At 39.5% G+C, this 122,110-nt stretch overlaps 10 protein-coding genes across 22 annotated transcripts; 5 read left to right on the forward strand and 5 right to left on the reverse strand.

The window, feature by feature from the left end:
- Nucleotides 1-7,748: 7,748 nt before the first annotated feature.
- Nucleotides 7,749-12,748, reverse strand: crybb1l2 (crystallin, beta B1, like 2). Its single transcript, XM_067499723.1, is given in 7 exon segments — nucleotides 7,749-8,500; nucleotides 10,051-10,193; nucleotides 10,348-10,480; nucleotides 10,990-11,108; nucleotides 11,509-11,609; nucleotides 12,544-12,616; nucleotides 12,618-12,748. Coding segments are annotated over 7 exon segments (843 nt in total). The 5' UTR covers nucleotides 12,720-12,748; the 3' UTR covers nucleotides 7,749-8,328.
- Nucleotides 12,749-15,554: 2,806 nt separating this feature from the next.
- LOC137123881 (beta-crystallin A1-2-like) lies at nucleotides 15,555-21,562 on the forward strand. Its single transcript, XM_067498219.1, has 6 exons — nucleotides 15,555-15,741; nucleotides 15,981-16,057; nucleotides 16,148-16,266; nucleotides 19,568-19,709; nucleotides 19,899-20,041; nucleotides 20,697-21,562. Exons 2-6 carry the CDS (start codon nucleotides 15,983-15,985, stop codon nucleotides 20,842-20,844), a joined length of 627 nt encoding a protein of 208 aa, XP_067354320.1. The 5' UTR covers nucleotides 15,555-15,741; nucleotides 15,981-15,982; the 3' UTR covers nucleotides 20,845-21,562.
- Nucleotides 21,553-32,783, reverse strand: unc93b1 (unc-93 homolog B1, TLR signaling regulator). The gene is made up of 13 exons (XM_067498217.1): nucleotides 32,647-32,783; nucleotides 31,353-31,454; nucleotides 31,094-31,235; nucleotides 30,844-30,997; nucleotides 30,593-30,754; nucleotides 28,681-28,810; nucleotides 28,493-28,586; nucleotides 27,697-27,821; nucleotides 25,366-25,548; nucleotides 24,906-25,179; nucleotides 24,682-24,803; nucleotides 24,465-24,587; nucleotides 21,553-23,430 (listed from the first exon to the last, which is right to left on the reverse strand). The coding sequence occupies exons 1-13, from the start codon at nucleotides 32,647-32,649 to the stop codon at nucleotides 23,131-23,133; spliced, it is 1,914 nt and encodes a 637-aa protein (XP_067354318.1). The 5' UTR covers nucleotides 32,650-32,783; the 3' UTR covers nucleotides 21,553-23,130.
- On the reverse strand, nucleotides 32,739-36,082 carry timm10 (translocase of inner mitochondrial membrane 10 homolog (yeast)). The gene is made up of 2 exons (XM_067498220.1): nucleotides 35,865-36,082; nucleotides 32,739-34,119 (listed from the first exon to the last, which is right to left on the reverse strand). The coding sequence occupies exons 1-2, from the start codon at nucleotides 35,933-35,935 to the stop codon at nucleotides 33,924-33,926; spliced, it is 267 nt and encodes an 88-aa protein (XP_067354321.1). The 5' UTR covers nucleotides 35,936-36,082; the 3' UTR covers nucleotides 32,739-33,923.
- A 10,420-nt stretch (nucleotides 36,083-46,502) lies between these two features.
- On the reverse strand, nucleotides 46,503-70,459 carry ctnnd1 (catenin (cadherin-associated protein), delta 1). Of its 9 annotated transcripts, none has more exons than XM_067498221.1 (23): nucleotides 70,382-70,459; nucleotides 63,633-63,780; nucleotides 61,169-61,243; nucleotides 60,929-61,054; nucleotides 60,474-60,766; nucleotides 60,217-60,307; nucleotides 59,891-60,078; nucleotides 59,395-59,650; nucleotides 58,099-58,170; nucleotides 57,417-57,567; nucleotides 56,966-57,167; nucleotides 54,751-54,868; nucleotides 54,498-54,654; nucleotides 52,791-52,808; nucleotides 52,357-52,422; nucleotides 52,015-52,142; nucleotides 50,982-51,132; nucleotides 50,659-50,854; nucleotides 50,366-50,562; nucleotides 50,119-50,166; nucleotides 49,899-49,981; nucleotides 49,061-49,115; nucleotides 46,503-48,615 (listed from the first exon to the last, which is right to left on the reverse strand). In XM_067498221.1, exons 2-23 carry the CDS (start codon nucleotides 63,771-63,773, stop codon nucleotides 48,557-48,559), a joined length of 2,871 nt encoding a protein of 956 aa, XP_067354322.1. In that variant the 5' UTR covers nucleotides 63,774-63,780; nucleotides 70,382-70,459; the 3' UTR covers nucleotides 46,503-48,556. The 9 variants fall into 9 exon arrangements, with proteins under 9 accessions (XP_067354322.1, XP_067354323.1, XP_067354324.1 ...); XM_067498222.1 differs by lacking the exon at nucleotides 70,382-70,459 and adding an exon at nucleotides 70,106-70,240; XM_067498223.1 differs by lacking the exon at nucleotides 70,382-70,459 and adding an exon at nucleotides 69,485-69,997.
- Nucleotides 70,460-72,361: 1,902 nt separating this feature from the next.
- On the forward strand, nucleotides 72,362-79,451 carry LOC137123884 (equilibrative nucleobase transporter 1-like). The gene is made up of 12 exons (XM_067498231.1): nucleotides 72,362-72,547; nucleotides 72,857-72,986; nucleotides 74,219-74,265; nucleotides 74,990-75,066; nucleotides 75,195-75,287; nucleotides 75,649-75,788; nucleotides 75,866-76,002; nucleotides 76,556-76,699; nucleotides 76,892-76,999; nucleotides 77,085-77,271; nucleotides 78,253-78,376; nucleotides 78,661-79,451. The coding sequence occupies exons 1-12, from the start codon at nucleotides 72,370-72,372 to the stop codon at nucleotides 78,790-78,792; spliced, it is 1,497 nt and encodes a 498-aa protein (XP_067354332.1). The 5' UTR covers nucleotides 72,362-72,369; the 3' UTR covers nucleotides 78,793-79,451.
- Nucleotides 79,452-81,610: 2,159 nt separating this feature from the next.
- LOC137123888 (equilibrative nucleobase transporter 1-like) lies at nucleotides 81,611-92,015 on the forward strand. Its single transcript, XM_067498252.1, has 14 exons — nucleotides 81,611-81,718; nucleotides 81,806-81,977; nucleotides 82,778-83,086; nucleotides 84,348-84,477; nucleotides 85,578-85,624; nucleotides 86,255-86,331; nucleotides 86,456-86,548; nucleotides 87,426-87,565; nucleotides 87,657-87,793; nucleotides 88,611-88,754; nucleotides 88,897-89,004; nucleotides 89,089-89,275; nucleotides 89,563-89,686; nucleotides 89,921-92,015. The coding sequence occupies exons 3-14, from the start codon at nucleotides 82,909-82,911 to the stop codon at nucleotides 90,068-90,070; spliced, it is 1,515 nt and encodes a 504-aa protein (XP_067354353.1). The 5' UTR covers nucleotides 81,611-81,718; nucleotides 81,806-81,977; nucleotides 82,778-82,908; the 3' UTR covers nucleotides 90,071-92,015.
- Nucleotides 92,016-94,541: 2,526 nt separating this feature from the next.
- Nucleotides 94,542-104,040, reverse strand: LOC137123885 (E3 SUMO-protein ligase ZBED1-like). Of its 3 annotated transcripts, none has more exons than XM_067498234.1 (7): nucleotides 103,449-104,040; nucleotides 101,559-101,788; nucleotides 101,229-101,293; nucleotides 100,874-101,031; nucleotides 100,191-100,712; nucleotides 95,639-97,116; nucleotides 94,542-95,266 (listed from the first exon to the last, which is right to left on the reverse strand). In XM_067498234.1, exons 1-7 carry the CDS (start codon nucleotides 103,687-103,689, stop codon nucleotides 94,589-94,591), a joined length of 3,372 nt encoding a protein of 1,123 aa, XP_067354335.1. In that variant the 5' UTR covers nucleotides 103,690-104,040; the 3' UTR covers nucleotides 94,542-94,588. The 3 variants fall into 3 exon arrangements, with proteins under 3 accessions (XP_067354335.1, XP_067354334.1, XP_067354333.1); XM_067498233.1 differs by having other exon boundaries at nucleotides 100,191-100,706; nucleotides 101,457-101,788; XM_067498232.1 differs by having other exon boundaries at nucleotides 101,457-101,788.
- Nucleotides 104,041-104,079: 39 nt separating this feature from the next.
- On the forward strand, nucleotides 104,080-121,246 carry LOC137123889 (nocturnin-like). 3 transcript variants are annotated; one of them, XM_067498255.1, is made up of 6 exons: nucleotides 104,080-104,207; nucleotides 110,608-110,878; nucleotides 116,377-116,519; nucleotides 116,620-116,779; nucleotides 119,905-120,236; nucleotides 120,314-121,246. In XM_067498255.1, the coding sequence occupies exons 3-6, from the start codon at nucleotides 116,385-116,387 to the stop codon at nucleotides 120,833-120,835; spliced, it is 1,149 nt and encodes a 382-aa protein (XP_067354356.1). In that variant the 5' UTR covers nucleotides 104,080-104,207; nucleotides 110,608-110,878; nucleotides 116,377-116,384; the 3' UTR covers nucleotides 120,836-121,246. The 3 variants fall into 3 exon arrangements, with proteins under 3 accessions (XP_067354356.1, XP_067354355.1, XP_067354354.1); XM_067498254.1 differs by lacking the exon at nucleotides 104,080-104,207 and adding an exon at nucleotides 104,974-105,118; XM_067498253.1 differs by lacking the exons at nucleotides 104,080-104,207; nucleotides 110,608-110,878 and adding an exon at nucleotides 114,660-114,825.
- On the forward strand, nucleotides 105,128-110,560 carry ccdc175 (coiled-coil domain containing 175). The gene has a single exon (XM_067498235.1). It carries the CDS (start codon nucleotides 105,462-105,464, stop codon nucleotides 107,682-107,684), a length of 2,223 nt encoding a protein of 740 aa, XP_067354336.1. The 5' UTR covers nucleotides 105,128-105,461; the 3' UTR covers nucleotides 107,685-110,560.
- Nucleotides 121,247-122,110: the final 864 nt, after the last annotated feature.

The following is a 122,110-nucleotide window of genomic DNA, read 5'->3' on the forward strand; positions in this document are numbered from 1 at the left end:
TAACAAACACCGAAAACGTTTTTTACAGCTACTCAGAAGTTAATTGATCTTTGTGTCAAAAATCGAGTTTTTAGATTTGTTTCCGATTTGTGATGATTTGGGAAAAACAATGGATGTCAGAAATGACATACATAAAGATTTGAAGTAAATGTCTTAATATTTGGAGAGCCATTGTTCGATTGACCCAAGCTGAAGATAAAAACGCATGAGAGCAGACACACACACCTTTCCAGGAAACACACCTTCTATTATAGTTCTCTGTTTATTGTGGCCCCTGGCTATTATCTCCCATTACTAAGGATTCATATGCTTTCTTTAGAATCTGTGTGAAGCCCTCACAAAGCCTGACAGCATTCAGCATCTGTGACACATCAGTGGCACCACATTGACAGGTAAAGGACAGAAGAATAAATACATGGACAAACAACTATTAATGGATGGATTTATTACATTTCTTCCTTCAGGCTACTGCCCGTCAGACTGGTCCTCCCTCCTCCTCTTTTATCCTCCACATTTTCACCCCTAGTCATCAGTCCCCCTCTCATTTCTCCTTGCATCCGTCTGTTCCCCTTTCATCTTTTATTTTTAACCCTCAGGCATGCCTCATGTGTGACGCAGATGGGCACGCAATGCAGACACAGTAAACTAAAGAGAAAAAGGCCTGGGCTGCAGAAAGTGAGAGAGAATGATATATGAGAGGAAAACAGACAGACACAGGGGGTCTTGTTAGGGAGAGAAGGTGGGAGAAAGAGTGAGTTAAAGGCTAGGGGTGAGGGATGGGTGGTGAGACGGATGAGAAAGAGACAGAAGTGTTATCATTTTCGAGTTTACACGTAACTAAAAGTAAACAGGTAAGCGTCTCAAAAGTTGTCACCTGTCATCCTTTGCTTAAATACCTGCCAGAAACACAATTTGATCCCCTGCTACAGTGTAAAGCATGTCAAGAAAAATAAAACATAGTCAGCTTTGTATTATTCCCACTCCTTCTCTCTCCCTCACTACCCCATCTATCTTCCTGAAATCTCAACACACCCACTCATTTGTCTGAGCAGAAAGAAGAGGAGTTACATATCAATCTTACATCACTCAACAGTCAGTCCGAGACTTTTCATAGAGGCACTGAATGAGCATCAACACTCCATGACGCACACCAACTGTCAGGTTGAAGCATGTATGCACTTGTGTGTGTTTGCGTGCACGTGTGCGTGAGTGCAAATATGTGCAAATGTATTTGTGCATGGTTAATATGTGTGGCTATGTGGCAGAGCTGGGCCGAGAGTAGCTCCACAGAGTCACACGGCAAAGGAGAGAGAAACTTTTATCTCCATATGGTCCGATACCTTATCCTTTTCCCTCTAACTTTTAGTGAGTGAACATTACTCATAATTGGACAATGAGACTAAAATTGTCCATCCCCTCCTACTCAACATACGTGTACAAGCAGTTTTTAAACATATACATGACAATCCTGGCATGCAACAATTAAAATGATTAATAAGGCTGCATGTAGGACTATACTGTATTATTCAAACACCACTAATATTAGCACTGATGACACATTTCGATTGTTGGCAAAGAAAAAAAAACATGTGACTGTTGTAGCAATAAACAATACAGAGAATCATCTGCTTGGTGGTTTTAAATTAGCTGCCTGTAACTCTGACTAAACTCATTAAGCTTGCTGAGAAAGTGTTACAGTGCAGTTAGTGGGAAGACTGATAATGACTTCAGTCTAAGGTATGGAGGCCCAGACGTGAATGATGGAACAAGAATAACATTTATATAGTGCATCCAATGGGTAATTCATGGGTTAAAGACATTGTAAATAAACTGACAAAATGTAACTTGAAAATAAATAAATACACGTCATAAAAAATGGCAAATTACATAAATATCTACAAATACAAACAACATATAAAATAAAAAAATATGTAGAAAATGAATGTATCATAACGGGACAATAAGAATATATTAATACATTTCAGAAGTAAGTCAAAATTATACAATTATGAAATAGAACTAAACACAATTGTAAATGATGCTGCAAAAATAATTATTCTTTATTATATTTATGATTCTTAAGATTATATTCCATACTTGTGGTATTTATTTATTGTTTATCCTTTATTGTCACTTTAGGCACAGCCAAACATGTATTTTCATTTTGCATTTGGTTATCCCAGCAGGTCAGATTTATTCTATTATGAAGAGCTAGCAGTTTAAATTGTGAGCTGTTTGAAAGAAAAAAATTTGAGAATATTAATCATTGTGCATCCTCTAACATATTGTCAACAATTTTATCAATGCAAACCTAACTCACGTAGAGCAAAGCACAGTTGAGATTATAATGAGTAAAACAAACAAACCTTTAAATAACAGTGAAATGTTGTTGTTTTCATTTTATTTCATAATTTATAATGAGTTAGTTTTGATTCTCCCTAAAGTAAATATCGCGAGTGTAGTGGTTTTGATGAACTTGTTAACCTACGGCTTGTTTCTTACAATATGCAAAAGTGAGGGAGTTCTAATCAGACGATGCAAGATCAAATCTAAACAGAATTTTAGGCATTATTTATTTTATTTTCTGCCCTTTATTTTTTTTGTTTTGTAAACCATTACAATGTTTATTTTATGAAGACGCATGTCCGGTCTTCCATAAAGAAGCGGTCAGGAGAATGTGACTGTGTTGCTGGTAATCTTATTAGATCCCTCTTGACAACCCTATAGAGTGTGTAGCAATCCTCCTCATTTTACTTCCAATTAAATTAAAGTTGCTGCAGGCTTCTGAATTAGCTGTGAATTAGCTTTTGTTCACGGACTCTTCTAAAGAAATTTCAAATCATATTCCCCTGTAAAACCAATTTGTTCTATATCCACCAACATCATTACCTACTGTAATTGAATTCACCCCTCTGGGAGAAGAAATGTAACATTGAGCACATGCAAACATGCAAGCACACGTTTCATTTTTAGCAAATAAATATAATAACTCTTTATTAGCTGCTGTGAATGACTACCTGTGTGTGCAGCCACTAAGAGGTCAGAGCTGCTGAATCTCCAGATGAAGTGAGAAGTGTTGTGCTAAAATTGAGAAGGTGAAGCCTGGGTGGATATGGAGTTGTGTAAGTGTGTGTTGATCACCTTTCTTTCTTACTATTGATCTCTCCACTCATTACTTACCAGTATTGTACCTTATGGAGTCATTAAGCTCTTGTAAGCTATCCCATAATGCTCTACTGCTGAGACAGTCCCAATTCACAGAATGACATCAGAAGCAGAGCTGGAAGTAGCCACATGTACGCCTGTGAGTGTGTGTGTGTGTGTGTGTGTGTGTGTGTGTGTGAGAGACTTGTGGTTGGGTCTACTCATGTATGAGTGCCCATTTGTGTGTGTTATTTGCATATGTGTGTGTGTGTGTGTGTGTGTGTGTGTGTGTGTGTCAGTCTGACGTCAATACTCCTCCAATCCATATTTAACTGCATAGTGAGGAAGGCTCATAGCACCTTGTAGGTGTCTTATCTGTGTGTATTTATAGACTGAGCTAAACTGGGTCCCTGTGTGACAGGTGAAGTGTGCCTTTCCCCTCTCTAGTTCCCTCAAAGGGGAGGGAGAGGACAAGAGCCAAATTGAGAGCTTATTTCTGGAATGGGACTTCATGGAAATTTTCTTTTTCTGATAGAATTGGGTTTTACCGCAGTTGCAAAACCAGATACAAGTATTTCAGCGAGGAGGGGTGAAAAAATAACGAGGAAAGGGCTGAAAGGGTGCATGTGGTACAAAAATAACTGTTGCTAATGTAGCTCGAATTTGGGTTTTTTCACCTGTCAAGTGATCCAAAAAAATAATGATGTGATGTCAGAAAAGATACTTCCTGTGCAGCTGTATGATGAGATTTAAGGGCACAAAACAAACTAAGCTGATGGACACAGGATGCATTGTTCCTTTAAGTGTGAAACACGGTGTTTCAACTTGAAGACCGCTTCCTATTGGTTTTTCTATTTCAGTTTCTTTCCCCCCACCCACATGTTTGTGTGGTGACCACTGTATCATACAGCTGTATCCACTGTATCTGAGAAGTCTCCATTCATTGTTCAAAATCCATTCATGTGTAGTAAGATAGTTTGCATTTTGCAAAGACGGTGGACAAATGTTTGAAACTTTATGTCCTGCAGTATTTCTACATGTGTTACCTGCTTCTAGTTCTAGTCTACAGGTTCTAGTACAAAACACTGCACCACTGGCGAGTTCTTCAAACACTGACCCAGAATCAGAGAATTAACTGATTTATAATGCAATGTCTATAAATTATTAAAAGTCTAAACTCAAGCTTCTAGCTGCTGTAAGAGGCTAATAGAGTCCAAATATAATACTCCGTCTTGTCTACATTTTAAAAAGTAGAAACTCACCAGTCTGAGGCTCGTTGTGATTAGGCAGTTTTCCCCCCCACATGCCCCACATGCCCCACACCATTTGCCCATACCTGTCTGACACTGAAAGTCCTGTTTACTGAACAATGAAAGCTTCAAAAGGTGGTAATTGCAAAGGTTTTGTGTTGGATTGCATCAGCTTGTGCTTTAGTTTTGGTGTTCTCTCCGTATTTGAAATGATTATTGGCTGCACACAGTATTTTTCCACACTATTAAAATTTGTAGACTTACTGTATCAGTTGGAACTTTAGTTACACAGAAACAATTTCTCTTTTGGTATCTTTTGAACAGGAACATGGTGCTGCAAGGAACAATAATGCACACTCTGTTATTATAAAACTGATTATTATACTGCCTCAAACTGCTTCACCCAGAGTCTGGGATACTGTGCAATTAAGAATCACTCAGTATGAACATTAACCCTCATTGTAGACTTGGACACATTTAAAGTGTGTGTTTAAATTGTGTTTTGTTATATGTTTATCTTTATCAGTAGTCACTATGTGAATTGGTCAACTGGGTGGAGAGGACATCCTGTATCATTTCTGGGAAAACAGTGATGGAAAAGTACTCAGTAATGCAGTTGAAAAAAATTTACCTCAATATAATTGTATGATTTGAAACACTCAGTAATTTAAAACCTACTATTTATATACGTCATGTGATGTCTATAAATGTGCAGATTACATTATGAATGATGCTGTGTGGTATTTATACATATTTGATAAGCCTGATGGGAAGAAGAAAGCTTTACATAATTGATTACATTTTATAAAAAGAAAAATATGAATGCTAAAATATGGTCAAATCCACTTTAGTGCTGACGCTCACAGACCGAGCATCAATATTCTCTTTGGTGAGAAAGATAAATATTGAATGAAATCATTCACCGTTGAAAGTTTGGAAACGTAATGTGTTGTTTTACAGCGAGTGCTAAGGCAGAGGGGATGGAGTGCTTTCGTCTTTCAAAAATCAACAATGTTGGTCAAAATTGTTTTCTATCAGTACAAATGAAATCTTTGTCTCTGCAGTATGCATTATGTTGGGTGATTAAACTGTGAGTGGACTGGTGATAGAAATTGCAAATTACCTCAAGATGTTTTCTAACAAAAACAAATTCAGTGAGACAATCAATTCTTCAAGTTACTTGAAGTGTGTGAAGTAAGTCAATAGAATTGAGCTTTGTGTCTCAGAGAAGATAATGGCAGAGGCTCATTCAAACATATTTCATGGTTTGGAGCACTGATCTGGCAGGAAGTCCACCGTTCTGTACATTTTACTACAAACCCCAAGTTAAGAGATTGTTTAAACTGTAAATAAAAAGAGAATGCAAGGATTTGCAAATCATTTAAAACCTAAACAAATGGATTTGCTAATTTTGAATTTGATTGGAGCAACACATCTCCAAAAAGTTGGGAGAGGCAACAAAAAACTTGAAATGTATAATGCTCATTCAACATGAAGTGAGGTTGAATGGAAAACTGTGGTGTTGAATTAATGCTAAAATGGTAAAATGAAATGGTAAAATGTCTCTGTTTTAACAACTGATATGTTGTTTATATAAATAAAATATGGGTTGATGGGATTTGCAAATCATTGCATTATGTTTTTATTTACTTTATATACTTTTTGGAATTGGGGTTGTACATGGCATAGGTGATTGGCACATCTGTGAAGGCTCCATCAGGGCTCACTGATATATTCAGGGTTTAGGGCAACATTTGCTGCCATCCAGATGATGTTTTTTCCGGGGAAGCCCCTTGTTTATTTCAGTAACACATTCTGCATGTCTGACAACACCATTAGTAGACAGTGAAAGAGTTTGAGTGCTAAGGTGCTCTGCCTGCAGTCCAGACCTGTCAAATACTGCAAAAATACCATTAAGCAGCTGAAAATATATATCAAGCTACAAGTTAACACAAGTAGGATTTTGTAACTAGTCTGAATGCCAATCAATATGAAACCTATGTGTAAACCTCAAGTGCATAAAACAGCAGTGAATTCAAAATGTTAGTCTAGGTCTGAATGAATTTGAACAACATCCCGTAAGTTCTCTCAACGAGACAATCGGCTTCAGTGTCATGATTATCTCATCAGCACGGCTCGGCTCCCTTGTGTCCTCCTCCAGTTTTTAGTTAATAGCTTTGTTTACTGGTAGGTCAATAGGTCATGGTCCAGATCAAGCTGATGGTGAATTTTAACAGAGTTCCCTCTGTTGGGCCACAAGTACTTCAAAATCCTCAGCTGTGCTTAGACTGCAAATTTGGAATTCAAACAGATCAATATGGTTTGAATGTTATTCTCACGTCTGAGTAAGACTTCACAGTCTGAATAAAAATAATTTGTCCCACTGCACTTACACTTAGAAAGAACTTTTTAGTGAACTAGGTGTGTTAAGGAGCCGCTTGCAGTGGGCTGGCAACGTCCCTTCCGTTATAAATGATATTTTCTAACAGGAAAAGGCTTCACTGTATAGACCAGCTGCTGAGAATAACATCTGTCTGTCTCATAAAATTCATCAGCTAGTTGATAACTTTTTCGTCTGTTTTTTCCAGAAGCCTGTTGAAATGCTAAAAGACTGTAGCAATTCTTTGTGGGTGTGTCGCTTCGAGTGATGATTAGATGATATAACACTATTATAAACTAGGTTCTTTAAAGGTTAGCGTCACCAAGTTTCAACCTGTATCCCATGGATTTATGATAAAGGACAGATTCACATTTTTTCGAGTCTGTCTTAAAACAACTGTCATGTGCCCAAATGAACACTGAGCCAGGTTTGACTTGCTGTAATTATTTGTCCTATTAATACAGGCTTTTAAGAGATCCTTCCAAAAGACGCTTTCGTTATAAGTAATTGTGGCCAAAGAAGGTATCAAAAATAAACATTTATCTAAAGACAATAAAAGGATTTAAACTTTCGGAGGAGTCGCATTAAGTGCATAGCTCCCAAAGTTGCTTCAGTTTTAGTATAAAATGCGCTGTTTTTGTTATTTTCTACTACTTAAGCCTCATGTTAGCTTTAGATAAAATTTTGAATAAAATAGAACAGCAGATTTGGAGCTAAGTCACTTCCATTGAATGAGCTTTCACCACTATGAACACGGGGAAATATTAGTGCAAGTTTGTCAGGGTGACAGGCTTAAAAAATGTGAACTGGTCCTTAGTTTCTACCTTCCCTACAATAAAACATCTGCTTCTAGTTGAAAGTCTTTCATCTTCAGAGGATCAGATAATATCATATAGAGTGGTTTGAATTTAAAATCATATATATATCATATCCATATCTATTAAATAAGAACAATTCTATCAAGTGTAGCAGGATATAAGATGCTTTATTTGGGTTTAGGATGGATGTAGCTTCAGAGAATTTGTCTTTTGTCTTTTATCTCTGAAGCCTCACCACACAAGCACATAGAAAGCCACACTGGTAGCCCTCTCAGTTGTGCTCTAATGGACTGAGTGAGGGCTGACGTTGGTGGGATGTGGAAGAGAAGTGTGTGAGGGGGAGAGAGGAAGGGAGGGGAGGAGAGAGAGGAAACTGGGGAGCAGGGAGTTGACAGAGATGTGATAGAGGGAGAGAACAAAAATGGAGAGAGCATTTATTATCAGATACAGTCTCAACGGCCTGTGTAAATGGTTCCTCTTCCGATACTTCACAGTGAAGAAGTTCTCACTGGTAACTTGTTTACCGTGTCCCATCAACTATAAATAACCTACTGACTATCCTCCTCCATCTTGCACTTAGACCGTTGAGAGATTTGGGGCACAGGAGAAATTATTTCACCCTCTCCTTCCTCCTCTCCTTCTTCTCCCTCCCTCCTCCAACTCCCTCTCCATCCTTTTGCCCACCCTTTGCCTCCATCTCTCCTCCCATCCCTCTCTTCCTCACCCTCGCTGGGTTTCACTTAGAGGACTGGGTGTAGCAGCCGTGTGGGTGCCACTGCATGTCGCGGATGCGCCTGATGGACTGCATCTGGGGGCAGCGGGCGCCAAATTCGTTGAAATGCCTGTATTCGCCCTTTTCCAGCAGGTACTGGCTCCCACGGTAGCCGGGGAACTGGTAGCCCACCCAGCTGGAGACAGAAAGAAGAGGGGGCAAATTGAATGAGACAGAATTTATATTTATAAAGTTGCAATAATCTGCAAGGTTTCAGAAATCAGTAGAAAAAAGGTGGTGGGGGGGTGGGGAGGGTGCGTGATTGACCATTCACAGAAAATTGAATGCACCATTTACTCTAAATGTTTCCCTGAATAAAGAAAATCACAAGGTTGAATGATGAATAATTGAAATGTGAGAAAGATGTGATAGCAAGACACATGCAGAAAAAAACGAGGGAGGGTAAACATCTAACAAATAAAGACATCGATCTGTTTGTCATGCTGTCAGTGACAAACCTCAGGTCCCTCCGTTTCCAGCTGTTTGTTTATCAGACAGCAGCTAGCGTTACAAATGAGGTAATAAGAACAGTTAAGGACGGGGATCTAATGCCTGCCACACCTCTGAGAGCACAGACAGAGAGCGACACTGAGCCGCTGACGTTCACGACACCCTTGGTTTGCTGCTGCTGATGAAAAAGGCTCTATTCCTAGTCAAACACTTAGAGCTCTCAGAGAGTCGGTTATTATGCTGCTTTCCGTCAGTTTGACAGTGACGTCACAGATGTGGAAACATGGAGCGCACGGAGCCGGACTCTGTCTGACGCAGCTGTTGCAAAAGCAGGGTGTAATGTTTGTAGTCGGCACTGTTGAAAAATGTATGATCAGAAGCTGCAAATGGGGAAAAGATTGGACGTTGCTGGGTTTCTGCTCTGTACACGGACAGAAAAGAGAGGCAGGCAGTTATGTTTAAAGGAAGAGTTTGGGGGAACTAACTAATCACTAATCACCATGTCGACTACAAACAGCTTTCCTGATTCTGTCAGACTCTGACTCACACTTTATTTCACTTTAATTGCGTACACAAACAGAGGTGTATTAACAAGTTGTAGGTTTACAGGTTGTCTGACCTAACCACAGTATCACAGCGGGACTCCAGGAAGTCTTTGCACCCAGCCACGTGTTGTTTTTGTCAGCACAAACCCAGTGTATTTCCCTAAATGTTGAACTGTTCTTTGTGCTTGTAGGATGTTAAAGGATAAAACCTGTTATTTTAAGATTTAATATTATTTTCAACAATCCCCATACAGACACTCACACTTGACGTGTTATTCATCTGTGCCATAAATATTTATTGCCGATGGGTTTTTGGGGCACTTTGAGACACTAGTATTTGAAATGTGCTATAGAAATCAAGCCTATTAAATGCTCTGAATCCCCATAAGTACACAGTAAGCTAGTGAAGAACGCATCAGCGAGATTTGTAGTGGAACTGTGGCAATTTGGGAGATGTTTCTTAATATCTTTATCAAGTGTGTTGGACTGAAGAAACATTTCCCCCGGGGGAGCTGCTTGTCTGTAATCGAAAATGCTAATGTGTTTTGAATTGTTTCTGTGGAAAGTAAAGATCTATGGATACAGATACTAACATAATTAGAAGCAATTCGTTGTTTGCTTTAGTTTGTATGGGGAGTTTTAAAAATACTGTTCATTTAGAAAATGACTGAAGTTCTCTTTTAGTACTCACGTGCCACAGCTGACAATGGCACTGCCCACTCTGTCAGTAAAACCGTAGGCAAACAGACTGGGAACATCATCGTCCATGATCTCCATCTTACGACCCTTGAACTCTCCAACCTCATACAGGCAGATCTTATGCTTCTCTGGATCCTGGATGATGGTGAAGGAAATAAAAATAGCGAAAAGCAGTTGGATTGAGGAGAGCTAGAAAGTGAAGGAATGTAGAGCAAACTACTGCATGTCCATTATTCATTTGCTGTCATTTTTTTTTTTTTTCGAGTGGTCAGACAGACAGAGGGTTTACCATGCGAACAGGCCTAAAGGACAGCAGGTAGTCATTCTTCTGGCAGTTGCTCCAGGAGTCCCAGCGGGGGTACTCGCCCTTCTCGAGGATGAACATCTCTCCACAGAAGTTCATTTGCTCGAAACCCACAAAGCTGAAGAAAGAATGAAGGACATGAGTGCTCGCAGTGTCATCATGTCAAACTCCTGTGATGTGCTCAAGTGTAGGATCCAGTGTTTTAGACATTTCATCCAAACTAGTGACTAAACTTCAGGAGATCTCAGCCTTAATTTTCACCTTTCTTTTTCTTGTTTAATTGCAATATTGGGTAACGATTTGTCACTTTCTTTCTATCACTTGGTTATGAGCCTTGAAAGACAAGTTTTTCATCACGCACTTGCTTATTAAGACTCTTTTCTCTGCCGTGTTAATTGTCACTCCATGTCGCATTGTTACGGCATTAGTTTGACTGTTGGTGTTTATTCCATTGCTCCACTCTCTGCACATTACTTGGATAAAAGCATCAGATAAATGCCTAAAATGTGAAGTGTGAAATGTCACATAATGGTGAGATACAAAATTACCTCCGGTGTGCTCAGAGGAATGTGGGTGTTAGGAACATTTTACTTGCGTTCGTGGGTGGGAGATGCACAGGCTACTTACGGTCCACACTCGACACGCAGGGAGCGCACCCTATCCATTCCCATGTCGCACACGTTCATGCACTCTGCATTAATCTCAATACAGCGGCCTTGGAAGTTCTCCTGGTCGTACACATACATCTGGATATTCGGGATAAGAAAATGATAGTCGGAGTTAGAAGGGAATATCAAAGCTCCCGATTCTCTCTGCCAAACCAAAGAGAGCGAAAAATGGGACAGACTGACAGCAGAGTGTAAAATGACGTGACTGTGTTGTTGCGACAACTACCTCAACAGTGTCTTAATTCAAAGAAGCCTATGGTATATTTCTGTCAGTTTTACTTGTCAACCACCTCCTCACGGAGGTATAAGAACCAGCAGGTCATGATAATAGACATCAGTGAAGAAGGTAAACTGTTGGTGAGATGCCAGCTGCTTCACACCAGGGAAAAACACTCTATTAGTAGATGTTTGACATGTAATATACTGTGTGTGTGTGTGTGTGTGTGTGTGTGTGTGCGTGTGTGTGTGTGTGTCGTACCTTGTAGGACATCATGCCAATGTCAGAGATCTTGTTCTGAGCCATCTTCCCGTCAGTCTGGGAAGCAGACTTGGATTTCTCTCCTCCAGCAGACATGATGGCTGATGAGGAGACGAGATGCATCACATTAGACTGTTTGTCCAAGACTCCAAAGGGACTGTAAACAAATTCTTCAGGATGGAGAACAGCCTAAACGTTTCACGTATTGTGTGCAAAAAAGGCAAAGCACTTTCCAGTATTTTTTTGGGCCCTTCCCTCAAATAAGGGAACATTTTACGACACCCTCACCACATTATGTCAACAGGTCGAAGCTTCTGTAAGATAATAACAACTGATGTTCTATAAGTGTAGTTTATCAATTTAAATAGGCTTGATTGTGACATTATTGTCAAAGCTAAAATGATACCACTGAATAATTTTAAAAAAAAATAAAATATTTGTTCATCGCTTGTAAGAAAAAAGACGAAAACCATCGATCTTGTCTAATCTCCTCTACCCGCCCTAATAATTTACAGTCCCTAACATACAGCTGATTTCAGTTCACAGAAATGAGCATTTTGTCACTTGTTTTACATTTATATTTAAAGTAAAACCCAAAAATCAGATCAGAAAAAATAAGATAAATTCTACCTACAGACATGCTTCTTTAAACACCAAACAGTTACCCTATCAGAGCATTCCTGCCAATTTAGGGATGTATTATGTAAATCAACTTCATTTTTTAAGTTATATTTATGATCCCGCTAGGCAAGATTAAGATTTAAGTTAGTTTTAGAACAACTTCATCTAAACATAAACTCTCGAATAAATTCGGCTTATTCTGAGCAGGACATAGTGCACTGATTGACAGCTATTTGACTTGAAAATCAAAATAACATTTTACCATCAACGTTTGACTTTCTTTCACTTTCAGTAACTCGACCTGTAATCAACTTCCAGTGTTGTTCTTATTACTAGGTATTACATCAGGTTATTCTTCCTCCCTGTCTACCTCGTTTTCTTTCTTATCAGTATGATGTTTGTCCACTGTCTTACCTGTGGTAGTGAATGACTCAGTGTGTAGACTCAGGGCTGAGACTGGTGGTCTGGGTGAGACTGCGTTGGGCCCCCTTGCTACTTTTATATGCTGGCGCCCAGAGAGAGGGGATTATAGGCACAAAAACAAACTCGCTGAGCTCACAGCCACCACAGAATAGAAATACCCCCATCATCAAAGAGAGAGAGAGACAGTGGGGCAGAATGAGAGGCAAAGAGATGCTGGGGTACGTATGTAGGAAAATCGAAATTCAATGTATATTTGGCCTAAGAGGAATTTCTGAAAGATAATAACTTTATCATCATATGAATCCAATAACTAAAAGAGTAAGAAATTGCACAGGTGGGGTAATGTAAGACTTTATGGACTGAGCTGCTACTACTCTACGTAGAAAGTCATTGCTGAGGTCTAAAACCATTATAGTGAGAGCCAGGCTGACCAGTAAAGAGTCTGTCACACAATTATTCATTGCTATTCCCCTCAGTGTTGTAATCAGGAGGTGCTGGGACAAACAATAACAGCAAAAGCAATAAGCTGTGAGAAGTAATAACCTTACTGTTCCACCTCCTGGGTGAACGAAGAGGTTCAGTGTGTGCATGGACAATAATCAGAATCTCCGTTCATCACAGTGGGAGAGGGGCCTATTAAATTAAACCCCTCTGTCTTTCTTCTTGCGTGGGTGGGTGACATACTGTGGTGGGCGTTGGCTGCAAGACAAAAGTTCATGAACAAGGAAGCCAGTCATCTGTAGTTTAAGGTCTAGCTGCACAAGGTGAGCTCACGTGCTGTGTGACATCAAGGCTTCACATGAGCAGAAGGACAGGAAGCAAACAAGGGCTGTTCAACAGATGAGATCCTGGTGCTATGAGGTAGAAGTCACAATCTCTTGGATTTAGTCATTGGCCTTATTAATCCTGCAATTTGAATTTCCTCGAACGCATCACACTCAAGTGAACATCAGTGAAAGTGCAATGGAGGATGGAGTGAAGGGGTGAATCACCCACTTCCCACTCAGTGGCTGTTGGACTTCCTCAGTCGATGCTAAGAGCCAAACAAACACACTTGAAGAAGATGCGAAAAGCAGCAAGCGGAAGTTAAGTGTGCACCCAGGGATACAGCTCTAATATGGTATATGCATCACCCAAGGGCCCCCAATTTAAGGACCACCATCCAAAAACATATCCAGTCTGGCAAAATACTTGTCAAATGAAAAGAAAAAACAAGGGGTACACCATTTACTAATATGTGTGACTTTTCCCCTTGTTTTTAAGATTAATTTTAAAAAACTTGATTCTTTGTCTTTTTTTATACTTTGTCTATTTAAATTTAAAAAAAAAAAAACTTAATATCTATAGAACTGTAGCAAACATACTTGTATGATAGAATCTGATGTAAGAATTATTCTTTATAAATTCACATTTTTTATATTTGCTTTAGTATTGCAAATGGCGTTAATGATGGCTCTTTTTGATAACTTGAATGCACTTTTGTTGTACTGTTTTTGTGCCTGACCAGAGTTTTAGTTTTCAAAGTAAAACATACTGTATAAAGCCAATGTGTCCACGTGCTATAATAAAACCCCCATTGATTAATACCTGGGTACGGCTGTGGGTACGGCTGTGTGTGAAATGCATTAGACAAAAAGTCGTCTTTTATTTTTATTTTTATTTTTTTTTATCCCACAGTCAAAAAGTGTCACACAATCTGAGCAGAACAAGGTAATAGTACCTTTAGCATGCAAGCTAACACATAACATATTTTGTGTTTGTTCCTGAGTCTCATTCTGTCCCCCATCCTTTACTGACCAGCCACGACATCAGCATCACCTGGTTTTATTGTGGTGGTGGATTATGGCCCCTCCAACCAGTCTGCAGCTACACAGTTCCATACACAACAGGCTGCGATGCACTGTGTGCTCTGACACCTGTCCGTTACGGTCATTACGTTTTTCCCATGCTGACCCCTGACCACCACAGTGTCCCGGGTCGTTAAAGTTGTTGCTGATCGGTGTATATTGTTTTGTGGTACAATCGTTATTATTATTAATTATAGTGAATTATCATGTCAAGTATAAGTATAAGTGTGTTCCAAAATAAAAAATGTTTAAGATCTCTAGTCTTCGCCTATGTAATCATGTTTAGTTTATATGAAATTGAGTTATAAATTAACCAGTCAGCATGTGGCAGATCCTACAATGATTGACACCTCAGTATGTAGGATACATCAGTGCTGTAACCTGTGGGGGACGTGACTTTGGTGTTGCAGAAGTCTCCTCATATGTGCTCCATCAAATGTCAAGCACCAAAGACATGAGCCAACTGTGATCCATTGTCCTAAGTGATCTGTTCAAAAATGTCCTGTAGATTTGACAAAGGGGGCACACTGTCTTTTTATTCATTTATCACTCATTCATTTTTGCTTTTATTACTTATTTATATTATTGTTATTGTTATTATTATTTATATTCCTAATTGACCCCAATTTCCTCGACCTCTGGGAGCCAGCGCTAAAGCAGCCTCCCCGGATGACCGTCCAAATCCTCCTCATTCTCTGCCTATAGCCCCCGGCCATTGTTGCTCTATACGGTGGCACTGCTGACCTATACGAATGGGCCAACAACAGCACCGCATTCACCGCCCGCACCTCTGTGGCTTCGCGCTTTACGATCTGCTGAGTCGGCAGGCCGCATAGACACAGGGGATGGGGGGGGGGGGGGGGGGGGGGTTGTTAGCGCTAAGCCGCGAGCCCGGTCGCGCGCGCGTACCAATACAGGACAGAGGAGCAAACGAGCAGTCAACTCACCTGCTTCAAGATAGCACAGTTTGTTAGAGGACAACCGGAAGCTGTCTTTCTTCCCTCTTAAAATAGTTGACTATTGGAGCTTTTAAATAAATAAATTTTAAAAACTCAAGTTCGTTCTTCCATTTAATCTATAGAATATTTTATCAACTATTAATTTATGATTTGTTTCGCATTACTTGAAATAATTTCATTCATCAGAGTTTAATTTTGAAGAGTCTAACCGGAAGTATCATCCTTAATGGAGGGGGGCTTCACACTCGCACCCAGACAACACGCGCAAACGCACGAGCACGAGGAACCCACGTGGACGCCGGTATAAAACTGAAGCGCCAGGTGCAGGCAAAAAGTCACGTTAAGAGGATTTGATGTGTGAGGAGCGCGAGGACAACATCCAGGTAAGATGCTGAACTTTCCCACGGGATCAGCCATAATGTATTAGTGGGTGGATCTATGACATCATTGCGTTACATATCTGATGTAATTATATTGAAATCTAATGACAACTGATAAGTATGCCGACAATTTAATGAAATAACATGTTTCTTGTTATAAGTTTAAATTTGCCATATATCTGTAATATTGTATTGTTTACGCTTATTTTCTGATCCATCATCTTTTTTCCTTTGTACTCTAGAAATGAATAGAATAACAAAAACCAACATGGCCTCACCCATGTTCTTCTCTAGCATGGGTACAGCTCCTTTCTTTAAGGTGAGTTAACACACACACACACACCAATAAGCACAGACATATAGACACATCCATTAGCGTGCGTCCCTTCCTGTCTTCCCCCGTGTGCAGGTCACTGTGTTTGAGCAGGAGCATTTCCAGGGCAAGTGTCTGGAGTTCACCTCTGAGTGCTGCAACATCCATGACTGCGGCCTGGACAACATCCGCTCCATCCGAGTGGAGAGTGGAGCGTGAGTCACACAGCCTGTACGCCTGCGAGTCTCTGTGGACTGCTGACTGACTCTGTGTGTGTGTTTATGTAAGTGTGTGTCTATGTGATGGAGGTAGAGGGAGGAAATAGTGTCCAGGCTCCCACTATAAAGCATGTCACCCCTGAAGTCACTCCATCCTACATGCAGGGTGAACGCTTCTTCAGATGAACTAGTGAGAAGATTTTATTTCACACTGAGCAGTGGAGCTAACAGCATCTTTTGAATCTGAAAGGCATTTAGGCTGCAGGATGTTCTCTGTGTGGAGGCTGTTTAAGCCCGGCACACATGTGGTCAACTGTGATCAACAGTTACCTTGGTTCAGCAGTGTGTAATTTAAGGCCACATGAATATTTTTTAGCCCTTTGATAAGAAGGTGTTATAGCTGCTTCATTTTCTCATACATTGTACACACAGGAAAATCTTAACATCCTTCTGATGAAAAGTGGACCACGTTTCTTACTCCAAACTACGCTGAGAAATTTCTATAGTGAATGTGAAGTTGGCGCCATATTTAATTTGTGCGCCGTGTTGTCAGGATTTCCATCTTGTGTTTTGTAAGCTTTCTTCTGATTTTCAGTCATGATTCTGAAAAGTCTAACTACAGTAGAGCAGTGCGCCTTCATCTTTGACCCACTGCCATGAAATTGGAACTATTTAAATAAGCTTTTAGACAAACTAAACAAAAACGTTTGAACGTTTCATACCTCACACAGCTGGTAGAACACAAAACGACCTTTTTAAGATTAAAGCATTTAATCAACTCAAAGTTCTAAAAAAATATCCTGGCTTTGCTAGAAAATAAGTAAATTGCTTTTTGTTTTGCCTTTATTTTATTCATTTACTCTACTAGAGAGTATAATTACAGAACTTACGGACCAATTTAAAACGTGTGACATACAACAGTGGCACTTATGGTGAAGTAATACAACATTACAGGGGCCACGCTGGATATCTAAATTAGTCAATATGGTCCTGACTTGGTCCTGGCAGATTATTAATTTGGGTGTTTATATACATGTAACATGAATGCATGTATAGTAACATTCAAAAAAAGAGGCTGTGTGCACAAGATGAGGCTGTAGTGACAGAAAAGGCCTGTAAATTGAACATGTTTTAAAGACGAAAAGAGGCAGTTATAGCAGCAAAAAGTCAGGCCCAGGAGTGTAGAAGCTAAACGGAAAAGCTAAACGAGCCCTCATTCAAGGACTAAATCTCCCATTCACAGTTCTCTAAAGGTGATGTATTATGGCATAATTGATCTGGTTTATATGTAGAACTTTTACTTACAACTAACACATATTTCTTATAACAGCCAGCTTGTTATTAATTGTGTCCAGTGTTTGATTATTGTAATATTCTAACAAATAAATCTTACATAATACAATGTGTTGACAATATTATATTAGATATATTTCTTCTGCGTTAAAGCTAAACAAATTAATCACTCTACTCATTGTAACTTTAATATTTATTTAATGCATTCAACATTTCCTAAAAGTCTTTGCAGTATACCGTTAATAAAGACGTCTATCTGTAGGAGACTCCTGACAGGATTAGAAATCCTTTAAATAATTCATGAGCTGAGGACAGATTTGAACACTGAAGACTGTTTATGCACGGCATTTATTCTTAACTCTGGGTACAAGTGTTAACTCGTGTCACCCTCTTTATTTTGACGCATTTAAGCCCAAAATTTTACTCTGAGCAGATTTCTGCATAGCAGCCCAGGCTTTAGTCATGATGTGTTAAGCTTGCCAAAGTCTGAGAAGTGATTCTCTGAACACCTGCCGACTTTAGCGTTTGAATGCAGAATTAGCTCCAGTCTGGGAGGAAAGTACGTTTACTGAATACCAACTCAAGCGATTTTGAAGAAACTGAAACCAAAGTTGTTACAGGCAAAAACTTTTTTAAAACTTTTTCAAGTGTAACGAACTTAAAATGATCAAAAGATCACAGTAACAAATGGCAGAGGTGGAAGTAACACTGAAAAACTGCCAACAAAGCAGTGTAAACCCATCACAAGGAGAATGATGTACTGCAAATACAAACCCCATTTCCAGAAAAACCGGGACTTGTAAATTGCAATAAAACAAAAATCTGTGATTTATTTATCTGACAAAGGTACAAAGAAATGATTTTAACTGACTAACTTAATTTTAAACCCAGTTTAAATATGAGCCACTTCGAAGTCAGACGCAGAGGCATGTTTACCACTGTGTTAAATCAGATTGAGGCCTGACATTGTCCTGCTAAAATATTTACTGAAAAGAGAAAAGATGTAGCATTGAAGGCGGCAAATGTTTCTCTAAATTCCAGAAATACACCTCTGTGTCAATGGTACCTTTACACATACAGTATGCAAGTCCCCCCCAACCCCCCCCCCCCCCCCCTTGCTTGCTTTTGCACTTTTCATTGACAACAGTCTGGATGATCTTTTCTTGTGTTTGGCATGTTTTTCCTGAAAACATGCGGAAACTTGGACTCGTATGACAACAGAACATCTGTCTTCACATGTCACAAGTTTCTGCTCTTGTCCTTTACGCACTGACATTTCCCCAAAGTCCATAAAGCCTTTCACTGTTCTATACTCTTTACTATGTACTTCTTAGCCTTACTGTCCTTCTATAACAACTTCTTATAAGTGTGTTTAAAGATCAAAATAAATTCCCCACTTTTCAGGCCATAGGTTTTGTGTTATCAGCTAAAGAAAATAAAAGCTTAAAAACAAGAAACAGACAATTGGCTCCTTTCACCCTTTTTCAGTCTTCATTAAGGCATGAATACATAAAAACCATTCTGCTGTTCTAGTCGGTCGAGGTGGAGCTAGTGTTTGACCCATTCTCAGTTAAGTATATTAATCCACTAGGTCCTTAAAAATTTAGGGCTCAGGATTCTTCTAATTGTCACAAAAAGAAAAGAAAAGAATTGTCCCTTTTGCTGGAACTGCTAACACCACAAACACATATGACAGAGGGCCCCTCTTTTGTCACCTTTTAAGGTTTGATCTAAATAGGAGCAAAATATCTAGTATCTATTATGTCCCTTTACAGTACGTTGCAGTGGAACTGAGGCTGACCAAGTGAAGTACTAGTATATTACAACTTTGTTTAAGCACAGTACTGCTCGTCACCCTGCTCATCAAGTGCACAGTTCCCTGTGACCACTAGAGGGACAGAACTAGTTTCCCAGCTGCAGACTGTTCCATCTCTGTCAAATGTCTCTCACTTCTCTCATTCATCTAATATTCCCTGTCGCGTACATCTTCCCCTCGTGTGTCCAGCTGGGTGGGGTTTGAGCACCATGACTTCCAGGGCCAGCAGTTCATCCTGGAGAGAGGAGAGTATCCCAACTGGGAGTCCTACAGTGGGTCCCTGTCGTACCACACGGAGCGCTTCATGTCGTTCCGCCCCATCTACTGTGCTGTGAGTAGCTGTGGGGTGCGGGGGGGTGGGGGGGAATGAAACGGAGAAAGAGAGCAGTAAGAGAGGAAGAGCAGGGACGGACTTGATAGTGAGTGAGTGAGACAGAGACAGAAGGAAGGACTGATCAGGAATACAGTAAAGGTTATACTGTTCAACCCCCCCCCCCTCCCCTTCACCCCCTTCCCACAGTCTCACCACAGCAGCCGAATGATGATCTTCGAGAGGGAGAACTTCATGGGCCAAAGCACCGAGCTGTGTGACGACTACCCCTCCCTGCAGGCCATGGGCTGGTTCATGCCTGAGGTGGGCTCCATGCACGTGCAGTCTGGAGCGTAAGTCAGTGATCCATCCTAACGAGTTCACTTTGTCCAGGTGCTGCCTGTCTTTGCGTCTTTCTTTCTTCTCTTTGGCTGCAGCAGTTTGTTGATTGTCACTTTTTCTCTGTCAACCAAAATCCCTAGAGCTAATTTTGTTCACTTTTGAGCCACTTCTGTGTTAGAAAACAAATCTCCAGACAACACCACAGAGTCACACTTGTTCCAACACTTTCTCAAAGCTAGATTACACAAACCCACGATGCCATGTCGGTCCACCACTTTGGTGAAAATTGCAACAAATACTGACAGAATTGCCAAGACATTTGGTGGAGGCTTCCATTTTCCCATATGATGAGCTGTTAAAACACTGGGAAAAAATTCTAGTTGCCAAAGCCATTAGATGTTTTTAGTACTAATTAGCCAATGTTAGCCTGCTAACACGCAACAATAGTGCACATGGCAAACATCACACATGCCTTAAATAAATTACTTTTAGCAGCTTGATCAACTTTTGACCTAAATGTAAATGTAAATGTTTCTGTAATTTGAATAACAAAGGAGTTACCATAGAAATATGTAGAGAATCTCTTTATTTAAAGCAACTCATAAAGCATATATTCAGGTCTTGGTATGTTCTTAATTTCGTCCTGCTGCATGTGTCTCTGTACAGCTTTGTGTGCTATGAGTACCCGGGCTACAGAGGCCAGCAGTACATCATGGAATGTGACAGACACAGTGGAGACTACCAGCACTGGAGGAACTGGGGCTCCCACTGCCTGACTCCCAAGATCCAGTCCATCAGACGCATCCGGCACTGAGAGAGAACAGATCGGGACTGACATCATAAGCAGAGTCTGGGCTCAGATGTGAGCTTAAAGTTTGGTTCTGAGCTTAGGGTGTTTTTAGTCAGAACCACAACTACAACACAAACCGCAAGTGATGTAGCGGCTACCTCTTTATCCAGCTTCTTTTCCTGTTTCTGTTAAGACTTGAGCTCGTTGTTGGAAGTACAAGTGAAATAAAGTTCAGATTCAGAACATGAGAACATTTCTATAATTCCTCTGTGAGTCCACATGTAGAGTAAGTGCTTGGCCTTTACTTATAAGCTGTTATGTCAATTGTATTTGTGATGCTTATGTTCTTTTACAACTTAGTCACAGAACAGTTACTCTGATACTTTTTTCCAAGTTCATTATAGTATTTCTACTTGCATGTTAGTAAAATCTATGATATAGTCTCCATTTATAAACAAAGCCCTTTGTCACAGTGATTGTAACTAATTAAGTTGTGATTCTTTGCTTTGGTTCTAATTTAAAGTCTCCATGGCGACAAGCATTTTGCGGTCACCACTGACGGCAAAACAACATCGTAAGAATAAGTGTAACACACATTGATACAGTCCAATGAAAGTCAGGAGTTATTTTTATAACAAAAGCAAACATCAAATATCCACTAAAGAATTTGATTCTTATCAAAAAAAAAAATTCCTTTATTTAAGTGACACAGTAAAAGGAAATTGGAGCAGCTAATGAAATTCAGCCATTGTCAACTTTATTAGTTACAACTTTGCTTTTTATACAGTGACATATGGAAATGTCTCGCTTTGTGACACTTTTACGCCTTAAATTAACATGTTTTACAATACATTTTTACCAGACACTGAGAAATGTTGATGTTATACCAGCTTCTCCTGTTTTTTTTAACTCATGCTAGTGGCAGGGCCTCACTAGTCTTTGATCGACCACCTTCGGTAACACATTGCAATCTCTCATTCAGAATTTCTTTTATCTGTTTTCTGAAAGAATGATGCATGTTTTTGGAGTTTGCAGTTTACTTTTCCATATCCTAAGACAAAGCACCACCCACTACAGCAGGTGCTCTTCAAAACTGAAACCTTGATCTGCCATTAAATCCAACCGCAAGTGTAGCAGCTCATTCAAATCTGGTTTTGTTTAAGTCCTGCTGTTCTTACAGATTTGACGGAATGTGCCAGTCACCTCATCAATCGAGTCATTTAGGAAATCATGTAGCTGCAAAAACAGTACTGAAGAAAACATTAGATCTTTAAAACCTCTGTACTTTGGCTACAAATGCCAGTGAGATTTTCAGCGGTTACGTCGAAGTGAGGTAATGTCAACAAAATCCGGTTACATTTGTTTAACAATAATTTAAAATTCAGCTTTTGAACAGATCCTTTCTTTGTAGAATGTTGTGTGACTTGCTTGTTGTATACATTTTTGAAACCAATATTTATGATTTAGCAGACTTAACGAACACAATATCCCATAAGTTTATTGGCTAAAAGTCATAGCTTAACCTCCGGGAGTGAGTCAAGGGTTAACAGCAAATTTAGCATATAATAACAGCAGGGCAGAGGAGATGAGTCAAAACTGAAGAAGTTTTTATAAAACACACATTACAGCTAGAACATGGATGATGACATTAGTACTCAAACCGATTCACTAGTTTTCTATGTTTTGGCTTTTCACAAAGACTGCAAGCAAAATCAAGCTTAGATCCTTTCAACCATGATGATAATACCATGCGTAAGCTTGTTTTCGCTAACAAATATGCATAAGCGAAGGGCTGAGTTGAAGGTAAACAAAAACAGAGGAACAAACACAGCTAAGGCTACATCCAACAGGAGCACACACTTCACACTGCTGTTACACTTTGTAAATCAATCCATTTCCATCAGAAAACCTAGTGCTTTTCTTGTCACTTTCAGTTGTTCTTGAAATGAAAGCAGTTTGCGTATTACAGTCTACACTGATGTAGTATTACAATGCCCTCTATAAATACAAAAAATTAAATACGATTATATTTCAAAACTATCCCTGTTGTATTCTGAGTTGTAGTCTTGGTTTAATCCAATGGGGGCCTCTCTTTAGGAATTTTATACCTAATACTAAACAGCAACATGGTTCATACAGTTCCTATACCTTTACATCTGGCTTATTATAGTAACTGCTAATCTAAATATTAGATGTAATTGAAGTTTTTAAGCTAACATCAAGTATAAAAATCTGTAAAATGCAAATGGAGTCATGAACACAACAGCATCAAGCTCATCTCTGCCTCTCTTCCTCTCCCATTGCTGTCATCTAACCACTATCTTCCCTCCCCTCTCTCCCTCCTTCAAGTTCTTCCCTCTCTTCCTCCTTCTCATGGGCGTCCTGCCGTCTGCTGCGCTGACCCTCTACCCCTCTTCTCCTGGCTCTGGGTGAGTCAGCTCTCCGGGCCCCTGCGTCTTGGCCCCTTTCGTCCCCGTCCTCTGGTCCCATCTCCTCCACCACGTGGTCTTCGTCCTCCGTCTTTAGCTCATCCTCTAGGTCATCATCCTCACCTCTCTCTGAGTCTGACTCATCTGAGTTGTCTTCTTCCAGGTAGCGGTAGCCTTTGAACTGTGGACACACAAAATTTATTATATCACCATTTAGTCACTATTTAACTAATCTTAATCTTAAAATGAATCTAATCTTAATTTACTTGGTGTTAAGCACAAAAGCATTAAGCTCATAGGTGGTTGTTAAAAGCAAACGCAGCACAATCACTGTCTCTAGTTAAATGTTTTTTTCTAAATCAGTCTAATAAAGGTATATTAAACTACAGGTATATGTAGTAATGGCACTTGTGATTTAGGGTAAATTCCCAATATAAACTACCTGTCAAAAGAACAATATATACAGAAGATTTATGTACATCGTCTGATTGGGCTTCTGTTAAGTGGCATTGATACCATTACAGTACAAAATACACAGATTAGCTAAAACATTAACACCATCTGGTGGTTTTAATATAAGAATATGTTTTTTATAAAAAAATATTGTAAACTAATAATACTGCAGTATTACTGTGGTTTAACTACCTTTTGCCACATAAAGTGCTCAGCTCAGACAAAATCAGTTCCACTTTTCCTAACAGTGATCTTTGACCCCTATTTTTATGACATTATTAGGACCAGCATTGTTAATGTTGTAGCTGATCAATGGATAGGATATAACAATGCTTAAGACGATTTTGCCACACACATTGTTTGATGGCTTTTTAACTTTATTCCCACACAAGGACACATGTCCGGTAAAGTAGCTACAATTTGCATATTCGATATTGCATTAGGTAACTCAACACGGCTGCCAATTTATTTTTAGCAAAAGCTGCTCAGCCTGCATATATGCAACAAATGATTCTATTTGCAATTACATTCATAAAATAGCACATGTAAACATGTTTCTTTTAGAGCACAACAACAGCATTGTTTGTCATCATGCAAGATGATTTTATATAAATCTCTCAGTTGTAAAGTAGATGTCACTTTTTTACCATAGCCTCTGTGGAACGTGAACTCTAACCCGTGACAGCTATCTGACCTTTGGCTAACAAGTGAATCTGATAAAGCGAAATTAGCAAGATTCAGAGACTCATTGTGACTGTTTACCTTGTGCCGTGGCCGAGGGATGCGAGGCAGTCTGGGGCGCACATCACTGGCCAGCCGACGCTCCATGAGCCAATAGCAGTAGCAGGCAACCAACAAAGTAGCCAATAGGACGGAGATTTTAGCCTGAGAAATGGAAAAAGGGGAACAGTTACCGTGTTCCTGTAGTACTACAGATGCAAACACACTAGAACATCTCTAAACACGCAAGCTCGCGTACCCTCATTGGAATGCCGGACCAGAGGTAAACGACGAAGATGGCGAGGGCCTGCCACCAGTGGTAGATGGTGTAGATAAAGTCCAGGCGTTCTTTTTCCTCAGCGTACAGGACGCCAAGAAGAGCTGACACACAAACACAAAGAGGAGTCCATGCTGACACGTTTCGTGTGTGAACAGAGTTTGTGCACATTAGACACAGATATGTTGACCACAGTTGCTACTCACTGCTGACCCCCGTCTTGTTCAGGGCGGTGCCGAGGCCCCACAGAATGGAGATAACCAACAGAGGGCCCAGGTACTCGGGCTTATTACTTGGCATAGACCACACCATTAGAACCAGCAGCAACACAATATGCACAAAAGCACCACCCACCAGACACACCCAGCGTGGTAGGCGAAGGAGGCAGAGGGACAGGGAGGAAAAGATGGAGCAGGACAGGCCGTAGACGACAATAAGGAGCCACAGGTTTTTCAAGCCCAAAGCACAGACGCCATAGCACTGTGGAGAAAGGGAAAGACATTTAGGACACACGTTTTCTGCATTTCCTGTCTTTACTTGTATAATGTGCCAGCTCCTTTGATTTTTTTAAAATTATTTTTAAAATTATAATCCAACCAGAGACACCTACTAAATCAATCGAAGCAAGTACTATTTGTTATTCAAACTCAGTTGACAGTGCAGTACCAGAGAGAATCCAGTGACAGCGAACAGCATTTCAAAGCCGCTGTAGATGAAGAAGGGGCAGAGCAGTCGCAGGCGGTAGTCTCTCAGGTGTTTGAAGGGCAGCTGAAAGATGTTTCCCCAGCCAATACTGCGGAGGTCGATCTCTTCTGTCGGCCGATAGGCAGCACCACACAACACAAGGAACTGTGTGTAGTAGCAAACAGAAATCTTTGAATCATTCGGCTTTTCCGATGCTTTATGTTACTGTATCTAATAAGAGACTAATAAAGACTTTTTTCCAGCCCACTGTGGGACTAAATAAATGAATAAATACACAAGACAAAGTGCAAACGAAAGTATTACTACAATACTTTGATCCCGCTCTCTAAACTGCTGTGACTTTAATATGTAAATACGTAAGAGTGAGTCTGTTTCTCTATGTAAGGATCAACCACTGCATGCTGGGAAAGGTTTGAGCCTGGTGTATTGCTGAGCCAACAACGCTGTATAGATAATGTAAAAATACACAATCATTTAATACCAAATGTGTCACATAACATGAACCAAATGCCGCACACACGGACAATTAAAGGCAAGTTACATCCCCTGCCCCTAAATAAACTCAAAAACAAAATGCACACAGAGCAGCATGACAATAAAACTGAAACAATAATAATTGGCTAAAAGCACAATGTCCCTCATGGGGTCATGACTCGACATTCTGTTCATCCTGGGCCTGCTTAACTTTGATTTAAGGGTGTAAGAAAAAGTCAATTCTAGTACGGCCACTTTTACACACGGATAGGAAGTGGTCGGAATCGAACAGCTGAGCCCGCAAAAGATGAATGGTCGCTCCATCTCCTGAGTCACGGCCCCCCCAGACTGTCATACTTTGTTAAAATCTGAATCTCAGCAGACAGACACACTTGCAGAGCAGCTGATAATATAATATAACATAATGGAGTATTTAATATTCGAAGACACTGACTTATCTCAGGCATTTATTTTACTTGATTTCATTTACATTCATCAGGTGAGCAAAAACACAGCTACAACTGAGTGCTAATGTTGTTCTGTGTCTAATTTAAATAGTTAAGGTTTGCTAATGACTATGTCATCCGTTTACAGATTGTTGTGTTGCCTCAGACTGACTAAAAGTTCATTAATGCAGGTTTAACATCTGGTATTTAGTACCAAGCTCCAGATTGTGTGACTGTGTAATCATTTGATAAAAAACACACTTCACCGTGTGATGATTACATAATATAGCAGCAGGACCAATTTAAAGGCCCTTAATATTTGAAGATTAAAGTCGCATTGCTATTACTTCATGTAATGATATTTTGGTAACATACATTAACACTAATGAGATATCTCAGTAACACACAACATATTTTAATTTGTCATAGCAAGGACAAGGGTAAATAAAAATCAACAATACATTTTTTAGTACTATGAGTAAAAGAAAACTAAGATATTTGTTTAGCCCACACATAAGTATATAGTCACCTGTTTAAATATTAGCCAACAAAGAATATGTTCTCCCCAAGCTCGTTTGGGTTTCATCATATTTTGTTTTGGTTTGATATGCATTTCTAATGTATAGTCCTGGTCATTTACAAAGCACTGCTCTCGTGATACTTCAAATACTTCTCATGCTCTCTGCTAGGAAAAACAGGGGCTTGGGGACAGGGAAAAAACAAGTGAGATATCTTATAGCAGAGTGTGAAAACCTCCCCTTTAAAATAACGTTCATGATAATGTTGTCCTGAAGGGTGGAAGATGTTTGATTACACGAGACAGAAAAAGGGGGAAACTCAGTATATTGACCATCGGTAAAAGTGACAGAGGCTTTGCTCACTGAATGTTTTCAGCCTATATCACAGCTTTATGAGCTTTTTGCAGTATATTAGAGGATGGTAGAGCAGTTGTCCACAGGTCAAAATATTCTTTGGCAAGAAACAAATCTAAGTTGCCCCTGACTTGTAAGTTGCTTTGAGTAAAAGCTATGTCCAAACGACCCATTTGATATGTTGGGTGTCAGACTTTGGCCGTGTTGTGGAGCTAGATAGTGTTCTCCGTCAGGTAGCCGTTGTTAAGTTGTTCTACATCAGAAAACAGTATTTCAAAATGAAGGCTATGTGCCAGAAATTCACTTCACTAAAAGTATTTAGTACTTTTTTAAAAACCTGACACACTTGTCATCACTTGAGTGCAGCCCATATGTTATGAAGCTGCGAGCCACATTTGGACCACTACCCACCACATTGTCCTCAGGAAAGCATTAGGTCAATGAGTGTCCTTACAAATATAGAGAAACAAGCATGTATGCTGAATGTGCTGGTATCTTACGATGATCATGGCGAAGAAGGCGAATCCCATGAGGACGCTCTCCACCACTATGAGCAGCATGGAACGAGGCAGGTTGATCAGCACGGTGGAGTTGAGGCCGGGGATCACTCCACTCATATTTGCACCTGCAGAGGAAGAGGAAGGTTCAGATTGTGGAGAGTCACACCTGAACCATCTGCTTGTATATTTAACACTACAATCTTTGTTTCATTTGAGTCCAAATAAAAAAAACATTAAGTGTGAAAAGTGACCCAAATGTAAATTAAAGATAGCTGGAGGGATATATAAGAGGGTAGCAAAAAAAGCCAAGGTTTCCAAATGAACCTGTTCTGTTTCCTCCTATTGCTGTTAACATAAAAAGGAAGCAACGTGGCTGCAGCAGATAAATTTAGCATAACTGAAAAAACAAACCCGCTTAAGCAGACGTGTTGCACTTTACTAGCTTTACAGCAACATTAGTGGGCCAAATTGTGTTTCCTTTGGCACCTCACTGTCTAATAAAGCATTAAAAAACATATTTGCACATGTGCTTTATGCAAAGCTATGAAACAGTCTTTCTGTCGAAAGAAGGGGCAGGACGTGCAATGTCTCCTGATAAATATAAGATACATTTGTCAAAACAGTTAATTACTGTGAGAATTTACAGCTGCAGTTTCCCCACATTTGCTAATTTTAGAAAACTACACGTGAATATGTTCAGGTCAGGTCACTGAAGTGACAACTGAATTGTCAAAACTTGTTGTGTGCTTATTTGTGCTTTGAGAGGGATCAGTGGAGGTGAAGTGAGAGACTTTACCACAGTATTTAACGTTGTAGAGAACGTGCTCATTCTCGTGCAGGTGTTCGTTGAGAACCAGACGCATGGGGAACTCAGCGAAGACAAAGCTTAACTGATGAGGAAGAGTGAGAAAACGGAGAAATGTGAAATGCCCCTCACAACGTAAAAATCAGCTCAGGCATTAGTACAGATGGCTGAAGACCCACATGGAAGATGATGTAGAAGATTGACTGGAAGACGATGATGTAGCTGTGGCACGCTCCCTTAGGAAGCTTCTTCTGCTCCTGCACATGCTCTTCCTTGTAGTTGACGTACTCATAGTACTGCTGGGCCATCCTGCCATGTGTGTCGTGTGATGGGAGACATTCACAAACACACACATACTTCATACATCATACAACATGTACAGTACAATCAGGTGTGTGTTAGTTTATGTGCTGCATGGGTGTGTGTGTGCATTCACCTGTACACTCAACATTCACAGTCTGAACGAATACGACAAAAGAAAGGCTAAGAATGGATGTATGCGTGAAACCCTGAACTGAAAAACATTGAATTTGGCCAGAGGGAATTACGTTTCTCAGCAACTGCACCACAAAAACAAAAATACAAAACTAACAAAAACAATGCAGCAACAGCACAGTGCCTGTACTGACAAAAACCATGTGATGTGTTGTTACAGCTCCCTGTGAACACATGAGAAAACCAACTGACCCAAAGCTGCTTTTGATACCTTCCTAAAAGTTTTTAAATGAAAGAAAATGAAAGAAAATCAGTGGCTCTTTTTTTCCCCCCATGACAGTTCACATCTTATCATGTCAGAGATCACCCAATACCCTGTTGAGGCTAACATTAGCTCATTTTATCTCGTCATAAATACACCAGTGTCCGCTCAAAAGGGACAACTAATTAAAGCACAGAGAGGACGTGTTTGTTTGAGGTAATTCAGCAACAGTGTCGCCTCTCAAGGCTGGATTAACGCCCCTGCAACGTGAGCTGTGAACAGGCCTCAAAGCTGTAAAAATGAATCATTTGTTTTCAGAATAACCACCATGAGGTAGTATGGGCCTTAAAGCGGTAGTTAAGGGCAACTCTCTCCTTATTCCAGGTTTGTGCTTCTACTTACGTTTCGTATTTCTCAGTTCTCATTTTCTAACTTCATGCAACGTCAGACTTGAAATCAATCAGCCCTGCTCGTTACTGTCCACTCATAATCACAATGATTAAAATGTGTTTGAAGTAGTTTTAAATGTGTTAACACCATAATGAAATGCTAACAAGTCATTTCAGTGGGTAATCAAAACATATGGGACAATTTCATTTTCAACACCAAACACTGGGCTTATTAATGTTAAAGAATTGAATTATTTTAAATTATATTATGAATACATTGACATATTCTATTGCATAGTTTTAATTTAATTTTAATTAATTTATAAATGTGTTTTGAAGTGTCAGACCAACAAAGAAATATTCACTTTAATTACTGATAATTTGCATCTCCACAATAAATATAATATCTACAAAAGCTATTAACAACCTCAATAATGTTGGTTATTCAAGCTTTATTCTTTATTCTTTATTGTATTCTGTGGTTTTTGTCACATAAACACTGAGATGATGTCCTACTTAAAAACTGAGAGCTAATTTTAGCAGTAAGTGGACGGTAGTTATTATAGAATGTATCTTTGCACCAATGGTTGACATCAGGTCATATAATCTCCTCTTAAATGGGAACATGTATTCACAGCTTCAACAACTTAGAATTTGGGATTTGAACCAATGTGACCTACTGTTTTACAAGGAGTTGATTATAGTACTCGCTAGTGGCCGGAACTTAGAAGACAATAACCAGAAGATAGGAAAAGCTCCAAAAGGTCACAGGAGTTCAGGTGGTGGAGTTTAGGTGGAGGTTCCTACATTGCTATATGTAGTCACTGTATTACAGATTGTTAGCTTGAGTTAGAAACTTTAAGGACGATTAAATTGCAGCATGACTTTGCTGTGGTTAATGTACAAACAGCAATCTTCAGGACGTCCTATCTGCTGCGACATCAAAGTTTTAAGCTTCAAAAGCTACAATCTTGACCCACACCTCAAAGTCCTCCTCTCTCTTACCTAGTGATGTAATTTCCCAGAGAAGCCCAGAAAGGCACTATGGCCACGCCGATAGCTACGGCCGATGGGACCAAGGTATAGTAACGCTCCCAGTAATTGGTTGAGACGAACAGTGCGTAGATGCCGGAAGCCAGGAACATCATCCATTTGGTACCTAGAAACCTGAAAGACAGATTCAAACATGGAAGAATGAAGGCAGGAAGACAGGAAGAGTCAGACGCTGTAAAAGGTTTGTGTGTGTGTGTATCTACCTGATGAGAATGGGGGTGTACAACAGGCCTATGATGGGTGTGACATTGATGCCCATCAGCATCTTACGGTCGATGTCCTCCAGGCCAAGGTTGCTGTACTTCACCTCGCGGTAGGTCATATCGTAATGCAGAATCAGCTGCATCTGCAGAAGGCCTATGACACATACGCAGATACATAAAAGTAAATGTGTGAGACTATGTACATCTTCATGTCTGTCCCTTACATTGTCTTTTCTCCAGTGAAACCCACCCATGTATACGCTGTACACAATCATAGCCCCGACACTGGCAGCGAGAACATTCTTTATAACTCCCAGCCTCTTCCTCCTGTAGTATTTCCTCTCTTCCTCCTCCTCATTGTACTCTGCCTGTGGCCCCAAAAATTCCTCCATCTAATGCAAAATGGTGAAAAGAACGTATGTGTTTGAAAATCTAAACATTTCTGTCATGGAAGAGTGTGATATCTTTCACAGAGACTGAGGTTTTCACAATCAACCACCCGAGCTCACCTGATCGTCGTCACCCACATTCAGCATTTCATTGGCATTGCCATTAGGTGGCACAAATTCAGCAGCGTCTCTGACCAGCTCTTCTCCGCCTGTTGCCTCCATCTCGTGAGCAAAAAGAGAAGTGCAGCGGATGAACAGACAGTCAACGTCTGAAGTAAAAATGATTCTCATTCATGGAGATGACGCAATTAGCAAATGTCAATAAAAAGTTGGAGCAGTGAAAATTGTTTCACCGGGTTTGCTGAGTATTATGTTGTATTTTAAAAAGCAAGGGCACCATCAGTCTATATCTTTGGGGAAAGTCCACTTATAGGACAATACCTCCACCAATATGTAAAGTAATATATTTAGAGTTCAAACATTAACCAATAAATTAAGAGAAATTTTATATGGAGGTTTTTTTGATACACATGATTATGATTTTGATGTATATTTTCAAAGATTTCAGTCTCTTTTTCTCAAACATGACAAAAATCAGTGACTGCAGCCTATTAAATATGAATATGATAATAATTTAAAGATCTGTGTTTTGGACATTTGGTCAAGAGTGTATCTATGTGCTTAATGAGCGAAATTATTAATCAAAAGTAAAAAAAGAATCACTATTTGTCGCACTGACAAACTATAATGTTTGAGGGAAGGGATGTCACAAACGGGGAAATTACACTCTCCATTTCAAAATAAAAAAAACCTGCCATTTTGTATCTGGTTAACACTTCAGGAAATTATAGTCAAAAGCTCTTAGCTTTCTAATTCGACCTTAAAAACAATTCATAGCCCTATGTTGATGCTCTGCAGTTTTCTTTTACTTAACCTTATTTTACTATAAATGTAACTATAACCCAAATTTCAAATAAAAAATAAATAAATAAAAAAAGAGGATGTGAGCATCATGTTCTCCAAAATGCTAAAACAAACAACCATATGTTTTATAGGTGGAGAGGAAAAATATGTTAAACTAAAAAACCCAACGACACGTTTCAAACTTAAATGAACTTTTCTCCAGCATTGGTTCAACGTGTTTATAGGACGAGGTCGCTTTGCACCTTTCTGCTTTTTGGCTCCAGCATCAGCGTTTAAATTACCTTTAACTAAACACCCTCGTTAATGTGTCTAAACTATGAACTACACAGTTTCACTTTATCTTGTGCCAGACTTTCATCTATATTATTCTAGAGGGCTGTTTGGTAAAAGACGGCCAGTAACCTTTCAGTTACTGCGCTGTTGAGGCTCCTTGCAGCTCACCTGTCCAACAAACACGCCTCCTCTGCCCAACACCTTGACAGATACTCACCATGTCCGTCGCCCGGGGCTTCGTGCGAGCACAATTAAACCTTTCTCCTCCGGACAGCTGGACAACACTGGGCTTTTTTTTTTTTGTCCCCCCCCCCCCCCCCACTGTCAGGTTTGTGTCTTTGCTACTTTTAGTTCCCCTTTCCGATGCACAAGGGCCAAAACTAAATACGAGTTTCAGGAGGGAAACGAAAGTCAGTTGTCTTCACTTCCTCGCCCCAAACTGAAGTCACCGTTTGGTTTAAAGGCACAGGCGCACATTTAGGAAGCGTCCTCTCTGCTCTTAGCGCCACGTTTACGCCGCTTGACATGGGAAAAGTAAGTTTGGAGACAGGGGGATGCAGTTGTAATACAGCTGAAAAAACACAGTGTGAACTCACAGATGTGAAGGACATTATTTAATTGGATTAATAACTGAACCACTGTGCAGCGTCTGTGCCCATAAAAGGAGCTGCAGCATTACTCACAATGTGATTAGCACAGGAAAAAAAAAATACAGTTCAGTGACATTCAGGCCAACACACAAGAAGGACAAGTGAGTAAGGTTCATTCAGGCCCTCTTCAACAGACATAATGTAACATTATGTATTGGCTCTAGTATAAAATAAGAGTGACTTACACTATGCTGCCACACATAATGAATTCAGTGCATTTCCTGACCCATGTACGGGATTTACTGTATGTTGAAGGGTTTGCACAGAACTGATACCAGTTTGTCTGCACAACACACAACTTGTCATATCACACCGAGTTTCGAACATAAAAGAAGAGGGGCCCCGTTTACCTTAACCCACTTTCGGAAACAAAAATCACTCGACTTCAGAGAACCTTGGGATCAACACCAAATTCAAATCTTAGTGTCCTTTTAATGTAACTGCCACATACACGATTGGTGAAACAAACTTCAACAGAGCTAACACAGCATGAAAAATGATATTACATGTCCCAGGGTTTTCTCCTTTCCAGCTAATTTTCAGGTGACATCTTCAGGACCTGGGAAAGCCAATGGTCACATGACCAATCCAGAGACGGCGGTGGATCTCTGAGCAGTTTCAACCAGGTGTTCCGGTTCTTCCTCCATCCTCACTCTTTACATCATTCTCTAATACTGTAGAGAAGGCAGTATCTCTCATTGGACCCTCAGCTTTATTTGTACAATTTTTTTTTAAGTCTTTACATAAAAAACAAAACAAAAAAACACACTAGTCTCTCATCTTAGATCATCCAGATGTGGTACACCTCTCCCATAACTTAGTAACATTTCTTTTTTCAGCGTCTCTATCCGCTCCCAACAGCTGCCTTCCTCATCATTTCCTCATCCTGAACGGACAGCTCTGTCAGCTTGCGTCCCAGCCTCTCGTGAAGGTCCAGGTATTTGGCCACGCAGCGGTCCAGACACACCGACTCTCCCTTCGAAAGCTCTGCCTCTTTGTAATGCGGCGGTACACACTTCCTGTGGCAGGCATTGGTCATTCTGAAGAAAGTAAAAAGGCAGCAAGGAGTCAGTCAGATTCTCTAAATGCTGTGTGTTAAAGACTTCAAGTGAAAACTCAGACGAGGAAATTCCATTTTGCCTGAGCCTCTTTGGTCAGCAAGTACAAGTGCACAGCTCCCTCTGCTGGAAATGCCGCTACACATTTTACAATGTAGTACATAATTTCCCCAATTAAAACTTAAACATTTTGACTTTGCAGAATATTAGTATATGTTATACTTACTCTGGTGACAAAAGTGCAGCAACAACTTATTTTATTGATAATTTAACTTTTTAATTATTTTAATTGTTAGTCCTAATTTGTTTGGATTTTCTGCTTTAAAAAAAGTCACAGGCCCTTAATCTTGAGCCGTATAAAAACTTTATTTAATGGATGCAATACATAATAGAAATGAAAAATTATACTTTGCTTAAAATAAACTTGATTCTGACCACATCTTAACTGTTGACTGTTGACATTAGGTTTAATAATGTATAATTTGATCAGATAAATTCTACTCAGAAAAAGTTAGGGATATTCACCTTTGGTGTTTAAATTTATAGAAAATGTAAAAAGTTTATTCTACAGTGATATCATATCATGAAAATAGGGCATTTAAGTAGAAGCATGAAATGGTAATTTCCTCATAAAGCTAAAGCTGGTGGGTATACCACAACAAAAAATGTCAGTGTCTCAATAACTTGTCAGTTGTTAGGTGTTGTCTTGATCCAATGATGAAATGTGAACAGCATGATGAGAGAGGACTGTTAAAACACACATTTTCATTGAACCAGAACATTGAGTGGTCGATTCATTAATCAGATATGATCCATGAAATTTATACAACACTGATTTACACTGGCTCAATACAGGTTTCTTTTAACAGTCAGAGGGAGACACTGCCCACTTTGGTGCTTTACGTTACACAGTCTGACAATTCAAATATCATCGGACATGCAAAATTAATAAAAAACTATAGACAAATGGTAAATATCAACATTACCAGTTCAACATGTCCACTTGTTAGAGAACAGCAAGTTATGCAACAAGTACTGAAACACTGAACAGTTGGACATGTGCATTTAAAGGTTTTAAGAGGGTCAAATTAAGTTCACCCGTAAAGGTTATAGTACATTATTAAATTTCATATGCAAGTCGAAAATCCCTTATATATATATTCCCTTAATATTCTACTTGGTCACTAATTCTGACCAAGCACATTTTTGTGCATAATATATTTAGGAATCCAAATGCTTTCAAAACTTCATTTTATTTTTACATTTAACAGATGATCTTTAGCTTGTAATCTGATAAAAACGAAATGAATACTTACATGAACCTAAAAAACTATTAGCACTAGCTCCCTCTATACCCCACAACCGATATTGCTACTACATCTGGCCGTGGATTTGATCAATGAATTAAAAATGATGTCTCTCTGTAATTTAATACATTCAATATGATCATGTAAGCTGCCTGCATTTTTCCCTATAAATGCTTGCACAGTGGCAGACTGTCAGCTGGACACAACATCAGCGATGAGAGTTACATGTGAGAAAGCTACAACTGATGTAGTATCATAACAGTTAGCACGAGGGAGAAAGCTAACTGAACGTCTCTAACATTCAAAGGTTTGGTAGTTTAGTAAAGACTATAAATAACAGACATGATACAATTTACTGCCGCAAGAGAAGCTGCATAAATAAGAAACCGCTAGCTAATGAGTTAGCATGTTCGGCTTTACCGGTTGTACATGTCAGCCATCATTTCCACCTCCAGCTCTGCTGCCAGCTGCTGCGCCTTCATGGGATCCATAACTGCCCTTCAATGCTGCTCACACCCGAGTATAACCTCACACACAAGTATCAGTGACCCTCTACAGCGACCGGTCAACAAGAAACACCGCTTCTTCTGTAACCTTCAAACCTACGAGAAAACACGTGTGTACTACTTCCTCAGCTACTTCCGTTGTCAATAAAGTTGGATTTGACTGAAGGCGGCGATAGTGCGCCCTCTACCGGCCTTTCCGTTTACACTGTAAAGGTCCGTACATTGCTCTAACCAGTATCCTCATGTTATCAGAAAGAGAACAGCTGCATGAAAAGAGACTGTTTTTTTAATAAACCATAATTATGAAACTTACATAAAACACTGCTTTATACGGGCTCAAAAAAGGTTTCTTTTCCTTAACAGTTAGAGGGACACACTGCCACTTAAGTGCTTTATGTTACACAGTCTGACAATTCAAATATTAATGGAAATGTAAAATTAATAAAACTAGTGACAAATGGTAAATATCAACATGAAGAACTCCTTTGTCTCTCAATGCTTTATCATATTAATGAAAATGAAACAGCCATTTGAACTATGTACACTGAACTAAATGAATGCTCATAAACCTGAATCCACACACAAAATAATGAAAAAACAACAAACGCAGAGTGCAGGACATGTGCCACAATGTAGAATAAAACTATGCCACATAGAGGAGGTTACTCTGACTCATCTCCAGTCACATCAATATCGTTCACATCTTCTTCCTCATCTTCATCTGGTGTTATTTCTATTTTATTAAGTCCATCTTCACAATCTTTGGTCTGAAGCACTTTGTCTGGGGAGTAAACCACAACATCCACCTCCACTTCCTCCTCCTCTTGAGCACAGCTTGAGGTCCTGCTGATCCCACCATCATATAAAAAAGATGGACCGGCTGTCTCAGGAGCCTGGGGGTACAAGTTGTGATCTGAAACCAGCTTGTCTTCTTGATCCATGTCACTGTGAGACAAGCCTTCAATGTCAATGGGACTCTCTACTGTTGTAAATGACCCTTTTGCATTACAGGATTTTTCACCTAAAAAAAACACAAAACAGAAAGTACAGATTATCTACTATCTTGGAATTTATTGGAGAATCACAGACATAACTCTGGCAGTGATCATTGCTGTTACTGGTTAAATGCCAGCAAGTTCAATTAGCTGTTGGTAGCTAAAGTTAAGTTACTGAACTGACTGAATGATGCAAAGACAAAACACTTGCTGTTATGCAGGTCTCTCAAAAAGTCAATGGACAAAGACTTCAATCATTGGGGGGAAAAAAAAAGAAAAAAGAGTCGACTGGGTATTTATGTAGTTCCAACACGAGCAGAGCGAGAGGAATCCTCCTATAGTATCAGTGGAAGTCTTGACATCCGTTTCTAAATCTCCTAGTAAAAATTTTATTCCTTTGAGTTTAAACAATAAATCCAATTAAGATCAGTAAAATCAGGACCTTGTGCCTCATTTTAATGCCAGCATGAGCATATTTCTATTATCTGATACTTTGCATTCATATTTAACCTATATTTAAGTAAATTTCAGACAGAAATATAGAAACGTACATACTGCAACTGCATCGTAAATGGGAATGCTGGTTTCTGAAATCAGGTTTGGGAATTGGGGAAATAATACAAGTCGGTTTTCTTTCAAATATTTTTAAATCCCAATTGCTTAATTTGTCAGCTGTGTCATGCTTTCAAAATAGGTGGAAGAAAGGTGAAAGAAAAATCTGATTACTCGTCTGCTGCATGTATACATGGATTTCCAGTAATTCTGTTTAAGTGCAAACTCTGTTCCCCAATTAACAGAATAAGCTTGTTTTCCTGAGTAACCTGGTAATTTTGTATGTAGTTGGGATCACTTGTCAAATGTTTGTTAGCAGTTCCAACAATCCCTCTAAAATTGTCATCAGGTTAAAGGTAGGTAACAAAAGAAAATGTATCCACGAGTATCTAGGTTTCACAACAAGTAAAGGTTATTTTATTAACAATTTAGCTTTTTTAATTAAAGCTACATTATGCAAATTCTCCCAGCCCTTCTTAAGTCTGTTACCCCACACTGTGCTCAGCACTTCAAGTATCAGTCAGTGTCAAACTACAACAAATAAGGATGCAAATAAAACGTAACAATTTTTTTTTTTTTTAAATAGTGACTCTGACTTTAAACTGTATCTACAATCAGCAATGACTATGTAACAAATTACCTTCATCTGGATTCTTCAGTGGTTTCCTCTTAGCATCTAATCTGGGCACCTCTTCTGGCAAGACATCACCGGAAAACGCCAGACTGTCACCAAACAAAGAGGTCTCCTTACCAGGGAAGCTTTCTGTGTCATCTTGCTGCAATGCCTCCTGCTCTGCTGTTAATTCATTAAAATTCTGTCTGTGATCTTCCTCAACTGTGACACTGAAGGTGACAGATTCCTCACTTCTGCCACTGCTATGAAACTTAGCATCTACATCCATTTTGCTGTCATTGCCTGATCCTTTACATGTGCCGTCTCTACTGACCATCCCTGCTCTTAAAGGGTCATATTTTTCCTGACTTTCTATTGACTTCCTTGTTTTTGAATGTTGCAGTTTGATAAGCTTCTGAAAGTCCTTCAGACTGACCATTGGTAACCGTTTCGGTGTCCTAAGCGGTCTTACTGTTGGGATAATGTCATTATTGTTTGCATCAGACTTGCTGGTGCGCTTGCTTCCTAGGTTCTTCAGTGTAGTTATCCCTAAGCTGGCACCTCTATTCCTCCTCGTCTTTTTTAACTCTCTCCTGGTTTTGTCCCCCTTTTCCAAATCCTCCTTTGACAGATCCCTGTCAATTTGCTGCTCACATTCTCCACTGTGGATCTTCCCTTCATCAACCGCAGGATTGCTCTCTGCAGAAGAAAGATCCTCCACTTTTGCTTTTCGAGGTCGCCCTCGTTTCCGCTTGGAAACTGTATCTCCACTATTAACAATCTTAGATCGAAACGACAGAGATTTTGAAACTAAAGGATTCTGAGAGCTTGTGCTACATGGTGACTCTTGATTTCTTTTTATAAAACCCCTGGTTATGATCCGAGTTTGTTCAGTAATCACCCCAGACTCTTTGGTTCTCAGACTTTCTTTGAAGGGTGATAGCTGATTCGATTTCCCTAAAAGGATTGAAGGCGTGTTTGAAGAGCAGGTTGCCACTGCCCTTTTTTTCACCAGCGCATTGTTGCTAAATAAACTGACAGAACAACTACTTAGGTTTATCTGACCCTTCGTTCCAGCACTGACTTTTACATCTTTGTCTGCTAAAAGAGAACCAGCATCTTGCAGCGGACTTGGGAGCTTTCTCTTCCTCCTCAGAAATGTGATAGCATTGCCTGCTCTGTCACCTTGTTGACCCTTTAACCCTTTTTTTATTTTCCTTGGATCTGACTTCAGTTCTGCCACATTTTGTAGACTGCCAGTAATGATTTCTTTCTCTTTCACCTCCTGCACAGTACATGGCTCTGCCCATGTTCCCCCACTCTGTGGATTCTTCTCCTCATGTTGTTGCTTTGACCAACAGCTGCAGTTTGTATGTTTTGATAAACAAGCGCATTTATTTTGTCTGTGATTAATGGCACTTAGAGGAAACTGTAGTGATCCAGGGTTTTCAGAGAGCCAAGGTCGCCCATGCAGACACGGCTGCTGCTGCAGTTTATTGCCAAGGTTCATTGGGTTGAGGATAGCCTGATGCTTTGTCGCTGAAGTACAAGACTCTAATGGAGAGAGACATGGGGGAAGCCGAAAATCATCCATGCAAGGTGGGGGCCCAGGAGGCAAGGTCTGGGTGTCATTTCCAGTCACCAAGGGTAAAAAACCCAGGATGCGCTGACTGTCTTGTAAAGATGTTTGCTGATATTCCTGGTAATATTGTTTCTGCCCTGAGCAGAGGAAAGCTGAGGGTATGACCATTTGTTTCGTGATTGGTTCAGGATGTAGACATTCTTGACTTTTAGATGGCAGCATAGTCTGGCAGCTCATTCTTTCACTGTCCCTCTGTCCCTGCTGTTGGATCAGCACAGCATCAGTCTGAGCCATTGAAATGCTTGTGTCTGGCTGATTCTGAGCTGGTAAACAACAATGGATACCTGCACAACAGGTGGGAAGACTACCATGAATCCCTCTTGAATTGAATAGAAGATTTACAGTGTGGTCAAATAGATGGTTGACTGGGACAAGTTGTAGAAACATTTTAAGGATGATCAGTGGAAAAACACTGCACCTCAGCTCAATTTTGACTGTCATGGCAAAGGTCATGAATACTTATGTACATGTGATTTTTTTTTTTATGTTTAATAAATTTGCAAAGATTTCTAACTTCTTTCACGTCATTATGGGGTATTGTTTGTAGAACTTTGAGGAGAATAATGAAAATAATCCATTTTGAAATGTAGGTGTGTCTTGGTTGTTATTCCTCTTGGAATGCGGAGGAAGAGCCTCCTCTTCCTCCGCATTACAGAACTGCCTTTTAGAACATACCCTGTTTGATGTAGATGTAGTTTCAGGGTCAGTCTTGGTCAACCATCTATTTGCCCACACCGTCTTGTTTATAGCAAGCAGAATACGAGATTTTATTTTAAACAGCAAGTCATGACTTTGTCACAGAAGTAGAGGACAGCATCACAGCACAAACAAAGCCTGCCCAGACAAAGAAGTCAAACTGCTTTTAAGGGTAAAACGCCAAATTAGTGCCACAACCTGTTTGGGTGCTAACAGTGTTTCTACCAGAGCTCTCTTTTCCCTGAACACATTACAACATTGAGCAGGCAGATTTACACGCTCTGAAAGACCAGTTTGGGAAAGTTTAAGAGAAGGAAACTGTCATTCCTGTCTTGACAGAGAGCCAACATGAAGAGAGCTATGTGGTTACAGATCTACCCAGCTTAATGTAGATGTGGTCTCAAATCAGGGTCAAGAAAAATGCTCAAAGTGAAGGACAGAAAAGCAGAAGTAAGCAGCGCCGAAACACAACACGTCTGCCATTTGTTTCAGGTATCCCAACCAATCTCACTCATTTAATTAAGCTGAGCTGGAAGACTCAGTTGGCTTTTTAAAAGCATCAGCTAAATGTAAATGTAAATCCTATGAAAGGCCCCATGATTAGACTGTCCATCAACCTAAAATGTAGCAAACATTTTAAGACAAAAGCCTACAGAACTTGTTATGGGGGAAAAAGAAACCAAAACTAAAGTAAATTTAGCAAAACAAAAAAGTAAGTAAAACAAAGGTAAATTTAAAAAAAGGCTTTGACCCACCAGTTGAAGAGTGGCCACTTTGTGTCCCAAAGTCCTGGTAAAACCCACAGCCTGCTTGACTGACAGCAGCTTGTGTCTGACTATTTCCTGCGTCATTCTGTGCAACTGGCACCGGGAAAATGGTCGATGCTCCATCTAAGCTTGGCTGAATGGGGTGAGGCTTCTTACTCTCCAAGTTAGGCAGAATGTTGAGGCCCATCATGATGTCCTCCAGCAGCTTCTCTATCTGCTCATCACACTCTTCTACAGGGCCCTGAGACTGGGGGAGTGAGGCTGCCTCAAGGCTAGGGGAGTTTGTGGTAGTGGGCTTTAGTATTGGTTTCTCTGGTTTATGAACTCCAAACAGCTCAACAGTGTAGGGAGGAGGTTCACTGTTGGAGCCACCCTACAAAAAGTGAATCACATCTTTTGTTAAGTTGAATATGATTTTTAAACAACCATTAAATATAAAAAATGTTAATAGGCAGGATTCTCATTATTTTCTACTGAGAACTATTACACAGATATGTGTGTCAAAAAGAAAAGTCACTGAAGCTTTATTTCCCCCCTTTAATCCTGATCCTATCAGTTCCCAGAGATCCTTTTATTTGGAAATAAATGGTCTACACTTTTATAGAGCTGATTTATAGTTTGCATTTAGGTACTATGGGTTCACACTGCAACTCTTTCACCCGATCCCACTTATAATCCTGCACACATTCACACACAGATGGAGGAGCTGGCTGCAGCTGGCCTGCACTCACCAGGAACTAAGTTGGATTAAGACATTGTTTGTGTCCTACATTCTTGGATTTTTTTTTATTACAATAAAGTTTATTGCATCAATAAAGTTTATCAAAAACTGTTTATTAATATTATTATAAGCAATAAAACTCCTTTAAAAATAACAGACACACACACACACACACACAAATGTGTTATTACTGTGGCTAATTAGCAATAAACAAAGCATGGTAACCAGCACTTTAATGTGTGTGAATTTGAAAGCAATATGAAAACACTGACAGGAATCCAAAGAGACAACACTAACTGTGTGGACAACTGGGTCAACAATACTGTGCTGTTAATTAACAAAAGCAGCCCAATTTTGCATCTGTAATAACAATGGTGATTGTGTTACATCGTTATTTCCAAGTTAGAGTTCATAAAAGCTCTCTCGCTCTCTCCACACACACACACACACACACACACACACACACACACACACACACCTCTTACTTGGTAAATTACGCTCTGCAAACTGCAGTGGATTTTAAATAAAACAGATATTGACTGTTTTTATCAAGTGTGGAGTGTCAGCTTTTTATTTTAGTGCTAGATGAAAAAATATTGGATGAACTTTGTAGGTATATTAGATATTTTCGTACAAAGACCCAATGTTTGGTTGCTTATAAATACAAACATAATACTAAATTAAACAGCTTTAGTGCTTTTTGCAAATCTTTATCAGTCACTGAGCAACATGACAAGATTCTGGGTTTATTTGGATTAATGCCTTATAAAGTCCATTGGTTGAAAATAAAGCACATGTATTTTTTTTAACTGCACATGAGTACATTTTTCACATATCTGTACTTTATTTTAGATTTAAATATGGCTACTTTGACTTTTACGCCACTACATCTAAGAGCAAATACCTATATTTTTTACTCCATTAGATTTATATTAAAATTTGTATCACAGGGTTACATGCCATTTCTTTACACATTTAATAATATACCACTGCCATGTGTACAGAAAGGAGATATAAAGCAGTGCAAAGTGTGATTTTAGTGTTACTGCACTGGGAACTGTGAGAACTGTGAAACCCTGCTGATTTATACAATAATACGACCGATTTGAAGGCAATTTTTTGTTCCCTTCTCTTTCTTAAGGATCACATACAGGCATCCATACAGATTGTTGGGATTGACAGAGACACCCAACCTCCTGGAGAGTGTAGAGAGGTTTTTCCTTACTAAGGAAATAATTGTTCTATCATCCATGAGTTTGTTCTATAGTCTTCCAGTCTTTTGGTGTTCCTGACCTCACCAGTGCCTTCTTTCTTTTAAAGAATGAACCAGATAGTTGATGTAGTTATTCAGTGCATTCACATGGACTTCGTGAAAACCTGATTTCCCCAGATAGATTTCGCCCAGAGAACACCAATTTCTCTGCAATGTTCACATGTAACCAGGTTTTTAATCGGCTTTCTCCAACAGTACACGTGCATAACAACAGACTATAGATGACAAGCAGTTGAGTGAAAGCCCGAATGAGGGAGATCTTTAACAGAGTGATGAAATTTTTACGAACACAAAGTGCCTTTCAAGCAGCCACGTTTCTTAGTGCATGTAAAGTCAGCTCCCTGATCACTCGAAAAACCTGGCTTACTACACTGGGAGTGGCAGCTCTTTGGACTTCATATTGATAGTTAACAGCATGTCCACAGCATTCACCTGTCCAAATATTTATGAGCCACCAAAATTGGGGGTCTATGATAATGGTTGTAGTTTATCTGTAGTTCATCCAATTGACAAAACAATTACATTAAAGCTGAAAGTCTACCCTGATACATTTTGGTGGTTTAATTTCATATCAATTGAGGTGAGGTACAGAGCCAATATAACCCATTACAATATCTAAGCTAATTAATGTGAACTTGGTGAAAAAGTCTGTGTATTAACTGTGTACGTTCATCGTCATCTTATGTACCTGTTGCTGAAAGGCAAGAACTGACAATGTCTTATCTGTATCTTGCGGGCTCACCACCTCCCACACTTCTCCGTTAGACCTCCTCCTCAGCTTCACCTGCACAGAGTGAAGATATAGCAAGGAAGTTGAAACAAAAGGATACAGATGCTCCCACACATGTTTTATGACAGTATGATTAAATGATGAGAACAAATTTCATTTTAACATGTATGGGAAAGGGTGTGGACATTGGTGTGGACAGGGATTAGCATTATGGCGGCCACTATGAGTGTAGCTGCAAACATGCTGACCCCACTTCACCACCACCTTGAAACTAACAAGTGGTGTCAATAGTGTGGCTGGTTTGCAGATGTATAGGTTTGACATACCTTTAAAATTATTCCTAAATTACACCATATTTTCACTTTCTTACCTTAATCGAAATCTGTGTAGTCTCTATCATCTGCTGCATCTGTTTTATCCTGGCCAAGTTCTTCTTCCCTACAATGCCATGTGCCTGCCTCTTCTCTGTAAACGTCCCTCTATCATCTCCTAGAACCTCATCTCTTTTGGCCTGGCGTGTCTGCTCTGTCGCTCTGTTGTCAGCTGTATATCTACTTGTTCCTCCATCCTCTAGTCCTGTCCTTTCCTTGGCCAGCGCCTGAATATTGTTCCCACATTCAGAAAACCGTTGGTAAGTGCCGTCTTCCTGAGCCAGAAGGGTTTTTGACTCATCACTGGGGATGGCCATTGCGTTGTTCGGCGAGAAAGTTGACTCGGGACTTATTACACTGCAAGCAGATCGATTTAATGTAGACGGAGTATGATTTGGGGCTCCACTGGGCATACTAGGAATGACCGGGCAAGAGGGGAAGCAAAACTGTTCATCAAGTGCAATGTGTTGTGGTGGCAACATGACAGAAAACTCCACATTTTGAGAGTGGACACACTCTGGAGTTGGAGATTTGCTGAAGCAAGTAACACAACTGCCTACTGGCTTTTCTCCAGTTGTAACTGTTTGTGTACCTGTAGACACACAACTTCTGCTTTTAACTTGCGAAACTGTATCTCTCCTTCCTGCCATCCCTGCCTGTACTTGCACATCCTGCATCTTTCTCTTTTCCTCCCTCTCACATCCTTGTGCATTTATGCCATTCCCTTGTATTTTCCCCTGTATTTCCCATTCCTTCATACCCCCATCTTTCTGTCTTTTAACAAGGTCTCTGATTCCAAGTTGGTGGGCTACTGCTAGCACATCATTCAGTTCTATGCTCTCATTTACTTCCAGTTCCCCAGAATACAGAAGACCAACAAGCTTCAGCAGGGTCTGGGCTTTCACAGGCTGGAGATGGAGCTGACGCTTCTGTCCTGATGGAGGAGATGCAGAGGCTGACAGTCTCTGAGATAGGTGGGGGCTGAGAGCTGCAAGGATACAGCTATGGGTCGGGACTGAGATGCCTTTACACAACAAATAAAATAACATAAGTTCTCTTCAATTTTAACCTCCAAGTATGGTACATCAAAATGGTATTATTAGTTAGACACTCACCATCAGTTTGTAACAAGGTATCACAGAACTGGGCACTATTTTGTTGTCTCTGCAGCTCTCTAATAAGGTACATCTCAAAACCTGGCCAACAGTACTTATGCATGTCCACATGAGATCTGGGTCAAAGTAGAGAGGAGTAACATAAACAGCAATAACAATTATTTAAAAAGCTAATACTATCAGTACAGATGGTATTTCCACTCAAGCCTTTACCTATGGTTTTACCATTTATTGATCTTGTTTTAACCTAATATTTCTTGCCCGTCTTCATGCAGTTAATTAAATGCAATATAAACGAGCAACACTATCATCATCTACCTTAGCTCAACACCAGCATAAAAATAGCAATGGCAGCTCCTTATTGCTTGTATGGAACATTTTCCGGAAAACAAAAAGATAAAAAGTCCCATGTCACCATGGCCATATTTCAAAAAAAATAAAATAAAATAAAATCTGAAATTGCCGTACGACTTTGCAGCATAGCTTAGCACGGATTTAACATGGTTCACTTTGTTTTGGACTGAGAGCAGGTGGCAGCACGTGAAAGAGCAACCCTGAGCTCGTGCAAGAAAAAAATTTAAACATTTTGGGGGGGAAAACAAAAACTCTCTTATACAAAACACTGATTATTGAACAAATATACACCTCATTCGCAAACAGCGGTTTGGTAATGTAAGCTACCCTATACAATGAGGGCTTAAAGTTAGCTAATGTGAGCAGTGAAATTAGCTGACAATGCTAACGTTAGCTGAACTTGTTAGCGGTAACACTGAAGTTTTTACTACCTACCGTAATAAATGTCAGAGCTTCAAAAAAAATTATGTGTATATATCAACTTACCGTTATTTTTCTATAGCAAAAGTAGATGAGTTTCACACAATTCCGCTTTTCTTCAATCCATGACACTAGCTTTAAACCCCAAAGTAAAAAATTACAGAACCAGCAACATTTGACACACTCGTCTCTCAATTGCAGGACGCTGTCGAACGACACTGAGACGTCAACCACGTGCTCTGATACACTTTTTTTTAAAATCACAAACATGTAATCAACAAGGGCAAACAAGAAACCAAAGGCTCTGAGAAATCATTTTTATTAAAAACAGTATTGCTAGTTACATAATTCATTCATAAAGGAGAAATGTGCAACTTTAAGAGCCAAGGCAAAGAAATTAAGGTGTAGTCCAAAATCAGTTTTTTCCACCATTAGTGTTCCAGTATCTGATGACCATGTAGGAGGATTTTGTTTAGCTAACTTATTCTGGTTTTATTTAAAACATAAACTGAATGTTTTCAATCAAAACATAAAAACCGATTGCATATGCATTTACCCAGAGCACCCAAAACAATTAAACCCAAAATCAATATAAAAAAGAAATACACAAACCTAATATATTTAATATTTTCTTGTATATATAGTTTAAATGTGCTGTTCTTTTCCACTAATAGCAATTTATTGTCTATGCCTTATTAGACAATTTGTAACACAAACCTTTGCTTTTCTGTTCTTTTATTCAGTCCCTCATAAAGGCAACTTGTTACTTTTAAAAAAATTATAATGATAATGAGGGATACTCAGTTGTGTTTCAATTGGCATGAAAACCATGTTTTTGAAAAAGAAAAATACACATTTTTCCCCCTAGTGCTTCTTTTAATTATCTAGTCGGGATATCTACATCTCACTCTGCACTAAGAATAGGCATTTTTCTACAGAGCATGGTACTAAAGAAACAGGCAAAATGAAAATCAAACAGTAGTGTCTCTTCTCCCATGTACTGTTCTGTACCAGCTTTGTGATGCAGTAAATAAGAGTTTTATAGCTCATAAAAATAAAAAAAAAACAATCCGAGTAACAAGACCCAACTCTTGCATACCTACAAAGTTCACATGTTCTATTATCTTTCAGAATAGAAAACTGCAAAGTTCCAAATACAGTATTCTCAACTAGTAACCTGCTGTGAACGAAAATAATTGGTTGGTCACCCTTGTGATAATGGACACACCCATTAGACCTACCCTGAATGAGCGAGGCACTCCAGTTAGCCCACTGTTACAGACAATCTAGGTATGTATGTACACATTCAGAAGATTATAGACCTGCAGATAAAAGGAAATGCACCCATTGGACCCCAAAATGTCTCCCCAGAATTACAAAGGGGCTAACATTAAACAGGTAAAGGTAGAAACATAGTACAGACTATACTGTTTAGTCCAACAAGACGGAGAATAACTGGTCTGCTCTATTTCTGGCCCACTTTCTATGGTATGGATCACAATCAAATAACAAAATGCACCATCCACATGCATGTCGGCGATGATCCGTCACCAACACAGACTGCGTACAATACAAAAGCATGTGAGTTTTCAGTGTAGCTGCTGTAAAAAGTGGGTGAAGTTCAGTTCATTCAGTATTGGCAGTTGCAGCAGTAGCAGTGTCATTTGGCACATGTACATGACTGTGGTACAGAGCAAAGCAAAGTGAGGAAAACTTCTACCACAACAGAAGCTTTACACATATCTGATAAGATGAATAAACATTGGTTCTCAGTGGTAGGGTTTCTTCTTTTGTAGTGTTGACAATCAGAAAGATTAAGTACAAAAATGAGAAAAGTTCCCTCTATTTCTTCCAATCAGAGTGTAATAGCATTTCTGTAAAATTTTACCAGAAAAGTGTTCTGTTTTGATACCAAGACATCTTTTCATTGGTTAATCTAAGTCTACACTCCAACCCCCAATAATTGCAAAGGTCTTCAGATGAAGCCAGAGTCTCTGTTGTGCAGGCCAGACAAAGTGTTGTGCTCTGTGGAAATGTAGTGGTATGACCACTGTATCTGGTTAAGTGGTTAGTGTTTTTATGTTTCGTTTTATTCTTTTGGGGGTTTATTTTGTTTTTGTTTTTCAGCTTAGGGACTTCGCAGAGCTCCAAGTGGTCATAGTGTCACGTCCAGTTGTCCACAGGGAGCATAGATCCACGTCAGTTTTTCATTTGGTTTCATTAGTGTATAAGCTGTGATGGAGGAATGTAAGAGAGAAAGATGAGAGGCTGCAAAAGAAGTGAAAAGGAACAGAAGAGCCGAGTGTAAAGGATGGAGCGTAGTCCCATCGCTAGTGTAGTGGTCCCCCAATGTCAGTTCAGCATGGACAGTAGGTGGGAGGAGGCTGTCGTCTTGTGATACACACAATCAATTTTTCTGCAAGAGAAGAAGAGGCACAAGCATTTGACTTGGTCACGTGGAGCAGCTGATGTGACCGATTCATGCCTAGGCAGGAGGAGTCACACATTTAAAAATTCACAGCAGAGGCTTTTAAAAGAAAAAGAAACACTTTAACAAACTACAATACACAACTGTAGCTGCAGGCGACAAAGTCTGCACAAATTGGACAACTGTCCAAAGAAAAACACATCACATCTGAGGGGAACAAAAGAAATCAGTGGAACTTTTCATCAGCATTGGGGGCAAAAACTGTCCAAATACAGTACGATGGGAGCTCAATACTGGTCACTGTCAAACACACAAATAATCACAGGTCTCTATACACAACAGATATTAGGCCATGCAGTGAGTTGAGACAAGCAGCCGGTGGGACACACATACCATGCTCTGACATGCAGTGTGACAATGGGAGTAGCCTAACCATCGAAAGAATCCATTAGAGGCAAAGAGGCCTGCCTCTCCCCATACATCCCACCCTGGGAGAGAAAGAGAAAGAGAGAAAAAAGAGAGAAGGAGTGTGTGATAAAGAGCCAAAAGTAGAAGGATAGAAAGACATAAGGAGACACACAGCAGAGAGGAGGTAAGTAGAGAAATAAAGAGGATGTCAAAAATGTAAAAAGAAAGGGAATATAAAACAGAGACCAGCAAGACAGAGAACAGGTGAAGGGACATAAGGCATCAGATGGGAGAAAGAAGGGTTATACATGGTTAGTTTAATGTTAGGTCATGTTTCAGAGGGAAAAGGGGGGAGACACTAGTGAGAAAGTATGTGCAAGACACACATCAACCACAGTGCTTAAATGTGACATGCATTAACATGCCGTGTGTGGGTGTATGAGAGCATGTCGCTTCACAAACTTATGTTTTCATCTCAAGTAAGGATACTGGTCTGAGCCTCAGAGTGAAACCTGGAAGCTCACAAGCTGCGTATAGTCCAGATGGTAAAACAGTTATTTGCTGTTGCAACTTCACAATAGATAATCTATATCCAATTCACAGTTTTCATGTCATGGACTCTTCACTGACATTACGCTTTACAGAAATAATGCAGAGCAAAACTATACATAAATGACAAGTCTAACATCATGTAAAGGACCATTTACACAAATTGTTAAACTCTTAAATAGTGGTCTTGTTTTTTGTGTAAAATGTGTCTGTTGTAAGCTTAAGCTTATTTTAGGCTAAATGTAGGGAAAATGTTAGAAGTAATTGAAATCAGAACCTCATTATGTCATCGTGTGTGTGTGTCCAGCCTTTACCTGTACTGCATCTTTGTCAGCAGGTTGGAGGGTGTTATCCAGGGTGTTCTGTCTCCCTCTTTGGTCCAGTGTGGAGTAAGCATCTTGTGAGAGAAATCACGTTAAAGTAGAGGTAATGTCTACATGTGTCTGCGTTATTAAAAATATATCACATTATTTTTAATCACATTAACTGCTTGTTATTTTTGACCCGGTTTATAGCTTCTGGTCTCACACTGACCTGGTCCCATGTCATTCATCTGAATCATTTCCTGGTCCCCTTTGCCACCTGTAAATAAGAGAGACAAAAAATATGAATCAATATCACTGCAATTCCTATTCAAGTCTCAGAATACTGTAAACCTAATATTATATTAAATAACCGCACAATGGCAAAACAGAAATATGCAATATATGTCATGAATGCTGATATAATGAAACACTGCCACTATAACTACACACTTGGGTTTCCCGTTTGGATTCCTGACCTTTGTCCAACAGTGGGAGAGTGCTGTCCTCATATCCTCCATTAGCCCTGGTGGTGTTGTTGCTTGGAGGGTTTAGGTTGACAACAAAGTCTGTCTTCTTCCAGCCATCCTTCTCCAAAGTGCGCCGCAGCTCCTTGTAGCCCCACACCGTCTGCAGCACCAGGCCCGATCCTCGCACCTCTCGCTCAGAACGATTGCTGGTTATTACAGCATACAGGAAAGACAGAAAGAAGATTAGACTGAGGCATCTAGGATAAAGTTTGTTCATTCAAAAAAAAGCCATCAGCTCCTACCCATCCTTGTTAACGAGCACCAGTCTCTCTATGCCCTGTGAGGCCCTGAGGGTTTTGGCTGCTTCTAGACTGGAACCAAGCACCTCATGGAGTGTGCTCAACACTGACACCACCGTCTCTTCTGACAGCGCTCGCACTGGCTGATGCTGACCGCCACCAGGAAGGTTGGCCACCAGGTGAGGCACAGCATGTTTACCTGGCAACACAAATAAGCAAGAAACGAGGTCACAGAAATATTAATCCTCTTGATACCAAAACTCCTCCTGGTGCTGTGTGGGCCACAGGTGTATTTTCAATAATGTGACTTGGTGAGGAAGTCTTACCTAACAGATCTCTGTTGCGTGGGTCAATGGCCAAGTTGCGAAGGGCTCCAGACATGGCACGAACCACTCTGTCGTTGCCGTGGGCCAGCAGCTCAGTTATTATGGGTAGACCCTTCTCCTGGCGCATCAAGGCACGGATGTATCGACCATACTAAACATAAAAACGCATACAGACCTTATTCAATTAGCGAGGAATCTATCACGTGACAATGATGATCTCTCAAATTAGCAGCTTGACTCATGTACAACGCATACTGGGATACGCTTAATCTCCTAACAAAACTGAACGGGATTGCATAAAGTAATCGATCGACAATTTTCAAATCAAAACAAAAAGTTTTCATTCAAAATCTAGGAATGATTACTTGTACATTGTGATTTCATAAAATTTTCAAGTCACTTCCTTTTGCATGGGAAATCAGTTTTTGTACTCTCATCCGGATTTAATTTTAAGTATGTACATAAAAAGAACTGCAGCTTTAGGAGGACAGCGTTATTTAACTGAAAGAAATAAAACCACCACATTTATACCACTTTTATATTATTTTGTAGATAATTCTATATATGAAAACCTAAATTACTGTTCGATATTCATGAAAAAAGAAAACAAGTAGAGCATTACGTATTTACTTAACGGGTTTGCTAAACATATTATTCAATTACACCATTCTCTTACTAATCTCTGTAAGACTGTAACCTCACTGCAACTGTACTTACTGTATGTCAGTTTTGGTATCAAGTTAATGGGCATGATCCAAGAACAATGACGATATTAAAAGTGACATTGTTGAGGAAGCCCTTAGTAAAAGAGTGTTTACTAACGACACAATCCCTTCTAGAAATGCCTTTAATCCAAATAATGTCTTACATGCTCTGATTGAGAAGCATGCTGAAAGACCTGTCCACAGGCCTGTGCTCAAGTTTTAACAGACTCCCACGATCTGGCACCAGTGTTGTTAAACTGGTATATTTGCTCAGCACAGAGAGTGCTGCTGTGAAGTTTTACAGGTCAACAACATATAAAGGATCTTACAGTCCAATGACCAGCGCACAGGTTCTGGATGGCTCCAGCAGAGGCTTCCAGCACGGTGGGGTTCTTGGACTCCTTTAGCAGAGAGGTGTAAATACGAACAACCTCTGGTTGGTACAACAGCTCATAGCCTGAGGAAAGAGAAAATGAGAGAAGCAGTGGAAAGGAGGATGGAGAGTGTGAGGAAGTTAGCAAGAACAGCAGAAGTGATACGTAGAAAAGGTGCAGAATAGCAGAAAGGAAACAAGTGGAAAAGAGGGGCATGAGAAAAACACTGATTGTGAATAGCTGCATTTTTATTTGTCTCTACAATACAGTGAAAGTGTTGATTAAGCGAGTCGTTACCTTTAGCAGGCATAGTCCTCTTTGGAATGTCTATTGTGTCGGCACCTACATCCACATCTTTCCTGCCTGGAAGCAAACATCATTATCACAGCCTTAGAGACACATCTCAGCTAAATCTGACAGATTGCGTATCAAAAAAATATCTCTGATGTTATTTGATAGATAGCTAGATAGAGAGATCGATATAGAGATGGATAGATACAGATCTATATAGACTCCAGTTAGATTAATGCACTGAGGAATAAACATGACATAACCCAAAAATAAGATGCATGTTCAAATTTCACTAGAACTCAATGAGAAAAAGGCATGCATGTTGGTACTAAGACAAGGACTGTCTTAGATGATAAGCTCAGCTACAACTACTACCACTCCTGATGCTAAGACAACAGGCAGCTAAAGCAAAGTGCTTTCATACAGAGTTAAGAGCTTACCTTTGGAAAACCATTCATCTGTAGCCCAGCACAAAAAGGGGAAAGACGAATGAAAGCAAAAGACAAGAGGAAAACAGGGGATGAAGAGGGAGGGAAAGGCAGAACAGGCAGAACAGAGAGCATTTAAATAAGCGGAAAGAAGCACCAACTGAGCTAGCCAGTGACTACAGCCACCACAAACAATCAGCAATGTGGCCAGCCAGATGTGAAATTCAAATAATGCACATCAAAGATCCCACCAGCTTGTACAATGTCATATTCACATATAATGAGTGAATCAGCCCTTTATAGTATGAGAAAATGATGCCGTGTTTTCGAGCAACACACATGAAATGACTAAAACTATAAGCTGATACAGTGAACTGAGATGTTTCATCTATGCTCTGTCAATGAGCTTCTTTTTATAGCCAAAGAACTTGTTACCTTATATACACACACACAACAGTTAACTTTATTTGTCATGTCACAGTTTAAACCCTAGTCCCACCCCATGTTAATGTGAACCCTAGGTTCTGGTTATTTTAAACTTGTGCAGCATTTGAAAGCTGAAACACCTGTTTCTCAGGGTTTTTATTTTAAACAATGTAAATTTCTGGTGGAAAGGCAAAACAAGACAACTGAAGACGTCACACTGGGCTCTGGGAAGTTTTAATGGAACTAAATTTTAAAAAGATTGATTAATAATTATAAAAATATTTTTTATTTCAAAATGATTTAAAATCTTCAATAATTGCTTTGGAATATGGAAGAAATGGTAGTGCCTTTTGATGAAAAATTCTTCAGAAATATAATCAGAAACTGGCAAATATAACTTTGACACGAATTTTTGAAAAAAGTATTTAGTCAAGTTCACCTTCTTAAAATGATGACAGAGGTCTGTAATGTTCATCATAGGTACAATTTAACTGTGAGATTTGTATAAAAGATTGTAAATAATTTGGTCACAGTGGTATTTCACACCAAAGTTCCTGTTATGAACATCACAAGTTGTCATCATTCAGCCTGTTTTAACTGGAGAGAAGCAGTCACACTGCTGTCTTATTTGGCCTTTGTTGTATCATTTAAAATCATTTATCATTTGAAATCAAAAGCAAACTCTGATTTTTTTTCTTTTTATTACTTTTGTAATAAATTTTCAGAGAAAATTGTAGAATCTTTCTTCGTACTTGAGAGCAAATACCCAAAACGAGAGTTCTGGTCTGCTTCAGTCAGATAAGTTAGGATAAATAGGTGTAACTGTAAATATTTAGAACTACATAACAAACTACCTTTTTCTTCTTTATTCTAATTTAAAGTGTCATTAAACACTAAAATAATCACTATGTAGTCGTCATGTTGTTTTATTCATTACTACATAACCTTATATACAGGTGAACTAAAAATGTTTTAATAAATTCATAGAGGCCAAAACATATCTGACTTCATCATATTAATGTTGACCGCAAAATGATTTCATAACACTGTCAAAGCCAATAAACAGTAGAAAAGGGGGTTTGTAGCTGAAAGAAAACAAACCAATGCTCTCAGTGAAACACACCCAGAGTAGCTGGAGAGAGCATGAGCTTTATCTCAGCTGTGGAAATTAACATTTCAGTATGAGTGAGTCATTCTGTCTGTGCATGTGTGTTGGTGTCATTAGACTGATCCAGTGAGACACCTTCCTCCTACTGACTGAACAACTACAGTGCATCTCTCTCTGGCACTGACCTTTGCCCTTGCGGGAGCTGAAGCAGCTGCCCTTCTGACTGAATGAGGCAGGGCTCTGGGTGATGGGCACGGCCTCTGCATACCGCTCGTGCCCGGGGATTTCACGGTGCACCTGATAGGACAAGTTCCTCAGCAGACACACGCTGTTCTCTATCAACTAAGGGTGCAATAATAAATTATGGAGAAAACATGTAGAAATGATAAAATGCAAAATGCCAAGGTAACAAGAGTCAACTACAGGGATTCCAAATACCTTATTGTCGACATCTTTACAGTCAATCTGGGATTGGACAATGTACATGAGGGAATCCACCAGCCCTATGCACTCCCTCAGCTTCCTTCTTGCCTCACTTCGCTCTGAACTCACATTTCTTTAGTCGAGTGGAAAGTTGAGAAGAGGAGACAAAAAGAAAGTAAAACAAAACAAGGATTACCAGCGTGGGCAGCTGTCACTCCCACACTGATTCAATGCACAATATTTAAAGGTGAAAGTGCTGCTGAATGATTTTCAGCCTTGGTCTTTTGTGTCGGCCTGTTTTTCCAAACGACAGAAACGCCCTCTGACACAATAACAGGACACATTCAGGGCACTGATTTCACTTTGCTAAATAGTTCAGGAAGTTTGTATGCATACTGCAGGAGGCCAACATTTTAAATGCTTAAAAAAAAAGGCTAAAATAATCTAATCAGGACAGTGGCACAAAAGTGGTTCCTAACTCCATAGCTGTCTACATTTACAGTGACAGGTTTGATCAAGATGGATTAATCAGTGTCAGATCTTCACCAACTTTTGATTTGAATCAGTAACAGAGCAGCAGGTAAACCCGGCTAATTATTTTACTGACATGATTATTTCTGTTTCACTTTACCTACAAAACTCTTCATTTGTACATACAGCATTCTTATCAATAAACTACTTCTTTACGAGAGGCCTCCATAATATACTGATATCTTGAACATGCAACAACATTAAATATATAGATTTACTCTATTTAGATTAAGTTAATTAATTTATTTCATAAACTTATTTATGTTAAGTTTATGATCAACTCATTCAAAGCTAGTTAAATTAAAATCCTTATCTTTTCTGAAGGTGCCCCTTAGCAATACATGTTTTCAGAGACCTACATAAAGATATTTTAATTATCAAGTATAGCTTAATGTGAAAATCAGCACACTAGTGTTTTCAGGTCATTTCTACACCCGAACAAAGAAAAACAGCTAAATCTTCTTTTCTCTGTCCTCTTTCTGCTTAGGTGACCTACTAAAATGTGCATCACAGCCAACATCTGCTGAGGTATGAAGAACAAGCAGCCAGCAATTATTTTATCTACCATCAACATGAGCAGCATCAACAGTTCTGCCATGTTTTCAACTGAATTTACATTTAAAATTAGCTACCACAGAGAAGCCCTGAGCCCTGAGGCTGTCATTTTGCAAAAGTTAAATTTTTCCAGTTGGCACACTTAGCGTGTGTTTTAAAATGTACAGTTTTTTGGGGGGGGGTCTGAACAATGGGCTAAAACACAGGAAGTTTAGTATACTGCCATTTACAAAATCTCTACAGACTGTGCCTGCCCGGGACTTTGTTTCACCTCTGTTACTCATTGCTTATCACCTTTGTTCTGTCAATAATCGAGGTTAAAAATAATCAGGAAAAACTGGTTCCATGTCTGTTCCGACCAAAATATGTATGAATGATGCAGACAAAGTATCAGTAGTAATAGTGTGATATTTAACATTTAGTGAGTGGGATGTTTAGTGTCAAATGACTAACTGGGATGATACTGACCAGACCATTTCGACAAACACCAATATCTTTTTCATTCATATTTATTCCACATGTACTTTCCAGACCCGGAAGTGAATGCTGTAATTAACCATGTGGTCAAGGGAAAGGCATAGATAACAGTCCCAGACACTGGAACACAATGTTTACATTGTGTAAGTCAATGTCCCAGTGTCCTCTGCCTGCCTGCTTCCTGTACATTCTCACATTCTGTTTTTCACCCTCTTCTGATCTCACAGCTACAAATCAGCTACAGTGTTTCTTTAATAAATTTCTAACATTTAGCCCCTGCAGTCTCTTACTGAGCTCTGTTTAAAATCAAATAGATATCCTGTTTATATGAGCCAATAATTGGAGAAAAGGATTCTTCCATGCACAATAAACCAAACAATTCCAACATAAATGAAAGGAATAGACCTTCACTGCTATTGGTTTTTGGCTTCTAAAAGACATCACATTTCTTTCCTTAGGCTTCATTGAGTGTACTCCGTGAAATGTTTCCAACTCTTTTGGTCTTTTCTTCTACCTCATAAAAACCACTTCGCCATCTGTCTGTAAAAGTCTCACGACATTTTTCATTTTTCAACAATCCCCCCCTCTATCTCCACCAAACAGTCATTAGAAGTTAAACGGCTCTAATCTAATCTGATCTGATCTGAATCCTTCCTTTGCTCCATACCTTAGGCAGCCAGCTGTGTTGGTAAGAGCCATCTCCCATTCAAGATGCCTGGGTTTGCAGTTCTCCTCCCCTCCTCCTGCTCTGTTGCTTCCTTGTTCCCAGCCCGAATGGGGCACCATCACCTCATCAGAGAGAGCATGCAGCGCGTGATCCACTATCTCCATTTTCACAGAGTCATGAGATGAAAGGTTCCAAAGTGTCCCTGAAAAAAAAACAGAATTTTAAAGGGGAAACTGTATATAGACCTACTTCAAAAACCAACATATATGTTCTACCTAAAATTGTATAGTACTTTCAATGTATTTTATTAAGTGCAAGTGGAAGTTATATTTTGTGAAAATATTATAAATAGCTCATGTAAAAAGCATATGAATGAACTTCAACAGTTTTTATTTTGTCAGTTGAAGAAAATGTAACAGTCATGTTTTTGTGTGTTGCATTTCCTTCTAACCTGTGATAGTGGCTGTGAGATCCTGGTCATGGGTCTTCCTCAGGAGCCTGATCAGAGCGGGTACTCCATCACAGTTCTTAAGGGCGATCTTGTTGTCTGGATCTTTGCCATATGAAATGTTCTTTAGTGCGCCACAAGCTGCGTAGTGAACCTGTAACAGACACATTAACAGTTACTGAACGATTAGTAATTTTTACATTAATTTAAAAAGAGGTTTTTGGAGATTTTCTCAGTTTCCAGCCAACATACGCTCAGCTTCTCATTGGCTGCGAAGGATGAAATGTAAAATTAAGATGTTTGTTGGCCACAAGGGTGGAATGCATGATGTGGTTTGTCTGTTAATGCCTATATAACCAGCAAAGTTCTGCCCCAGCGTGTGCTAAAAGAGAGGGGAACATGTTTTGGCTGAAACCATATTGAGCAAAAATGCTGAAATCCAGGATTTAACCAAGCAACGTCAAATATGTTCTGCTTATTTCTCTTTCTCCTTCAGTGGTATTAGGGGTGTGTGAAGTTCACTTTGTTCTTCAACCTTCTCACAAGCCAATAAACTATCTCAGCCTTATGTCAGGAATACACTCTATCCCTTAAACCTAATTTTTACCCCAATAGCCTAATTAAACAAACCTCTATAAAAGTAAGTGTTCGACGGTAATCCACGAAAAAAAAGCGGTAAACTGACCTCTTTGTTTGGATTGTCAAGCATAGAAACCAAAGCTGGGATGCCTTTGAGACGACGCACATCAGACTTTACCTGGAAAAGAAAAGACCAGACATAATCTGTTATTTGAAGAAGTCCAGTTTACTATTTTTAAATGGCCCACCAAATCCCAATTAAATCAAAATCAAATACAAATGTAAAATATACAATAACATACAAACAAGGAAGAAAAGGAGAGATAAAGGTAGAGGTCAACCTACTAAAACAATGCTTAACAACCTAAAAATCCAAACAACTCCCACCCAAAAATTTTATATTTATATATATATATATATATATATATATATATATATATATATATATATATATATATATATATATATATATATATATATATATATATATATATATATATATATATATATATATATATATATATATATTTGTTTTTTTTTTTGGGTGGGAATTGTTTGGATTTATATATAAAACTCTTTTGAATTAGTTCAGATCTTTGTCCATGTTATAATTGTGATCTACTATACATCGAATTGTTCTACAATTGTTTGTTTCTATATACGCTTACTGATCACTTAATTAGGTATACCTGTACCTCTCAGTTTATTATGGAAGTCATGGTGGGTGATGGAGTCATACTAGAGTGCATTACATTAAGGGGTGGTTCTAATGTTTTGGCCACCTTATTTAAAATAAATGAAGAGGCCGAACCTTAATAACCACCTCTTTTTATACTGCATGCTAGCCTGACTCCACGAACCCCTATGATGTCAACAGTAAACATTTCTGACAGTTTCAACTTAAAAACTGAGAAACTATACTATTATAAAAGTATAATTCATAGCAGAGCTGCTGTATTGGATTGCATCAGACTGTACAGGTGTACCTAATGAAGTGAACAGTGAGTGTATAATCACAACAAGACAGAAGTGTTTGAGGTTGAGGAGAAATCAGGTTACTTTTCTGCTGTGTGTATACGCAGATTTCGAGTAATCTGGTTTCTTAAGTGCATGTAAACTCAGTAATCGTTGCCTTAGTATAAGCTGAGAAAGCTGTTCAAAAAAAATAAATAGTGTGCACATGAGACAGATCCAATATGATGTTTTTATATTGGTAAATTGGCTCAAATAGCCTCTATCTTTAAAAAAGATAAAATCTGGTTTCATTTTTCCATCATACAAGCCTTGATTATTCTTAGTAAACATATAAAACATGAATAATATCTTTGGTCCCAACAGATTTTAACCCTTACAATCCTAGAAGTCAAACTCATTATGAGCTTTATACCATAAAACATCTTACTTTATCATTTTTATAGGTAAGATGCTGCAGGTATGCAGCTGCATTGCTTCTGACAGGGTCCAGTCTGTAGTTGAGCATGGCAATGACCTCTGGTAGCTCTGGTTGACGCCAGCCTCCAGGGCCAGGACCTTTCCTCAAAGTGCTGTCCAATGAGGCCATGCTTCCTCTTTCACCCTGGGCCAGAGGTGCTCCTCTTTCCCAATAGTATGCGTCACCAGGTCCACTCATGTCAACATCCAAGGTGCCCTCATAACTCCTGAGGACAGTTAAAAAACCTTCATGAACTTACACATCCCTCAGCACAAACATTGAGCTTGGGTAGAGTCCACCTTGTAACTGGTTAATTACATTTCTTTTAATTTAAAAGCTTAGTGACTATAGAAGAAACACTGCTCCGCATTAAATATGACTCACAGACACTACATGGTGCAAAAATAAGAAACACACCTCTCTAGATGTTACTTATCTGTGAAGCACTACAAAAAAAACAATTTACCCAGTTCTGCGTGGTGGCCCGGGGAAGGCGTGGTGGTTGCGTGGTACAGTGCTGTAGTGCATTGGGTGTCCCATGCCATAGTCAGGCTCATCATAGCCAATGCTACGTTGATCATCCTCTAAACCATATGGCTCTGGCACGAACCTTGGGATGGATGACAGCTCCATCGCACTTCCCATACGCCCAACCTACAGAGACAGGGATTTTGCAGTAGTTAAAAAAAACAACCTAATTTAGCAAGTGGATGTTCAAGCTTCACCAGACCAATTAAATTTCTGCTTAAGGAAATGCACTAAGGGAGTTTCTGCAATGATTGCTAACCGTACCTGTGGCTGAGCAGCATAAGGGTCTAGCTGATTTCTGCTGGGAGCTCTATAGCTTGGATCCAGAGTTCTGTAGCCATCTGGATGGACCGGTCTGCAGAGAAGAATGACAAAGATATTGATAAAGACACCAGAAAGAAGGTAAATACAGAGAAGATTACAGAGGAAAGTAACCTTAAGATTATTAGACAAATTGTAAATTCATTGTCTTCCCTTTCCTCCATGTTGAATTGAATACTGAACATGCAGGTTTATTTTACCTGTAGCGATCATCTATGCGAGCACCCCTAGTAAGGCTTGCGTAGGCCTCAGCAGGGGGAATGACACGGTACTCATCATAGCCCACTGGAGGTCCGTAGTGGTAGTTGCGGGGCACAGTGTGGGTGGGGTAGTCCATTGGCATACCTCCTCCGGGCACCTGCCTGTAGACCCGGTCTAAGGGTGTAGTGTACCCCCCCATACCCGTGACTGAACCCCCACCATCCAGGGAAAGTGTGTCTGACACAGAGGGGATTACAGTGCGGGTGGTGTGGGTCTTTACTACTTTCTTTACCTGTAAAAGCAAAAGAAGAGATGAAGGAGACATCAAAACAGAATATGAACATTTTACTGAGATTTATGAATCCTAGGACAAAACTCTTCAATTATACTTCCTTGCCAAGATTTCACATTTTACTTATAGCTCTGCAGTAATCTGCACACTTTGCAATCTTACTGTGGTTTCTGTTCGCCGTGTGGTGCCATCTGCACTGGTCTCCACAGAGATGACAGGTAGCGACTCCTGGGGTTGCTCCTCCACCATGTACGTCTCCTGCACCACGTGACCAGGCTCCATCCTGAACTACACACATACACACAAGTTCAATGTTGAAAAACTCATAAAAGGCCTAACACAGGTTTAACTTGTTAAAAATTGAACAGATGACACAGAGAGGGCTTTTAAAAAAATGCTTACGTGATGTGTCCCGTTACTGTAACCCTCGTTCAGTGTTAGCTTTTCTATGTCTGCATCACAAGGAAGGCGACCGTTCTGCAGAAAGATACACACACTAATTAAAATAACATCACAAATATGCATTTATGTACATACATTACACCATCGGCTGGGCAGGTGATCTTCTCTTATTTTTGAAAGTGACGAGCTACTCCCTTTAAAAATCACACTGACCGAATAAGATAAAACAAAAGTGAAAGCAGCAATTGCTGTCAACTTGAATTTTTCTGGGATGCAGCTTAACCTTGAGTTGTACAAATCTCCTTCTCTAAACTTTTTCTCTAACAAGGTGCTTAACCACAAAAATCACAACGTGATTCATGGATCAGAATCAACCATTAAATGTTCTGGTCTAATGACAATTTGTATTTAAACACTTCATCACGCTGTTTACATTTTGACGACAGCACTGTCCGACACCTAACTGAGAGACCAAAGAATTGACATTTTTTGTTGTGGTACACCCACCACGGTTAGCTTTATAATCTTTACAAGAAAAAAAGTTGCATTACAAGAATGGAACTCGCTAATGGCAGAAAAACCTAAACTGTGCTGTTTAACAAAAGCCCAAAAAAAAAAATGTAAATAACAGCAACATGAACACACACAAAAGGCTTTTATGTATGCACTTCTCACCTCTAAAAACAAACAATGAGGAAGCTGAATGGAACAGACTCATTCAACAAACATATGAATGAGCTGCGCAATGAGATAAACACATGGAGGAAATGAATGCGTAGTAAGTGATGAATATTGAAGACACATAGAGAAGAGCGCGAGAAAAACATACACACATGCATTGGCACCACCAGCATGCCCACAAGGGGTGATGGGCGTGATGGACATACTGTTCCAGCCACAACGTGGCGCTCTAAATATTTCTATTGCCATCTCTGCTTTTTAAGCTCACTTCAGGTTATAGAAAAGTGCAGAGCCAGAGGGGACATTATTCAACTCTCATACTAACAGAAATATTTCATTTTTAATTGTAAACCAAGAAAAGAAATGGAAATAATACTTGCAAGTGAAGCGAGGGCAACTTTTCAAAGTGTCGATCTCCTGGACCACAGAAGCAAAACTCAAGTATAAACACACTCTTTTGTGCAGATTAGGACTGAGCTACAAAAAAAATTGTAGAAGAAAGTGCCAGGCAAATGTGAGCGTGTGGGAACCTGTCAGTACAGATCAAGGTTGTCCTGGCTGCCTGGGAGAGTGGCAGAGGCATGCCGAAGCCTCTGGGCTATGTAAACAGATATAGCAGAGATAAGAAGAAGTTACATTTTTCTCTCACTCATTACACTACCTATATTTCTGCTTATCAATGTGATGTGTCCCACTGAATGTGAGCCTGGAGGCAAGAGTGACAAACAAGAGGGAAAGTAAATGGCTGTGAAAGCCTGGTTGTTTATAAGCACATTTCGTTGGTGGCCTCGGGGCCAGAAGTGCGTGTTCGTGTGCATGCTAGTTCCTTCCAGCACAATAATGACCGAGCACATCAATGTAGAAGTGAAAGAATGAGCGAGTGTTGATGTGTGTGCCTGCGTGTCTGTCTGTGATGCAAACTTCAAGCATGAAGTCACTCGTCACTCTCTGAACCAGGTATGTGACTCATATGTGATAAGACAGGGTGTGGAAGCAGACGGTAAGGAACACATTAGTTACGAAATGAACCAGGAGTTGTACCAAGAATTCACTGTTTATAAAAAAACATACAGTGTTTTAAAAAAGTGCTTTAAAAGCCTGACAGGACACTTGTCCTAGTTAACAGATTCTCCACTCCAGTAGAAAAGGAGCGAAGATATCTTCCTTACACCAGGGGGGAAAAAAAACAAACAAAAATTATCAAAATAATTAAATATAAACCAGCTGGTTGACATACTCAAGGCAAAAAGACTAACTCTTCATGAGGATCCAGGAAAAGCCAGTATCACAACAATCAAGCAAAACATCTCTCTGCATGCAAACAATAATGGGCAAGTCAAGACAAACAAGATGGGTTGCACTAAGGTTATTAAGCTTGATTTATGGAGGAATACAGTGACAATGAGATGACTTATTTCCAACAAAACAGGCTAAAAAAAGATTAGTTGTTAAAAGCTGTAGACAGAAACAGAGGGTGTAAATTACCTCCTCAGGAAGGCTTCACTGGAAGGTGCTTCTATCCCTTCATTCAATTCAAATATGAAGGTCAGGCCAAATTCATCTTATTTAAACATATTTTAAATCCAGTCTGATTGACTAAACCCACAGAGGAGGTATTTTTGCCCCACATTTTTCGCTGTCATTCAGCCAGTCCACGCAGACAGGATGGGGGGTGATGACACACTCAGTGGATGAATACGTTCTGGTCAAAAGGTGAAACCGAGGGATGTTTCAATGGAAAATGTGCATGATTGGTAACCAGAGGGGGTCTGGCCCATGTTACCTGCATGTTGGGGAGGGGGCGGGGCAGGGTGCCGGCACACGACCTCCGCTCCTCCTCCAGAGCTCGGCTCAGCATCTCAAACTGCCTTTCCTGCTCCCGCACTGAGGCCAGCAGGGAGGCCGTACTTGCACACTGCTCCATTCACACGCTGAGAGCAGAGGACAGGACAGGACAGGGTCAATACCAGTGAGCAAAAGATTCAACCAACACCGGGATTTCATAAGACAGCATGCCCCTAAGAACACATATAGATAAGAACCTTGGCACACTGAACAACACTAGCAAAGTGCTAATGGAGCTGATATTTAGAGGCTTAAAGCAGCATAAGGATAAAGGGAGGATAATGGATGGAACATAAATGAGGAATGAAGAGAGAACTAGGGAGATGAAAAAGCAGGTGCGGAGAAAATGTGATCACAGGACAAGAAAAAGAAACCGTTTACTACTGGAGTATTCATCTAAAAAAAAAGTTCAGTTCAAACTCAAGGTGGGACAAACAATCAGCAGAGCAGGAGTGGAAGTAAACTACCTCCACTTTTTCAGTGGGCTTAGGGGGTAGGTAAAAATAGAAAGTGAGATGCATGACGACAAACAGTTGCTTTTCAGCTGCAGCGCATGGAGCTTGTTAGCACTTCTTAATTTCAGGGATGCGGTGGAAAAAGTGAGGAAGTGAAGTGGCAGATGAGTGTGAAAGCATTCCGAGGAGTTATCAGCAAAGCCGGAGGTGTTTTGAGTTGAGCGGGTGAGAGGGTGTGCTCTCCACAGCAAGGAAAAACATGGCCTTGTTTTCCGTCTAACAGCAAATAATGCAAAACTACCTTATTCAAATTCATCTAGACATTCTCTTTCTACTACGCATAGACTAGTTGATAATATTGGTGGCCATTCATTTTCATAATTGATTTTCCTGTATTAAAAGCGTTACAAGCACCGAAACAATGAAGTCTCGACACTATTGTTTAGGAGACAAGTCAATCATATTACATTTTTTTTTTAATCACAAGTTTGAATCAAATTTCAAGATAAAAACATTGACTGCAAGTTGATCCGCTGCAATTTGTAGAACTTATCACCAAACATGGATTGTTTAATGATTATCAAGCACTCCGTTAATATTTGAGTACACCTAACCAGAAAAAACAACCGACTAAAATACAAAAACATTTATGTGATGCATGTTGAGAGGTTTTTAAATTGCAAGGTCACGTGGGGGGTTTGGTTGAATAAGTTGTTGCAATCACAACATTACAAATATGTAAGTGGACTGATAAGTGTAAACTGTGGAAGCCATAAATATTTCATCATCCTAGTAAATTTATAACAGAAGATTTGGCCTAAAAACAAACCCCAGAAGACCTAAGTCTAAATTAAAGAGGCATGATAATCCAAGTCTAATTGAGACAATGACAAAGTACTTTGACATCCTCATCAGGAACATGAGCAGGGAAAGAGTGAAGAATCTGGGGAAGATTTCGCCTGCAGAGTTTGTCTAATAACGAGATGACAAGAGTGTGGCTCATCTCCAAACCAAGGCTAAAACCATTTTCTACTTCAAAGTTCACTGACTCATGTAGATCAAATATTCTCTCCATTCCTGCACACAGGGCTGAACAAAGACTTCTGTATTATGTCTGAGTGTCCACATACACTAGGCTGAGAGCATGTTCACGTCTGCGTGGGGGCAAGTGATTGTGTATGTTGGTCAGAAACTAAATAAAGCTGGCAAATGTGGGGCTGATGTCAGTTTGATCCTTGAATACTCAAGAGACCTGCAGTGTTTTACTGAAACCGACATGGTCACCTGTTTCTTTCCATTTGTATGGAAAATAAAAACATACACTCCAAAATGCACATAACTGACCAAAAACAAAAACAAAATTAAAGCGACACACACACACACACACGCTCACACAAAGCCATTGTCATAACATTCCACAGTGAGATTTAGCGTGTCATATCCTGTTCCAGCTGTTGGTAGCTCTCCTAATAAGCAAGCTCTTTACGTTCCTTTAGTTGAGCTGCTTTCATTTCTTTCACAATAACTGTTTTTTTCTCCCAACCTATCACTTCAATCCTGTAAAAGAGAGAGTGATTGGTGTTACCTTCTTACACCCAATCAGGACAATGCTGTCCAATAAAGTGCTTCTTCAGTGGACAGTGCTGAAAAACAGTGAGTTGGTTTGAAAATATCTAAAATGGAACTCCTGTGCAAAAAGCTAAGGGTGCGTTTAAACTTTAGGCTTATATCCAATGTGTCACACAACAACAGATCTTTGTTGGCATCCAAAATACAGAAAGAAACTAAAAGATGACTAAAGGTGACAGCAAGCTACAAAATAAATGTTTGATGTGTCTTGAAGGTTCTCTAGAAGCTGTCAAGCTTTTCATTTGGGACCATGAAATTCAACTTGATAGTGAAGTACTGACTCAATCTGTCACAAACATCAGCATAACACAGTTCGAGCTTTGCTTTGTGGCACTAGCAAAAAGGCAAAACTTGAGACACAACACTGAGAGCATAAAAGACTTGTCTCGTGTCTCTAGCTGTAGCAGATGGACAGATGCACAAAACCTCTAGAACTATGAGACTTCCACCACGAACATTTTTGTGGCAGGGTGCAGTTGCTTGTGAGAGTGTTTTAAACGGCCTAGCGACTCGAAGGGTGAGCATTAGCCATTAATCTATTCTAAGGCCATTAGCAGCATCACTAAATCGCATCTGCTAATGGGACAGACTTGGAATTACACTGCTAAGCCACTTACCACCCTGTGCCAACACACAACACAGATGGACATGCTTTAAATGTCCACTACTAACTGAAACTGTACACCAGGTTGTTTGTCTAGTGCCCACTGAGTATAGAGGCTGCGGTCGTATTCCTTATTATCATATGCTATCATTGCTATTTCAACGACTTAATAACTGGTGGTTGTGGTGGGCTGACATGCATTCTGTTCCAGTCTGCTGCGCAAACACACTATGCACAGACAGCTCTGATGACACTTACTCTCATAATGCATTCCCTATCCCCCAACCCTGAAAATCACAGCTAAAAGCTTAATCCCAACTTTAACTTACAATCACATCTTATCCCTCAGATAGCTTTTTAAATTTGCAAGAACTGGCTGAAATGTTCTCACCACAATGGTTTCAAACTAATGTGTTTAAAATGTGTTTGTTTTCACATAGTAAGACACACACACTTAGGTGAGTTGAAGCTATGGTAAAATGCTGTTGAGACTAGGCCAAGTGCTCTGCTGACTCAGCCTTGTTTGAATGGTCACAGAGAGATTTGGCTTCTGTGTATGCGTGTGTGTGTGTGTGCATGCGTGTGTGTGTGCGCGCGTTTGTCTTGGCCCACCACCTATACCATCCGGAATTAAAACCGTGCAGGCCCCACCACCACTACACTTCTTCCATGTGACCCACAGTGTGGGCACAGTGCAGTAACTGCAGAGAAGCGCACATGCATACATGCCCACCCACACTCCCACTCCACGCACACTTTTCAGGGAACTCTGCAAGAGCAGCTGTCCAACTTACAGGACACCAACATACTATTCTTAGTGAGGAAGGAAATGTGCAGGCAACTGTAACCCAGAGGGCAAAAAAGGGCCCAAAAAATGGACTAGTGCTCACATAAATGGAGCAAGGAAAAATGTGGGCTTTTGGTCATTCACGTTTTGCGAGCTATAAGAATTTGTCTTTATACAAATTGTAAACGCACTGAATTATGTAGCTGATACAATGCATGTTCTAAACAATCTAAAAATGCAGCTTAGGTGAAATGTTATATTAAAAAAGTCGTGATTATTTATTATACATTGTTTTTTCATATATCATTTATTCAATTATATTAAATTTTTACATTAAAGTTGACAATGACGTTCCTCTTTCAATCAAGTGATCAACTGGTGTAATTATTTCCGATATGAACATAAAAGTACATTGAGCAATTACTACTATTTTTATTACCCATAACTAATAAATCTGACATCCACAATTTATAGTACATTTACATTCAGTCATTTAGCAGACACTTTTATCCAAAGCGACTTACAAGTGAGGTACAAGGCAGCAAAAATCTAAGTAAAGGAGAAAACATCAAAGTAAAGCTGAGTCATGTCATCAAAAACAATGACAGGCTCTGTTACTGTTGTTTTTTAAAAGAAAGGAAAATAAAAAAGAAATGAAATCAAATTTTAAACTTTAGGTAAAAAGAGCAAAGGCACTTTTCACATAACAAAAATATTACATGTATTGAATATAGCAACCAATCAGCAACATCATAAGCTTAATATAATCTCACAACTAAACTGATCACAAGACAGGATTTATCAGTATCTGGCCACCTTACAGCACAGCAAAACAACTTCCTGTGGGACAACCAGTCTCCCTCCAGTTATGGTAAATATTTATCTCTAATATAATATAAAGTAACTTAAGCACAAAGTCAAACATATTGTACAAACATTATTTTAGCTAGTTTGCAGCCTTCACTACTTCAGGCAATAATTTGATGTTAAGACAATCACAAAACAGAGAAATTAAGTATTATAATAAAAAGCACTTTTAAAAATATTAAAACCTAACATGTAATTAACATTCCTGCTCCAACGCTATTATAAAAAAAAAAATGGTCAAACTAAAAGCAGCCCATAAAGATTTACCACTGGTAAATTGCAAACAGAGTGTGACCACTGCTTAACAAGGAAGTTGGTTAAAGTGCTGCAGTGAGGACCATAAAAGTGCAAACTGACACTCAGTCTTTCCAAGAAATAAACCACCAGCACAGAGGGAGGGAACAGTATAACGGATCTGCTTCAACGTTAGAAAAAATCTGCGCACTTTGATTTCCCTCTGTGTACATTACCACACGTCTCACCTCTCCAGCATGTACAGTGTACCAACTTGGTCACTGTTCAAATAAAAACACTGCAGGTGTATCCGTTGGAGGTGGAGAGAGAGAGAGACATCGAAAGAGTGAAGTCAGACAGGGAGGAGGAGCAAATATATGAAAAGCCCAGCTTCTGTGTGTCAGAGGGACACACCCGTGGTGTGCACTGAAAGCCCGTCATTACAGAAAATCACAAATGATAGCCCTGGTTAAAACAACTGGCTAAGCAGCAAGACTTCAGGCCCCACAGACTACATGGCTAGGAATAAAGCAGAAAAAGAAATTATGTTGGGGGTTTTTTTTTTTTTTTTTTCGTACTTCTTGTTACATCTAACAGAAGGGGCCTTTCTGAAAATAAATAAAAAACAAAAAAACGGCTTGTCCAGACTTGCTAACAATCTCTTCCATCTCTGTTCCTGCAGGTCAAAGCAGACAAGCGCGCAGGGTATTTTGAAGGATATGCCAGGCGTGTCCATGCTGTACTGTACAATCAGCTGACTGTATGAACCCAAATCAACAATCCCTTTACTTTAGACAACTTGTCAAACACTGTATGTTTCTCCTGTACAACAATTTGTCCCATCGCGCACAGAAACCACAGAAAACGTGGACGGCACAGTGAAAGAAACAAGCTTTACACTAAGATTTATCCACTAAAGCATATTCAGCCAGGTCCCTCGGGTCCATCCAGCATCATTTGACACTGAAGTTCTGTAAGCTGAGAAGGTTTCTGTGTTGCAAGTCTCTACAGAACGGACTGAATGAACCAACAGACGTGAACACCACCTTACCACACCCCACACGTACAGACCCACACAACTGGTTCTTGCCTTTGTAACACCACCACTTGCGTCTTTCTCCTGTGTCTTGCAGGCCACATCAAAAGACAGCTGCCGAAACATTAAATCTCCCCAAATGTTACAGGCAATCTACGAGAAGTTAGAGCATAGTCACCTCGAAAGCGCCGTGCAGCTCCCGTGAAGAAGACAGACTGCGCGTCAGGTAGAAACCATAATAGGAAATTGGCGAGTGAAACTGGACTTTGACTCCTAGCTTACTAGCTGTGACGCGGCTGAGGGTGGCCGGTCACTTCCGTGTAGCCTCACCTGTCCTGAATATTCCCCAGGTGTGAAGGAAGGACTAGCGAAAAGTCCGAGGACATAGTTCTGCTCCAAAGTAAAAGCAGCAAAGAGAAAACAGCGACTATGTGATGTTACACTGTTAAATAGGCTACACCCCAAGAGAATCACATATTCGTGTAATAAAGTCATGTTAACGAGATAACGTTGCGTTAGCAACATTGCAGTTTTACGTGTCCTAATATCACCTGCACGCTCAAATTTTGTTCAACATTTTCAAGTCTCGGTTCGCCTTCAAGTTCGCCTAAGTTCTTCAATAGGCGAACTGACACCGTACACCGATGCTAGCTAAATTAGCTTGCGCTACGGTGGCTAGCTTGGCTGCGCTGCGTTTACGACAACCAAGTTCGCCTACTTAAAAGTCAACGCTCTTTCCCCGTACGGCGACTCCCAGCTAGCTGTACCGAGCACAAAACAACAGGAGACCGGCCATTACCGATTCTGGAGACTGTTAGGCTTGTTTTTCAAAGTCCATAAGTGTGTGCGAGCTGGATTCTGGCCTAGACTAGCCGACCTCTTGCTGCTGCTGCTGCTCTTGCTGCTGCTGCGCTGCCACAATCCAAACCGCGACCCGCGGGCTCGCAGCAGAAGTGAGTTGGAATGAGACAACAAAAACACCTCCGCGTGGTCGAATAACCGACGTAAAAGGGGACAAATAAAGTGTCCACCGCGGGGTCAGACAAGTCACGGTGAGGACGAAGAAAACACCCACCTATGCAATTTCCTATCTTCTGTGTGTTGGCTTGTTGTCCACTTGTCTCTGCGCTTCCTCTCCGCTGGGGGGGGGGGGGGGGGGGGGGCAGAAGGTGGGAGGAGGGGGTTAAAGGAACTACAACAGAATAGAAGAGATTAGAATAACACGGAGAGAAGAAGTCCCCTGCAAATTAGCAGTGTTACATTTTCATAAATAATCCTTAAAATTGAGAGCCTATTGTTGAAAGACTGTATGACCTCGACTAAAACAGTAGTGCAATAACAATTATGGAAAATTATGTGTAATATTATTACATTAGTAATTATTTAAAATTATAATATATAAAGAAAAAACATGCTATTTTCAGACAAGTTTTTTTTTTTTTGGCCTATAGCCTGTAGCTTTATTCTAAATATGTTTTATCCTTCTTCCTTTAGTTCCAGCCATCAAACATTTACAACACTGTTACTGTTCCACTGTTTTGGAAATACAGGGAAGTCCTCTTTGATGAAGATGCCACTTATTTGTGTTGATCTGATATTGCCCTCGTGTGGCCATGATGTGAAAATGCTATTACAGAGAAGGAAACAAAGCCAGTGCTTCAGTTCTACTCAACTGGACCCAGTTTTCAAGCCCCAATCACCAATGCTGAAAAGACACTAAATGCCAGTGGTCAGTGATGGTAAAGCAAGTCAATTGACTCAAGTGTGGCTACAGAGTACTACAGTGTCGAGGTGCTTGTGGTGATGATGTTTTGGTTTCTCGCCAAGTCTCTATTAATACACAGTAACTTTCACTTTCTCTGTATTTTTTTATTATTATTATAAATGAGTTGAATAAAGCCAGGACATATTTATGAGGCACATGGGGAGTGTTAACTAGATTTGTCATTTTTTATTATCAACAACATGAACTTCAACAGTCTTAATACTTATATTTAAAATACTGTATATTTATTTTTCACTTATGATGATGGATGATGCCCACATAAATAAATTTGTCTGTGTAGCACTTGTAAATTTCTACTTAAAGTAATTTCTACACCATGATATTTAGTAATTCATCTTGAGGTAAGAATTTATTTTAGTTCTAATTGTAGTGGAATAGCTTATGTAGGCGCATGTAGGCCACAATTCAGATGTGGCCTACATGCGCTTTGGAAACATCTGCCTTGTATCTGGGTTGTTTGTTATTTGTTAAAAGAATATCTCTGTTTCATACGTTGTTCACCACGCGTTATAGATACGTTTGAGGTCAGTCAGATCATTTCCTCAGGATCCCCTGCATTGAGATCTATTGTTACATAGTACTGATTCATTTGTGATTTTCTTTCATGAAAATGTCTTTAAATGTCTACATGCAAATGAATAAATCTATTAATACTTAATAAACTTTTGCATATGTTTTATAGATTTACATATATACAAGCACAAAATGTATTTAAATGTTTTAGATAACAACATATTTAAATATATAGAATATATTGTATGAAAATATTATAAATATAATATAAAATAATATTTAAATGTATTTAAAAATATAGGCTATTTATAATTGATAAAACCCAATATTTTCTATTTATATTTAATACATTACTATATATATATATATATATATATATATATATAATTTTGTTGTCATTGTGTATATGGAGTATGCTAGATATATGGTTCTGTTTGTCAGGTTATAATCTGTAGTCTGGTAGCATCACTGTGCCTCTTGGAACAAAGTCACAGCCAAAAATAATTAATTACTGATAACAAATCACACAATCAACATGCTCATTTGTTCGGACAAAACTAAAGCAATTAAAGTCATAGACCTTTTTCTTTCATCTTAACACTATAATTTTTCAGCAGCAAGCATATACAGTATGTTATTAAGAGAATAGTTACGTTTTAACGAGAAACGTTAAAAAATAAATGATAAACCACGGAGGAAGAAGCAGAAACCACATTCTCAGCAGATACAGGAGCCTGTGACTTGTTGGAAAGCTGAACTGAAGCATGCAGGGGACCAAGCTGCGCTACACGCTGACGCTGGCCTCGGGGATGGTGGAGTGTCTTTGCTTTGCCGGTGTTGTCTTTGGTTTTGCCTCTCTGGTGTTTGTGCTGAAAAAGGACGGATACTTCAGTCAGGGGTGTGTCAGCATCCCAGGAACCAACAACACCCAAAACAGTACAGGTGAGCCACTCTGGGGGTAATGTCCAAGAGGTGAACGGGTAGCTGGGAATAACTCAGATAGACACCAATCTGTTCTTTAAACTAGTGTTCCTTTAGAACATTATCATAAATGGAATATATTTTTAAAAAACAAGTTACAATCTAAAGGAACAAAGAAGACGTCCTTACAAAATAAAGCTCACATAGTGTAAGTTTAAACTGATGCAGCAAAGTACAAATAAACATATAGTAATTGTTAGATGTTAACTACTATAATAATGATAAATACCAGCTTTTTTACTTCTGTTCTTCTTTGCCACTCTCTCACAGACTGTAGTTCACAGGATGAGAGGTTTTCTCTCATTTACACAATTGCTGTATTCCTCAACAGCATTTCGGCTCTAGTCAGTGGGTATCTATTCGATCGATTTGGGACCACTGTGATAAGGCTGCTGGGACTGTGAGTTTATGTAACTTTTTAAGAGTTTTTCTCAATTGCTAAGATGTGTTTAATGAAACTGATCTTAAGTATCACTTTCTTAGCAAGAAGGTTTCTTGCAAAAAACTTTTGGTTTTGCACTTTTCCATTGGTTTCACACAGTGTTTACATCATTTTTTCATAACAGTTAAAAGACGTGTCATTCAGTGACCAAAAACCTTGTTGTAGTCATGAATGTTTTTCCTAATGTTTTAGTTATTAGAAGCAAATAGACTCAATGTAAAATTCAGTATTTCAAGTCTTCATTTTCTGCATATTTGCACCCATAGGTTTCATTTGGTTTCTTTTTTTTTTTTTTGTTGTATTTTTGCAGTAGTATTTACAGTGTTCAGATTTTCTGTGTTTAAAGTGTATTGATAAAAGAATGAAAACTCATTCTCAAAAAAAAAAGTGTTTCTTTTTTGTTGTTGTTTTCTCATTGAAGAAAGAATAAAGTACAAATACTGTGTCATATTGAGTATCTGAGCTGGCTCAGATGTTTACTCCTGCATCTGAAAAACAGTTGGATGCAGAAAGACCTCCACACACTGTGCAGGTGCACAGTGCAGCACAGTTTGTTATCTCTAGTAAAATCATTATGGCACATTGGGACATTGGCTCTGTTTTGTTTTTCACTGTGGTAAGACTGACAGAGTGTAAGAGTTTGGCCACAAGTTATTAAGAAATATTTCACCTCAGATTGTTTATTTGTCCTTCAGTTTGTCTCAGTATATAGCAAGAAACTAACTAACAATGTAAAGTTCAAGCACTAATTTCATTAAGCGGTTCAGTCCTTTCTAAAGTTCACTGGTAAGATAAAGAAAGCTAATCATGTAGTAATTGTATGGAATTTTCTTAGTTTTCTTATCTTTTTTCTGTCCAGAATATGCCAAAGTACGGAATGTTAATTCCTGCAGCTTCTGTGTTATATATTGACGATTTTAGTTACTTATTTACGGCTCACGGTGCAAACCAATGAAAAACACTGAGAATGTGGTTAGTAATTTAATGAGGAATTTTAAAAAAGAGTCTCCCTTTATATTACTGTAAATATACTGTATATGGTCATCCGTTGATCATTTTCTGTTCTCAGTCAGAACAAAATAAGACTCTTAAACTAACATCACAAGCTTTAGGTTTATATAAAAAGTGCAAAAACACCTCTCAGTGTGTCTGAGACTCTGCTCTGAATTCACTGTAACTTCTTTCCCCAGATCTGTGTACACATCTGGAACACTTCTTGTGGCCTTTTCAAGTGCAGGTAACAGGAAACAACCACACACAGACAGTCACAGATAACACTTAGTAATACAACACAGAAAAGAATGATGAATGAATCCACCTTTCACATGTGTTTAGTGGTACCAACTTTCTAAAGTTTGCAGAAAGCAGGGCGACACAATTTTAGCCTTAAATGTACATTAATCTCTTGTTTTGTCTCTTGTTAATCTCTTCTTTTGAGAAATAAACACAAACGGGCTAAATGACCTTAGATTGGACTCCGATAGCTTATCTTTCTGGATTCTTAAACCCAAATTTTTGTTCAAAAGCTCTACAATGAAAGGTTTTTCAAGTTATGGTTGCATAACACATTATCTTTATGGAAAACAAAAGTCAGATAGAGCGGATCTGTGCTTTCCTTTGTACCGTAACAATCATGGCAGTTAGCCTAACAACCCAGGAGACTACAACGAATTCATGCCTTATCATATCAACCCATATTTAATTTTAAACTTTGAAACTTTTTTCATCTACATCTGTTTGAACAAGTATGCTATGTAATCGTTGCTGGAATACACAATAGTTCAATGAGTTTAAGAATCTACTTTTCCGCTGTTCTGTTTTTTCTGACTGCTCTTTGAGTCCAGCATTAATTAAAGAAACCCACATTTACATTAACACTCTATACAAGCAAGGACATCATCTCCTAATTTGTCTGAAGGACAATAAAATATGTGATGATTTTGTTTCCCATTGACCTTTAGCCGTTTCAGAGCTGATTTTTCCTGCCGTGTCCTGCATCTCCGTGGGGGGAATTCTGCTCCTTCTATCTAACATGCAGGTAAATACACCATTTTTTCCCTGTAAAAATATTTTAGGACAGAAACATACAATATTTTATAATTTAAGTAGAACTCAGTTGACAAAGTAATTTTGTATTGCGGAACCACGTCTCTGTGTTTGGGGAAGGTGGGCAACCTGTTTGCCGCTCACCGCTCCACCATCATCACCCTCTACAATGGTGCCTATGACTCCTCTGCAGCTGTGTTTTTCATCATCAAGGTAAAACAGTTCAGTCAAGTGTTTAGCCTGATTATGACAGCATCTTCAATTATTGACTAGACATCGTAAGACATTTGCATCCTGGTAATAATACTGTGGGATAATCATAGTCAACTACAAAGAGTTGACTGACATCTGTAGACAGACACACTGTGTAGTAATCATCACAACATCTCTGTCAGGCACATGTCATATGAAATGTTTTATAATATTTCCTAAACTGCTTAACGCCAGAGAATAATATCGTTTTTATATCACATCCAGTTGTGCTGATAACCATTGTGCTCTATGCTTATTCATTAACCTTTTGTTATCCATTTTCCTGACGTTTCACAAGCACATTTTTACCTCTGTTTTCCAGATCCTGTATGAACAGGGAGTCTCTCTTCGTTCCTCCTTTATTGTTTTGTCGCTCTGCAGCATCGTTCACCTTGTGAGGACTTTCCTGCTGATGCCGAGAACCCACATCCCATACCCACTGCCTCCACACTACACATATGGGTGAGATTATCACATCAAACATAAAACTATTTTCCTCTCCGTTATTTACATCATCTTCATGGATGAAACATGTTTAGATTACAGTGTGGAAAAGCCAACACTGTGGAGCAATTTGAGAAGAAGGGGGACAGTGAGTTGACAGCTTCACAGGAGTCCAGTGGGAAAGACAACACACCGCCAGCACCTGAGAAAGAGGCCCAAGACTCAGGAGCAGGTACTGTACAGTATTTATACCCCAATTCATCTTCTCCTCAATCTCCACAAGCCTTTGGACTTATGATACGGTTGTTTGGCCACAATTCCCTGAAAGCAAAGATTATTTTCATTATCAATAAAATTGTCTTTATTTTCTTAATTTCTCAATTGATCTTTTACTCTGTAAAACGTTTTTAACAAGTTAACATTTCTTAGAACCTACACTATTGTCTTCAGTTTCCTTGTGTCTAACAGCCCAAAAGCTAAAGTTGTAAGATGATGAAGCGTTTTATTCCTCATGAAAATAAGAATTTACTATTGTTTTCCTGCCTTACAGTGGTGTTACAGTAAAAACAGGTTATCGACCCAAAAGAGGTTTAGGAAGCTGGTGGCACAGACAAAGATGAAAATAATTCTGAGCTGTGGGAATCAATGTTTCTGTGCAATATGTGGTCGCCAGGGCTAAAAGAGACCATATTAAGAAGTAGCAACACATGAGGTTGATAACATGGAAGCAGCATGTTATGACTGGTGTTGTCTTTCCTCATTCCTAAAATCCGATTCTTGTTTAGGGCTGAGTTTCCGGAGCTGTGTGCTGTCCTGGTTCTTCTTATGCAACCTGCTGTGGTTGTCCATAATGGAGCTGAGACATCACCTCTTTATTGGAACACTCAACCCCATGCTCAGCCGCCTGGCCAACAATGAGCCCAACCTGGGTACGTCAGTGTGACATTCAACATTTGAATCACATGCGTTAAGTCAATGTGGCTTCACACTTTTTCTAATTTCCTATAATACGTTAGATTCCCTCTGCTCCTTATTGACATTGAATCACAACTTCTGTGTTTTTTCTTTTTTCTTGATGTTTGCTTTTGTCTTGCTTTTCCTTGTGGCTGTATCTTCCTCAGTGAGTCAGTACACCAATGCTTTTGCGTTGACCCAGATGTGTGGAGTGTTGTTTGCACCCTGGAACGGCCTCATCATGGACAGACACAGGGGAAAACCTCTGGCCCCAGGTAAATGAGGGACCATTGTTATATCTGAATTTTGTAGTGTGTGAAACACAGCACCTTTACTTATTCCTACATTTTTGTTCTGTAGGGGAAACACAGCAGCAGGCCGACCTGCGTTCCTCCTCTCTGTCTCTGTTCCTGACCTCTCTTCAGTGCCTGCTGTTCTCCGTGTGTGCCTCCATTCCTGTCCTCCCACTGCAGTACTTCACTTTTGTTCTACAAGTCCTCAATCGCTCCTTCCTCTACGGCGGAAATGCAGCCTTCATCAGCATCGCGTCAGTGGCTATCACACCCATACACATGCACACACACACACACACACACAACCACAGTTGGAACAGTTGTTAGCATTAAAATTCTTTAAATCAGCTACCTAGGATGCTATCAAGTACAAATACCTGCAAATAGTAAGTACTTTTGTCATAGTGAAAAGGTGTCTGTGCTTGAATTTTCAACTTATTGTTAATAAAATTGTGGCTGGTGGAACACTATGAAAAACACAAAGAGCTGAAATGACACTGAGTTATTACTTGTAAACAGTAAATTCACTCTTTAACAAACTCTATAACACTAAAACAGTCCTCAGGACTATTAGTGGAAGTTTCATATCACTACATTATTGCAACACGCAGAGTTGGGATCAAAAGTTTGCTTCCCTTTATTTTGTGTCAGTAATGTCAATAAGTTAAAAAGAATACTGTATATTTTATGCACATTCAGCCAGTACAAATGTTCCTTAATCAGAAATGAATCAAACTTACATTTTATTTCACAAAGTATCAAGGTTTCTATACTCTTGACCATTTTTGATTGGAAGTAACAAAAATAGTTACTTAAAGCATAACTTTAATACATTTCTGATTAAGGAACATTTACACTAGCTGAATGTGCATGAAATATTATGTTGATGAAAAAAATTGTCTTTGTTTTAGTCTTTGACAATTACAAATGAGGGGATGCAAACCTTTTAACGCAATGTTATCTACAAATCCCTTTTTTTAATGTTCAATAACATTAGTTTGGTGAATATTTGTAGTGTTGGAAAATTATTAGCAGTTACCATTAATGACATATTGTAACACTACTGAAAAGAATAAAAAAGGTTTTTTGGATACTGTCGTTGGTTTTTGGTATTTGGTGTATCAATGTAATGTTATACTGTATACTGTTAATGTATTACCAAAGCCTAATGTCCTTTTTAAACTAACACGTGCCCTAACTAAGTAAAACTTCAGGTTTCTATCTCTCTATCACAGTTTCCCTGCCTGTCACTTTGGGAAGCTGTACGGTCTGGTGGTTTTCATTGCTGCGGCCTTCTCTCTGCTGCAGTACCCCTGCTTTGCCCTGGTCAAGGGACCTCTGGGTGGAGACCCCTTTTTTGTATGTGAATATAACATTTTTGGAAAACAAAACAATGGGTGAATAATGAATCTTTGTAGAGAACATATTTAACCAGGGTGCACAAGAACACATTGTAAGGATCACTCACCATTTTAGTTTATGTCACCGTGTGTGTGTGTGTGTGTGTGTGTGTGTGTGTGTGTGTGTGTGTGTGTGTCTGTGTGTGTGTGTGTGCGGGGGGGGGGGTCACCTTTACACCCACACAGTACAATGATACTGTAACTGAAACTGACTTAAAGTAATAATGTTTTAATCTGTTCCAGGTCGACATTGCTCTGATTTTCCTCAACTTGCTGGTGTTTGTCCATCCTGTCTATGTCTTCATCCACTGCAGGAAACTCAGCTGCAACCAGGCAGAAAACTCTCAGAGTGGCTCTATAATGGCCAAGTTCTAGAGAAAATGTTGAAATGTCACTTTCAAGGTTGAAAGATTCTCGTGTATATTTTAGTTCCTTTTAACTAGAAAATGACAATGTTTTTCAAGGTGCTTTAATGCGTAACTTTTTAAATTATGAATAAAAAACTTAATCCTTACCACATTCTGTCAAATCTCAAAGCTCCCATGTTTATCTCAAATTCTTGGAAAAATTCTTGGACTGATGCATAAAATGTGATACACAAAATATCCACATAAAATTAAGTCTATAACACAATGAAGTTGAAAAAAATGAATTGTTACTATTTACTTTGCATCCAGGCTTTATCTTTAGTGGGGTTGCTTTTTTAGGAGGTAAATGGTCTGAATAATTAATGTCTGTCCCCATGTTACAGTAAACCATGCGGTGGAACATATGCACTGGCTTTCATTCTGCTCTCTAGGCAGAATTCTGAACAGCACAGTGATTGAAATCATTATTATAGTGTGAGTGGGAGACTTTCCTGGACTAATGAAAGGCAGCTCACTATGCATCTATACATTACAAACAACTATTAAATTAAGGTTTTAATTTTGTTACCTACAGTCTCACACACATCAGTTTGACAGTTTGATCAGACAATGGTGGATGACGTACTCAACTACTGTACTTAAAAGTAAAAGAACAAATAAACAATAATGCACTCAATAAAAGTATCGACTTTTAATACTGAAAGTATTAAATCTGAATTAAATACTTAAAGTATTAAAAGTAAAAGTACTTATCTATTTATTCTCTCTTTCCTTTCTTGTGTGTCTTCGGGTTTGGGGGGATATTAACTAATAATGGTAACAGACATAAATGACTGGTTGAAGCTGTTAAACTATAGGATCTGATCGTTTTTTCAGTTTTATTTCAAAACTACTCATATCAAGTGAGAAGAAGAGGTAGGCAATGCCAAGTTCGAGTTCAGGAAGATAAGCAGTAAAATTACTGCATACTAGCTCAATTTGACTTCTGCTAATATGTCAAATAAGTCTTTCAAATGAGACCATGGAAGGAGGGACTGACACTATGCCTGTCTCTCTAGTGATCGTTTTCTGAAAAAATAGAAAAAGTAGAAAGAGTGTTTTTGTATGAAGTTATGTAATTGCAATGCAACTTTGATTAGAAGTGTAGTGAAGTAAAAAGTAGAGAAATTAGCTTTTAGATGTAGTGAAGTAAAAGTGAAAGGAGCCCATTTAAATCTACTTAAGTAAAGTAGAGATACATAAAAAATGTACTTACGTACTTCAACAATGTACTTGTACACCACTGGACTTCAATATAATTCTCTGTTAATAAAAACATTTATCAAATTATCTTGACTGTCGAAAATTCTACAGTACTAAAACACATAAGTATTTATTTATATACATTATGATTTAAATTAGGAAATCAAGCTAGATTCCAATGTTGAATTCAATTTAACTTTATTTAAAGAAAATGACTTTTTTTCAATTCAGTGAATTATAAAAACTGACATGTGCATGTCTCTCACTTCTTTCCTGCCTTAAGATTAAATTATTGATGCCAAACATGATTCCATAACACAGCCTGTTGAAGCTGATGGTGACAAACTATTGTTACTGTGGATATGGGATGGCTGCAGTTGACTGGTTGTTTTACTTTGTTGTGAACTGCAGTTTCATTTATTTCTGAGAATTCGCCAAATTCTATGAAACAATAGAGCAGGACCAAAGCTAAACTAAAACGCATAGTCACCAAGGAAAGTGGAAGGAGGAAAATTGTAGCTTTCAGGGTTAATCTAGAAAATGGACAGTCCAGGTGCAAACGTGACAACAGTGGGGAGAGTTTTCCTGTCCTGACTGTGAGGACAGGTCACAGATTCTCACGCACAGAGGAGAGTCCACAGGTCTGAGTCTTTTGTTTAATAACAGATCAAATTCATCAGGGCGACTGTGGTGCAGGAGACAGAGCGTTCATCCACCAATCCACCATTCTATAATTAGAATGTTCGAAATGACACTGAAATGACACTGAGTTATTACTTGTAAACAGTAAATTCACTCTTTAACAAACTCTAAAACACTACAACAGTCCTCAGGACTATTAGTGGAAGTTTCATATCACTACATTATTGCAACACGTCAGTAATGTCAATAAGTTAAAAAGAATACTGTATATTTTATGCACATTCAGCCAGTACAAATGTTCCTTAATCAGAAATGAATTAAACTTACATTTTATTTCACAAAGTATCAAGGTTTCTATACTCTTGACCATTTTTGATTGGAAGTAACAAAAATAGTTACTTAAAGCATAACTTTAATACATTTCTGATTAAGGAACATTTACACTAGCTGAATGTGCATGAAATATTATGTTAAAGAAAAAAATTGTCTTTGTTTTAGTCTTTGACAATTACAAATGAGGGGATGCAACCCTGGTCAAGGGACCTCTGGGTGGAGACCCCTTTTTTGTATATGAATATAACATTTTTGGAAAACAAAACAATGGGTGAATAATGAATCTTTGTAGAGAACATATTTAACCAGGGTGCACAAGAACACATTGTAAGGATCACTCATCATTTTAGTTTATGTCACCGTGTGTGTGTGTGTGTGTGTGTGTCACCTTTACACCCGCACAGTACAATGATACTGTAACTGAAACTGACTTTAAGCAATAATGTTTCCACAGGTCTGAGTCCTTTGTTTAATAACAGGTAAAATTCATCACGGCGACTGTGTCGCAGGAGACAGAGCGTTCATCCACCAATCCATCATTCTATAATTAGACGAGAAACGTTTTTTTTTGTTGTTTCTTTGTTTTTTATTTTTTGGGGGAGTGAGGGAGCGGTGCGTCATCATTGTCCTCGCGGTTTGGGTCATCTGGATATTACGAGGTGACCATCCATTCACATCTAAGCGCTGCAGCGCCTGTTCAAGGAATGAAGCGCGAGGTGGGTGCGTTCAACGTCTTCACATGTAACTTTCTCTAACACCAAATTTCCAATACTTGCTTTTAAATAATTTTCGTCTAATTTTAGGCCGTTTCCCGTCGACGCGGTGCCATGTGTCATTACGCATAGATTAGGTGGACTAATCTGGATTAGTGGCTGCTGCACTGCCTGGTGATAGTAACTGCCGAGATGTCCTCATGCTGTAGGGTGAGTTCAGCATGAGGCACAGAAAACCATAAGGGACAACTGACTCTTCAATGTAAGTATCTATTATTATTGTACTTTAAGTTACATTATACTATTATTGTTTCCAATGCATTAATATACAGGCTGCATTTTGACATAAAATAGTTTATAAATTATTGGGTAGTTCATTGTACATTATTACATGATTTTCTAATTTCATACAAATTCAAAGTAAATGTAGATGTTTAATAAAAGTAAGTTTAAGTACAGTACTATAATGAATGTACTTTACTCTCTATTGATAATCCATACATTTTTCTTTGTACTACTGGAAAGTAAAGCAACTACTTGTGTGAAAAAATATTAAGCCTGATGCCAGGTGATGTTTACTGCAGTCCAGTATTAATAATAACTAGTAAACACTATTTAAACCTGAGCAGACACTCTTGGCATAGATTTAACTTTAATTTAAACATCTTGGAATTGACCATATTGAGCATAGTGGGTGAAGTCGGTTCGTATCAAGGCTGTGACTGGACACAACACGCTACAAAGCAGCAGCAGAGTACAAAGTAACTCTCTTATCATAGACGGTACTGTTGAAAAGCTTTAGGGTTATCTCTGTTTGTGTGTGGGCACGAAATATAAAGGATTTTCTTGCACTTTTACACTTTGACCAATAAATTATTCCTAAAACTTAGATGTGAATTATTTTAGGGTAAGAATTTGTATTTTTATTATTCACTGTATAGTGTTTGTTTCATCCATTTAAAATGTTACACCACAGCTGCTCAGTCCTGTATCATCTGTTGTTGTAGGCGTGGAAGTTAATATCTCTCCTCACACCTGTTCTGTTTCTGCTCTAAACTGTAGAAACAAAGCCAGTCGAGTGTTGCAGGCTCCGGAACAAGCTGAGGGAACCTCTGTTTAAGAGGAAATTGAAGGTACGGAAAAAGAAAGAGCACTCTGTGACTGGTGGGAAAGTTGGACCGAGCTGCTGAAGCATGCAGGGGACCAAGCTGCGCTACGCGCTGACGCTGGCCTCGGGGATGGTGGAGTGTCTTTGCTTCGCCGGTGCTGTGTTTGGTTTCGCCTCTCTGGTGTTTGTGCTGAAGGAGGACGGATACTTCAGTCACGGGTGTGTCAGCATCCCAGGAACCAACAAAACCCAAAACAGTACAGGTGAGCCACTCTGGGGGTAAGGCTGAAGAGGTAAACATGTAGCAGGGAAAAACCCAATTTGCAGCAATAATCTCAACCAAACAGTAACTTTTATCAACTAAGAGAGATATGGGAACAACAGCTTTAAGGATTTTGGTTGGCTTCCTTAAATGAAATGCCACTTTCAGATCTTTCCACAACCTTTCCAGGGTCAGAACTTTGGGTTGGACATTCTGAAACATTACATTCCTTTTTCTGTCTCTAACCGTTCTAAGATGTGTGTCATACTAATTTTTTTTGTCCTTTCGGTTTATCCCGTGAGTTCATTGTCGCCACAGCGGACCATCGTCCGCATGTTGATTTGGCACAGTTTTTTACGCCGGATGCCCTTCCTGACGCAACCCTCCCCAATTTCAACCGGCACTGTACAGCTAGGTAGGGGTATGGGCTGCTAGGGGTTAAGTGTCTTTCCCAGGTCGTCTGTGGACGACTGTCTCTACCAACTGAGCTACAGCCGCCCCCTGTGTGTGTCATACTAATACACATACAAAAGCAATCATATCCAGATACAACAAATCTTCTTTATAGAAACAATCAGGTGTTTAGTTGCTGCAACTTAATTTTCTCCCACGTTGCATTTGAATTAAGCTGGACTAAAAGATCTTAAATGTACAAACCTGCCTTTAAGGAAAGTTGGGACACTGTGTAAAATGTGAATAAATTGAGAATACAATGATTTGCAGATTCTTTGAAACGCATTGATTGAAAACAGGAACAAGAAAACATTCAAATGTTAAAGCGGAGATACTTGAATTGATTTTTTAAACAAATCTGCTCATTTTGAATTTTGATGCCAGCAATGCATTTGAGAGAAGTCGGGACAGGATGTGTTTACGACTGTGCTGCATCACCTTGTGTCTTAACAACACTCTATTACAGTTTCCAAACTCTGAACAGACCAGTTGCATTAGGTATGAATGCAAAATCTTTCCCATTCTTGCTTTATTAAGAATTTCAGCTGTTCGACAGACTCCTTTAAATGAGCTTTATTTAAATATTTCTTTGTACAGTAAGTTTTGAGATAAATGCAGTGAAGTCAAAAGGTTCAGAGCAGTTATTTCATAAATTGTCTGATAAGATTATTTTGCTAGGAAACTCCCCATTTGGAGCTTTTACCTTTGGATGTGTGAACAAAGACAGAACTTTCATCAGTCATGACCAGACTCATCGTGGTGATATCAGTGCTTCTCTTCTTCTGCTTTTCTTTGCTTCTCTCTCACAGACTGTAGTTCACAGGATGAGAGGTTTTCTCTAGTCTTCACCATCGCCTCATTCCTCAACAACTTCTTGAGTTTGGTCAATGGCTACTTATTTGATCGATTTGGGACCATGGTGACGAGACTGTTGGGAATGTGAGTTCATGTAGCGTTTCTTGTCTATCCAGGCTGCAGTCCAAGTTCAAAAATGCATTTTTAGGTATTAAATGCCTCTTGTTTATCCAAATTATACATACGGACAAACAATCCCTGGTTGTAAATCATACAGTTTTTATCAGTACTTTAAAACATATCAGTTCAACCTAAGATCGTCACTTTTTTTTTACCAGTTGTTTCAGTAGATACAGCAAAGACATTAACAATGTGCAAAGGTATTTTTCAGTTGGCTGTTTAGTTATTTCTGCAGGTCACACATAGGATAAAGGGGGCCAGTTAAGGGTTACAGAGATAAAAGTAGGGAGTGTCTCACATAGGCAGAGAGATTACGAGGCAGAACCCACCTCTTTTGGCGTCAGACCATATTTGACTCGTGTATGTTTAGCGTCTGTATCGCCACTTGACAAAAACTTTAATTGTGTTTGCAATCATATCAAATGTAATCTTTTCTTTGCAAAAAGTATAGAAAGAAGTTAGAGCTTTGTACAAAGTTATTTACTGCAGTGCACAAATCGATTGATATAAAGTAGCCCACCTATGAAAAGCGCTGAGAAAATGTGCTTGAAGCAATTAAGCAAGTAATTGTATGAATGGAAACACCTTATCTATTAAACGCAGCAAAAGCAAATCTTAAATAATAACTCTGATCATTTTCTAAATTATTAATTGTCAACAACCACCATCACAGGTAAAACCAACACTGAATCTGCTCACGCTTAGTTTGTGCATTGTGCCACACTGTAGATCCTCCACTGTTGTCCAAAGATGTATTAAAAACACACTAACCAGACACACTGCTCCACTGGGTGCCACATGCTGTCATTCCAAAACACGCAGTCAACACATTATTAACAAATGTTGATCCCACATGTTCCAAATCAACATTTCCTTATTGTGCCGCCAGTAAACCGCACATGCCTGAGACCATGTCCAGTTGGAAAATATTTATGTTGAACATGTGAAGAAATACTTCACTTAGCGGAGCAGTGTGCCTGGCTAGTGTGTTTTTAATCATGGTTTGGAGAGAAATGAAGGCCGATGGCACAAATAAAAAGGTAATTCATGTTGCTTTTCTCCAGATCTTTGTACACCACTGGAACCCTGCTTGTGGCCTTCTCCAGTGCAGGTAACAGCACGTACACACAAGCATAGACAAATAGTTTTGATCGTCTAGGTCTAGAGTAAATGGTTCGATTTTACTGTTCGTTTTATTAGGTAATGTTAAACAGCCGTAAAATGATTGGCCTCCAGAGAGTCAGGCTGTCTGATGTGAGCAGAGAGGTTATTTCAGAGGAAGAGACCCTGACAGGAAATGGCCCTGCCACCAGCTGACTTAATTTTAAGTCTGATCTGACATGTACCAGGAAACAATTTGTTTGTTGAGGTCATTTTTTTCTGGTTTTAGTCGAAATTCGGATTCTTATACTAAATAAATGGTTTCCAGGACAGAATATGAAGTTTATTCAAATGACTCCTTGTACGGTAAAAACCATGGCAGTTTTTGGTGACAGCATGAGCATTAATTCAGTACTTAATTTACACCTTAATGATATAGCAAACATGTAAAAAACAAATTCCAGACAAATGTGTCTACATCTGCTTTTAGCTTTTTAGCTATGGTGGTTTAAACCAATATACTCTTCTCCTTTGCTGAGACTTCTTTGTAGGCAATAACTTTACAATCACATCATAACTATGTCATTATTAAACTTGCGTGAAGGATAATAAGTGTGATGAGTCTTCCATTGTCCTCTAGCTTTTCCAGAGTTACTTTTTCCTGCCTTGTCGTGCATCGCTGTGGGAGGAATTCTGCTTCTGCTCTCTAACATACAGGTGAGTACACCAAACATTTCCAGTGTAAATATTTCACCACAGAACCCATCATGCATTATAGCTATTGAACATTGGTAATTTGTAGACATTTTATACTGATGAACTGTGTCTGTGTGTGGGGAAGGTGGCCAACCTGTTTGCGGCTCACCGCTCCACCATCATCACCCTCTACAATGGTGCGTTTGACTCTTCTGCAGCTGTGTTTTTCATCATCAAGGTAAAAGTTCAGTCACATCAAAGGCCTTATAATGCCATATTTCTGACAACATCTGATATTAATTATTAGCTGTGGGTAGCTGTCAAAAAAAGACATAGGCATAATAAAAAAGGCATCGATGTTTTGACTACTGTCACATAACGGGATAACAACTACAGTGAACTATAAACGACTGGTTATCCTCTCTACACAGGTACAGAATATTATTTTCATTGAACGCACACATTAGGTCCCTCATATCAAATGCCATTAGACCAAAAATCACCATTAGTGATAAGTGCGTTCTCTGCTTGTCTGCTATATAAATTGATATGTCCAAAGTCCATGTCCAGAAAAGTTTGGATACGTACCAATTGTTTTAATTTCTAAAAAGCAATGTTTTTTAAATACATGATTTCAACTGTTTAACAGCTCAGGGCCTTTACTCATTGCCTCATAATGCACCAAATGTTTTCAATAGGTGAAAGGTCCCTTCACCGCTATATGTGGCGTCAAAGGTTTCCAAAAACAAATTCCAATTTTGACTTGTCGGGCCAGAGGACAGCATGACATTTTTCATTGTGATAAAGTGTGATAAATCTTGCCCAGTCATTACTTCTGAAAACTCGTTATGATACAGACCCATTGCCAATTAACCCCCCTTTGTGTGATACGTTCCACCAGGTTTTTTCTAGCAAACACAACGATTCCAGTGTTTTGTTGCCCTCCTTCCAACTTTGTTGCGATGTGTTACAAGCATCAAATTCAAAATGAGTGTAATATTTTACCAAAAACAATCAAATGATTAAGTTTCAACACTTATATGTTCTCTTTTTACTTTTTTAGAAAATGTTATTTTAAATAAGCTTTTTTTTTTTTTTTTTTTTTTGCTTTCCAGATTCTGTATGAACAGGGAGTCTCTCTTCGTACCTCCTTTATTGTTGTGTCGCTCTGCAGCATCATTCACCTTGTGAGGACTTGCCTGCTGATGCCGAGAACCCACATCCCATACCCACTGCCTCCACACTACACATATGGGTGAGATTAACACATAAACTTTGTAACAGGGTACTTTACATCATCTTTATTCATGAAACATTATGTATACAAAATTCTTTTTGATGTTCAGATTACAGTGTGGAAAGGCCAACACTTACAATGTGGAGCAATATGAGAAGAAGAGGGACGGTGAGTTGACAGCTTCACAGGAGTCCAGTGGGAAAGACAACACACCACCAGCACCTGAGAAAGAGACAGAGAGCCAAGGTAAAACATATTTATCATAACTGAATAAAAAACACTTATTATACACTAATTATAAGGTACAATTGTGATTGGATGTCTACATGCAATCTGCAATGACTATGAAATATTGGGCTTTAAATAATTTCTTTGACCTGTGTGTTTTTTCACAATGATTTTACAAGATACAACATTTGTTTAATAAACAAAAAACCCAGGAATTTGAAGTTTCACCTTTAGCTTTCACTTTTGGTAGCCCTCATACAATTTCTGGCAGAACTGGTTGGATGTTTGACAGGTCTTCTTGGTAGAATTTGTGGAGTTGAACACGATTGACAGTTTCTTGGAACAAACCCGAAATTTAGACACACTTATTCTTTCCACAACCAGCTTTGATGTGGGTCCGCTATCATTCTCTTGCTGGAACACTAAACTTTGTCAAGGTTTCAACTATTTAGCAGAACATTTGACATTATGCTGAAACATTCTGAGATAACCCTCCATCATCATTCCATCCACTCTGAGTGTGACTCACTTGACTTGACTAGGTTTCCGTCCAGCATTTTCCAGTTCACTGTACACCTGTGCCATTGTGGTTCCTGATCATCTAAAGCAGTGTGTCTGCTCAGCTGAGTGGGAGCTGAGTCTTTTGTGTTTTTTGAACCTGTATGTACAATTTTGAGCATGTTGTTATGTCAGGAAATGTATGCTCTGCTAAGAAAACAACTTAAACAAAAACCATTGAGCAGTCAAATCCATAATAACCTCCATAAAACCTCCTATCCTGTATTTTAAGTGGCACGTGAAAATGGTTTTACATTTTAATTGTTCTTGTGTTTAGGGATGAGTTTCCGGAGCTGTGTGCTGTCCTGGTTCTTCTTGTGGCACCTACTGTGGTTGTCCATAATGCAGCTGAGACACTACCTCTTCATTGGCACACTCAACCCCATGCTCAACCGGCTAGCCAACAATGAGCCAAACCTGGGTAACCCATACAAGTTACTGATGCATTTTATCACATCTATAAACTCACTGTCAGTGTAAGTGTTAGATTTCCTCTCTTCCTGATCAGTAGGTTTTTTTTTTTTTTTGTTGCTTCTCCTTTCCACCATCTTTATGTTCCTCAGTGAGTCAGTACACCAATGCTTTTGCGTTGACCCAGCTGTGTGGAGTGCTGTGTGCACCCTGGAACGGCCTCATCATGGACAGACACAGGGGAAAACCTCTGGCTCAAGGTAAATGAGTGACTATGGTTATAACTGCATGTCTTTGTGTGGAACAGAGCATCTTTACTTATTCCTACATTTTCTGTTCTGTAGGGGAAACAGAGCAGCAGGCCGACCTGCGTTCCTCCTCTCTGTCTCTGTTCCTGACCTCTCTTCAGTGCCTGCTGTTCTCCGTGTGTGCCTCCATTCCTGTCCTCCCACTGCAGTACTTCACTTTTGTTCTACAAGTCCTCAATCGCTCCTTCCTCTACGGCGGAAATGCAGCCTTCATCAGCATCGCGTCAGTGGCTATCACACCCACACACATAAAGGAGGAGTTGTACCTGTGACCACTGCCCTTCTGTGTTAATGCAGTTTTCCTCCTTAATATGGGACAAAGTGTTGCCTTACGTCACCATTCATTATTTCAAGAATCCAGCAATAAATCTGTGAATTGTGCTTTAATTTATTGTGGACAATTAAACTTACAAATGACTTATAAGTATGGTTGATACAGATCAGGGCAATAAATATGACCATATTTTACACAGAACAACTGTGAAATTGACAGGTCTTTCTGTGTTGCAGTTTTCCAGCCCGCCACTTTGGGAAGCTGTACGGCCTGGTGATGTTTGTGTCTGCTGTCATCTCTCTGCTGCAGTACCCCTGCTTTGCCCTGGTCAAAGGACCTCTGGGTGGAGACCCCTTTTTTGTATGTTCTTGATGCATTTTAAGAAGTACTTTTACACAACAACAATGGGACATTAACAAATCATTTTGGAGGTCACATTTAGGTAGAAGGCTCAAAAACACTTTTAGCTTGTGCCACTGTGGGTTAGTAAACAAAATGTAAAAAATATAGTAGGTACATCACATAAAGGTAAAAATATTACAATTATATTGTAATTGACTTAAGATAAATGAAGGATGTTTTGATCTGTTCCAGGTGGACATTGCTTTGACGATCCTCACACTGCTGGTGTTTATCCATCCAGTTTACGTATTCATCTACTGCAGGAAAATCAGCCGCAACTGGGCAGAAAAGTCTCAGAGTGATGCCACATGTGGCTCTATACTGGCTGAAGCTAAGTTATAGAGAAATAATCACTAAAATGTTTTAGTCTCTGTTGAGACACTTTCTCGGTTGTAAAATGTTTTTGTCTGTTTGTTACTTTTTAACCAGAAAATTGCAACCTTTTTAATTTTTGTTTTGATCTTTTTCAAATGCACTGATATTTTACATTTTCAATGCTCAATATAATATTGAATGTTGTCAACTAACTTCAAAGCTACAACTTTTAACGTTTTTTTCAAAGGTTTGCCTTCTACAGACAAAGACACAAGCTTTTACAATCTATATGTCCTCTGTCTCTGCACGCATCTCCTGTGGAGTATCACAAGGCTCCATGTTAGGCTCTGTTTTGGTTTTCATAATGCACTGAATCCTTCCTCTGTGTGAAAAAAAAAATATCGCTTTGCAGATGACATGAAGCTGTTCTTTCCACTAAAGCTTGGTGATCCAAGCAGTCGTTAACTCCTCCTTTAACCTTTACCTTCATCACTGCATGATGATATAAAATCCCAAAAGGCTCTATACAGCTAAATCACAATTAAAGTGAGGTCCTATTGAAAAAAGCATTGGGCTCCGATCATTAAAAATGAACTCCCATGCAAGAACTCTGCCATATTTAAGGTTCATGTTCATTATCTGGTTTTTACACATGCATGAGACTTTGAGAACATGGTTAACTACTTTTTTCCCCTTTTACTTTAACAACTGCATCTCTATGTAGGAATCCATCAGCTTTATCTCACCTGCAGCTAAGTTAAAATCAAGAATCTCTACTGATACCAGTAAAAATAATATAAATAAAAAACTCCACACACGCAGGTAAAATTAAAAACTGACTGGACATATTTTATAAATAGTGGAATTGTTTTCCACCAAGTGTTCCCCGACACCAGCCTGCTCTAGTCACTCATTGGCCCACCTCTATTTCCTTAACATGGCAGTGATGAACACCAAACAAGACAAACAAGAGTCTCCGCAATGAATTAGACCCGAGAGTGCGGGGACAGTTCACCTTTCAGCATGAAAAAACCTGGACCAACAGCCAAGAAAATGCTGGAGTGGCTCAGCCAAAGCCCAGACTTAAATTTAATAAAACATCTGTAAAGAGAGTTGAACGATGGGATAAAGTCCCCAAATACAAGTGGAGAAGCTTGTAGGGACTTACCAAAGAAGAATCAAGGCAGTATCTGAGGTTACAACTACAAATGGTTGAATTAATTTTTTTTATAAATTGAATTTTAGATTGTTTTAAACGAAATTGTGTTGTCGATGGTAGACCAATGGGGCAAAATGGATATGAATGGATAAAACTAAATCTAGATTATCAATATGCAACAGATGAACTAGTCTGCGTGCTTTCCAATGTTATTTTACACTCACTGGCCACTGTTTTTGGTACAACCATACAATCTCATGCAATCAATAAAGCAGCTCTGCCAGGAGTTCTACTTTTACGACATTATGTTTTTTCAGTTTTTAAGGTGAAGCGGTCAGAAAGGTGATAATTCTACTGTGTGTCTATTATTGAGGTCAAAGTAGGGGAGTTGTACTCGAGTGGCCACTCTATGAAGCATGAATGAGGTGGCAGAGCTGTTGTATTGGATTGCATTAGATTGTACACATGCACCTAATAAAGTGTCCAGTGAGTGTATGTATGCAAACCAAAAATAATGTAGTTTACATTATATAGTTAGATTAGTACCTCAATCCTGATTTATTGTACCATTTAAACAAATGACCAGTGCAAATGGTATTTTTATTGCAAAAAGTATTTAACAGGTGTACATTATAATGGGACATAAGTTGCGTTACATGTATGTGAATGAGAGAGAACATCAAAGTCTTAAAAATACACTGCGATACTGCGCTTCGTCCATGTTAACGGTTTATAATGTCGTGCTGAATTTTACTTTTGTAAAGGTTTTGTAAAGCTTTTGAAAGACCTACAGTAATGAGTAAGCGATGTTCTTTTACAATTGAAATCTCACAGCATGTTTTATACCCAACTGTTTTTTTTTAGCTTCTTCTAAAAAAAAAAAAACAGTTCTACTGTTTTATTCATAATCTACTAATAGATTATATAAAATACAAGTAGCTTGCAAAAACACATGGTAAATGTACTACCATGGGGAGTACATACGGGTATCAGTTATATTCATACATTTCTTAAAAATTAAAACAACAGATAAAAAAATAGGATTAACTTTTAACCAACTGCATGACAGTATTGAAACAAGGTAAGGCATCAGGTGTGAGAAGGTACTTAAGACACAAAGACATTCAATGTACAGCCCCAATTCCAAAAAAGTCAGGTCGATGTGTAAAGCATAACTAAAAACAGAATACAAGGATTTGTGAATATCATCAACCCATATTTTATTCACTTAAGAACATAAACAACATATCAGATGTTGAAACAGATATTTTACTAGCTAATCTTTAATTTGATGGTGGCAACACATCACAACAAAATTTGAATGGGGCAACAAAAGGCTGGAAAAATAAATGCTGCAAATAGAAAAAACATGGAGGAGCATTTGACAACTAATTAGGTTAATTGGCATCAGGTCAGTAACATGACTGGGTATAAAAGAAGCATGTAAGAGAGGCAGAGCCTCTGGAATGTAAAGGTGAGCAGAGGTTCACCAGTCTGTGAGAAACAGTGTCTCATAATTGTGGAAAAATTTCAGAAAAATGTTCTTCAGCATACAATTGCCAAGACTTTGAAGATCCCACCATTTGCAGGAAATAATATAATCAAAAGATTCAGAGAATCAGAAGGAATCTCTGTGCACAATGGACTAGGCCGAAGGTCAAGCTGGATGCGTGTGATCTCCAGGCCATCACATGGCACTGCAATTCCTCTCCTAAAACTCCAGCTACTGGTCTCCTCACTTCTCAGACATTTACAGACAGTTGTTAAAAGAACAAGGGGTGTTACACAATGGTAAACATCACCCTGTTCCAACTTTCTGGAGATGTGTTGCTGCCATCAAATTCAAAATGAGCTAATATTTTCCATGAAATGGCAAAACGTCTGTTTCAACATCTGATACGTTTTTTATGTTCTATTGTGAATAAACTATGGGTTGATGAGATTTGCAAATCTCTGCATTGTTTTCATTTAAGTTTCACACATCGTGCAAACGTTTTTAGAATTGGGGTTGTATATGTTGATGAGACATATTGACTTTCATATTATTAATCTGTAGGAAATGAAAATTTAAATCTCAAATCAAGACTAGTTATTAAATACAACTTTAGATTGAAGGATTCTACAACCAGTGCGAAGCCATTGTTTGATCCTTGAATATTCTGACTCTTTCTAATATGCAATTATTTTTACACTTTTAAGTATGTAAGTAATACATCCACCTTAGGCATCCTGTTTGGGACCTGGGTGGAGACATTGTGCCATTTTTAATGTTTCTGGGTTGTGACACACCAAGCCAACAGTCAGTCAGCTGTGCGTTTTTGCGTTGTGTCCCACAGCATCAGTGCTATTTTGAACGTCGGAGGCTTTTTAATGGGCATCGGTCCTGTCAATGTGAAGGAGCATATGGATTTGTTGTTCAGTTTAGTGAATTAGTTAGTGAATCAGGTATTAACAATACCAGTGTAATTTGTAACCTATTAAATCAATTAGTAGTAGCTATAAACTTTGTGGTTAACAAGTGTGAATAAGAGGAAAAACAGGAAGCTAAGTCTACTTTTGTTTGCATATCTACAATCCCAGGTCTCAGCGTTCTCCTTCTCTCATGCAAGCACAGAACATGTGTTACATGCTCTTCACCACGTCTTTGTGCTGCATTCATGCAACACATGTTGGTCAGTACAAAACGCAACCTGAGCGAATGCAGCTGTTGGTCTTTGTCACATCCAGTTCATTGACGTCAGCTTGTGTTATGTGTAACAGCCCTTACAGTTTGTCAGCTTTAGACTTTGGTTTATGATTTGATTAGAATAAAGGTGGTTTCAAACCTACATTTTTTCAAGTTTGGTTCAAATGAACTTGGTTTGCTTAGGCAGGTCTGAACACAGCAATTAATTTGGGTGTGGACCAGAACAACCGTGCCAAGACCTTTTAGGTGAATGTGACCTTAGTCCAATCCACAACAAACTCTTGAGCATTTTTTTGCTCAACAGCAAGTGGACAGCTCACCTCCTTTACAAAGTGTGAAGCAGTTAGTGATTTTCAAGATGTTTTTTTGACATACATTTAGCTTTCTGCTGGCGTAGTTTTGCAATTTTTTTTAGTCATACATTTATTTACCATTTCAGAACAGGATCTTCTTCCTGTTCACACCCCTAATCCATTAATCCAATGAGCAGACAAGAGTATTCTCAGGTGACTTGTAGTGATGCGTTTAGGTTTGTTTCTCTGTGAAAAAGCAAACTGAACCAAGGGGAAAACAGTCCAAGTTCACAATCTGGTGAAAATTACCTCATGTTGAAACATGAGTAAAGCTTAAACTAAAAAAAGGATTGAATGGTGTGGGTGTGGGTGTGTGTGTGTGTGTGTGTGTGTGTGTGTGTGTGTGTTTATAGGGCTTTATCGGTCCCACTGTTCCTGTCATCATTCCTAACTGATGTATGCACGTTCTCAGTGGTGGCCATGTGATTGTGGTGCAGGAACAAGATTGCATCCAAACTTTCTGGGGGAATGCTGGCTCTCTTCCTGCATGTTGCACTCACTCCTTTGTGCAAAAAGTCCTGTGCTGCATTACCAGCGACAGCAGGGGCAGCCAGGTAGGCTCGTGCCACTGTGGCCAAGAGTGGAAACTGCACTGCCTTTGTCCTCCACCACTGCAGTGGCTCCACTCCAAGCGAAGCCCCTCTGTCAGCTCTGAAGACGGACATTTCCATGTCTACAGACTCCTCCACAGAGCTCTGTCTGCTGCGTGGGGTAGAGGAGAACAGGTCTCCCAAAAGGAACTCCATACCCGAGAGCCCAGCTTGAACCTCTGGGTCAGCTGACTCGTTCTCGTCCACCTCTCCTACATCGCTGTCATCATCTTCATCTTCGAGCTCTTTGAAGTTGATTGGCCGTGACTCTTTAAGGCGTTTACTCCTCCGCAGGAAGTCGCTCTCTGATTCGGGTGACCCAGGGGAGGGGCTTCTCTTAATCTGGCTTTGCTTCTTACCTTGGCTCCTCCACTTGTCCTCCTTCACAATCCTGACTGCTTCTTTCTTCAGCCAATCAAATGTAGCTGTCTGCTCCTAAAAATAATCAAACAATACATTTGATATTACTTTTACTTTTACTGTAACAAGTCCTAAATTAGAGACATTTCACAAACAGATCAAATTAGATTCCTCAAAAACATTTAATTTGCTCAGCAAACAACGATCAAGCACAAGAAGTTAACATAATCAGAGAAACTGCAAACTCTGGTGTATATAGATTTGTATTATATAAACAAGCTCAAAATGAACTGTACAAAACTCTGCTTTAAAATTTGAAGAAACATTCATTCTCAAAGGTCAAAGTCTGCTTAAAAAAAAAGACCAAAAGACTGACACTGCTGTGCCAAAATATGAAGCAATACAAGGCCAGAGCTATTCACTAATCATTTGTACATTATGACTCACCTTCTCATCCATGAATCCCAGCCCATGGAACTGGGGGTCAAGGGAACACGCCACACACAGAGCCCTGTTAACAACAGGGCTGTTGTAACAGCTCCCCAAGTTCCGTCTCATCATCCTCTTCACCTCTTTCACAGATGATGAATCTCCTGGCCGGGTAACAAGGTGGCGGGAGAGCAGGCCGGTGAGAATTGGTTTGATAAGAGACAGACGGGGAAAGGCTTCCTTGGCGAGGGTTCGACAAGCCACGTCCAGAGGTCTGATTACCAAACACAGGTCCTCTAGGACCTTCCATTCCGAACGCAAAATTGTGGAGGTGGAGTTTGCGTGGCAGCTGCCAGATGAACTGGATTCTGAAGGAGCGTCTTCTTTAGACAAGCCCTCCTCTTTGATCTCTTTTATTACATCGCAAATGATGCCTTTATGTTTGGTGAGTGTGCTCAGTAGAGGGTATAGCTTATTCCAGGTTGGTTGACTATGAGACCAGGACTTGAGTTCTGCCTGTTCTTCTTTGGTCAGCGTCTGCAACAGGCTCTGGCCATGATGCGGGTATAGTCCTTTAACTTCAGCCGGTGGCAGGAACAAGGTTGAGAGATAGCCGTGAAATTGGCTCAGGGTTTTGTAGATGACAGGGTGTAACATCACTTCCTCAATGCAGCCCTGCACAGCGCTGAAGAAACATGGAACAGATGGTAGCCCTTCGTTAGAATATTCAGGTTCAGAGCAGTGTGGTTCACCGGCTGACACAGAGTCATCCCTTTCAAGAAATGTTGTTGAGTTTGGGTGAGAGACACTTCCCACAGCCTCCGCAACTTTCTCGCTCTTTATTGGCCTCAGCCTCATCTTGCTCCTTCCTTCCCCTCCCAGCAGGATGAGATTGGGCTGGGAGATTCCCCACTCTTGTGCCATCACTTTCACTTGGACCTCCACTGCTCGAAGGCTGCAGTCTTTCATCTCATTCTCAGGCAGTCTTTGTGTTGCCAGAGCCAGGTTCTGAAAACTAAACGTGCAGTCTATGTAGTGTGCCCATAGGGTGAGGTACTTCTCAGTGTTGCCCTGCCAGTTGTGGAACCAAATATCCACACTTAAAATGACAAAATGAGGGACTTCCCTTCTATAACAGGGAGGTCGCCCACGTCTCCTGGGCTCAAACTCGATGGGAGCAGTGTAGTCAGTTATCTCTTCATTTTCTGCACTTCCCGTTTTCTTCCTCAGTAACATGGACAGATTTGTCTTGCCTTTAGTGTGTTGTTCTTTTAGGAGGTTCTCAAGCTGGAAAATGGTTGGCAGTTCCTTGCAGGACGGCTGGAGGGTGTGGATCAGCTGTTTGAAGCCTGCCCCTTCTACCAAAGCTGGAGGCTGGAGATCCACGATGAGAAAGTTGGTGATGGCATCGGTTATTTGAGCAGACAAAACTGGGGTTAGTGTGCTGACTAGACCAAGACCGCTGTTAACCATCAGTGGGTAAGAGCGTTGCTGACCTGTTGAGAAAGAAAACAAATCTTTCTTTTCTAAACATTTTGACAACACATTTTTGCTAACATATCCTCACAAAGCCTGATCGTTATACTATAATGGAAGCTAATAATGTGTATTTGTTATATTGTTTCCTTTGATAGTTTTTCAACTATACAGTAGTTGGCCTGCAGGCCCCACATCACTAAAACTGCAGACTGCAGTTTTTGTTGAGTCAGGCTATAGGATATTAATCAAATTAACTCAAGCAGACATCATTAAACCATTTGTCTAGTATATCTATACTATTAATTTTCAATTGGCAATTTAAAAGCACAAGTGTATTGTACCAAATGTTTGTAATCAGCTAAATAAGTCCTTCTGATAATCTTTGTATTGTATTATATATTTTTTCACTATCCAATTTTCCATGAACATGTTTTTCACAAAACAACTCAGTTGCTCCATAGTGGCATATTGTTAGGACTTAAGTTATCTTACTAGATCATATTCTATTATAATAAGACTTGCTGGTGGAAGGCAGAAAGCTTAAGATGCAGTTTGGATATACATCACAAATCATAGATAGATACATGATTGTTGTTTCAAAAATCCAGCTTCTGCTGCGGTAAATCAAACGGCCAGCGAGTCACTAGAGTTACGACAGTAATGTAAATTAAAGCCGCTTCCTTGGAAACGCGTGCACGAGCGCTCTCCAAGCCAGCGTAATGGCGGCTGCAGCAGCTGAAGACGATGAAATAACAGCAAAGAAAATAATATTACACTTTCTCCCAGTCACTTGATTTCATTGAGCGGCATTCATATTAACAAACTAACCCTGTGTCTACATAGAAGCAGTAGCGTTAGCCACCTGTTAGCAACAGCCACGTGTGATTGTTTGCCGTTGTTTGTATTGTGGGTGCGTTTACGGTCATTTCAGACTGTAGGTATAGAAAGGTATGTTGTGTTGTGAAAGTCCAGTATTTATTTGCATTCTCTAGGCGTTGCTTTTGTCAGTGTTTCACAACTACTCAATGTGACATTGTTTACAGTGTTTGCAATATGTAAAAGAACAGTTTTGCAAGTCTTTTTCCTTTATAGGTGTTGCTCGTATGGCTTTAGTTACGGAGGAACGGCAGTAAAGCTTTTTTGCTGGAGTTTATTTGGATGGAACAAAATCGATTAAAGTCATGATTCGTTCAACACACTAAAGAAATGCACCAGCTTACGTCCTAGCATAAAGTTGCGTAACATACCTGGAGTAACATGAGATGAACTAGAAGCTAGGCTGTCGGAAACTGTGCGTTTCTCCCTCTGCATGTGATGGAACGTCGCCAGATGTTTCCACATATTGCTCGTGCCTCCGTCCTTACGTGCAAATAACCTCTCGCACTTGTGGCAACGCACATGCTCATCGTCGACTTTACTGAAGTATAACCACGCTTTTGAACTTCTATGTTTGCCCACCATTGTTATGATGAGCACGGCTTGTGGGTGTGTGAAGCGAGAGAGTGAGAGCTGGTCTCCTAGTCCCGCCCTTCACACACGCCCCGAAAGAAAGGCCTCTCGAAATAAAATGTCTAATCAGCCGGTCCCGGCTATATGTCGAAGTGTCCCTAGGCAAGACACTGAACCCCTAACAGCCCATTCCCCTCCCCAGCTGTGCTGTGCCGGTCCAAGCCCGGTAGAAATTGGGGAGTGTTTGCGTCAGGAAGGGCATCTGGCGTAAAAACTGTGCCAAATCAACATGCGGACAATGATCTGCTGTGGCGACCCTGAACTCACGGGATAAGCCGAAAGGACAAAAATTAAAAATTAAAAATTAAAAAGTGCAAGATTAGTTCAGACTACTTCGTTAATTATTTAGTCTAATAACCCTACTTTACTTGAATATTTAAATTGTCTGCTATTTCAAACTTAAATTTCACATCAGAGGCAAATATTAATTTGAGAATTGGAGGAAATCACAAGCTACCCAGCAATAAATATAGAATTTAAAATTATAAATAGGCTATTAGATTCATCGAATCACATAAGGATCTTAAAATAAGCTCCATCATTACCAGCTGGAGTTTCATTTCTATTTCTACATCATGATATTGTTAATTTTAAATGTAGCAACCTATTCTACCATTGGAATAAGTGCTTAGCTCAATTCAACTGGACATATGTACAATTCAATTAGGCAGACAATCAAGACCCAGCGGAACCATGCAGAAAATGTAGATGAACAGTAAATGAATTACTTAAGCTGTCATGTGTAAACATACGTCACAGTTTACAGACCAGATTATTGGTTTAAAGTCTGTGTAAAGCAAAAATAAACATAACATCAGTTTGTCACACTACAGAAAATATGTTATTAATCATCCGGCAAAATTTGAATGATAAATAAGTTGCCAAGTATAGAAAATTATGTTTAGGAAAACCTGAAAATATAAGCACTACTCTGCTTTAAAACACTGCGAGTGTGTCATGTGAAGTGTAGGCAGGGAATCATATCCTAACATTGTTTCATCCCCATCCATAAAACTACCATGCTCTCCTATAAAATCATAATTTCAGTGTTCTAGCTTTAAAACAATGATCAGTCCTCTCTGTCCTGCAGACATTAGTGAGCCCAAGTGCAACAGTTAACATAACTCTGTTAACTTAACACTACTACTCCTCACTACAGCCTCCAAAGAATCGTGACCACAAAAGTGATAAAAAAAAGCTTTATTGTTCTAACCACAATGCAGTACTACATAGTTGACAAACTTCCTATATGTTCTGAGCAATTATTTTCTGACATGTGTGATGTTTTTAAAAACAAATAAGCATTTTTGCTTTATACAGAGTTTATAATTGACCTACCATACTCTCCACAATTGCAGAGTTTCCAGAGTACAGAGAAGAGTTATTAATAACTTTTCAGTTATGCTCACTTTTATTTTTCCTTCCAAACAAAATCCTTTAAGAAATTTGAGTAAACCCCTCGCACGTTTTCACTGACTGTTCATGTTTTGCCCTGATTCATTTTAGGTTACCTGCTGTCAACAATTATAAAATTTTAGCTTTGGTAATGAAACCCAAACAGAGAGTAGATAGCAATACTTACCTACTGTCGGAAGACTCCTATCCTTGTTAATGTCACGTGGTCTCATGTGGTGTTTATTGGTCAGATGGTTTTGAAGGTCTGCTGCTCCTCCAGCACAGCCCACGTGCTCCACACATAGCTTACACACCACAGTGCTGCGGTCCAGCGGACGGCCTGTTGGGTCTGGATCAAACCCAAAGAAGTACCATGGGCTGTTCTGTGTGGCATTCGGGTTACTCAGCAGTTTGTCAGTTCCGGGCATAAAATCATATTTTTCTGTCAAATGAGAGCTGGGAGATGGGAAGGATATCATGGAGGTGGTGGGGAACGCAGAGCCAGAAATCCCTCCTGGATCACTAGCTGCATCTGGGTTTGACATTGTCACCACATCACTAATGACGGGCATGGGGCTCTGTGATTGGCTGTGGTCTGACCAAAGAGAAGTGCTGCTGGGCTCTGGGAGGGTTACCAACTGGATGTCCTGCAGGAGGCGTAGAGCTGTCTCCTTGTCTCCAATTTCACATTTCACATTGTCACCTGTACCTTTCCACCAAAAAAAAAAAAAGAGAGTGGGTGGCAGGATTGTTAGTAAACTGAATTTTTAGTTTAAAGACCAATATGTTATAATATATGCGGAAAAAACCAATATGGACCAGCTATTCTGTATATATTACATGAGAGTAACATATTGTGGTGGAACTCACCCGTCCCCAGGCCCAGTAGGGAAGCATAATCCTTGCCAATACAGACCCTGAGCTCTGTTCCCTCTGTGATAGACTGGGAGACCCTGTAGTAGATGTGACGGTAAAACTGGAAGACAATCAGGTTGTGTTCCTCCTCTTTGCTTGTATATGTTACATACCTGAAGAACAGAGCAGACATGTACATGACATGTTGCCAACAAAGTAAGAGTAAATCTTGTCAAAAACAAGGTTAAGGTGAAATAAAAGACAAATACTATATTATAAATACTATAATATATCAAACAATAATATTACAAAACAAAGCAAAAGGAAACGCAAACTGGAAGGAAACGTCACTTAAATCAGAACCACCCACCTCATCCAGTTGGATTTGTTTTCATCTGAGGCGTCAACATAAATGAATGCAGCATCATCCCTAATCTGGAGATGGGAGCAATGTGTCAACTATATATATACCTGCTGGTTTATCTACAACTCAGAAAACACATTTTGGATACTAAACATGACTATAATACAAAACTATAATTTGCAAATACTTGATTTTAAAAAACCTACAAACATTTATGTAAACCAGTTTACTTACAGCCCAGGCATATTTAAGGTTGGCTGGCATTTGTCCTCTGCACATTTCTCCTACAAAGGGCCCAAACATGATGCCCTGCTGAAGCTGACATTTGGCAAATACCTTCTTCTCTCCCGCCTGCTTCCCACCTGAAGATCCAGAACCAGACATTCCAGACGCAATATCCCCACACAGGCACAGGCAGGAAGGTAGGGACAGCACCGCTCGGGAGGGGCCACCGTGGAGCCAAGGATCTCCAGGTGGCAACACTGCATCTGGGACATAGTTCTGGTTTGGAGTGTTTTGGACAAATGGAAGATCCTCAAAGAATTCTTCATGGTTGAGATCCAAACCTAGAAAACGAAAGCAGGGTTGGCCAAATGTGTGATACTGTTTCTGTCCTTTGTCGGAGGCATGTTTCCTGTTTCTTTTGTTATTTTGGGTAACAAAATAAAGACCACATATGTAACATATTTTGGGGATGATACTGCATTAGAATTTGGTTATTAATATGCATATACCTGCTATAGTAATAGTATGTAGGTAATTTTAACAGTTTTGATGGAGTAAAGTAAAAACATATATGGCAACCACCTAAACTCCACGGACAGAAGCTGATGGAAATGTGCGCTTCTAATGTAGTGACGGTGTAGATTACTGAGGTTTGTGCTTATTTACACATAATAGCCTAATTATGGTAAATGTCTGTATCGAATTTCTACCATTAGCTCCTTATTTAGGCTGCAAGTAAAGGGTGGTTGCCATGAACAGGAACGTAAGGCACTTACAAAAGAAATGAAACAAAATGGAACATAAATACATCTGTCCTTCCCGTCATCATATCTCGCCTGATCAACAAACATATATTTCAATCCCTATCTTTTGCATAAGAAATGAATCCTGCTTTAGATTTCTATTAGCCTGCTTCCCTCTGCAGCTGAAATGTCAGACCAGATCTGGTTTACAAGGCTTCGTTTGAGCATTTGGATATAATCAGGAGACAGTGGCCAATAGTTTGATGTTTGTCTCGAGTGAACCTCGTAATTCTTTTGAGCACTCCCATGAATACCTAGTTGGCTAAGGTGAACTCAGCTTCTCTCATTAAGCACACAGGGCGGACAACGAGAGGCTCTTTGGAGTAACAGTCAAATCCAGGTCTGAATGCAACATAACAAGCAAACCCATACAACTCCTCTTTGCCGTTTCGCGCTGATCTATAAGTTTCCAACCAACCCATTCAGCTCACTTGAGTCGAGTCCACCTGGAGCCCCCGGGACTCCGACCAGTCAATGAAGCAGTTCACAGCCCACATTGTCTGCTTCTTTGTTTTAATGAGACGGGTCAGCACTGTTTAGAAATTGGATTTTTAAAGGGCTAAAGATGGCGGCTCATAACTGTTATTTCATTCCAGTGACACCACAGAAACTCCAATAACAAGTTCTATTTTAATAACGAAATGCACTAAAATACTTCTAATGGATTGTGTGAATGCCTGGTTTATGACAAGGCATCAATCAGAATATGAAACTTCCGTAAAACACACCTCTATTGCTACGGGTCGCACTCTACTTGCGCATGTGTAACGTTACAAGCGCTTTACAGTTAACAATGTCCGTAAGGGAGTTATTATGTTAGAAAGGGTTATTTGAGAAAGTGGTTTACTGCAAACGTGCGTTTCCTAAAGAAAATCTTTATTTATTTGCATGGATGATTATCCGTTTTGTCCAGTGCATAGCGAAATGTTGCATTCACAAGCAGCGCGCACTTGTCGAACTTATACCATATGTGTGCACGTAACAGACAGTCGTTCGACTGTTCCCAAACAAAATTAAACTTTACAAACCCATAGTAGAATCCAACTGCAGATATAATTTGTCACACTATACGGAGTGGGTCCATGTAGTAATTGCAATGATGGTTGATCCAGCTGTTTGTTCTCATACTTAAATTTAATGCACATTTTTTTACTTTATGTCACAATCATTTTTGCACTGCAAATTAGTAGAAAATCACCTTGAGTTTCGAACAAAGCTCCAGGGGTCGTGGAGGAAGGATTCTCGAAAAAATCTGCACGATGTCGACGTCTCAGGTGACTTCTTAAATTCGTAGTATTTCCACCTTTTGCAAGAACAATTTTTCGGCACAAACGACACACAGCCTCGCCAGAGTTCAAAGGTTGTCCCCTTTCATCGGCTTTCAAGCCGAAATACAACCACACGATAGACTTGCTTCTTGGTTTACTCACAAGATCCATGTTTCTCTGTCCCCCTTTTGCTTTTCTGCAGCATGTACGCCTGATGCCGCACTGCTCCAAGACCCGGGATGGATAGAAAAGGGCGCCCGATGAAAAATTACACCAATTATTTTGATGCAATGCAATAGTGATAAGCGGATTCTATGTGAAAAAAGATGAGACTCAAAATCATATAAGCACCACCTATGCATAATGCGAACATAGTTAAGAAAAGCAGTTCTTTTGCAATATAAAATGAATGCAGATTTATAATGCAGTTTTCTAACATTTAGATTTAGCTGTAACCACAAGTCCAAACACTTCTATTGTCACATAATATAAGATGACGGCCATATAATTGTTGCTGCACCCTCTATCTGCTCTATTTCTATGCTCGACGTGTTTATTTGTGGACCAACGACAGCACACTGCGACATTTGGTGTTGCCAGGTCCAGTTGGTTATGATGGCGAACATCTACCTGCAAATATTTAAATACCACGGAAACATTTAAGGAGTTTTATGTCCCAAACATTAATGGTAAGTAAAGTGAAATTATAAATAAGGCTGGTTCAGAACTGGTTCCGTTTCGATTGTTTAATAATCTAAATCCTGTCAATCAACTCTCATCTACTAACGCTGATGTTTTTCTTCTATAGCAGGAACATTTCTACATCCTGTGTCGTTGATCAATTTTTTTTAAAGCAAAAATTGCTATCAAGGTTGTGTGACAATTGCACGTTTGTCTGTGTATATAAAACATAAAATTATTAAATTAATTATATTGATCTCGGTCAAATTGTAAACATTTCCTCAATTGCTATTGTCCTGACATTTTGCATTTTCCTATATACGTTTGCATTTAATCAATTTGTCATAAATTGCCACACAACAAACAAACAGGGTATTGCAATAGCAATGAAGCTATTCTTCTCTCAATATTTTGTAGATTAATTGTTTTAGTATTCTCAATAGAACATGCACACACACTAAGGCAGCAGAGAGAGTGCAAAACCAGTTTTCTCCTGTAGCAGTTAAGCCTATATAAGTCTTTGTGACGGGTTTGAATTGCATATCCAAACAGGTACACGTGTTATTCAAATAAGGCACATGCACGGAATGCAGGAAATATGCCACCTGGGTCTCCCACCAAAAAAAAAAGTCCATGCATGCTCCCGATTGCTATGTGTTACTGTATCAACATATGTTCTCATGGTACTGACTCTGGGTTTTCATTAATCATTCAAGAGAAACAACAGCAACAACAAAGTTTTTATATGGACACACACACACACACACACACTTGTGAGACCAATTTTTCGACTTACTTGAAATTTTCAACTCTGGCAACACTGGGAATAGCGAGCAGTAACTCAGTTTGGTGTTAGCTCTAACAGTCATCATATGAAGCTGGCGGTAAATATCTCTTCGGCAGTAGCTGCATGTTTCAGGTAAGCAAACACAATCGTTTGGTTCCAAACGCTATATTAAACGCAGTAGTTTCCTGAATACGAGTATAGCTGTTAATATTCTTTATTGTTACAAACAATACTTGGTGACGGCAGTCGCTTGGTTTCAGCGGTTAGCTAACTGTTAGCCTCTGCTAAAAACATTGTGACCTCACGGACTCGCGGCAGCACGCTGTCTTCTTCGTGGTGGGGCAACTGTTGCCATGGAGACCCACTCACTCAAGTTATTGGTGCTAGGAACTAAATAGTTACCGTTTTAAAACTTCAGACACACTTTGGAGCGCAAGATAAACCGAGGCTTCATACAAAATCCCAAGGGTTTCAAATGGCTTCTTGCTTGGTTCCCGATTTTCCGGCCGTTATGGTCGCTCTCGAGCATTTGACAGAACTGGACAAACAGCTCAAAGAGGAGGGAGCACAGTTTGGACCTGAAGCGTGTCTCCATCTGACAGAGATAACTGCTGCCCTCAGTGAACTTGAAGCGAATCGGCATGCCACCCATGAACGTTTAGAGGTGGAAACTATAGAAAACAGCAAGCTAAGACACCAAATTAGCAACATTCGTGAGCGAATGATCCAGGAGATCATGGCTGACATGGCCGCAGCTCGGGCATCTAATGTTGAAGAGATTGAGCAGCTGCAGAAAGCCCTCACGACCATCTCTCAGATACAAGAAGCCACCGCGAAGAGGGACGAAGAACTTTTGAACCAAAATGAAGCTCTATACCCTGAACTGGAACAGGTGAAGTCTGAGCATGAAAAAAGCGTCGCTGTTCTCAATGATCAAATCACCTTAAAATATAGCTTGCAAATGCAGTTGGACCAGAAACAGGAACAGATAGAGGAGCTGAACTGCTGCATTGCTGCGGCAGAGAAGGACAAAATAAAACTAGAGCAAAAAATTGCACTGGAGAGAGAAGCTTTCTGTGCGAAAAAAGATAACTTGTCTAGAGAAGTGGATGAAACTATAGTGAAAATTCAGCAGCAGAAGCAAGCGATCAAGATAAGAAGAAAAGAGCTGGAAATTGTGAATAACAAGAAAAAATTAAAACAACAGTGTCTGCAAGAGGTTATGACTGACATGGCCAAGCGGAAGAGCAGTATACAAAAACTGACCTTGTCAAAGGGCGCGATTGAAAGGCAACTGGAAGAGGAGATGCAAAAGCATCGAGAGTCAAGGAAACAGAGTGCACAGCTGAAGAAGGAGTTGTTTGAATTAGAGGAAGCTTTTAGTCTTACCATTAAGCATCTTAAAGAGGAAATCACCATGGTGGAGGATAATATAGAAGCTGGTCATGCATCAAGAGTTCTCTTGGTTGACCTCCTGCCTCAAATTTATGAGATATTTAAAAAGCAGCATGATGAGGAGAATGAAGTGAGGGCAGAGCACGTTCAAATCTCAAGGCAGTTTGCGCGGTCCAAGCTACAGCTGGAGGGGGGCATTGCCTCTATAGTGAAACACAGCACAGAGAACAAAGAGATGAACAAACAGATTAGAGAACTGGTGGAAGCCAGTACGATCAACAAGCGTGTGTTTAATAGCAATCAGGAAGAGCTGTGTAGTAACATGGATATAGAGAAGAAGAACATCAGCCATTTTGAGGAGGAGAAGAATCGCCTGAGCAGGCTTTTGGAGGAAGCCAAGAAGCAGCAGGAGAAGTATTTGGCGAAAATCATGTCTGACATCAGCAACACCAGGAAGAGATATGAGGAGCTGCGACAAGAGGGGGCCACACTCCAGCAGCGTCAGCCTAAGAGCACAGATGTTGAATTGCTGATGAGACATATAACCAAATCTGAGGTAGAATACCGAGAAATAGAGTCCAAACATAAGGAGGAAATAGAGCAGTTTATGAAAGAGGCGGAGATCATCACAAGAAGCAATGAGGAGAAGCAGAGGGAGCTAGAGGAGAAAGAGGAGTTCCTGAAGGGGGTGGAGGCCAAGATGAATGAGGAGCAAACCAGGTACCAGAGACTGTCAGCGCTCATCTCCGAGCTGAGGGGGAGGAGGTCTGATCTGGAGCTGTCAATTAAGCGGCTGAAAGAGGAAACTAGCGCTCTGTTACAGCCCAAAGAGGAGAAGAAAATAGAGCTGAAAGCACTGCGTTCCAGTTTCATGGATATGCTTGATAAGCAGGCCTCAGAGCTGAAAGCAGTAGAGATTAGCATCTATGACAATAAAGTGGAACTGGAGCAGGTCAACATGGAGAACAGCAGGCTGCATCTCTGCATCAGACAGATGACAGACGATATTAGCAGAGCCAGGCAGAACAAAGAGCGATATTGGCAGGAGATCCAAAAGTTCAATGAGGACATAAACGCTTTGTCTGACAGTTTACAGAAGGCATGGCGTGAGGATATATTGGTTACTAAAGACTGTCAGAACAGTGATGGTGTGCTGTTGCTGTCTATAAGTGCCTTGTTGAAGTATCTGAAGACCAGGAAACACCAGTTAGAAAATGTCAGCACACTGCTACACCAGCAAATGTTAGATTTCAGCAAACGACTGGGAGACAAAACTGTATTCCAGCATCATTTAGTTGGTTAAAAATTACACTCCATCACAGAATCACATGTCTGATCTGTGTGCGTACAATACTCTTAGATGATATTAAGTTTGTATTGATAGATTTTAATTTAACCTCAAAGGTTCATTTAAAATGTGCATGGTTGTACACAGAAAATACCCCAAATGGCCAAAATTAAAATTTTATATCACAACTCTTGAGTTCAGTAAAAATATTTTATTACTGTGTGTGATTGAATTTTACTGGTTATGATACTGGTCTTTCCTTGAACACTGACAAGGAAACAATGTTCACCTACATTGTAGTAAGCATTAACATGCCTCTCAGTCAGTGTTGTTTTTCGTCACCAGGCAAAATACAGCTGTTCTGCCAGCTACTGTTGACATCCCTTGGTAACATTTTTTCTTTAACTCTGAAACTTCTTGTATGGTCGTCCGTTTATTCTTCACACGGACAGAAAACTCCATCTCAGTCTAAAGGGGTTCTCCTAATTAATTCGGAGCCATGTGAGTTCAGAATGAAATAACATTCAAATGACGAACTGCCCAAGATGAATTAAATAGGCTGGTGCGTAGTTATTTTTGAACCCTTGTAATTTGGAAATGTAAAGGTTATATCTGCCAAGCTGTTTTGTTTTTTTTTTGCCATTAATTACAACCCCAGTTCCAAAGAAGTTGGGATGATGTATAAAACATTAACAAAAATACAGTATGCAATGATTTGCAAATCTCTTCAATCCATATTTTATGCTCAGTAGAGCATAAACGACAAAGTACCAGATATTGAAACCAAGACATTTTACCATTTCATGGAAAATAGCTAATTTTAAATTTGATGGCAGCAACACATCTCAAATAAGTTGCAACAGGGGCAACTAAAGGCTGGAAGAGTAATTGCCGCAAATCAAAAACAAATGGAGGAGCATCTGACAACAAATTAGTTCAATAACATGACTGGGTATAAAAGGAGCATTTTAGAGAGGCAGAGCCTCTGGAAAGCAGAGGTTCATCAATCTTCGACAAACTGCATCTAAAAATTGTGGAACAAACTGAATGTGTGTGATCTTCAGTCCCTCAGGCGGCACTGCATTAAAAACAGGCTGCATGTGCTCAGAAACACTTCCAGAAATCACTGTCTTTGATAACAGTTCACTTTGCAATCCACAAATGTTAGTTAAACCTGTATCATGCAAAGAATAAGCCATATGTGAACACGATTCTCTGGTTCATTTAAAATGGTCAGAGGCAAAATGGAAAACTGTTCTGTCAGATGACTCAAAATTTGAAATTCTTTTTAGAAACCATGGGCGTCATGCCCTGCGGACTAAAAAGGAGAGTGACCATCAACCTTGTTATCAGCAGACCGTTCAAAAGCCAGCGTCTCTGATGGTATGGGGGTGCATTAGTGCCTATGGTGTGGGCAGCTTACACATCTGGAAAGGCTCCATCAATGCTGAATTGTATAAAGAGGTTTTAGAGCAACATATGCTCCCATCCAGACAATGTCTGCAATGTGACCTTGTGTATTTTAGCAACACATGCTAAACCACAACTGCATCATTACAACAGCATGGCTTTGCAGGAGAAGAGTCCAGGTGCTGAACTGTCCTGCCTGCAGTCCAGACCTTTCACAAATAGAAAACATTTGGAGCATAATAAAACAAAAAATCCAGCAACAAAGGCCCAGGACTGTTGAGCAGCTAGAATCCTGCATCAGATAAGAATGGGACAATATTCCTCACTAAAACTCCAGCAACTGGTCTCCTCACTTCCCATATGTTTACCGACAGTTGTTAAAAGAATGGTAAACATCACCCTGTTCCAACTTTTTGGAGATGTGCTGCTGCCATCAAATTCAAAATTAGCTAATATTTTCCATCAAATGGTAAAATGTCTCAGTTTCAACATCTGAAATGTTGTATGTTCATTGTGAATAAAATATGGGTTGATGAGATTTGCAAATTATTGCATTCTGTTTTTATTTATTTTTTACACGATGCCCTAACTTCTCTGGAATCAGGATTGTAAATTAAAGCTAAACTTGTACTAAGCCTAACCATTGTGTCATTTTAAATGTATGTGCTGAAGCACAGAAACTCACAAGAGATGGTGTGTAAAGTATTGTACATGAAAGGAATTTGCTTTGATGTGTTCTCCTTGACTTGCTAACATTTAGCTATTGCTAAATGGCTAAATGTTAGTGTATCTGGCACATACAAGAGTTGTTATACAGCAGGTCTAGATTTGGTGTAAATATATGTATAGAGCTATAATATGTAACTATTGCGTTGGGTTTTTGTTGCATTTGGCCAAATCTAAAACCAATTTCGATTTATTTTACCAGAGATATTGTATTATAATAGACCCCTCATTTAACAAAATATGCACAAAGTACGATAACAAATGTAGGCAGTGTTTATAGTGCCATTTTTTTTAAAAAAATACATTTTCTTCTTTTTTGGGTTAGCAGGTGGCAAAGCAGCTCATAGATACACTGCTACCATCTAATGGACTAAAAATGTCAGTATATAAACAGAAAAGACTAAAAACCCTTTGCATCACCTTATTTCATAACAAAGTCCCCAGTGTAGTGTTTGTTTGTTTCATTTATTTCGGATACATGGTCCTTTGTTCATTATGTCTGCTGGAATCTAGCAGTGCATGCTCAACTTGTTTGGGTTCATTACAGTGTGTGCATGCCATGTGTGTCCTATTATAGGTGCTTATTGTTTTATTAAATGTAACAATTTCTCTTGACTTGTAAATGATTTGCAATAAACCCAAATATTCAAATGTTTTCTTTGTTGCAATTAAAACAAACAAAACAAATGTATTGCAACTAAGGCAATAGAGAACAAAAACAAAGCTAAAAAAGTGCTTTTTTTTATAATGTCAAATGTCTTGTCTGAATCTAGTGAATTGTGTATGAATTTTCTTTTTTCAGACTGGTTCCATGACGTTGGTTAAAGAAAGACCAGCAGATGGCAGAGGAGACCAAGTTTCTGTTCACTGTGACCTTGGCCCACAGTTAGGGGGTCAAACAACCACTTGCTGCACCTCTTTGAACCAAAGCACACAGACACATGCACATTCCCTGCTTCTGTCTCACACACTAACCGGACTAAATACAGGCAACATACGAGACGTAAAACAAAAGGCAGGAGCTGACTAAGTGGAACTGAAAGGAAATTGTCTGATTATTCCAATTAAAGAAGGTAAGTTTAAATACACACAAGCTTTGAACTCCGCTTTGTAAGTGATTTTGGCAGCTGTAGTATCTGGAGCCTTGTCTTATGGTCACACAATGTGATGGGGATTAATTTGTTTGTTTGCGGTTGATACATATAGTTCTCCTTTGATGAGATGTATTACAAACACACTTTCATTTGTTCATCGGAACATTTCACTGTAGTAATATGGGAATGTTCTTGCTGACTAACATTTAGTATCGTCAGACAGATGACTTTTCAAGTTGAACTCTAATATATTTATTTTACATACTCAACTGTGATCAGAATTACTTATTTATAGGGTTATGAAAGGTTGACATTTTGAATAAAAAAAAAGCTGTTTACTGGATTATGTAGCAGTCCAAAATCAATCAGTTCCTCTCAAAAATGTGGCAAGGCATAGAATAATTCAGCCCATCTGGATTTGGTTTGTTTTGTCTTTACATCGACAGCCCACATGTACCCTTACTTTAAAAACAAGAATCTTATGTTGACACCTTTTTAATAATAAGGTTATGGTAATGTCGCTATTAGACAGAGAGCATCTTTTAAAAAAATGTCGGGAACAGACTGTACTTTCAGCACTCATATCACAAGTTCAGACACACAATTAAAGGTGTGGCAAACAGATGCATCAAGCTATGTCATTTACATGATTTGTTTTTAATCCATCCGATAAAAAGAATTGTTATAAAACCTGTAACTCTAATATTGTTAGTGACTTCAAATAGGGCATTACAGGGATATGTAATGTTATCAGAGTGGGTGTGAAAGCAGGGTATTATCCAGTGTTCTTATTTTTAGTTGCTGTCGCACACAATTAGTTTTGAACATTTAGGCTACAGATTGGAATGAATCTGAAGTCTATTGCTACTTTATAAAAAACATTAGCTTCCACCATAAGACACTTGACTTGCCATGGGTCATGTTTTTAAAACATTATGTGTAAAACTTAGTGATTCTCGGACGCTGATATTCTGACAAAGTTTCAGATGGTGTTCTGAAGCGAGGTTCTTACTGGTTATGCAAACAGCATCTTAACGTGGGCTAAAATAAGGTGAATTGCCCTTAATACTGTTAGCGCTGGCATTTATACTGTGTAGTGTAATAAGACACTGACTCACGTGTCTATCTGTTCTCTGACAAAACAAGCTGCCATCTTTACAAACACAATTTGTACAGACTGTGTGACGGCTTAACAGTGCAGGAGCCTGTCTGAAGGTCAGAGACTAATGTAGCAATTTAATACCACAAAATAGATGACAAAGTATGCTCGCTTTGGGATTTATAAGAGACTACGGACGCGCACACACATCTGCACGTGTATTACCGGAAGATTTATAAAAAACTATTACATACGTTATGAAATACATAGGTTCTCTTGCAGGGAACTGACTGTGGACATTGCTGTTGCAGTTCCGTGCGTTACACCTTAGACACTTGCCTACTAAATGTTGGCATTTGTGTTGTGTATATTATGATTTATGACTGAATACCTACAACACCATTGACCATTGACAACCATTGACCTCAGTATTGCTGATGTTAGCATTTATGTTTAAGAGCTGCTACCATGATTTATAGATTGACTACCTCAACATATTTATAAGCACAAATTTGATAATGCAACCTAACATTTACAATACAATACGGTTTTAAAGCACAGTGTTGTAGAACAGTACAAAAAGTTTACAATCACGTTAGTAGTATATGGTACAAATGAAAAACAGACAACAACACTGTGAAAGACGCCACACAAACAGACACCAAACCCCTCTCACATACTGTAATGTAATGAGGCAGTTGCCCTTTAATGTGCAAATGTCAATCTAGCATTAAAGAGACACATTCACTCATATACACACACAAAGAATCTTTCAACTACAGTAATGTAATTGAAAGTGATTTAGTTTGTGTACATGTACTGTACACAAACATGTATTATCAATGAGTGCTCAGTCAGTCAGCTTTTTTTGGACTTCAGTTTCTTGTGCAAACTTGTATCGTTTTCCTACATACCACTTGCTGCTTAAAAATTGCTCTCATGCTGTAGAAACCATGTATTTTAGTACCAGCTAGCAGCTCACGTAATTTGTTGCGACTTTGTGGTAAATGTGTTCAGACATGCACTTTGTGAGGCTTGCGTTTACAGACATGACTCATCATTTATAAGACAGTAGAGCTTTTAGTTTTTTCTCTTTTTTATCGTCTGCTTGTCTGCACGATGACACGCAGACATCAAAGCAACACAGTGGTAAAGAGAGTATTCTTTGAATCCATTCTTCTGGATTAAGGGATCCAGAATTTTAATATTAACAAAAGTACACGTCAGTGTTTTACAGAGCTCTGTGCAGTAGTCCTGCAAACATTAGGAGCTTTGTGTTGCAGTATTAGCTGTTTTAGTGTTCTTATGGATGTCAAATCTCAGATGTTCTATCCTGGAACAACCAGTTTGTCCAGAGTTATCAATCAGATCTTCTTTCTGAACTTTGTGAAATTGTGTCTCATGGCACTCATGCTTTCAGTGTTTTCACCCTGACTTTGCTATATATCTCACTCATAAGTTGCTGTCGATAAAAGCATTTTCCAAATGACTAAATGAAAATGTTAAACCTCAAGGTTTTTTTAAAACAAAAACAAAGGAAACCCACTTTTTGAACTGTTCATATCCTGTAGACATGTAGCTGTAACTGTGGGTCACACATCAACAGGACTGTCTACACTTATGCTGGCAGCTCTGTGAGAAAGTATCAGGATGGATATTACATTAAATACAATATGTGTGCTGTGATGATGGCTTTTATTCTCTGAGGACCATGAATAAATTTCATGACAATTCATCCAATAGTTGTGGTGACATTTTCACAAATGGTCACAAATGTCAGCCTCATGGTAGTGTGAGGAGAAATGTCAGGGGGTCATCAAGGTTAATAGTCTTCATCGTCCGGGCACCATTAATGTCAGTACAAAATTGGTTTCCAATCTATCTTATAGATATTTAATTGATATATCCAAAATATTTGCCCTGTTAGTGGCACTGGATAAAGTCAGAGATTACTAAAGATTAAGATTCCTTCCCTGGGGACAATAGGCATCTTTAGAAACTTTTAGTCAATTTCAATCTGAACCACCTGCCAAGAGGTAGACTCTTAAGTCTGGCTGAAAAAACCTGAACACATAAACTGTCCAGTATTTCATAAAATGATAAGATTAAATATTATTGGTGAGTTTGGAAAAGTTCAACACTGAGCACTGATGCAACATCAGTAACGATAAAAATGTAATCAGAGTGACCTGGGTGCTGTTATGACACGCAAACTGAGGAAATGTTACAACACACACTGAGAACATTTGAGCATTCATGCAATCATTGTGCAGTTGTGTTGCAGTGGATAATATTACAAATCATTAAAACACTGTGAGCTGCACTCTGCTCCAAACATTTTGTCTTACATTTGCTAAGGTTGTTGTCCCTGTTACTCATGTTTCTGTGCATTTGATCTGTGCCTGCTATTAAACAAAAGTGTGGATAAACTCTAGATAACTAATCTATTATTAAAATATCGGTTACAATCTGATCTCATCTGTGTAACTGAGAACAGTGCTTTGGATTGTGCACGGTGTAGCCTTCTCTCTCCCCACCACATGGTGGTGAGGCATAGATCCAGATGACGTCTATACTTCCTAATCTCTCTTTCTCTCTCCCCCTCCCTGAGGTTTAATAGGCAGCAGTAAGCAGTCAGAAGTCAGATTTCTGTGTTCCCACAGAGCTGACACATCTGTCACTATCTCCCGTTGCAACCTGTCAACTAAAATCAGCTAATCGTATCATACAGTATCTGTGTTGACAGTGGCATTTGAAAAGGAGGTGTTAGGGACATTTTACTGAAGTGCAGAGAGGACATAACTGTGGACACTGATGGAGACTATGGGTAAGAGGCATGGGGAAGATGGCTATTTCCCATTTTCCGGCAAATTTATTTTACAGTTAATGTATTGTTTCCATTGTATGTAGATTAATGGTGTCGTTTAAAGTGTCAGCAAAAGAAAGTGTTGAAATTAATAAGCATGGGTGTGAACATTTTTGTCACCAAGACCACTGTGGTTGATGCTAACATGTATGAGGACGACCATGGACCTGGATAGTTCTTAAAATTAGTGGCTGAATGGGTAAAAATGTCTGTTTACAGTAATGCACTGTAAATGAACAAGTTTGGGTTTCTACGTTATATGTGAAGGAAGTGGCACTGTTTATTTTCCTGACTTGTCACATCCAGCAGTAACACATTATTTAATCTCCTTTTATAGTCCTATAGTTCTGGTCTAGAGGAGCCAGGGAAAAGTTGGTCACAAGAATTTGGGTGACAGAGCTAAGCTCACTCTCAGTTTAGTGTGCGTGAATGTGCATATTCTTTTTCTAAGATTTGAAGAACTCATTGCATGAAAAATGGCTACGGTTGAGACACAGCTGGTTTAGATACAGAAGTAAATACATTTTTAAGTAGACAACAAAAATGTCTTTTTGTTTTGTTTTTTTTGGTAATGTTCTGATTGCAAAAGAGAACAAAAATCGCTGTGGTGTTTATGTCATTTAAGATAACGAAAGTATCATGTTTGTTTACTGTTTATTTTATGCAGCATTTTGTCTCTTGCCCCACTTTGGTTTGACCTGCAACAGTTATGTGTCCTGTAAACAAACTGCTAGTGTGCTGAATACTCATGGAGGCATAAAGCAGAGGAACAGATGGTGTAAATGTTTTTATGTGACACTGCTTATTATCAACAGGGTGTGACCTCTGCCAAGTTAATCCTATAATTTAAAACTGAAAGTTGACTCCCTTTAGCATTAGTTTAATGAAAGGACTGCCTGATCATCTAACCGTATGAGAGTTTATTCATGTATTAGAAAGCTGCTATAATCCGATCACTATGTGTAACGTGAAAGGGGTCATTTGTAATAATGACCCAGCAGTTTTCTCCTGCTTGATGCTTTAGCAGCTTCAGCTTATTGTTTTGAATTTCTATGTGTAACCTTAATGTTTTTGTTGATAAATTTGCTTCCCCTGCCTCAACGTGGAAATAAAAACTACTTTATAGGTTAAAACTGTGTCACTAAAGACACAATGAAGTAGTGATTTTAAGGAAGGCATGAGATGGCAAAAATCTTTACACCTGTCAACACTCTTTGACAGTCCTTGGGAATCTTTTACTTTTAGGTTTACTTTAACAATTCTGTTCACATGTGAGCTGACAGCAATCATACTAAGGCATGAAGTGGAAAACAGTCCTCATGAGAATTTTAAAAGAACAGAAATTTGTAACAGTACTACTGCTCCAGATGACTTGACACCTGAGACAAGTACTCATCTGATCATCTCAGTTGAAGAGCTTTAAACATGTAAAGAAATCTGAAGAAACTATGGTCACCCACAAATACGTACCTCACCATCTGTGTTTGTTTTTTTTTTTCTCCTTCTTATCAGTGTGTCCGATGGGTGGAGGGGCCACCAGGCTGTACACCGCTCTGACTCAGACCCTCAGCAGCAGCTCTTCTCTACCCCTCCCTGCATCCCAGCTTGAACACCACCAGCCTGCAGACTCAAACCTGGATCCCGATTTCTGTCAGGTGACTCCTTCTCTTCTGTTCGTAGCATCAGACATATGTATTTAAATCATACAGGTAAAATAAATGCCAAGTTTTTTATTTGTATGCTTTGGGGGAACAGAAGGGGTCCCCTGTATGTCCTCCTGATCCAGCGCAGCTGCTTCGACAGTGTGACGAGGCCCTCAAGGACAGACCTCCACGCTTCCCCAGGGAGTTTGTTCATTTCAGTGATGGAGACCGCAGCCCCATCAGGGTGATGCAGTGGAATATACTGGCCCAAGGTAGAGTGCTTATAAACAACAGTCTAATGCCAGATCACACAGGATTATGCCTCTGATCTTTTTAGTCTCTAAATCAACTGCATGTGGATTTTTTGCCATATTTACCGTGATGCTGACAATAATATTAGTCATATTAATGTAAGAGCAAAAAAACTAGATGCACAGTCTTTGCGTAGAATTCATAATGTGCAAATGTAACATATTTTCATGGTGCACCAGTGCAAGTGACTTTTGCACCTTTTTTTTACTCAAACTACTGGTTGTGCAGTTTGTGTGCTGATGGTAAAGAAGGCTTTGACTCAACAATGATGTCTTTAATCCAAAAATTGTTTGAGGTAATCACACCACACAGTTCCACAAGTGCCGTTCCATAGGAACTGAACTTGCTTGTAGTTTTTAAAGACTCTACCTTCTCATCTCAAATGCTCCTTCAGTTCTGACTGCAACTGACTCAGGGAGGCAGACACACAACACTTTCGAGTCGTTGGCACTGTATTGGTCAACTAGGGGGTTGTTGTCACACCCCTACTTTCATGTGTGGAGTCACGTGTTATATTGTGAACCACTGCCTCAGGAAAATAACTGCATTGTGTTTGATGCGTGGGAGGCCACCACCTCTGTTGTGAGAGGGTCATTTGAGTCTGACATCTAAAGTGTCAACTGTGAAATGAACTTGTCTCACTCTTTTATTGTGAAGCCCGTGTTAAGCCTCCTTTAGGATCTTCTCAGCTCTGTGGCCTTTCACAGTGGGGATAAGCCTGTGGTTCTGTAAAATCTTGATTTGTCTTAAGCTATGGTAGTTAAACTATTTCTAAGGAGCCTAAGTGGGATCACTGCCTATTTCCTAGTTTGTTAGGCAAGAAATATGTCCTTTTTGTCAGGCACCTATCAGTTTGCACCTGTTTTGATATTTAAGAGTTAAGCCAGTGAGTTTCTGTACCACTTGTTATCATCAGCTGATCCCTTAAAGATGCCAACAGGCCAAAGTGTTTTGCCCTCTAAGTGGTTGAGTTGTGTCACTTCCTGTTTCGGGCTTCTGCGTAAGGACCGTCAGTGACTAATCGTAGCTCCTATTTTACTTAAATAATTTAATTCTCTCCACAAGAACCACTACCTGCAGCTTAACATAGTGTATTGTATTACACAAGTACCGGCTCCTCTCAAACATAACCAGCTAACGTTAGCTAATCCCAAATGTAACCTCTCCAAGTCCGCTAGCTTAGCAGTTAGCTTCTCTGTCCGTCCTTCTCTCACTTGCTCAGCGTGTCTCATATTTAGTTTCTCCTTTGCCTCCTTTAGTGATAGTGGTGTCTGTACCAAGTGTAAGGTTTTTGCAGCTACGGAGGCGAAGCTCGCGGAATGGGAAGCGGGGCTCCGCACCATGGAAAATATTCCAGCTAGTCAGGTCCCGGGAGCTGGTGCGGGCCGATCTTGCGTAGCCACAGTTAGCTGTCCCCCAGCCGTTCCCGAGCAGCCGGGAAGCCGGGAAGTGGGTGAAGAGATCCGGTGCTAAAAAGGTTTATCCCCCCCCAAATCTGACCAGTGACGACATGGTCGTCATTCAACGTTTTGGGGGGAAACGTGGGCTTATAAGGAGAGTCGGCATCCATCTTACTTTAGAAGGTGCAGCTGTCTTATCCAGAAATATGACTGGTTGTAGTAGACAACCAAATGTGTGACAATCCAGAGCTGAGCCAAGGATGCAGAGATCCAGTCCTACACGCCTCCCTGCAGTGTCCTTACAACCGTGACCCCCCCACAACTCCCACATACCTGTAGAGACTGGGTCTGTAAATAAATAACATAAATCAAAAAATGAACACAGTTATTAATGATAACCTAATAAAAGTTAAGACTACCGAACAAAACCCCCAAATAATTAAATGTGGATTATTACATTTCAGATGTCTCTCATCTAAATCTTTGTTAGTAAATAACTTAAATCAAATTGATGATCACTTATTATTTATTTAATGAAACTTGGTTACAGCAGGAGCCTAAAGTTCTTTACCTCACATAAAACAAATCTGTAGAACAGCCTTCTTCCACCTACAGAACATTGCTAAAATTAAGAGAATTCTTTCTAAAAGTGATGCCGAAAAACTGGTCCATGCATTTGTAGGTCGGACCACTGTAATTCCCTACTTTCAGGATGCAGGATGAAAGTCCCTAAAGAGCCTGCAATTAATCCAAAATGCTGCAGCAAGAGTTCTGACTGGAACTAGCAAGAGAGATCATATTTCACCTTCACTAGCTTCTCTCCATTGGCTTCCCATTAAATCTAGAATAGAATTTAAAACCCTGCTTCTCACCCATAAAGTTCTGAATGGTCAAACTCCAACATATCCAAAAGAACTCATAGTTCCATAGCATCCCAATTCAATCTCAGAATGCAGGCCTACTTGTGGTTCCCAGAATTTCCAAAGGTAGGGGGGACTGCCCCCCGATGCACTGAGCCCCTTTCCTCCTCTCGTCCCTCTCTCTTTTCCTCTCACCCTGCAATTTGTGTCCTTTCTCCTGTTGTTGTTTTTTTTTTTTCTTCTTGTTGCTCTTTTCTTTTTCTCTCTCCACTTTTCACTCAACCAAACCGGACAAGGCAGATGGCCGACCACCCTGAGCCTGGTTCTGCTGGAGATTTCTTCCGTTAAAGGGAGTTTTTCCTCTCCACTGTTGCCTAGAGCTTGTTTGAGGGGGAATTGCTAGGTTTTCTTTACAGATCTCTATAGTGTGACTTTATTCTGTAAAGGTCCTTGAGATGACTTTGTAATGAATTGGCGCAACATAAATAAAATTGAATTGAATTTCATCTTCAAATCCCAAACCTAGCTAAGCTATTAAAAACCAGTTGTCCAAAACTCTGCACTGGGAGACATGTTTCTTCCTATTCTCATTTTTTGATTTTATATTTTATAAAAATGTAGACCTAATTAAATAGGAGGAGAAAATTAAAATGGCACATACAGTCATAACTGGTAAGGGTGTTCTCATTACCACTTACGAGCATGAACGTTACTGAATTGTAGCAATTGAATACTGCTTGCTAGAATAACCTGGCATTTAATCCAACTGTGTTAAATTTGCACTCTGTATTTAAATCAGCTCTTCCTCTGTCTCTTGTGCTTCAGCTTTGGGCGAGGGACTTGACAGTTTTGTTCAGTGTCCCTTGGAGGCCCTCAGCTGGTCCCGTAGGAAGTACCTCATCTTAGAGGAGATCCTCACCTACCAACCTCATATCCTGTGTCTGCAGGAAGTTGACCATTATTATGACACGTTCCAGCCCGTTTTGGAAAGCCTGGGTTACAGCAGCAACTTCTGCCCTAAACCCTGCTCTCCATGTTTAGATGTGGAAGACAACAACGGCCCTGATGGCTGTGCACTGTTCTTTGATCACTCGCGCTTTGAGCTCCTGGACAGCATGGACGTCCGACTTTCTGCCATGAGGATTCCAACCAATCAGGTGGGTAGAATTTCACTTCATCTCAGAGAAAGTGTACCGACAAACCCATCTGACATGGTACTCTCTTGCCCTCTTAGGTTGCTGTGGCAATGTTGCTACAATGTCGCAGCACTGGGAGACGCGTCTGTGTGGCCGTTACCCACTTGAAAGCTCGTTCTGGCTGGGAGTGGTTCCGCAGTGCCCAGGGCTCCGACCTTTTGCGACACCTCCAGAATCTAGTCCAGAAGCACTGCAGCGGGCCCAAAGGTGGCACCAGCTCCAGCATCCCTCTGTTCATATGTGGCGATTTCAACGCAATCCCAGCTGAGGAAGTGTATCGGCGTTTCATTACATCCCCTCTGGGTTTGGAGTCAGCCTATAAGAAACTCAGCCAAGATGGTTTGACGGAGCCAGAGTACACAACATGGAAGATCCGACCTACAGGGGAATGCTGTACAACTCTGGACTATATCTGGTACAGTAAGGACACGCTGAGAGTGGATTCAGTGTTGGACATGCCCACAGAAGACCAAATAGGACCAAACAGACTTCCGTCTTTTAGCTATCCATCTGACCATCTCTCTCTGGTTTGTGACTTTAGCTTTAAGGAAAAGGAGTGAAAAGGGAGAGGCGAACCAGGTCACAGGAATGCCTGAACTGTGACGAGACTGTAAATGCTTGCTCCTGGCAGGTTTGTGGACGAGACCCGGCTTGAGTGCAACAATAACGGCAAAGACAGGAGACAGAAAACCAGAGTGGGCAGCAGAAAAATGCAGTTACTTGATGCTGCTGAAGTTGCAGGGGTACACGCTGCAATGAGGTCTACCTCCTCCAGCTGTGAGTATTTCAGCTAGGTGACATGTTACTTCATCTGTACCAAACAAAATTTGCACAGACGTTAATGTACTTTTTTGCTTTAACAGTTACAAATAATCCTAAAATCAAGACTTGAATTAAAACTGTAGTAAATGTGTTTCACACCAATGCCAGTGTACTACAGAGTGAGTGATAATAAAGTTTTTTTTTTGTTATACGCGTGTTCTTTGTGTCTTATACTTTTTGTATTTAGACCATTTTTCAGGCTCCAATAATTCATCTGCTTGGAATTTAAAGGTTTGCTGCACCCAGAAACGAATCTTTACTTGGCTCTTTTGGTATCAAACTATACCGACAGCTTGGTTTTCTCTGTCCAAATTTTTATCTATCATTCTCTTAAGTCTTAAATAAACTTAAGAGCAACGTGCCTTTTATATAAAAGACCTGCTTGTTTGGCCTTTAACAATGCTAGACGACAAATGACACAAGTAAGAAAATGTTTTATTTGGAGCCTGGGCAAAATCAACACGAGACTACTAGCTCCATTGTGAATCATGAGGACCTCTCAATGTCCAAGTCTGTTGTACATGTCATGCTTGTCAGGACTTCCAGTATTACATCAGGTTTTATCGAAAACTTTGTGTAATCACAATAGTGAAATCTGCAAGGCAACGACCGAGTGAAATTGTGCAAACTGTTGTTATGGTGTTGCTCGCACTGATTGCCAAATATTTTTTTTACACTGCTAACTGAAAACAGTTTGTTTAAACTGGCTGAAAAGTCGCTTACACATAAGGGAGGGAAACTGAACATTAAAGTCCCTCTACGGCATCAAAGAGCACCAAAGTCCCACATGGCCACTGTGTTTTTATTTACCATGTGTTTACTTCATTTAGGAACAGGCCCCAGCCACATGAACACCGCCTAATGGTTTTTAATGCCAACAAGCTGCAATGCACTGTATGTTCTGACAGCATTCAGTCACAACCAACATTAAATATTTTACATGGTTAAACCTATGTGGTGGTAATTTTGTGGCTAATCAGTGTACAGAATGTGTGACCCTGAGAAGCTTACGT

The sequence above is a fragment of the Channa argus genome, chromosome 3, assembly GCF_033026475.1.
Source record: "Channa argus isolate prfri chromosome 3, Channa argus male v1.0, whole genome shotgun sequence".
Lineage (NCBI taxonomy): Eukaryota > Metazoa > Chordata > Actinopteri > Anabantiformes > Channidae > Channa > Channa argus.

Bases quoted from the DNA above. Each gene is read 5' to 3' on its own strand.
- ccdc175 (XM_067498235.1), top strand. From the start codon at position 105,462: ATGGCTTCTTGCTTGGTTCCCGATTTTCCGGCCGTTATGGTCGCTCTC.
- LOC137123889 (XM_067498253.1), top strand. The intron at 116,520-116,619 runs GTGACTCCTTCT...TTGGGGGAACAG, and splicing joins TGGATCCCGATTTCTGTCAG to AAGGGGTCCCCTGTATGTCC. The intron at 116,780-119,904 runs GTAGAGTGCTTA...CTTGTGCTTCAG, and splicing joins GTGGAATATACTGGCCCAAG to CTTTGGGCGAGGGACTTGAC.
- LOC137123888 (XM_067498252.1), top strand. From the start codon at position 82,909: ATGCAGGGGACCAAGCTGCGCTACGCGCTGACGCTGGCCTCGGGGATG. The intron at 85,625-86,254 runs GTAACAGCACGT...ATTGTCCTCTAG, and splicing joins TGTGGCCTTCTCCAGTGCAG to CTTTTCCAGAGTTACTTTTT. The intron at 87,794-88,610 runs GTAAAACATATT...TCTTGTGTTTAG, and splicing joins GAAAGAGACAGAGAGCCAAG to GGATGAGTTTCCGGAGCTGT.
- LOC137123881 (XM_067498219.1), top strand. From the start codon at position 15,983: ATGAATAGAATAACAAAAACCAACATGGCCTCACCCATGTTCTTCTCT. The intron at 16,058-16,147 runs GTGAGTTAACAC...CCCCGTGTGCAG, and splicing joins GTACAGCTCCTTTCTTTAAG to GTCACTGTGTTTGAGCAGGA. The intron at 16,267-19,567 runs GTGAGTCACACA...TCGTGTGTCCAG, and splicing joins ATCCGAGTGGAGAGTGGAGC to CTGGGTGGGGTTTGAGCACC.
- unc93b1 (XM_067498217.1), bottom strand. The intron at 27,822-28,492 runs GTAAAGTCTCTC...CTTCCTCTGCAG, and splicing joins CTACAACGTTAAATACTGTG to GTGCAAATATGAGTGGAGTG. The intron at 25,180-25,365 runs GTACTGCACTGT...CTTTCTCCACAG, and splicing joins CTGTCACTGGATTCTCTCTG to TGCTATGGCGTCTGTGCTTT.
- LOC137123885 (XM_067498232.1), bottom strand. From the start codon at position 103,689: ATGGATCTTGTGAGTAAACCAAGAAGCAAGTCTATCGTGTGGTTGTAT. The intron at 97,117-100,190 runs GTAAGTATTGCT...CTTTCTCAACAG, and splicing joins TAGGAGTCTTCCGACAGTAG to GTCAGCAACGCTCTTACCCA. The intron at 95,267-95,638 runs GTGAGTCATAAT...GATTATTTTTAG, and splicing joins TGGGATTCATGGATGAGAAG to GAGCAGACAGCTACATTTGA.
- LOC137123884 (XM_067498231.1), top strand. From the start codon at position 72,370: ATGCAGGGGACCAAGCTGCGCTACACGCTGACGCTGGCCTCGGGGATG. The intron at 76,003-76,555 runs GTACTGTACAGT...ATTCTTGTTTAG, and splicing joins GGCCCAAGACTCAGGAGCAG to GGCTGAGTTTCCGGAGCTGT. The intron at 76,700-76,891 runs GTACGTCAGTGT...TATCTTCCTCAG, and splicing joins CAACAATGAGCCCAACCTGG to TGAGTCAGTACACCAATGCT.
- timm10 (XM_067498220.1), bottom strand. From the start codon at position 35,935: ATGGATCCCATGAAGGCGCAGCAGCTGGCAGCAGAGCTGGAGGTGGAA. The intron at 34,120-35,864 runs GTAAAGCCGAAC...TACTTTCTTCAG, and splicing joins ATGGCTGACATGTACAACCG to AATGACCAATGCCTGCCACA.
- ctnnd1 (XM_067498221.1), bottom strand. From the start codon at position 63,773: ATGGAGCAGTGTGCAAGTACGGCCTCCCTGCTGGCCTCAGTGCGGGAG. The intron at 54,655-54,750 runs GTATTTGGAATC...TTGCACCCTTAG, and splicing joins GTAAAGATGTCGACAATAAG to TTGATAGAGAACAGCGTGTG. The intron at 51,133-52,014 runs GTAAGATCCTTT...TTTTATGTTTAG, and splicing joins TGTGCGCTGGTCATTGGACT to TATGGTCGATACATCCGTGC.